Source organism: Pipistrellus kuhlii, unplaced genomic scaffold (assembly GCF_014108245.1).
Source record: "Pipistrellus kuhlii isolate mPipKuh1 unplaced genomic scaffold, mPipKuh1.p scaffold_m20_p_138, whole genome shotgun sequence".
Classification (NCBI taxonomy): domain Eukaryota; kingdom Metazoa; phylum Chordata; class Mammalia; order Chiroptera; family Vespertilionidae; genus Pipistrellus; species Pipistrellus kuhlii.
Window position 1 is genome coordinate 66190 of NW_023425447.1, and position 144179 is coordinate 210368.

General features: G+C 39.5%; 2 protein-coding genes and 1 long non-coding RNA gene across 3 annotated transcripts; 1 reads left to right on the forward strand and 2 right to left on the reverse strand.

Annotated features, from left to right (window-relative positions):
- Positions 1-10485: 10485 nt before the first annotated feature.
- Positions 10486-37541, reverse strand: LOC118718085. The gene is made up of 4 exons (XR_004987676.1): positions 37380-37541; positions 36899-36905; positions 35720-35723; positions 10486-10511 (listed from the first exon to the last, which is right to left on the reverse strand). It is a non-coding gene; the product is annotated as an uncharacterized LOC118718085 (long non-coding RNA).
- Positions 37542-56008: 18467 nt separating this feature from the next.
- On the reverse strand, positions 56009-92287 carry LANCL3 (LanC like 3). Its single transcript, XM_036436493.2, is given in 7 exon segments — positions 56009-56238; positions 67706-67878; positions 67881-67895; positions 77731-77896; positions 80458-80471; positions 80967-81090; positions 92201-92287. Coding segments are annotated over 7 exon segments (729 nt in total). The 3' UTR covers positions 56009-56088.
- Positions 92288-109509: 17222 nt separating this feature from the next.
- On the forward strand, positions 109510-119569 carry LOC118718088 (PAX3- and PAX7-binding protein 1-like). The gene is given in 7 exon segments (XM_045581223.1): positions 109510-109654; positions 116791-116886; positions 116889-117315; positions 117317-117383; positions 117385-118267; positions 118270-119177; positions 119333-119569. Coding segments are annotated over 7 exon segments (2538 nt in total). The 3' UTR covers positions 119345-119569.
- The last annotated feature ends 24610 nt before the right edge of the window (positions 119570-144179 follow it).

Sequence of the window (144179 nt, forward strand, 5' to 3'; positions counted from 1 at the left end):
AGAAGAAGAGGACAAGAAGTTGCTGAATTGGAAATAAGGGGGTGATTAGAGGTCCCAGAAAGCAATAAAACTATGAGTAAGATTAGTAGTTCTTAGCAGCATTAAATGTGCATCCACTACTCACACTGAGATGCTGAGCTGCAGCAAGCTTTCTCCCACCCACCCTTTTGCCTGTCTTCTGATTTGCCTTCCTTGCCAAATTTATACCAAGGTCACATGGCCTTAGTGAATCTGAGGCTACTCATTTAGCTAATAATTTGGGACAGAGTTGAATAAATAACTCAGGTCCTGAAAGAAAGGCTTTATATGCAATATGGAGTATATTTCCATCACTATGTCATAAAGTTCTGATGCCTGAATAAAGCACAAACCAAATTCAAGAAAAAATACTTTATTTTCCAGTTCATTTTTGCCCTGTGAACTGGACTGCCAAATCCTTTTCTTGCATCAATGGCACCTTAATCATGTTTCAGCCAGCAAAATAAATATTTACATTAAAATTAGCTCAAGAGCTAAACCAGTCTATTTCTATGTACTAAGCTCCAGTAAATCAAAACCTTCTGAGGTTCAAATGTGATAGTCAGGATTGGTTCTGGAATATAAAAATATACACTTTGGGAGCGAGAAAAAATGGTTCCAGAATAGGCAGGTGTGTCCTGAACCTTGCCCCGGAGCAGATGGAATGATCAACTAAATCAAACAACATCCACCCCAAATTGGCAAAGTAGACACAGCTGGTGAGACAATTCACAGCCAGGAAAGGCAGAAAATGCCTGGATATCGGTAAAATCAGGGATCTGAGCTGAAGAGAACTGTGAAACCTCCAAGCCCAGTGTGTCAGAGGGAAACCACACAGCAATGAGGCCAGGTCACGCACAGCATCTGACTGTGGAAAGGAGGTCTGCAGGACTGCTAGAAGCAGGGGATTCTATATCTGGGTCCACAGCCAAGAGAGACTGAGCCCATAGGGAGCAGCCTGTATTGCTGCCAAGGCCACACTTTGTGGGAGGGTGAGGGGGACAGGGGCTTGCAGTGGCACAGCACTTTCCCCTCTTTTTGGTCTTTGCTTTTGTTCACTGAATCTAATTCATGGGACCTTTCAAATACACAGACACTCACCCGTGACTGAACTGAAGTGTGGACTTGTGAAGTCTGGGGAGAGACCAGGGAGAGGAAAGAGTTGGGAAGAGGTGGCAGCAAGTCTGTCTCTGAGCTACACCAGAGGAGCTGGACCTAGGCAGCCATTTTCTCCTGAAGAGGAAGCCCCTCCCTGCAGTCTCCAGGCAGCCAATACAGCCACACACAAACTACACTCTGAGAAGCACAAAGAATTAAAAAAAAAATCTGAATAGTCCCTGAGAGCCCACAGGGACTGGCCTAAAGAGAGGCCTTCAGTCCCAGCAACAGGAAACTGAGAAGCAGCAGACAGTACAGAAGAGTGGGATCTAAAACCAGCCCCCATGGGGAGCTAAAACTTGGTGGAAAGAAACAACAGTTCACTTTTTCACTTTTATTTTGTTTTATTATTATTTTGTTATCTCTTTTTTCTTTATTTTCCTGTTTTTGTTTATTTATTTCTATTTCTTTTTGCATTATTTTTCATCATTATAATTTTTTTTATTTTATCCTATTTTTAAAATTATTTTTTTCTTATTTCTTTCTCTTCTTATACACTCATCCTCTTTTTACTTCCTTTATACTGAACTTAGGTTTTACCCATATTCACCCACCTCCTTAATCTTACTTTCTGTTTATAAGCTCAGCCTCTACAGATACTGCCCCACTCTCAGTATTTGGTGTTTCTATATTTTGATTTATCTGTTTGTTCTCTGGTGTTTTTTCCATATATATATATATATATATATATATATATATATATATATATATATATATAAAATTTCTTTTTTCTTACTTTTTCTTTTTCTTTACTCTCATTCCATTTTTCTCTCCTCAATATCATTTGTGCTCTCTTTTCTCTCCCCTAATTCTTATCTTTGGTGGTCACTTATATTTGGGTAATCAGTGTTGTTAGTACATTTATGTTTTGTTATCTTTGTGTTGTGTCTTATCAAGTTGCATTTTGTCCTGTTTGACCAATGTGGTAGAGAACGAGCCCCATAACCAGAGACCTGGAGAGGAGACTCCATCCGTGAATGGGTCAATAATACTCCAGACCCAACTACAGAGGCAGGAGGAAGGAGGCACTGAGGGAAAGAGCGAGAGTGAATGATGGAGTGAAAGAAGAGTGTGTGGACATATGGTGTGTGTGTGTGTGGGGTGGGGGGGGACAGTTAGATCCCACAGGACCTTAGGGGGCAGGTTGACTAAGATCGCCTAACTTGGAAGCCTCTGCTACCACTGCAAACTCTCCTGGAGTGGCTAGCACTTCCACAGAGGCCATGCCTTTTTGAAGGGGAGAGCTGCTATGACTAGGAGCCCAGCCTCACCTCCACCCAGGGTTCCCTCAGACAGCACCTGGGACTCTACAGCTAACCTTGCCAGGGACTTGCAATTGGATAAAAAATTAAAAGACAGGAGGAGAGCCTAAGGGAGCTTTGGGAAAACATGAAACAAAGCAATGTGCAAATAATAAAGGTGTGAGATGACAGGAAGAGAAGCAAGTGTTAGAAAACCAATTTGAAGAAATAATGTCAGAAAACTGCCCTGATGTGGGGAAGAAAAAAGTCACACAAGCACAGAATCTCAAACAAGATGAACCCAAAAAGACCCACAGTAATACAGATTGTAATTAGGATAGCAAACTTGCAGGAGAAAGAGAAAATCTTAAAAGGAGAGAGAGAGAGAGAGAGAGAGAGAGAGAGAGAGAGAGAGAGAGAGAGAGAGAGAGAGAGAAAGTTACCTATAAGGGATCTCCTATTAGATTGTCAAATGATTTCTCAGCAGAAACACATCAGGCCAAGAGAAATGGAAGGAAATTTATAAAGTGATAGAAACCAAGGGACTGAATTTAAGAATACTCTATCCAACAAGGCTATCATTCAAAATTAAAGGGGAAGCTAGGAGCTTTACAGACAAAGAAAAAAAAAAAAGGCTAAGGAAGTTTATCTCTACCCAGCCAGCAATGCAAGAAATGCAAAAAGGACTAGTGTAAAAAGAAGAAATAAAAAGGGAATAAGGAACATGGGCACAAAAATAAAAATAGCCACAAAGAAGTACCTATTAGTAATAACTTTAAATGTAAAGAGACTAAATGCTCCAGTCAAAACACATCAAGTAACTGAATGTATAAAAAAACATGATTGCCCTCACCAGTTTGGCTCAGTGGACAGAGTGTTGGCCTTCAGATTGAAGGGTTCCAGGTTTGAGTCTGGTCAAGGGCATGTACCTTGGTTGTATAATAGCACAACCCCAGTAGGGAGCATTTAGGGGGAAGCTGATTGATATTTCTTTCTCATCAATATTTCTAATTATCCCACTCCCTTCCTCTTTGTAAAAAATAAATAAAATATTTTTAAAAAACATGAGCCATATATATGCAGTCTACTAGAGATGCACCACAGAAAAAGGGACTCAAACAGACTAAAAGCAAAGGGATAGAGAAATAACTTTCAGGCAAATGTAAATGGAAAAAAAAAAAAAGCAGGGGTATTAATACTTTTACCTGACAAAAGAGACCTCAAAGTGAAGGCCATAACAACAGATAAGGAAGTCCACTTCATAATATTAAAGGAATTGATACAACAAGATATAACGCTGATAAACATATGTGTACCCAGTGCATGAGCACCCAAATACATAAAACAACTTCTGGAAGATATCATGGGAGAGATCAACACCAGTACAGTATTGTAGGGAACTTTAATACCCAACTGACATCACTCAATAAATCCTCTAGACAAAAAAATCAGCAAAGAAACAACAATCCTAAATGACTCACTAGATCATATGGACTTAATTAACATCGTCAGAACATTTCACCAAAAAGCCACAGAATATATGTTCTTCTCAAAAGCACATAGGACATTTTAAAAGATAGACCACATACTGGGTCACAGGCAAAGTATCTCTAAAGTCAAGAAGATTGAAATCATATCAAGCATGTTCTCAGACCACAATGGCATAAGATTAGAAATAAACTACAATAAAAAAGTTCAAAAACTTAGAGGCTGAATAGTATACTATTGGTTTACAAAGAGATCAAAGAAAATAAAAAATAAAAAACATACTGGAAACAAATAACAAAGAAAATATAACAATCCAAAATTTATGGGACATTGTGAAAGCAGTCCTAAGAAAGAAGTTTATAGATCTACCTTAAAAAAATGGTAATAAATTATCTAACTCTACAATTTAAAGAATTAGAAAGAGGGCAACATGAAAAGCTCAGAGTGAGTAGATAGAAGAAGATAATAAAGATCAGAGCAGGACATGATTTCATTCATCTAGGGGAAATGATGAACAATATAGACTAATGAATAAGAACAAACCCAGAGACAAGGAGGCATGGATCAGACTGTTGGACCTCAGAGGGAGGGTAGAGAAGGGTGGGGATAAAGAGGAAAGATCAACCAAAGGACTTGTGTGCATCCATATGAGCCTAAGGACAACAGAAGGATGGGGGCATGCATGGGGAGGGGATTGAAATGGAAATGGGGGTATGAGGACAAATATGTGATACCTTAATCAATAAAGAAATTTAAACAAAAAAATCAGAGCAGAGATAAATGGCATAGAGACCAAAAACAAAACAAAACAAAACAAAACAACAATAATACAAAAGACCAATGAAACCAAGAGCTGGTTCTTTCAAAGGATAAATAAGATTGATGAACCTCTAGCCAGGCTCACCAAGAAGCAAAGAGAGAGGACCCAAATAAACAAAATCAGAAATGAAACAGGCAAAATGACAAAAGACCACACAGAAATACAAAGGATTGTTAAAACATACTATGAACAACTCTATTCTAACAAACCAGACAACCTGGAGCAAATGGACATAATCTTAGAAAAATACAACCTTCCAGCCGAAACTGGTTTGGCTCAGTGGTAGAGCGTCGGTCTGCGGACTGAAAGGTCCCAGGTTTGATTCCGGTCAAGGGCATGTACCTTGGTTGTGGGCACATCCCCGGTAGGGGGTGTGCAAGAGGCAGCTGGTCCATGTTTCTCTCTCATCGACGTTTCTACCTCTCTATCCCTCTCTCCTCTTCTCTGTAAAAAAATCAATAAAATAGAAAGTTCGGAGGTAAGATGGCAGAAAAATAGATGGGCGGATTCTGAGCCCTCTCCCGAAGCAGAAAGAGAGAGCAGCTGATGGTCTTGAGCTGTGAGTGTTTATTAGCAAGCTGGGAGACAGCGAACACCAGAAGAAACTGCTGGGGGGCTGCAGACAGAGGTACCCCTCACAGGGAGCACCCACGCAGGCTACGTCCCTGCCTGGAGCTACCTACCAGCTTTGACGGGGGAAACCTCGCCATCTTGAGAGGAAGATAGGATCGTGTCAGAGGCCTGAATATCCACAGCCTCAGCGGCCACCAAGCAGCTGAGACCCCCAGAACGCGGATTCAAGGCGGCACGAACACCTGGCCTCACAGGAGTGCCCCACTGCTCGGCGAAAAGGTCAGATTTCATGGGAGAGGGTGGAGAGTGCTTGCAGGGAAAACAAAAAGCCTGCTCGCACAGAGCGCGTGGAAGTTGGAGGACAAGGGCGGTGATTACAAGTAGAAGATCCAGCTGTTGGGTGGGTGTCACCCGTGAAAGTGGACGGGGCTCCTAACAGGGGATTTTATATATCCTAACAGATATATAAAGAGCAATACATTTGGATCTGGCTCTGAGGGATATCGGAGAGTTGCGGGAGATTGCAGTTGCTCGGACATGTCCCCTCCCACCTCCGTAGTTCCTGCTTCAGAGAGAACAAAAAAAACAAACAAACAAACAAAAAAAGCTGGAGAGGCTCAGGCGTCCTCAAACATTTTAAAGTGGGGGCCAGATCACGGTCCCTCAGAGAGCTGGAGGGCCGGAATATATGAACTACTAATTCCTACTGTAACACCTCGGCTGTGCTCACTGCCCAAAAAACCTGGCGGGCCGGATCAGACTCCTCTGCGGGTCGCATGTGGCCCACGGGCCCTAGTTTGAAGACGCCTGCTAGAGTCTGGGAAGTCAACCTAGAAACACTGCCCCTGGAGGCTAATTCACAAATTGACTCTAGTGTAATAAAAACAAAGCAAAACCTGCCTAAAAATCAGGACTGGATCATAACAATAGAGGAAGCGAATGACCTTCATTACTGCAAATTTTATTTAAATTTTTAAAATTTTATTATTTTTTTTAATTGTTAAAATTTTGTTTTTTATTTTTGTTTTCATTATTTGCAACGTTTTCCCAAAATACTATTTTTTTCTTTTTCCTCACTTGATTTTATCTTTATACCTATTACATTGTATACATAATCAACATTATTACTATTACTAATTTACCTTTTTCATCTTATTTTCTTTTGTTTATTTTTATCATTTTTATTTCATTTTATTATATACATTTTTTATTTCAGGATTAGTATTCTACAGTCTTTATCTATCTTTCCTTCTCCAACGCTTTATTCTATCTCAACCATATCTTTATGCCTTCACCCTCTTACCGATATTTTCCTTTGGTACCCCGTTTATCTTAACCCTTTCCTGCTCTAGATTTTCCCCATTCCTTCTGTCTACCCCCTCCTAAAATTTCACCCTACTTGTATATATCTAATTTCCAACTACCTGCTCCAAGCCCATTCACAACTCCCTCGCAGTTGTCCTAAAAACAAAACAAAACGAAACAAAAAACAGTCTTTCTCTCTAACTCTTTGAAGTTGTATGTTGAATGTTAACTATACTGAAGTTGTACACTCTTTTTTTTTATAAGACTGATTTGCCTATGCTTTTTTTTTGACTGTATGTTTTTGTTAGCTGGGTTCTAGTCACCTTTATTGGTGTTTATTAATATCGCAAGCACATTTCTATTCAGTGCCTTGTGTGTTGTACCTGGTTGTGTTGTATTTTGTGCCTTTAAATCAAAGCAGGAGAGAGAGAACTACACAACCAGACATCCTAGATCATGGGGAGACCAAAAAACAGCCAGCATATGAAAGAAAAGCAGGCTTCACCAGAAAAGTAAGTAAACAAGATAGAGACAAGCAACCTACCAGAGCAAGAATTCATAGTAATGATCATAAGATGGCTAAAAAGAATGGAAGACAAATTTGACAATATGAGTAAGAACCAAGAAGAAATGAAAAATGAAGAAGAACCAAGAAGAAATGAAAAATGACATCGCTACTGTAAAGAACTCAATAGAAAGGATCAAGAGTAGATTATAAGAAGCAGAGGACCGCATCAGCGAGCTAGAAGACAAGATGGAAAAAAATACCCAATTAGAACAGCTTCTGGAAAAAAAATTAAAAAACAGGAGGAAAGTCTAAGGGAACTTTGGGACAATACAAAACAAAACAATATTAGAATAATAGGGGTTCCAGAAGGAAAGGGAATTGAGGAAGACATGGAAAATGTATTTCAAGAAATAATGACAGAAAACTTTCCTGAGATAGAGAAGAAAAACCCCACACAAATCCAAGATGCTCGTAGAGTCCCAAGCAGAATGAACCCCAGAAAACCGACCCCTAGGCACATTATAATTAAGCTGGCAAACACCAACGACAAAAAAAGAATTTTAAAAGCAGCCAGAGAGAGACAGAAGGTTACATATAAAGGAACCCCCATCAGAGTAGCAACAGATTTCTCCACAGAAACTTATCAGGCCAGAAGGGAATGGGATGAAATATACAAAGTCATGCAAAGGAAGGGTCTGAATCCAAGAATACTGTACCCAGCAAAGTTATCAATCAAAAGTGAAGGTGAAATCAGGACCTTCACAGACAAAAACAGACTAAGGTAATTTATCTCCACCAAACCAGCAATGCAAGAAATGCTAAAGAGTCTACTGTAAAATTAAAGAAATAGAAAGCAAAGAAGGAACACAGGGGTATAGAATTAAAATGACATCAAATAAGTACCTATCAATAATAACTTTAAATGTAAATGGACTAAATGCTCCAATCAAAAGACATAGGGAAACGGATTGGATAAGGAAACAAGACCCATATATCTGTTGTCTACAAGAAACCCACCTCAGAAAAAAAGATGCACACAGACTGAGGGTGAAGGGATGGAAAAAGGTTTCCCAGGCGAATAGAAATGAAAAAAAAAGGTGGGGTAGCAATACTTATATCTGACAAATTATATCTCAGAGTGAAGGACATAACAAGAGATAATGAAGGCTACTTCATAATACTAAAGGGAGCAATCAAACAAGAAGAAATAACCCTGGTAAATATATATGCACCCAATACGGGAGCACCCCAATATATATAAAAACTGCTGGAGGACATTAAGGGAGAGATTAATAGCAATACAATCATAGTAGGAGATTTTAATACCCCACTGTCACCCTTTGACAAATCATCTAAACAAAAAATCAGCAAAGAAATATCAATCCTAAATGACTTGCTAGACCAGATGGAATTAATCGATATTTTCAGAACATTCAACACAAAAGGCACAGAATATACATTCTTCTCAAGCGCACATGGGACATCCTCAAAGATAGAACACATTTTGGGACATAGGCAAAGTCTCTTCAAATTCAAGAAGATAGAAATCATATCAAGCATCTTCTCAGATCATAGTGGCATAAAACTGGAAATTAACTACAATGAAAAAAATCCAAAAAAATCAAACACATGGAGACAAAACAGCATGCTATTAAACAAGGACTGGGTTACCACAGAAATCAAGGAAGAAATTAAAAACATCCTGGCAACAAATGACAATGAAAACACAACTATCCAAAATCTATGGGACACAGTAAAAGCAGTTTTGAGAGGGAAGTTCATATCCCTACAAGCCTATTGCAAAAAACTAGAAAAAAGTGTAACAAATGATCTAACTCTACAACTCAAAGAGTTAGAAAAAGAGCAACAAGAAAAGCCCAGTGTAAGCAGAAGGACAGAAGTAACAAAAATCAGAGCGGAGATAAACGACATAGAGACCAAAGAAACAATACATAAGATCAACAAAACCAGGAGCTGGTTCTTTGAAAGAATAAACAAGATAGATGAACCTCTAGCCATGCTAACCAAGAAACAAAGAGAGAGTACCCAAATAAACAAAATCAGAAATGAAAGAGGTGAAAAAACAACAGACCCAGCCGAAATACAAAGGATTGTTACAAAATACTACGAACAACTCTATTCCAACAAACTGAACAACCTGGAGGAAATGGACATATTCCTAGAAAAATACAACCTTCAAAAACTCAATCAGGAAGAATCTAAAAATCTCAATAGAGCAGTGACTTGGGAAGAAATTGAAAGAGTCATCAAAAAGCTTCCAGCAAACAAAAGCCCAGGGCCAGATGGCTTCACAGGAGAGTTTTACCAAACATTCAAGGAAGAACTAAAACCTATCCTCCTCAGACTATTCCAAAAAATTCAAGAGTTAGGAACACTTCCAAACTCCTTCTGTAAAGCCAGCATCACCCTAATACCAAAACCAGATAAAGACAACTCAATGAAAGAGAATTACAGGCCAATATCCCTCCATTAAAAATCTAATTGACTTAATAAATGAATTTGGCAATGTAGCAGGATACAAAATTAACGCTAAGAAATCTATGGCATTTCTATACACCAACAGCGAATTTATAGAAACAGAGACTAAAAAAGCAATTCCATTTACCATCGCACCAAAAAAATTAAGATACCTAGGAATAAACTTAACTAAGGAAGTAAAGGACCTATATGCGGAAAACTACACAACACTGAAAAAAGAGATAGAGGAAGATGTAAACAGATGGAAGAACATACCATGTTCATGGATTGGTAGAATCAACATCATCAAAATGTCCATACTTCCTAAAGCAATCTATAGGTTCAATGCACTCCCTATTAAAATACCAATGGCATATTCCACTGACCTAGAAAGAACTCTCCAAAAGTTCGTTTGGAACAATAAAAGACCCCGAATAGCCACAGCAATCCTGAGAAAGAAGAGTAAAGTAGGAGGGATCTCAATACCAGACTTCAAACTGTATTACAAAGCCACTGTTCTCAAAACAGCCTGGTACTGGCCCAAGAACAGACATATAGATCAATGGAATCGAATCAAGAACCTAGATATCAACCCAAATCACTATGCTCAATTAATATTTGACAAAGTAGGCACGAATATACAATGGAGTCAAGACAGTCTCTTCAATAAATGGTGTTGGGAAAATTGGACACATACATGCAAAAGAATGAAACTGGATCACCAACTTACACCCTACACAAAAATAAACTCAAAATGGATACAGGACTTAAACATCAGACGGGAAACCATAAAAATACTAGAAGCATCCACAGGCAGCAAAATCTCAGACATATGCCAAAAGAACTTCTTCACTGATACTGCCCCTAGGACAATGGAAGCTAAAGAGAAAATAAATAAATGGGACTACATCAAAATAAAAAGCTTTTTTACAGCAAAAGAAACCATCAACAAAACAACAAGAAAGCCCACAGTGTGGGAGAACATATTTGCAAATGATACCACTGATAAAGGTTTAATCTCCAACATCTACAAACAGCTTATACAACTAAATAAAGGGAAGATGAATGATCCAATTAAAAAATGGGCAATGGACCTAAATAGAATCTTTTCAAAAGAAGACAGAAGGAAGGCCAAAAGGCATATGAAAACATGCTCAAATTCACTAATTGTCCGAGAGTTGCAAATCAAAACAACAATGCGGTACCATCTCACACCTGTCAGGATGGCCAACATCAACAATCAACAAATGACAAGTGTTGGCGAGGTTGCGGAGAAAAAGGAAACCTCGTGCACTGCTTGTGGGAATGCAGACTGGTGCAACCACTGTGGAGAACAGTGTGGAGTTTCCTCAAAAAACTGAAAATGGAACTCCCATTTGACTTAGTAATCCCACTCCTAGGAATATATCCCAAGAAACTAGAAACACCAATCAGAAAGGATATATGCACCCCTATGTTCATAGCAGCACAATCTACAATAGCTAAAATCTGGAAACAGCCTAGGTGCCCGTCAGCAGATTATTGGATCAAAAAACCATGGTACATCTACACAATGGAATACTATGCTGCCATAAAAAATAAGGAATTCTCATCATTTGCAGCAACCTGGATAGAACTAGAGAACATCATGCTGAGTGAAATAAGCCAGTCAATGAAAGAGAAACACCACACGATTTCACTCATTTATGGATAATAAAGAACATTATAAACTGATGAACCAAAAGATAGATACAGAGACAGTAAAGCAACAAGCAGACTGTAAAATTACAGCAGGGAGATTAGGGAGATCTGGGGGAGATAAGAGATCAACGGAAGGACTTGTATACATGCATATAAGTACAACCAATGGACACAAAACTCTGGGCAGGGGGAGTATGTAGGGGCGGGCAATGTTAAAATATGTACACAGATAATAATTTAATTTAAAAAAAATCAATAAAATATATTTAAAAAAGAAAAAAAAGAAAAATATTATACAACCTTCCAAAACTCAATCAGGAAGAATCTAAAAATCTCAATAGACCAATAATTATGGAGGAAATTGAAGCAGTCATAAAAAAGCATTAAGCAAACAAAAACCCAGGGCCAGATGGTTCCACAGGAGATTTTTACCAATTATTCAAAGAAGTATTAAAACCTATCCTCCTCAGACTATTCAAAAAAAAAAAAAATTCAAGGGGAAAAAACACTTCTAAGTTCATTCTATGAAGCCAGCATCACCCTACTACCAAAACCAGATAAAGGCAACACAATGAAAGAGAATGACTGGTCAATATCCCTCATTAACATAGATGCCAATATCCTCAACAAAATTCTAGCAAATCAGATGCAGCATTGCATCAGAAAAATCATACATCATGACCAAATATAATTTATCCCAGGGATGCAAGTTTGGTACAATATCTGCAAATCAATATCATGATACATCAAATAAATTGAGAGATAAAAATCATATAGTCATATCAATTAATGCAGCAAAAACATTTGACAAAATCCAACATCCTTTCTTGATAAAAACCCTTAGCAAAATGGAAATAGAGGGATCACAGTTCAACATATTAAAAGCCTTATATTACAAATCTATGACCAACATCACACTGTATGGGCAAAAACGAAAACTATTTCTCCTAAGAACAGGAAGGAGACAGGGATGTCCACTCTCACAAGTCCTGATTGACATACTATTGGAAGCGCTAGCAATAGAAACGAGACAAGAAGAAATATTAGTAAAAGGTATCCAAATTAGATAAGAAGATGTAAACCTTTCATTATTCTCAGATGACATGATACTGTACATAGAAAACCCTAAGGACTCCATAAAAAACTATTGGAACCAATAAATGAATTTGGCAATGTAGCAGGATACAAAATTAACACCAAGAAATCTATGGCATTTATATACACCAGTAGTGAACTCTTAGAAAGACAGATTAAAAAATAATCCCATTTACCATTGGACCAAAAAAATTATGATACCTGGAATAAACTTAAGTAAGGAGGTAAAAGAAAACTACAGGACACACATAGAAAAAAAGAGCTATAGGAAGACAAACAAATGGAAGAACATACCGCGTTCATGGATTGGTATTATAGAATCAACATCATTAAAATGTCCATACTACCAAAAGCAATCTATATGTTCAATCCACTCCCCATTAAAATACCAATGGCATATTTCACATACCTATAAAGAACTCTCCAAAAGTTCTTCTGGAATAAAAAAAAAGACCCCAAATAGCCACAGCAATCTTGAGAAAGAAGAACAAAGTAAAAGGTATATCAATACCAGATATCAAGCTGTATTACAAAGCCACGGTTCCCAAAACAGCCTGGTACTGGCACAAGAACAGACATATAGACCAATGGAATAGAATGGAGAATCCAGAAATCAACCCAAGACAGTATTCTCAATCAATATTTGACAAAGGAAGCAAGAATAAACAGTGGAGTCATGAAAGTCTCTTCAATAAATGGTGTTGGGAAAATTGGACAGATACATGCAAAAAAAATGGAAGTATACCACCAACTTACACCATACACCAAAATAAACTCAAAATTGATAAAGTAGTTAAACATAAGATGGGAAACAATAAAAAGAATTAGAAGATTCCACAAGCAGCAATATCTCAGACATATGCCCAAGCAATATCTTTCCTGATACAGCTCATAAGGCATGAGAAATTAAAGAGAAAATAACCAAATAGGACTTCATCAAAATAAAAAGCTTTTTCACAGCAACGGAAACCATCAACAAAACAACAAGAAAGCCCACTGCATGGGAGAATATATTTGCCAATGTTATCACCTATAAGGGTTTAATCTTCAACATTTACAGGGTACTCATACAACTTAACAAAATGGAGATAAACAATACAAGAAAACAATGGGCAATGTACCTAAATAGATACTTTTTGAAAGAGGACATAAGGAAGGCCAAGAGACATATGAAAGCATGCTCAAAGTCACTAATCATCTAAGAGATGCAAATCAAGATGACAGTGAGGTATTAACTCACACCTGTCAGAATAGCTACCATCAACAAATCAACAAATGACAAGTGCTGGTGAAGAAAAAGGAAATCTCATGCACTACAGGTGGGAATTCATACTGGTATAGCCATTGTGAAAAACAGTATGTCACTTCCTCAAAAAATTAAAAATGGAATTCCCATTTGACCCAGTGATCCTCCTTTTAAGAATATATCCCAAGTAACTGGAAACACCAATAAGAAAGCATATGTGCACCCCTATGTTCATAGCAGCACAATTTACAATAGCTAAAATTGGGAAACAGCCTAGATGCCCATCAGCAGATGAGTGGATTAAAAACTGTGGTACATCTACAGAATGGAATACTATGCTGAGGGGAAAAAAGGAGTTCTTACCATTTGCTACAGCATGGATGGAAATGGAGAGCATTATGCTAAGTGATATAAGCCAGGCAGAGAAAGATAAATATCATATGATCTCACTCATTAGTGGAATATAATGAAAACCATAAATTGATGAACAAAAATAGATCCAGAGACAGAGAAGCATCAATCAGACCCTGAAACCTAAGAGGAAAAATATGGGAGGGTGGGGGTAAAGGGGAGAGATCAACCAAAGGATTTGTATGCTCACATATAAGCCTAATTAATGGACACAGACACCAGAAGTGTGATGGCCTGAGGGAGGGTGTGGGGAGGCAATGGAAGGATAAGATCACTTATGTAATACCTTAAATAATTAAGAAAAAATAAATTTAAAAATACATATACACTTTGTTTTCACCAATCAAGTGATCCAGAATGTATGGCATCCACACATGGATATTCCATTTGGCTAAAATACTTATCTGAAGTCATAATTGAGCATAATTTTATATTTAATAGATAGTTAAATTACAGCTTCCCCCTTTAAATATATAAATAATCTGCATATTATCATGCTCTCATCCATTTACAACCCTCATGATAAACCTGTATGGTGAAGAGGGTGATTATTATAGTGACAGAGAAAGGATTTAACATGTTCAATGCAGGGCTTTTTGCATTACTAACGTTTTTTCTTTTAATCATGTGTTTGCTTAATATGGTTATAAATCACGAACTTACATTTTCTTGTATTGAAATTATTGAGATTTCCTCTCTCCAGAAATTGAAACAATTTGAGTACTACATTGATGAAAGTCTTAATGTGTCAAAGCAATTTAAAGATATAAATTCCCATGGAAGAGTTGGCTTAGACCAAAAAATATGACTTTTTTTTTTTAATTATCTGAAAGTGAAAATGATTACCTTAATAGTGTAGTCAGGAGGATGAAACCAAGATGGTGGCATAGGGAAACACCTAAATTGCTGCCTCAAAAAACAATTTCAAAACTACAACTAAAAGACAAAACGGACATCATCCAGAACCACAGAAAGGCTGGCTAAGTGGAAATTCTACAACTAGAAGGAAAGAGAAAAACACACTGAAACTTACAGGAACTGCAAAAGGTAGAGGTATGGAGGCACGTGCGGAGAGAGTGGGCAACTGAGTACGTGGTGGCTTTTTAAATCTGGAGGGAGACAAAAGCTCCCAACTGTGCTGAACTCCAGTTCCAGGCCAGACTATGTGAACCTAGACTCATACACTGAAAAACTGGACTGTAAGAAAAAAAAACAAAAAGGCACACAGAGACTCATAGGAACTTCAGAAGGCAGATGTATGGAGGCTTGCACAGGGAAAGGACTGGCAACTGAGTAAATGTCTGGCTTTCTCAATTGGGAGGGAGACAAAAGCTCTGACTGCTCTGAACTCCAGTGCTGGGTAAGACTCTGAGGACCCAGACTCATTCGGGCAGAAAGTGCATTGTCTGGCAGCGGGCGAAATTTGAGGGCAGCTTTCTCTCAGAGGTGCTTGCAAAAATTACTGTGAGACACTGAGACCCAGGGTCCTCTTAAGTTAGGGCTGATGGGAAGCCATTGCTGTTGGCTCTGCCATGAGACTCCACCCCATCCAAGCTGAGCACAGAGGCCTTTTCAAGTCTTGTCTCATAAGGGTGTCTCCAGCATAGAAGTTCTCCCAGCATAGACATAGCTGTTCCTCACAGCCAATTGTCCTGGAAGTCATTTCCTCCCAGTGATACCAATAACAATCAAGGGTTAACTATAACAAGACTGTGCAACATAGCCCACAAAGGGGTGCACCAAGAATGTCTACCTCAGGTAACTGGGGAGGCTGAGCCACTGGGCCCTATAGGACACCTAGCACACAAAGCCACTCTATCAACTCAGGGAAGCAGTCAAAATGCGGATACAAAGAAACAGGTCACAAATGAAGGAAATTGAGGAAAGCGAACAACTGGATATAGAGTTCAAAATCACGGTTATAAGGTTATTCAAGAATTTTCTAGATGAGAAACCAAGATGGCTGTATAGGTAAACACCTAAACTGCTGCCTTGCACAACAATTTCAAAACTACAACTAAAAGAAAAAATGAACATCATCCAGAACTACAGGAAAGCTGGCTGAGTGGAAATTCTACAACTAGAAGGAAAGAGGAAAGCAGATGGAGAATCAGAGGACCTATAAAAGTAGGAGGTATGAAGACATGCATGCGGGCAGCTGAGTGCCTGGCTGGCTTTCTTTAGTGAAAAGCTCCCAACTGTGCTGAACCCCAGTTCTGACTGCCCTGAACCTCAGTTCCGGGTGAGACCCTGGGGATCCAGGCTTATATGAGCGGAATCTGGACTGTCAGATTGAAACTCAGGGGAGCAGAAAAAGGCAGAGGTCTGGAGGAGCAAGCAAATGTGTGACGAGAGGACTGACTGCTGAATGCCACTGGCTCTCTCTAGCAGATGGGAAAATGAAGCTCCCCCACTACACTGAACTCCAATTCTGGGCAAGAATCTGGGAATCCAGATTCATTGGCGGAGGAACTGGACTATCTTGCAATAGGTGAAACTGGAGGGCAGCTTACTCTTAAAGGTGCTTGCAGTGATTACCTAGGGACACTGAGACCCAGGGACATCATAGGGAAGGGCTGATGGGAAGCCAAGACTGTCTGCTCAGACCTGGCCCCATCCAAGCTGAGCAGAGGCTTTTGCAATTTTGGAAGTCTTGTCTCATAAGGCTGTCACCAGCATAGAAGTTCTCCTGGCATAGACACAGCTGATCTTCACAGCCAATTGGCCTGGAGGTCAATTCATCCCAGTGATACAAACAAAAATCAAGACTTAAATACAACAAGGCTGTACACACAGTCCACAAAGGGGTGCACTAAAAGTGTCTACCTCAGGTAACTGGGGAGGCCAAGCCACTGGGCCATATAGGACACTTACCACACAAAGCTACCATACCAACTCAGGGAAGCAGTGAAAATTTGGAGACAAAGAAACATTTCAAATTAAAGAAATGCAGGAAAACAAATGACTGGATATAGAGTTCAAAACCACAGTTATAAGGTTTTGCAAGAATTTCCTAGAAAAGGCCGATAAATTTCATGAGATCCTTGAGGATATGACAAAGGACCAACTAGAAATTAAACATACACTGACTGAAATTAAAAAATATATATATTATACAGAAACCCAACAGCAGACTAGAGGAACACAAGAATCAAGTCAAAGATTTGAAATACAAAGAAGCAAAAAACACTCAACCAGAAAAGCAAAAAGAAAAAAGAATCCAAAAATATGAAGACAGTGTAAGGAGCCTCTGGGACAATTGCAAGCATAATTATGGGGGTTCCAGAAGAAGAGAGAGAACAAAATACTGAAAACATATTTGAAGAAATTGTAACAGAAAACTTCCCCCACCTGGTGAAAGAAATAGACTTACAAGTCCAGGAAGCACACAGAACCCCAAACAAAAGAATCCAAAGAGGACCACTCCAAGACACATCATAGTTAAAATGCCAAGAACAAAAGACAAAAAGATATTAAAAGCAGAAAGAGAAAAACATTTAATTACCTACAAGGGAGCACCCATACCATAGTCAGCTGATTTCTCAACAGAAACTATGCAGGCCAGACAGGAGTAGCAAGAAATAATCATTCAAAGTGATGAAAAGGCAGAACCTACAAGCAAGATTACTCTACCCAGTAAAGCTATCATTCAGAATTGAAGATCAGATAAAGAACTTCACAGATAAGAAAAAGCTAAAGCAGTTCATCGCTGCCAGACCACTATTATATGAAATGCTTAAAGTTATTCTTTAAGGAGAGGAAGAAGAAGAAAAAAATAAAGACCAATATTATGAACAACAAATACATATCTATCAACAAGTTAATCTAAAACCAAGTGAATTAAAAATCTGAGGAGCAGAATAAACTGGTGAATATAATAGAATCATGGGCATAGAAAGGTAGTGGACTGAAAATTCTCCTGGGGGAAATGGGTGTGGGTGTGTGGGAAGAGATGGACAAAAATTATATACTTATGGATGAGGACAGTGTGTGTGTGTGGGGGGGGGGGGGGATAAGGGAAGAGTGTGGTGTGGGAACTGGGTGGAGGGGAGGTATGGGGGGGAAGAGGAACAATTGTAATAATCTGAACAATAAATATTTATTAAATAAAAATAGTGTAGTCAGCCGAAACTGGTTTGGCTCAGTGGTAGAGCGTCAGTCTGCAGACTGAAAGTTCCCAGGTTCGATTCCAGTCAGAGGCATGTACGTTGGTTGCAGGCATATCCCTGGTAGGGAGTGTGCAAGAGACAGCTGGTCAATGTTTCTCTCTCATTGACATTTCTAGCTTTCTATCTCTTTCCCTTCCTCTCTGTAAAAAAATCAATAAAATATATTTTTTTAAAAATAGTGTAGCCAGTTACCTGAGGAATTACAGGGGAATATATGCTGTAAAATCTGTTCCAACTTATTATGTTATAGAGTCCCTGTGCACAAAATATGTGCACTTGGAGGAGGGAGCCCTCAGCCCGGACTGCACCTTTTTGCAATCTGGGAACCCTCAGTGGATGTCCCACCATCGCTGCTGCACTAACCAGGCACCCCTCCCTGTCAGAACACACTGACCACCAGTCGACAACTCCTGCATTGAGCATCTGCCTCCTGGTGGTCAGTGTGTGTCATAACAACCAGTAGTTCTGCTGTTTGGTTGATTTGCATATTAGCTTTTTATTATGTAGGATAATGTTTTATTATGGGCAAGGCCCCTACTTCAATTGTTTTTAGTTAGTTAAAGGAAGGGGCAGAATTTTCACTTGAGCCTGAAGCTAAAATTGCCCTTAGCTCAAAAATCTGCATACCATTTTGGTGAGGCTCATTTTGAATCCCCACACTGTTCTAGTATGTGTATGAGTATTAGAAACATCTTATCTCTTTAGTGAAAGGAACCTTTCTTTATGTTATAATGACTAACATTATTTCATGAGTTGTGTTTTGGCTTCAAGCCTGTATCCAGTTTTCATGCAGCAACTTGATCTCTTCTGTTCAATATTTACCTGGCATATCTTTTATTTTCTCTTTTCTAAATATTTCTAGATTTTTATGTATTAGATAGGAATAGCCCACGGACACAGACAATAATCTGGCAAAGACCTGGAAGCGGCTGGTGCAGGGTGGAAGAGAGCAATGTAGAAAAAAAATCTAAAACAAAGAGACACCTGCAATATTTTCAACAATAAAGATTTATTTTAAATAAAGAAAAATAAGTTGAAAAGAGTTTTATGTGAAATAATATAAGTAACTGATCTACACTGTACTTTATATTCTCAACTCCTCTCAAAGAGATATTAATTGATCTTATGTTCACTTAACATTAATTGACCCTATGTTCATTGACTGCAGACTGACTTCCACCATGCCTACCCTGTACTATCTGCCATGGGGGCTGCGATCAGACCATGCTTTTCTCTCCTGGCCTGCTCCAGGCCAAGGGTTCAGTCTCAGTAAAACCCGGGTCAGTCTTTGCATCAGAAAAGTGTATTCACTGAGGCCTATTTGAGAGTCACCAAGGCTGGGAGCGTGATCTCAGAACAGTTAAAAACACGTTGGTGAAGGGATGTTATGGGTTCTCACGTGTGTGTGCTACACCAATAGGGTTGCTTTAACACGGAACCCTCCATCTACAAGCTCACCTCTCTCCAGGAGCTGGCCGGAGGTTGAAAGTAACCTTGGGTAGATGAGGCCGTTTCCAGGAGACCTGGCAGGTGTCAGAGGCTCGGCTGTCTGAGCCCCAAGCATGGGGAGACAGGCTCTGAGGTCATTACCACATGGAGGATTTGACAGCAGTGGCAGCAGCTTCAGAGCTTGCTGTTATTTTGTTTTATTTATATCTCATTTTCCTTTAAACCTTTTCAGGTTTCATTTGTTCAAGAAAGGAGCAGCCTTTGCAGCCTCCTCGGTGGAGAGCAGGGCTTCGATCTGGTACACACCCAGCCAGACAGAATCCTGTTTAGAAACACATGTAAATCTTGAATTATTTGCTCTATTACCAATAAAGAGGGTGTAGAGGGCCCCGTGGGAAGGCACATGGATGTTTAAAAATATATATTTTATTGATTTTTCACAGAGAGGAAGAGAGAGGAACAGAGAGTCAGAAACATCAATGAAAGAGAAACATCAATCAACTGCCTCCTGCACACCCCCCACTGGGGATATGCTAGCAACCAAGTTACATACCCTTGCCTGGAATTGAACCCGGGACCTTTCAGTCCGCAGGCTGACGCTCTATCCACTGAGCCAAGCTGGTTTTGGCTGGATATTTCTTAAAATTGTCAGCTGAGCCCTAGGCACTGACAGAGTCGTGACCCTGTTTACACAACCTCAAGAAGGCAGGGGGTGTTATCCAGTTCTGACTTCTTATCTTTGTCCAGGTGTCAGCAGGGGCGTCTGTCTAGATATGTAAATTCAGTAATGCTAGGGCCTACTAAAGAATGCAAATAAGCTCCTTTGATCCTAAGGTTTGGTGTTACTTCCTGGATTTTTGGGATATAAAATAAACCTGCTGTGTGTCTCAGGATGCTTGCTGCCTCTCCATCAGAAAGAAATGGCACCCACCTAGCTCCCAGTTTTATAAGTCTATTTCTGCCTCTGGTCTCTCTCTTTCTTTAATTTATTAATCCTCAGCTCCTCCACTCAGGAACCTGACCTTTTTCTTTTTCCATGGGGGATATGGAAAAGAGAGAAACATTTCCCCCCACAGAGTGTTTTAGATTCTGGTACGTAAATATATTCCCTGCTTATCCATGAGGGCAGGAGTCTAAGCGCAGCCACAGGCACAGCCACAGTTCTTCACTCACTCACATGCCTCCATCATGGGGAGCAGGATAGGGCAGCCCTGCTTTTCCCAGACCTTCTGTCTCAGTCCCGATCTTATCCCTTTGGGTCTGTAGCGTCTTCCTTTTGAGGCAGATTCAGGCATCTGGGGAACATAATGTTTATCACATGTTGTTTTCTGTGTGGTGGTCAGCATGGGGGTGTTCCTGAATAAGACTTCCTTCACCATTGCAGAGGGAGGAAGGCAAGAAACAACATGAAGGTTCAAACACAACCCATGGAGACTCCTCATTGAGCATCTTCTGTATACCCTCTGTATACCTGGTGGGCATCTCCCTTCAGAAGGGGTGTTCCCTGAGTCTGTGACCAGCAGGAGGGGCAACAGGGGCGGATCAGGCTGGTTGGCTGCCGCAGTGCCCTCATAGCCACAGTGTCCACGAGTGGGGCAGAGTACTTGGGACCCTATATTCCCTCTGGGGTTTGCAGAACCACCCCCTCCCTTTGTTCTTCTATTCTCCGCAGAGGCGGCTGTTGGCAGATGGCACAACTGATGACCTGAGATCAGACCTACAACCCAATCTCTAGGGAGGTTTCCTGACCCCTCTGCACCCCCCCCCTCACCTGAAACCCCTAAAATAGTGGGAGTGTAGAGTGCTCAGAGGTTCCTGAGAGCTTGTGGAGTTGGGCCCTTGGTAATCATTTTTTTTTTTTTTTTACTACATTTCTTCTGTGTGCAGTGATCACACTTCATCTGAAGTGGGATGGGCTCAAGTGACCTTGTGGCGCATCTAGGGAGGGGAAGCAGGCACAAGGCCAAGTTCTAGGAGGCTGTCAGTGTTGTCAGGATCATGCTGGAAGCTCTGGTCTGTTGGTTCCTGGCCTGTCCTTTTGATATTGAACCTAGAAGATTACTAAGGAAGCCAGTCCCCAGTTCCACCCAGCCTCCACCACCGATTGATTGGAGTCTGCGGGATGAGAGGAGGGACAAAGAGGTCTGCCTTTTATCCACTCTCCAGTCATGCTCACCAGTCACCGCTGCCACTGATTGATCAGCTCCCACTCCCTCAGTTCTATAGCTCAGCCTGGTCAAGCTTTCGGTCATTGGGTATGTTAAAACCCTGGCTCTTTATTATTATTATTATTATTTTAATTTCATTTTTTTAGCAAGAGCGTAAGTTGACATTTATTTTTTTATTTTTTAAGAGAATTTTTTTTATTATTAAATTATCATCTGTGTACATATTTTAACATTGCCCCCCACCATACATATCCTCCCTCCCCAGAGTTTTGTGTCCATTGGTTGTACTTATATGCATGTATACAAGTCCTTCCGTTGATCTCTTATCTCCCCCAGATCTCCCTACTCTCCCCGCTGTAATTTTACACTCTGCTTGTTGCTTTACTGTCTTTATATCTGACTTTTGGTTTGTCAGTTTATAATGTTCTTTAATATCCATAAATGAGTGAGACCATGTGGTATTTCTCTTTCATTGACTGGCTTATTTCACTCAGCATGATGTTCTCTAGTTCTTTTTTTATTTTTTATTTATTTATTTATTTATTTATTTATTTATTTATTTATTTTTACATATTTTATTTATTTTTCCCCCCTCACTCCCTCGATGTTCTCTAGTTCTATCCAGGTTGCTGCAAATGATGAGAATTCCTTCTTTTTTATGGCAGCATAGTATTCCATTGTGTAGTTGTACCATGGTTTTTTGATCCAATCATCTGCTGACAGGCACCTAGGCTGTTTCCAAATCCTAGCTATTGTAAATTGTGCTGATATGAACATAGGGGTGCATATATCCTTTCTGATTGGTGTTTCTAGTTTCTTGGGATATATTCCTAGGAGTGGGATTACTGGGTCAAATGGGAGCTCCATTTTCAGTTTTTTGAGGAAACTCCACACTGTTCTCCACAGTGGTTGCACCAGTCTGCATTCCCACCAACAGTGCACAAGGGTTCCTTTTTCTCCACAACCTCGCCAACACTTGTCGATTGTTGATTTGTTGATATTGGCCATTCTGACAGGTGTGAGATGGTACCGCATTGTTGTTTTGATTTGCATCTCTAGGATAATTAGTGACTTTGAGCATGTTTTCATGTGCCTTTTGGCCTTCCTTCTGTCTTCTTTTGAAAATATTCTATTTAGGTCTATTGCCTATTTTTTAATTGGATCATTCATCTTCCTTTTATTTAGTTGTATAAGCTGTTTGTAGATGTTGGAGATTAAACCTTTATCAGTGGTAACATTTGCAATTATGTTCTCCCACATCGTGGGCTTTCTTGTTGTTTTGTTGATGGTTTCTTTTGCTGTAAAAAAGCTTTTTATTTTGATGTAGTCCTATTTGTTTATTTTCTCTTTAGCTTCCATTGCCCTAGGGGCAGTATCAGTGAAGAAGTTCTTTTGGCATATGTCTGAGATTTTGCTGCCTGTGGATGCTTCCAGTATTTTTATGGTTTCCCTTCTGATGTTTAAGTCCTGTATCCATTTTGAGTTTATTTTTGTGTAGGGTGTAAGTTGGTGATCCAGTTTCATTCTTTTGCATGTATCTGTCCAATTTTACCAACACCATTTATTGAAGAGACTGTCTTGACTCCATTGTATATTTGTGCCTCCTTTGTCAAATATTAATTGAGCATAGTGATTTGGGTTGATATCTGGGTTCTCAATTCTATTCCATTGATCTATATGTCTGTTCTTGTGCCAGTACCAGGCTGTTTTGAGAACAGTGGCTTTGTAATACAGTTTGAAGTCTGGTATTGAGATCCCTCCTACTTTACCCTTCTTTCTCAGGATTGCTGTGGCTTTTCGGGGTCTTTTATTTTTCCAAATGAACTTTTGGAGAGTTCTTTCTAGGTCAGTGAAATATGCCGTTGGTATTTTAATGGAGAGTGCATTGAACCTATAGATTGCTTTAGGAAGTATGGACATTTTGATGATGTTGATTCTACCAATTCATGAACATGGTATATTCTTCTATCTGTTTACATCTTCCTCTATCTCTTTTTTCAGTGTTGTGTAGTTTTCCGCATATAGGTCCTTTACTTCCTTAGTAAAGTTTATTCCTAGGTATCTTAATTTTTTTGGTGCGATGGTAAATGGAATTGCTTTTTTAGTCTCTGTTTCTATAAATTCGCTGTTGGTGTATAGAAATGCCATAGATTTCTTAGCGTTAATTTTGTATCCTGCTACATTGCCAAATTCATTTATTAAGTCAATTAGATTTTAAGGGAGTCTTTTGGGTATTTTATATATAATACAATATCATGTCGTCTGCAAATAAGGATAATTTTACTTCTTCTTTTCCAATTTGGATGCCTTTTATTTCCTCTTCTTGTCTAATTGCAATGGCTAGTACTTCCAGTACTATGTCAAAGAGGAGTGGCAATAGTGGGCCTCCATGTCTTGTTCCTGTTCTTAGAGGGAATGGTTTTAGTTTTTGCCCATTGAGTATGATGTTGGCTGTGGGTTTATCATATATAGCTTTTATTATGTTGAGGTATGATCCTTGTACTCCCACCTTGTTGAGAGATTTTATCAGGAAAGGGTGTTGGATTTTATCAAATGCTTTTTGTGCATCAATTGATATGACTATATGATTTTTATCTTTCAATTTCTTTATGTGATGTATCATGTTTATTGATTTGCGGATATTGTACCAACCTTGCATTCCTGGAATAAATCCTACTTGGTCATGGTATATGACCTTTGTAATGCTCTGCTTGAGCCGATTTGCTATAATTCTGTTGAGGATTTTGGCATCTAATTTCATGAGGGATATTGGCCTGTAATTCTCTTTCATTGAGTTGTCTTTATCTGGTTTTGGTATTAGGGTGATGCTGGCTTCATAGAAGGAGTTTGGAAGTGTTCCTTCCTCTTGAATTTTTTTTTGGAATAGTCTGAGGAGGATAGGTTTTAGTTCTTCCTTGAATGTTTGGTAAAACTCTCCTGTGAAGCCATCTGGCCATGGGCTTTTGTTTGCTGGAAGCTTTTTGATGACTGTTTCAATTTCTTCCCAAGTCACTGTTCTATTGAGATTTTTAGATTCTGCCTGATTGAGTTTTGGAAGGTTGTATTTTTCTAGGAATATGTCCATTTCCTCCAAGTTGTTCAGTTTGTTGGAATAGAGTTGTTCGTAGTATTTTGTAACAATCCTTTGTATTTCGGCTGGGTCTGTTGTTATTTCACCTCTTTTGTTTCTGATTTTGTTTATTTGGGTCCTTTCTCTTTGTTTCTTGTTTGGCTGGCTAGAAGTTCATCTATTTTGTTTATTATTTCAAAGAAGCAGCTCTTGGTTTTGTTGATCTTATTTATTGTTTCTTTGGTCTCTATGTCGTTTATCTGAGCTCTGATTTTTGTTATTTCCTTCCTTCTGCTTACACTGGACTTTTCTTGTTGCTCTTTTTCTAACTCTTTCAGTTGTAGAGTTAGATCATTTGTTACCATTTTTTCTAGTTTTTTGCAATAGGCTTGTAGGGATATGAACTTCCCTCTCAAAATTGCTTTTGCTGTGTCCCATAGATTTTGGATAGTTGTGTTTTCATTGTCATTTGTTGCCAGGATGTTTTTAATTTCTTCCTTGATTTCTCTGGTAACCCAGTCCTTGTTTAATAGCATGCTGTTTAGTCTCCATATGTTTGATTTCTTTCGATTTTTTTCATTATAGTTAATTTCCAGTTTTATGCCACTATGATCTGAGAAGATGCTTGATATGATTTCTGTCTTCTTGAATTTGAAGAGACTTTGCCTATGTCCCAAAATGTGTTTTATCTTTGAGGATGTCCCATGTGCCCTTGAGAAGAATGTATATTCTTTGGCTTTGGGGTGGAAAGTTCTGAAGATGTCGATTAATTCCATCTGGTCTAGCGAGTCACTAAGGATTGATATTTCTTTGCTGATTTTTTGTTTAGATGATTTGTCAAAGGGTGACAGTGGGGTATTAAAATCTCCTACTATGATTGTATTGCTATTAATCTCTTCCTTAATGTCCTCCAGCAGTTTTTATATATATTGGGGTGCTCCCGTATTGGGTGCATATATATTTACCAGGGTTATTTCTTCTTGTTGGATTGCTCCCTTTAGTATTATGAAGTGGCCTTCATTATCTCTTGTTATGTCCTTCACTCTGAGATCTAATTTGTCAGATGTAAGTATTGCTACCCCAGCTTTTTTTTCATTTCCATTTACCTGGAAAACCTTTTTCCATCCCTTCACCCTCAGTCTGTGTGCATCTTTTTTTCTGAGGTGGGTTTCTTGTAGACAACAGATATATGGGTCTTGTTTCCTTATCCAATCCGTTACCCTATGTCTTTTGATTGGAGCATTTAGTCCATTTACATTTAAAGTTATTATTGATAGGTACTTATTTGATGCCATTTTAATTCTATTCCCCTGTGTTCCTTCTTTGCTTTCTATTTCTTTAATTTTTCAGTAGACTCTTTAGCATTTCTTGCATTGCTGGTTTGGTGGAGATAAATTACCTTAGTCTGATTTTGTCTGTGAAGCTCCTGATTTCACCTTCACTTTTGATTGATAGCCTTGCTGGGTACAGTATTCTTGGATTCAGACCCTTCCTTTGCATGACTTTGTATATTTCATCCCATTCCCTTCTAGCCTGATAAGTTTCTGTGGAGAAATCAGTTGCTAGTCTGATTGGGGTTTCTATATATGTAACTTTCTGTCTCTCTCTGGCTGCTTTTAAAATTCTTTTTTTGTCGTTGGTGTTTGCCAGCTTAATTATAATGTGCCTAGGGGTCGGTTTTCTGGGCTTCATTTTGCTTGGGACTCTGCGAGCATCTTGGATTTGTGTGGTTTTTTTTTCTCTAAGGAAAGTTTTCTGTCATTATTTCTTGAAATACATTTTCTATGTCTTCCTCAATTCCCTTTCCTTCTGGAACCCCTATTATTCTAATATTGTATTGTTTTGTATTGTCCCAAAGTTCCCTTAGACTTTCTTCCTGTTTTTTAATTTCTTTTTCCAGAAGCTGTTCTAATTGGGTATTTTTTTCCATCTTGTCTTCTTGCTCGCTGATCCGGGCCTCTGCTTCTTCTAATCTACTCTTGATGCTTTCTATTGAGTTCTATACAGTAGCAATGTCATTTTTCATTTCTTCTTGGATCTTCTTCATTTCCTCTTGGTTCTTACTCATATTGTCAAATTTGTCTTTCATTCTATTTAGCCATCTTATGATCATTACTCTGAATTTTTGCTCTGGTAGGTTGCTTGCCTCTATGTCATTTACTTCCTTTTCTGGTGAAGCCTGCTTTTCTTTCATATGCGGGCTGTTTTTTTGTCTCCCCATGATTTCTCTTTTTAGGATGTCTGGTTGTGTAGTTCTCTTGTGCTTTGATTTAAAGGCACAAAATACAACACAACCAGGTACAACACACAAAGCACTGAATAGAAATGTGTTTGCGATATTAATAAACACCAATAAAGGTGACTAGAACCCAGCTAACAAAAACATACAATCAAACAAAAAAAATAGGCAAATCAATCTTATAAAAAAGCATACAACTTCAGTATAGTTAACATTCAACATACAACATAAAGAGTTAGAGAGAAAGACTGCCTTTTTTTGTTTTGTTTTGTTTTGTTTTTAGGACAACTGCGAGGGAGGTGTGAATGGGCTTGGAGCAGGGAGTTGGAAATTATAGTAGATATATACAAGTAGGGTGAAATTTTAGGAGGGGGTAGACAGAAGGAATGGGGAAAATCTAGAGCAGTAAAGGGTTAAGATAAACGGGGTACCAAAGTAAAAGTTTGGAAAGAGAGTGAAGGCATAAAGGTATGGTTGAGATAGAATAAAGCTTTGGAGGAGGAAAGATAGATAAAAACTGTAGAACAGTAATCCTGAAATAAAATATATATATATATACACAATATATATATATATATAATAAAATGAAATAAAAATAATAAAAATAAACAAAAGAAAATAAGATGAAAAAGGTAAATTAGTAGTAGTAATAATGTTGATTATGTATACAATGTAATAATTATAAAGATACAATCAAGTGAGGAAAAAGGAAAAAAATAGTTTCTTGAGGAAACATTGCAAATAATGAAAACAAAAATAAAAAACAAAAATTTAAAAATTTAAAAAAATAATAAAATTGAAAAAATTTAAATAAATTTTGCAGTAATGAAGGTTATTCGCTTCCTCTATTGTTATGATCCAGTCCTGATTTTTAGGCTGGTTTTGCTTTGTTTTTATTACACTAGAGTCAATTTGTGAATTAGCCTCTGGGGGCAGTGTTTCTAGTTTGACTTCCCAGACTCTAAGTCTCCACACCTTTTTTTTTTTTTTTGGTCCTCTCTGCAGGAGGAACTATGGAGTGGTGGGAGGGGGCAAGACCAAGCAACTGCAACTCTGATATCTCTCCGAGCCAGATCCAAATGTGTTGCTCTTTAGATATCTCCCCTGTTAGGAGCCCCGTCCACTTTCTTGGGTGACACCCACCCAACAACTGGGGCTTCTACTTGTAATCACTGCCCTTGTCATCCAGTTTCCTCGTGCTCTGTGCAGGCTTTTGTCTTTGCCACAAGCACTCTCCACCCTCTCTCCCTGCGAAATCTGACCTTTTTGCCTAGCAGTGGGGCGCTCCTGTGAGGCCAGGTGTTCGCGCCGCCTGGGATCCGCGTTCTGGGGGTCACAGCTGGTTGGTGGTCACTGCGGCTGTGGATATTCAGGCCTCTGACACGATCCTATCTTCCTCTCAAGATGGCGAGGTTTCCCTGTCCAAGCTGGTAGGGAACTAGCCCGCCTGGGTGCTTCTCTGTGAGGGGTACCTCTGTCAGCGGCCCCCCAGCAGTTTCTTCTGGTGTTCACTGTCTCCCAGCTTGCTAATAAACACTCACAGCTCAAGACCATCAGCTGCTCTCTCTTTCTGCTTTGGGACAGGGCTCAGAATTCTCCCATCTATTCTTCCTCCATCTTACCTCCCTGCTGTTGTTTTTAAAATCTGGCTCTTTATTATTATAGACTAGAAGCCCGATGCACAAAGATTTGTGCTAGAATGGGCTTTCCTTTCCCTGGCTGCCAGCACGAACTTTGCACTCCAGCCCAGCCCCTTTCTGCTCATGACACTCCTTCCTACACTGCCAGAAGCCCTGAGACACTGGGGGTGGGGCAGAATGCCTGTGTCATTGCCATGGCGATCATGTAAAAGTCCTGCCCTATCACTCAGCTGCTGAGCATGCAAATTAATCACTATCTTTGTTGGGTTGATTTGCATATCACTCCTGATTGGCTGGCTGGTGGTTTTGCAGAGGTAAGGTCAATTAACATGCTTGTCTATTAATAGGTAAGATGGGAGAAAAATAAGAACTGATGACTAAAAATGGGTTGGAGAAAATAAAAATCTGTAATATTTTGGGATATGTGGAGAAGAGAAAATTCACAATTGAGTTAATAAAACAAAACGCACAGAATGATAATATTTCTCAAAACTTCATCTTCTCTATAAAAAACAAACAAACAAAACAAAAAACAAAAAGCAAGACCCACAGGACTAAAAATTGTGGTGGAGTAAGTGAATGCTACACAGGCACATTCCCAGGACCAAAATGAAATTACAACTACAATACAACACAACACAATACAATACAATACAATACAATACAATACAATACAATATATCGTTTTTTAACATTCGTTTAAAATCTTGCTTGGCGTTGACTTGTATTGACATAACCTTCAAACACTTGGTATCTACAGAACGTGTGAAGTGCAATTAACAAGTTTTGCTTGAAAAAGTTTGTGTTTGGTTTGGTTTTTGTTGCAAAACTAGGGCTAAGAAGATGGCGGATGAAGAGCATATTCGGCACTGCATGCTTTACGAGTTCCAATTAGGAAGAAAAGCAAGTGAGGCTGCAAAAAACATCTGTAGTGCTCTGGGTCAAGATGCAGTTAGCGCCAGAAAATGCCAGCGTTGGTTTGAGAAATTTCGCGAGGGAAATTTTTCGTTAGATGACAAGAGTGGTCGAGGCCGTGTGTCCAATTTTGATCAAGAAGCTCTTCAAGCTCTTTTGGTGCAAAATCCTCAAATTACCCAACAAGAGCTTGCGACAACTTTAAATTGTTCACAAAAAACAATTTCCAATCAATTGCGTGCACTTGGCAAAGTCCAAAAGTTTGGAAAATGGGTTCCTCATGAGTTGACCGACAACAACCGTAATCAAAGAGTCACAATTTGCAGTTCGCTCCTCTCTTGTCAAAACCGTTTGCCGTTTTTAGAGCAAATTGTTACCGGAGATGAAGAATGGGTGCTGTATGTTAATTTGAAAAGGCGGCCTCAATGGTTGGACAAAAATGAGGCTCAGCAGTCCACGCCAAAACCTGTCTTGCATGCGAAAAAAGTGATGTTATGTGTTTGGTGGAATTTTAAAGGAATTCTTCATTATGAACTTTTACCATCTAACCAAACCATTACAAGTGCAGTGTATAGTGCCCAATTGGAAAGGTTAGCCCAAGCTTTAAGAGAAAAAGAACCCGCGCTGATTAATCGGAAGGGCGTAATTCTTCACCACGATAACGCACGACCGCATACTGCAAGAATCACTGCTGAAAAACTGCGCCAGTTGGAATGGGAAGTTCTCCCTCAACCTGCATATTCTCCTGATATTGCCCCTTCTGATTACCATTTGTTTCGTTCTTTGCAAAACTTTCTTCTTGGAAAAAAATTTAATAATGAAGAATGCCTCAAAAATGCATTGACCGAATTTTTGCATCAAAATCACAAGAATTGTACAACAGAGGGATTAAAATGCTTCCTGAGCGTTGGGCACAAGTAGTAGAAAACAATGGCAACTATATTGTTGATTAAATTTTGTTGTATTGTTTAAATAAATTCGACTTAAAAAAAGTATTAGGAAACGACATTAATTATTACTAGACCTAGGGATCGATACAACAAGAGGATATAACCCTGATAAACATGTATGCACCCAATGCTGGAGCACCCAAATACATAAAAAAAAAAAAAAAACTCCTGGAAGATATTAAGGGAGATATCAACAATAATACAATCATAGCAGGGGACTTTAATACACCACTGACATCACTGGATAAATCCTCTAGAGACAAAAAAAAAAAGAAAAAAAAAAAGAAAGAAACAGAAATCCTAAATGACTCACTACATAAATTGGACTTAGTTGACATCTTCAAAACATTTCACCCCACAGCCCAGAATATACTTTCTTCTCAAGTGCACATGGGACATTTTCAAAAATAGACCACACTTTGGGTCACAAGCAAAGTCTCCCTAAATTCAAGAAGATTAAAATCATATCAAGCATTTTCTCAGACCACAATGGCATAATATTAGAAATAAGCTATAATAAAAACAGCCCCCAAAATTCAGACACTTGGAAGCTGAATAGCATGCTGTTAAACAGTGATTTTGGGTTACCAAAGAGATCAAAGAAGAAGTTAAAAACATCCTGGAAACTAATGACAATGAAAACACAACAATCCAAAATCTATGGGACACAATGAAAGCAGTCCTGAGAGGGAAGTTTATAGCACTACAGGGTTATATATATATTAAAAAAAACAAAAAACAAAATGAAAACAACAAGAAAAAATGGTAAGGAATCATCTAACTGTACAACTCAAAGAATTAGAAAGAGAGCAATAAGAAAAGCCCACAGTGAGTAGTAGGAAGGAGATAATACATATCAGAGCAGAGATAAATGACCTAGAGACCAAAAAAGCAATACAAAAGATCAATGAAACCAAGAGTTGATTCTTTCAAAGGATAAACAAGATTGATGAACCTCTATCCAGTCTCTCCAAGTAGCAAAGAGGGCCCAAATAAACAAAATCAGAAATTAAAGAGGCAAAATAACAACAGACCACACAGAAATTCAAATATTGTAAAAAAATACTATGAACAACTCTATTCTAACAAACTAGACAACATGGAGGAAATGGACATATTCCTAGAAAAATACAACCTTCCGAAACTCAATCAGGAAGAATCTAAAAACCTCAATAGACCAGTGACTTGGGAAGAAATTGAAACAGGCATCAAAAAGATTCCAGCAAACAAAAGCCTGGAGCCAGACAGTTTCACAGGGGAGTTTTACAAAACATTCAAGGAAGAATTAAAAACTATCTTCCTCAGACTATTCCAAAAAATTCAAGAGGAAAGACCACTTCTAAGCTCCTTCTCTGAAGCCATCATCACCTTAACACTAAAACCATATGAAGACAACACAAGGAAAGAGAATTACAAGCCAATATCCCTCATGAACATAGATGCCAAAATTCTCTACAAAATTCTAGAAAATCAGATCCAGAAGTACATCAGAAAGATCATACAATATGACCAAGTAGGATTTATCCCAGGGATGAAAGGATGGTACAATATCAGAAAATAAATAAACATGACACATCACATAAACAAACTGAGAGATAAAAATCACAGAATCATATCAATTGATGTAGAAAAAGCATTTGACAAAAATCAACACTCTTTCTTGATAAAAACTCTCCACAAGGTGGGCATAGAAGGATCATTCCTGAACATAGTAAAAGCCATATATGACAAACCCACAGCTAACATCATACTCAATGGGCAAAAACTAAAACCAGTTCCCCTAAGAACGAAAACAATATAGGGATTCCCACTCTCACCACTCCTGTTCAACATAGTACTGGAAGTACTAGCCATTGTGATCAGACAAGAAGAAGAAAGAAAAGGCATTCAAACTGGAAAAGAAGAAATAAAACTGTCCTTTTTTGCAGATGACATGATATTGTACATAGAAAACCCTAAAGACTCCATAAAAAATTATTAGACTTAATAAATGTATTTGGCAATGTAGCAGGATACAAAATTAACACCAAGAAAACTATGGCATTTCTAAACATCAATAATGAATTTACAGAGAGAGACTAAAAAAGCAATCACATTTACCATCATACACACTAAAATTAAGATACCTAGGAATAAACTTATCTAAGGAGGTAACATACCTATACATGGAAAACTACAGGACACTGAAAAAAGTGATAGAGGAAGACATAAACAGATGGAAGAACATACCGTGTTCATGGATTGGTAGACTCAGCATCATTAAAATTTTTATACTACCCAAAGCAATTCACTCCCCATTAAAATACCAATGGCATATTTCACAGATCTAGAATGAACTTTCCAAAAATTCATCTGGAATAAAAATAAAAGGCCCCGAATATCTGCAGCAATCTCAAGAAAGAAGAACAAAGTAAGTGGGATCCCAATATCAGATTTCAAGCTGTATTACAAAGCCACAGTTCTCAAAACAGCCTGGTACTGGCACAAGAACAGACAGACCAATGGAATAGAATAGAGAAGCCATAAATTGACCCAAACCACTATGCTCAGTTAATATTTGACAAAGGAGGCATGAACAGTCAAGACAGTCTCCTCAATGAATGGTGTTGGGAAAATTAGATAAATACATGTAAAAAATGAAAGTAGACCACCAAATTACACCATACACAAAAATAAACTCAAAATGGATAAAGGACTTAAACATAAGATTAAAAACAATAAAAATACTAGAGTAATCCATTGGCAGCAAAATCTCATACATATGCCAAAGCAATTTCTTCACTGATATTGCTCCTAGGGCAATGGAAACTAAAGAGAAAATAAACAAATGGGACTAAATCAAAACTAAAAGCTTCTGAACAGCAACAGAAACCATCAACAAAACAAGAAAGCTCACTGCATGGGAGAATATATTTGCCAATGTTATCACTGATAAGGGTTTAATCTCCAACATTTACAGGGAACTCATACAACTTATCCAAAGGGAGATAAACAACCCAATTTAAAAAATGGGCAATGGACCTACACAGATTTTTTTTAAAATATATAATATATTTTTATTGATTTTGTACAGATAGGAAGGGAGAGAGAGAGTTAGAAACATCGATGAGAGAGAGTCATCGATCAGCTGCCTCTTGCACACCCCCTACTGGGGATGTGCCCTCAACCAAGGTACACGCCCTTGACCGGAATCGAACCCGGGACCCGTCAGTCCCCAAGCCAACGCTCTATCCATTGAGCCAAACCGGTTTTGGCTACATAGATTATTTTTGAAAAAAGACAGAAAGAAAGCCAACAGACACATGAAAACATGCTCAAAGTCACTAATTATCCAAGAGATGCAGAGCAAAACGACAATGCAATACTATCTCACACCTGCCAGAATGGCTATCATCACCAAATCACCAAATGACAAATGCTGGCCAGAGTGCAGAGAAAAAGGAACCCTTGCACACTGCTGGTGGGAATGCAGACTGGTGCAGCTACTGTGGAGAACAGTATGGAGTTTCCTCAAAAAACTAAAAATGGAACTCCTGTTTGATCTAGTGATCCCACTTATAAGAATATATCCCAAGAAGCTAGAAACAGTTCTAATTGGTTTGGTTCAGTGGATAGAGTGTCAGCCTGTGAACTGAAAGGTCCCAGGTTCAATTCTGGTCAAGGGCATGTACCTTGGTTGCAGGCACATCCCCAATAGGAGATGTACAGGAGGCACTTGATTGATGTTTCTAACTCTCTATCCCTCTCTCTTACTCTATGTAAAAATCCAATAAAATATATTTAAAAAAGAAATTAGAAACACCAATCAGAAAGAACATATGCACTCCTATGTTCATAGTAGCACAATTTACAATAGCTAAAATTTGGAAACAGCCTAAGTGTCCATCAGCAGATTACTGGATTAAAAAACTGTGGTACATCTACACCATGGAATACTATGCTGCAGTTAAAAAAAAAAAAAAAAAAAAAAGATGTTCTTACTATTTGCAACAGCATGGAGGGAACTAGAGAGCATTATTCTAAGTGAAATAAGCCAGGCAGAGAAAGATAAATATCACATGATCTCACTCATTTATGGAATATAATGAACAACATAAACTGATGAATAAAAATGGATCCAGAGACATAGAAACATAGATCAGACCATTAAACATCAGAGAACAGGTAAGGAGAGTGGGGGTAAGGGGGAGGGATCAACCAAAGGGCTTATATGCATGCATATAAGCCTAACAAATGAACATAGACAACAGAGGCATGATGGCATGAGGGGAGAAATAGGGGGGTAGTGGGGGAATAAGGACACATATGTAACACCATAATCAATAAAGAAAAAAACACACAATTAGCCTCCAGGCAGAACTAATTGCCCCACCCTTTTGGAAAACCTCTCACCCGATCTGTGGATGATTGATGGGGGCTACTCAAGGCTGATTCCAATCAGTGTGTAGTCAGAGGCTTGTGTCTGAAGAATTTGACCCTTTTTCTGATCTAATTATTCAGAAACAACATTTGATTCCCTGCTGCAGACACTGCCCCAGACAGCAGTGGAAGGCAATCACAAGAGGGACTTAGCATGTGTTCACCCCTCCACCCCCTGATCCCACACACAATACCAGACCACTCAGTGAACAAATATGGTAAGAACCCAAGTGATTGCATATGAAACCTGTGGGACCAGCTCCATGGATGAAGGGAGTACGGCTCAGAATAGGGATAACCAAGGCATGAGACTAAAAGCATACCCAGCTTCTGAGCTAAGGGATCCCCAAACATTGAAATATTAGGGGTTTCAACCTCTCAGACCTCAATCAGGTTTCCCAAGGCCAGAATGGGACAATGACTCATATTTACCCACACTAGAGAAGCTCCCAGGAGGCCCCATACAGACACACCAGGGAACAACATTCAACAACATCAGAGCAAAATCCATGGAGCTGCACAAATAGCAGACCCAAGGCACCTGTATAACAGCTGGCACAGCAACATTGGGTTTTGAACCTCACTGTCAGCAAGTTGGAGGGGAGACCCCCTACAAATGGGGCATCAACAATCAACTCTCAGTTTTTACAGGAGAGTCTAAATAATGCAAACAAGGAACATTCCTAGAGCATCCACCCCAGGTGACCAAAGAGACTGCATCACTGGACCTCTCAAGACACTTTCTACATAAAGCCATCCCACAATGACTGGGAGAGATAACAGTTCTATCTAGCACATATAAACAAATAAAAAGAGACAGCTAAAATACAAAGAAACAAACCCCAAAGGAGAGAAAAGTGTGATCTCCAGAAAAAGAACTAAATGAGATAGAAGTAACCTATCAGATGTAGAGTTTAAAACAATACTTATAAAATGCTTAAGGAACTCAGTGGAAATTACAACAGCATGAAAAGGGTAATAGAAGCCATGAATAAGAACCAGACAGAAACGAAGAATTAAATATCTGACATCAAGAACACACTGGGAGGTATTAAAAGTAGATTGCATGAAACAGAGAATTGAGTTAGCGATTTAGAACACAAGGTAGAATTAAATACTCAATTAGAGCAGCAAATAGAAAAAAGAAGGAAAACACAGGAAGATAGCTTAAGGGAGCTCTGAAACAACATGAAACGTAATAACATCAGCATTATAGGAATACCAGAAGGGGTAAAGGGTGAGCAAGGAACAGAGAACCTGTTTAAAGAAATAATGACAGATAACTTCCCCAACCTGGTAAAGGAAAATGTTACACAAGTTCAGGAGGGACAGAGAGTCCCAATTAAGATAAATCTAATTGGAAAGGAGAAAATAAAACATTCATTATTCTCAAAGGACATGATATTATACATAGAAAACCCTTAAGACTCCACCAGGAAACTTACAGGCTTAATAAATGAATTCAGCAAGGAGGCAGGATATAATATTGATATCCAGAAATCGATGGGATCTTTTATACAACAATAATGAACTCTCAGAAAGTGATTTTTTTTAAAAGCACTCCCATTTACCATTTCAACAACATAAAAAAATAAGATACCTAGGAATAAACTTAATTAAGGAGGTAAAAGACTTACACTTGGAAAACTATAGGACATTGAAAAAAGAAATAGAGGACACTACAAAGAAGTGGAAACCTATGTCATGTTCATCGATTGGAATAATTAACATCTTCAAAATGTCTATACTGCCTAAAGCAATCTATAGATTCATCACAATCCCTATTAAAATACTAATGGCATACTTCACAGAACTAGAACATATACCCCCAAAATTTATATGAAACCATAAAAATAACTGAACAGCTGCATCTATCTTGAGAAAGAAGAACAAAGTGAGAGGGATCACAATACCAGATCTCAAACTATATTACAAAGCCATTATAGCCAAAACAGCCTGATACTGGCACAAAAATAGGCATATAGTCCAATGGATCAGAACAGAATCACCAGAAATTGACCCACATTGTATCTGTCTATTAATATTTGACAAATGAGGTAAGAACATACAATGGAGTAAAGACAATTTCTTCAACAAATGGCTTTGGAAAAACTGGACAGACACATGCAAAAAGATGAAACTAGACCACTAATTTACACCATACACAAGAATAAATAAAAAATGGATAGAAGACTTAAATGTAAGTCATTGAACCAATAAATCTTAGAGGAGAACATAGACAGTAAAATCTCAGACATCTCACATAACAATATGTTTATAGATACATCTTCTAGGGCAAAGGAAACTAGGGAGAAAATAAACAAACGGTACTACATAACAAAAAGAAACCACTATCAAAATGAAATGGGAGGCCAATGTACGGGAGAACATATTTGCTAATGATACATCTGATAAGGGGTTAATATCCAAAATATATAAAACAATCATACAATTCAATAAAAGGAAGACAATTCAATTTTAAAATGGCCAGAATACTTGAATAGACATTTCTCCAAAGAGGACGTACAAAATTCCAGGAGACATATGAAAAAATGCTCAGTGCACTAATCATCAGAGAAATGCAAATTAAAACCACAATGACATATCGCCTCACACCTCTCTGAATGGCTATCATAAAAAAAAAATCAACAAGTTCTGTCCAGGATGTGGAGAAAAAGGAACTCTAGTTCACTGCTGGTGGGAATGCAGATTGGTGCACCCTCTATAGAAAATAGTATGGAGTTTCCTAAAAAATTAAAAATTGGACTTCTGTTTGACCCAATGATCCCATTTCTGGTATTCTATCATCAAAAATCCCAATCAGAAATAATATATACACCCTTATGTTCATAGCAGCTTTATTTACAATAGCTATGATTTGGAATTAGCCCAAGTGCCCATTAGTAGATGAATAGGTAAAAATTCTGTGGGATATTTACTCTATGGAATACAATGCAGTTGTAAAAAAGATGGATCTCTTATCCTTTGGGAGAGCATGGATGAACCTGGAAAATATTCTAAGTGAAATAAGCCAAACTTAGAAAGACAAATATCACACGATTTCACTTATTTGTGGAATCTAATGAACAAAAGAAATTGACCAACAAAACATAAACTGATGTACAAAAACAGACCCAGAGACAGAAAAGCATTGATCAGACTGTCAAACCTCAGAGGGAAAGTAGGGGAGGGTGGAGGTGGGGAAAGATAAACTAAAGGACTTGTATGCATGCATATAAGCCTAATCAATGGACTCAGACATCAGGGTATGAGAAGAGATGGGGGGCCAATCGGGGGATAAGACACATATGTAATACCTTAATCAATAAAGAAAAATAAAAATAAAAAACAAGATAAGAAGCTTGGAGGTGTGGAACAGACTGACATATCTTGATGTGGGATTAGGAAGACAATAAGAGATAAGCCAAAGAACATATATACTTACTAGAGGCCTGGTGCATGAAAATTCATACACTGGAGGGGGGTCCCTCAGCCCAGCCTGCCCTCTCTCACAGTCTGGGAGCCCTCAGGGGCAGAAGACAACCTGGCAATCAGGGGAAGCTGACACCCCATCACACCTCTGCTGCTGCCATTGCCAGCAATGAAAGCATCAGTTGGCCCTGGTTACCCGAGCCTCTGGCAGCCTTGGGTGGCTGGGAAGCTGCCATCCGAAGCTTGCCTGTGCCTTGGGCTGGCCCTGGGCAGCTGGGGAGCTGATGGTACTGGGGAATTCCCAAGGCAGGCATGTGGAGCAGCCAGACCTGCTTGGGCTGAGGGAACTGGGCGCTGCCATCTTCTGGCTGTGGGTGCCATCATCTTTAAGGGTGTTTCAGTCAATTAGCATATTCCCTCCTATTGGATGTGGGTGCTGCCATCTTTGTGGTGATGTGAAGGTCAGTTAGCATATTCTCTCTTTATTAGATAGGATATTCATAGCCCATGGACTCTGGAAATAGGCTATTCAGGTCTTGGGGAGGGGAGGGTTGAGAGGAGGGGGGAAATGAGGGGAAAATGGGAGACATATAATACTATCAACAGTAAAAATATATGAAAAATAATTTTAAAAATTCTGTTCTTAAAGAATAATGCAGTCTCCCCATTGTTGAGACATTATTTCAATCTATCCTCTCATGTTTTCAGTGGTACCTTCAGGGTTTATAATTGTTCATGTCACATCCTATATAATAAAGATGTAATATGCAAATGATCTTTATTCTGTGAAACATAACAACCGACAGAGAAACGACTGGATCATGGATTAAGAGGAGGGTGGGGCAGCAAGCTATAAGGAGGTAGTGGAGAACTACAGGAGGGGGCAGGGCAGCAAGCTATGAGGGGGGCGCGTGGGGGCAGAGGGAACTATAGGAGGGCAGGGCAGCTGGCAGAGAGCTACAGGAGGGCGGTAATAAGCTACTGGTTACAAGTGGCCCCTGGAGAGCTACAGAAGGGGCAGGCAGCAAGCTATGGGGGGGGGCAGGGAGAGGGAGATGGGGGGAGCTACAGGAGGTGACAGTGATCTACTGGCTATAAGGGGTGGCAGAAAGCTACAGGAGGGAGCAGGGCAGCAAGCTATGAGGTGGCAGGGGAAGCAGAGGGAGCTACAGGAGGGCAGGGCAGTGGGCAGAGAGCTACAGGAGGGTGGCAGTGAGCTATTGGCGAGCTACTGGCACATAGATTCATGTACACATGTACATATAAGGTGCAGGGCTACAAGTATACTAAATAATATTATAGTTATTCTGATGGTAAACTTCCCCATAGTCTTCAAGAGGCAAAATGCTTAATTAATCACTATTCAAGTAATAATGTTACTACATAGAAGGGAACAAATTGGTTAATTACATAAGAAGTGACATGCCACATTTTTCTATAGCAACACTTAGGGGTATTTTTCCACTTCTTGGGAAAATGAAAAGATAGAAGAAGACCTTCCCAAACCTATGATTCTTTCAGGTAAATGAAAACTTACATGTTTCATGCTAAACAAGCTTACCCTTATTTCTAATTTACTGACTCATCAATTTATAAAGACACTAAAACATGGCCTTTGCCAGATTTGACATGCAAAATGGTTACCTTTTCACAATGATCAGCATAACAACATCAGTTACCCTACTGGTCCTTGGAAGCACAGATGGTCAAGAAAGAGTCTAGTTTTTTTGAATGTTCCTAGAAATGGAAATATGTTGAGATACATTATCACTTCCTAGTGCTTTAGGTTTTAGGTCTCAAGGATGAATGGTAGAAGGATCAACAAACAGAAACAGAAGGTGACTTGTAGAGATGTTTTGTTCATTGGTGTATCTCTAGCATCTAGTCTAGATTACTGAATAAATACACTTGGGAAGTGAAACTTTGGGTTTGAAAAGCAGGTATCACTATTGTTTCAAAAAGAGACTATTTTGTAGAAGGCATTTTTGCATTAAAGATTTGAGAGAGGTCCTTGACTATTTTTAAAATTACTTTATTGATTAAGGTACCATATATTTGTCATCATCCCCCCAATTGCCATCCCAAACCCCTCCCCATGCATGTCCCACCCCCCTGTTGACCATGACCACTGGTTTGGCTCATATGCATGCACACAAGTCCTTTGGTTGATCTCTCTTCCTTATTCCTACCCTCCCCTACCCTCCTTCTAAGGTCCAACAGTCTGATCGATGCTGTATTTGTTTATCAGTCTATGTTAGGGGTGTCGAACTCAATCAGAGAAGGGGCCAAAATCTAAAATCCAGCCTAAATCGCGGGCCGAATGGTTTACTGAACAGTCATAAACTGTCATTGTGATGGAAACGCAGCGGAGTGCAGTGATGACAGCGCGGTGCGGGCCACATTGCAAGGCCTGGCGGGACGGATTTGGCCCACGGGCCTTGTGTTTGACACATGTGGTCTATGTTGTTCATCATTTCCCCTACATGAGTGAGCTCATGTGATACTAGAAATACACTTATAAGAACCGAAAATGAGACAAGCAATAATGGTTATGCTGAGAGGCAAATGAATCAGTTTATAGTAAGTTTCTTTCTGGGCCAACAGTTCTTTTAAGTCCCAATTTCTGTGTTAAACAGTTCCTTATGTGTACATGTCAGCAATGATATTTCAATTCTGGATGGTGGACAAATGGTGTTAATGCCCTCTCTGGTTTGGTCCTGGTCAACCTGCAGTGATGCACAGCTGCTGACTGCTAGTATGGAAAGGTGTCGTCAGCATCTTCCATCTCTGGACTGTTTCTCTTATGTCTTTATGGCTGGAGCACTCTTATCAAGTTCTCTCTGTTGCAGGAATCCACATGGTCTCTACGTTGTTTTCTGAAAATATACAAACATATTCTCAACCAAAAGTTAATAAAGGAATCTTTTCTATAAATTTGACTTGTGCTCCTTTTTCATTTTTTGCCCAAACCATTTTCCTTTGGCTTGTTTGGACACCATGTGTGTTTTTCATGGGTGTCTTGCTGTTAACATTACAATTAATTTTCTAAAGTATAAATTTTCTAGATGTAATTTACTTACAGGATATTTTTCCTTACATGATATTCTTCTACTTTCCCACCTTTTTTGATTTAAATATTAGGAGGCTTTTTTTGGAAATTTTATAATGTAATCTTTATAGGTTTCAAATTTTAACTTTTTGCACAAAAATATGACTGCTTTAGGTTCATTACATGTTACAATGAGATGAACTAGCAATAAAAATTTTAGTTAACACCTTAGGAACAACTTTTTTGTCCAGTACACTTGATTTTTCTAGAATATCCGCTTATTTCAATTAGCCAATTTAAATTAGCCTGAAAACCTGACTACTATTTTACTGTCAAATTTAATTCTCTAACAGCCATCTTATTTTACTCTGTAAGTATTAGTGGAAAGGCTTATTTGTTTTCTTGAGTAAGCCCTGAGCATTCCTGTTGCTAGGCTGGGTTTAGATATCAAAAACCCCAGTTCCCCACATCATGGGTACAAGACAACTCAAACAAGTCTTGTTGCATGAGAGGGCAGCTGCTGTTGGCCAAGTATCTGTCTGTTACCCAGGTCCCGATTTAAGCTGGGCATGGGAAGCTAAGCATCAATGGGGGCAGGAGAACTCCCTCAACAGGGGTGAAGGTTCAGGCACCTGAAAAGTTGGGGGGATGAAGGTCTATGCCCCACTTCTGTTGACCCCCAAGTTCTCTCCTGATGGCCCCTCTGCGACTGTGCCTGTCTTAGGTTGTTCCTTCCCTGAGGAATCTTACCCATCTCTGGCTAACCAACCATCCTTTGGGGCCAAGCAGGGTGATGTGAGGTTCAGTTCTGTCTCCTTGGTAGCCTATTCCCCCCCCGTGACCTCCACAACCAGCACCTGCCTTGAGATCCCCTTGCCTGCTGGCGGGGAACCAGCACTGATCGCATAACTTGTGAAACCCAGATTTCTTCTCCAGGGAAACCCCAGCTCACCCCACTGGGCAAGAGACAGATCCATGATACCAGCCATCACGAGGCTTCAACCTCAGCATGAACAGAAAGCTCAGGCAACAGTTGTGGACAATTGGATTGTGAGAAGAGGTCGCTCTTGGCCAAAAGGGCAAGAGGGGCCAATATAGAATGCTCGGGTGCCTTCTCAGGGGCCCTCTACACAATGGAAAGGATTAAATCCTTTCATATCCTTTTTAAATTGCTGCCAGATATTCAAAGAATAAGTTTGTTTGGGATAATTGCACATTATGCTGTTGTAATTCTAAAATATCTAGAGATGTGTTACTTTTGTCTCCAAGCACCAAAAAGATGACTTTTTTTTTTATTGATACCCAAGGGTGTGAGGTACTATTATAAGTAATGGGGGTAACACAAATCTGGGAAAAATTATAATGACATTGTAGAATAATATCATGTAAGGGCATTCTTTGCTCTAGGCCAGGGGTCCTCAAACTTTTTAAAGTGGGGGCCAGATCACGGTCCCTCAGAGAGCTGGAGGGCCGGACTATATGAACTACTAATTCCTACCCACACTGCACATATCTTATTTTGCAAAAAGGTAACAAATACAATATAAATAAAATGAAGAACATTTATAAATAAACAGATCACTTACCAGTATTTCAATGGGAACTGTGGGCCTGCTTTTGGCTAATGAGATGGTCAATGTCCGGTTCCATATTTGTCACTGCTAGTCGTAACAAGTGATGCAAGTGGGCATCAGTTAATCTTGATCTGGTTGGAGATTTAAGATGTTTCATTATTGAAAAGTCTGTTCACAGACATAAGTGCTACCAAAGATGGTTACCATTTTGAGTGCATGGTTCCTGATATTTGGATATGTCTCAGAGGGGAGAGATGCATAGAAATTCAGAAGGCTACTTGACTTGAATGCGTCTTTCAGAGAGTCACAGTTCTGCAGTTCAGCCAGTTCCATTTGGTAAATTGTAAGGACATTTTCAATCTCAACAGAAAATGGGTTACGAAAAAGCTGTATGTCCTGTTCATGGAGATGAAGCTCTTTGAATCTAAATTGAAACTCCTTTTGCAACAATTCCAGTGAATCCACACATGTTTTCTTTGGGAATGCAACCAATGGTTTGTCCGCTGACAGGTTTTGAATTGTTGGGAGATGGCTGAAGTTTTCCTCCTTTACTTGTTTGATGAGAAGGCCTAATTTTACTTCAAATGCTTTCACATGCGATGCCATATCACAGATGAGATTCCCCTTTCCTTGAAGTTGCAGATTGAAACTGTTGAGTAGCTCTGTTATATCTGTCAGAAAGGCAAGGTGCCATTTCCATTCTGCATCATTGAGCTTTGGTACTTCTTTGTTTTTTGAAAGTAGAAAAGCTGTAATCTGCGGAAGTAAGTCATAGAAACATTTCAAAACTCTCCCTCTACTCAGCCAACGCACTTCTGTGTGGTACAGAACATCCTCATGGGCAACATTTAGCTCAGACAGAAATTCCTGAAATTGTTTGGTGCATGAACTCTAATGAAATTAACACAAGATACCACAATTTTCATAACAGAGTCCCACTTCAGTGATTTAAAACACAGCGCTTGTTGGTGGATGAGGCAGTGTATGGCAATTGGATGAGGATGGTTATGTTTGTCCATCTCTTGTTTAATGTGAGCAATTACTCCTCTCTTAGACCCCACCATGCTAGGAGCACCATTAGTTGTCACACTGGCTAGTTTAGCCCAGTCCAGCTCCAAACCATTCACAGTTTGGCAAACCTTTTCATATATATCCACTCCTGTGGTTGTACCTTTGATACTTTGCAGTGCAGCAAGCTCTTCTGTGACTTCAAAATACTCATTTGTCCCACGCATAAAAATGAGAAGTTGGGCAGAATCACGAACATTATTGCTTTCGTCGAGTGCCAAGGAAAAATAGCAAAGTTTTTTTTTGCAGAGTTTTGCAAATGGTGCTGCAAATTGTCTCCCATTTCTTCAATCCTTCGTGTCATTGTAGCTCCTGAAAGACTCCCTGTACTAAATATAAGTCGGCCTTCTCTGGACACATCTCTTTGGCAACAGAAAGAAGGCATTCTTTAACAAATTCTCCCTCCACAAATGGTCTGCCATTGCGCGCTATTAGCTTGGCAACTTGAAAACTTGCCCGCAGTGATGAAATATTTAGCTGCTTCTGCTTCACAAAAGTATTTTGCTGAGTTGTCAGTGTATGTTTCAGTTTTAATATTTTATCTTTTCTCACTTCTCCGACCAAACAATCATATTTATCTTTATGTTGAGTTTGATAGTGGCGTCGCAAATTGTATTCTTTGAACACAGCAACTATATTCTGGCATATCAGACACACAGCTTTTTCTTTGTACCGCGTGAAAAAGTAATCATAAGTCCACTGTTCTTTGAATATCCTACACTCGGAGTCAATTTTTCTTTTTCTTGACATCATTGTTTCCTAGGGATTCCAAATTGCTATTAGTAAAATACTAATGTGTGTGTGTGTGTGTGTGTGTATATATATATATATATATATATATATATATATATATATATACACACACACACACACACACACACACACACACACACAGTGTATGAACTCCCATTAGTAGGTCTCTGCCCCCGATGTGGACACTTACCTCTTGCAGGCTTTTCTAAGCAGACCAGCTCAGTCCCTGATGGGGTTCGGTTATATCTCCCTATATAACGGCCAAATTGATATGTTCGGAATCAGCATGTGAACACTGAAAAGGAAATGCAAAATGCATATAAAATTTTTAATGTAAACCCCTTTAAAAGGCTTTAATCATCTTTTTACACTGGAGTTGACTTTCTGGTTTGGAATGGGCCTGGCTATATTAGTAGGAAGATGTGATCAGGGTTGCCTCATGGAAAAAAAAAGGCTGTTGGCTGGGGCGGCATGCTGTCAGTCTCAATTCTTCCACAAAGAGACTTGGTCCAAGTCCCCCTGCCCACCACCAGGCAGAATTTTGATTTCTCATATCAGCACCGAACACCTTCCCCCAAAACTGGCAGAATTTTCCATATGGGCAATTCAGCACCGAAGCCCTGACCTCCCAACCACCCCCCACCGCCCACCCCCCAACTGGCAGAATTTTTATTTCAGCACCGAACGCCCCCCCACCCCCCCAAAGGGGAATTTTCATATGAGTCACCAACCCCCCAACCCCCAATCGGGCAGAAACCCCCCATCTGGCAAAAATTTCTTTCTATGGCACTTTCGACCGACCTTTGGTGAAGGCAGTGGAGGGAGAGGAGGAGAACCTCACTGACAGGCAGGCACAGCACACACACACCACGTTGCCTGGGGGTGAAGCGGGCGCCTTTTTACATCATTGCCACGCAGCACAGCACAGACGTGCCTGTGCGGTGGCACGTCGCACACTCTGAGCCCCTGCAGGCACTGTGCTCTTAAAGAGGCAGAGGGGTCAGTGCGGCCATGCAGTGACAGTGTATATGCAGGTCCTGGAGGCCGAACTGTAACACCTCGGCTGCGCTCACTGCCCAAAAAACCTGGCGGGCCAGATCAGACTCCTCTGCGGGCCGCATGTGACCCGCGGGCCGTAGTTTGAAGACCCCTGACTCTAGGCCATGGAAATTCCATTTCAAAGTGGAAGCCAATTTCTTTTTGTATAGACAAGGTCTTAGTTACATTTTCTAAACCTCTCTGAGGAGCAAGTAGTGATAGTCCCTTCCTTTGGTGTCCACACAAGCCAAAAACCTCTCTTTAATTTTACATACAATGGAGCAATGGTTTGATTTTGTGTCATACAAAAGGGAAGCTTGGTGGAGACCCCTGTCTAATTCCTTGTCACACCCATGGTCCTCCTGGAGGTGACTACATTAATTAAAGAAGGTGGATCAGCCCACATAAGGGCTCTTACCCATGAAGGGTCAGGAACATAAGTTTAAAATACTTACCCATTTGTCCCAGATAATATTACCATTCAGATAACTGCTTGCATGGCAAGGAAGATGTTCGCAGGCATCCTTGGGGTTCTGGTTACCTCAGAATTTCTTTTTTATTTTTTTTTAATTTTAAATTTTTATTATTTTTATTATTATTTTATATGTGTCCTTATTCCCCTATTACTCCCCATCCTCAATCAGAACCCCACCCCCCTGTTGTCTGTGTCCATTGATTAGGCTCATAGCATGTACACAAGTCCCTTGGTTGATCTCTCACCCTTACCCCCACCATCCCCTACCTTCCCTGAGATTTGATGTTCTGATTGATGGTTCTCTGTCTCTGAATCTGATTTTGTTCATCATTTTATGTTGTTCATTATATTCCACAAATGTGTGAGATCATGTGATATTTATCTTTCTAAGCCTGATTTATTTCACTTAGCATAATGCTCTCCATCTCCATCTATGTTGTTGCAAATGGTAAGAATTCCTTCTTTTTTACCACAGCATAGTATTCCATTGTGTAGATGTACCACAGATTTTTAATCCACTCATTTGCTGATGGACACTTAGGCTGTTTTCAAATCTTAGCTATGGTGAATTGTGCTGTTATAAATATAGGGGTGCATATATTCTTTCTGATTGGTGTTTCTAGTTTCTTGGGATAGAATCCTAGAAGTGGGATTACTGGGTTAAATAGGAGCTCCATTTTTAGGAGTTTTTGTTTGTTTGTTTTGTTTTGTTTTTTTTTTGAGGAAACTCCATACTGTTCTCCACAGTGGCTGCACCAATCTGCATTCCCACCAGCAGAGCAAAAGTTCCTTTTTCTCCGCATCCTTGCCAACACTTGCTGTTTGTTGATTTATTAGCCATTCTGACAGGTGTGAGATGGTACTGCATTGTTGTTTTGATTTGCATCTCTGTGATGATTAGTGATTTTGAGAAGGTTTTCATATGTCTTTTGGCCTTCCTTCTGTCTTCTTTTGAAAAGTGTCTATTTAGGTCAATTGCCCATTTTTTGATTGGGTAGTTTATCTTCTTTTGTTAAGTTGTATGAGTTCTCTGTAAATGTTGGAGATTAAACCCTTACTGTTGATATCATTGGCAAATATGTTCTAACATAGAATGGGCTTTCTTGTTTTATTAATGATTTGTGTTGCTGTGAAAAAGCTTTTTATTTTGATGTATTCCCATTTGTTTATTTTCTCTTTAGCTTCCATTGCCCTAGGAACATCATCAATGAACAAGTTCTTTCGGCATATATCTGAGATTTTGCTGCCTTGAGTATTTTTATGGTTTGCAATCTTCTGTTTAAGTCCTTTATCCATTTTGAGTTTAATTTTGTGTATGGTGAAAGTTGGTGATTTAGTTTCTTTTTTTTTTTGCATGTATCTGTCCAATTTTCCCAGCACCATTTATTGAAGAGACTGTCTTAACTCCATTGTATGTTCATGCCTCCTCTGTCAAATATTAATTGGGCATAGTGGTTTGAGTCGATTTCTGGGTTCTCTATTCTATTCCATTGGTCTACGTGTCTGTTCTTGTGCCAGTACCAGGCTGTTTTAAGAACAGTGGCTTTGTAATACAACTTGAAATCTGGTATTGAGATCCCCCCCTACTTTGTTTTTCTTTCTTAGGATTGCTGCAGCAATTCGGGGCCTTTTTAAAACATATATATTTTATTGATTTTTTACAGAGAGGAAGGGAGAAAGATAGAGAGCTAGAAACGTCGATGAGAGAGAAACATCAACCAGCTGCCTCTTGCACACCCCCTACTGGGGATGTGCCCACAACCAATGTACATGCCCTTCACCGGAATCGAACCTGGGACCTTTCAGTCTGCAGACCGATGCTCTACCACTGAGCCAAACCGGTTTCGGCATATTCGGGGCCTTTTTTTTTATTCCAGATGAATTTTTGGAGAGTTCGTTCTAGGTCTGTGAAATATAGCGATGGTGTTTTAATGGGAAGTGCATTAAATTTATAGGATGCTTTGGGTAGTATGGACATTTTGATTATGTTGATTCTACCAAACCATGAATATGGTATGTTCTTCCATCTGTTTATGTCTTCCTCTATGACTTTTTTCAGTGTCCTGTAGTTTTCCACATATATGTCTTTTACCTCATTAGTTAAGTTTATTCCTAGTTATCTCTATTTTTTGGTGCAATGGTAAATGGGATTGCTTTTTTAGTCTCTCTGTAAGTTCACTATTGGTGTACATAAGTGGCATATATTTCTTGGCATTTATGTACACAAATATATATATATTTTGTATCCTGCTACAATGTCAAATTCATTTATTAAGTCTAATAATTTTTTGATGGAGTCTTTAGGCTTTTCTATATACAGTATCATGCCATCTGCAAATAAGGACAGTTTTACTTCTTTTACAATTTGGATGCCTTTTATTTCTTCTTCTTGTCTGATCACAATGGCTAGTACTTCCAGTACTATATTGAACAGGAGTGGTGAGAGTGGGCCTCCCTGTCTTGTTCCTGTTCTTAGCGGAAAAGGTTTTAGTTTTTGCCCATTGAGTATGATGTTAGTTGTGGGTTTGTCATATATGGCTTTCATTATGCTGAGGGATGATCCTTCTATTCAAACCTTGGTGAGTTTTTTTTTTTTTTTTTTATCAAGAAAGGGTGTTGGATTTTATCAAATGCTTTTCCTGCATCAATTGATATGATTATGTCAGTTTTATCTCTCAATTTGTTTGTGATATATCATATTTATTGATTTTTGAATATTGTACCATTCTTGCATCCCTGGAATAAATCCTATTTGGTCATAGTGTATGATCTTTCTGATGTTCTTCTGGATCCAATTTGCTAAAATTTTGTTGAGGATTTTGTTATCTATGTTCATGAGGGATATTGGCTTGTAATTATCTTTCCTTGTGTTGTCTATATCTGGTTTTGGTATTAGGGTGATGCTGGCTTCATAGAAGAAGCTTCGAAGTGTTTCTTTCTCTTGAATTTTTTGGAATGGTCTGAGGAGGATAGGTTTTAGTTCTTCCTTGAATGTTTGGTAAAATTCCCATGTGAAGCTGTCTGGCCCCTGGCTTTTGTTTAGTGGGAGCTTTTTTATGACTGCTTCAATTTCATCCATAGTTATCAGCCTATTGAGATTTTTAGAATCTTCCTGATTGTGTTTTGGAAGGTTGTATTTTTCTAAGAATATGTCCATTACCTCCAGGTTGTCTAGTCTGTTAGAATAGAGTTGTTCATAGTATTTTTAACAATCTTTCATATTTTGGTGCTATCTGTTGTTATTCCACCTCTTTAATTTCTGATTTTGTTTATTTGGGTCCTCTTTCTATACTTCTTGGTGAGCCTGGCTAGAGGTTCATCAAACTTGTTTATCCCTTTGAAGGACCAGCTCTTGGTTTTGTTGATCTTTTGCATTGCTTTTCTGGTCTCTATGTCATTCATTTCTGCTCTGATCTTTATTATTTCGTTTCTTCTGCTCACTTTGGGCTTTTCTTATTGCTCTCTTTCTAATTCTTAGAGTTGTACAGTTAGATGATTCATTACCATTTTGTTGTTGTTGTTGTTGTTGTTTTGTTGTTTCTTGAGGTAGGCCTGTAGAGCTATATTCTTCCCTCTCAGGAATGCTTTCATTGTGTCCCATAGGATTTGCAAAGTTGTGCTATTATTGTCATTAGTCTCCAGGATGTTTTCAATTTCTTCTTTAATCTCATTGATAACCCAATCATTGCTATTCAGCATGCTATTCAGCTTCCAAGTGTGTTTTTTTTTAATGTTTTTATTGTAGTTTATATCTAATATTATGCCATTGTGGTCTGAGAAAATGCTTAATAGGATTTCAATCTTTTTGAATTTGGGGAGACTTTTCTTGTGACCCAATATGTGGTCTATTTTTGAAAATGTCCCATGTACACTTGAGAAGAACGTATATTCCGTAGCTTTGGGGTGAAATGCTTTGAAGATATAAATTAAGTCCATCTAATCTAGTGTGTCATTTAGAATTGTTTCTTTGCTGATTTTTTGTCTAGAGCAGGGGTCTGCAACCTTTAAGACATAAAGAGCCACTTGGACCCATTTCTGAAGGAAAAAAAAACCTGGGAGCCGCAAAACCATTGCAACATTTAAAACAAATATAACACTGCATATATTGTTTCTTACCTTAATGCTATATACCAGATAATGCAGTTAGCTGTCAATCTGAAGAAAAGAAGGACTTTTTTACTTAACAATGTAAAATATATTTTTGCAAATTAATAACTAATTAAAATATTTAATTTACCTAGTTAATGGGATTTTTGCTCCTGAACCTCAGTGCACAGTGTCAGCACATCAGGGCTGTAAGACGTTACCTTCATTTTCACACAGGCTTGCAAGTTGTTGGAGCCACGGTAAAGCTTCAAAAGAGCCGCATGCGGCTCTGGAGCCGTAGGTTGCCGACACTTGTGATGTCAATGGTGTATTAAAGTCCCCTACTATGATTGTATTGTTGTTGATCTCTCCCTTGATATCTTCCAGGAGATTTTTTATATATTTGGGTGCTCCTGCATTGGGTGCATATATTTTTACCAGCATTATATCTTCTTGTTGAATTGCTCCCTTTAGCATTATGTAGTGGCCTTCCTTATCTCTTACTATGGTCTTTACTTTGAGGTCTATTTTATTACCAATAAGTATCACAATCCCAGATTTTTTCTCATTTCTGTTTGCCTGAAAAATCTTTTTCCATCCCTTCACTCTTAGTCTATGTGAGTCCTTTGCTCTGAGGTTAGTCTCTTGTAGACAGCCAATATATGGGTCATGCTTCCTTATCCGTTCAGCTATCCTATGTCTTTTGATTGGTGCATTTAATCCTTTTACGTTCAGTGTTATTATTGACAAGTACATGTTTGTTGTCATATTTTTCCTTAGTGTTTGTGTTTCTTCTTGCCTATATCTTTCTTCTTACTACTGCAGTCCCTTTAGCATTTTTTTTTTTTTTTTTTGCATTGATGGCTTGGTAGTGATGAACTCTCTTAGCCCTTTTTTTTCTGTGAAGCTCCTGAGTCCACCTTCAATTTTGAATGATAGCCTTGCTGGGTATAGTATTCTTAGATTCAAACCCTTGCTTTGCATCACTGTGTATATTTCATTCCATTACATTCTGGCCTGGTATGTTTCTGTTGAGAAATCATTTGATATTCTAATAGGAGATCACTTGTAGGTAACTTTCTGTCTCTGGCAGCCTTTAAGATTCTTACTTTTTCGTTGGTGTTTGCCAATTTAATTATGATGTATCTTGGTGTCGGTCTTTTGGGGTTCAATTTGTTTGAGACTCTATGCCCTTCTTGGACTTGCATGGTTTTTTTCTTGCCAATATCAGGAAATTTTTCTTTCATTATTTCTTCAAACAGGTTTTTTATTCCTTGCTACTCTTCCTCTCCTTCTGGCATTCCTATAAGCAAATATTGTTTGGTTTTGTCCCAAAACTCCCTTAGGCTCTCCTCTTGCTTTTTAAGTTTTCTTTCCAATTGATGCTGTGTTTTTGAGTGGTTTTTTTTTCCTACTTTGTCTTCTAATTCGCTGATGCAGTCTTCAGCCTCTTCTAGTCTACTGTTTAAGCCTTCCATTGTGTTCTTTATTGCAGCTATGTCGTTCTTCATCTCCTCTTGGTTCTTTTTCATGCTGGCAACATTCTCATTCAGCTCCTTATAATTATCATTGAGTTGTGTGTACTTGTCATCCATCCGTTTAAACATCCTTATAACCATTACTCTGAATTCTTTCTCTGATAAGCTGCTAACTTCAATTTCATTTAATCCCCTTTCTGATGATTCCACTTTTTCTTTCCTTTGGGGATTGCTTTCCCCCCCCATAATGTTTTAGTTGTAGATCTGCTTGCTTTTCTATCCAGGTTCCTTTGGGGATGGTGCTACTGGTGTAATATCTCAGTTTTCTTGGGGTTGGTAATCTAGTGTAGCTCCCTACTTGAGCTATTTGGGTTCTCTTAATGTGGGTCTGTAAGATTGAGAGGAACTACTGCAGTGTCTAAAAGTCAGCAGATATGGAGGGAAGTGTCCCAATTTTTGCTGTGTTGCACCCTTATTTGAAGTCAAGTGTGTCCAGGGGGGGCTCATATTGGCACCCAGGAACCACCTGTTGGGAGAACTCACAATGGCTCCCACTAGCGCCCTGTGTGTAGATGGGCTCAGGGTGCCTGCCTGCTGGAAATTTGCTCTGTGAAAGTGTGTTTTCAGGTGCAGAGCTCTGAGGGGTCCTGGCACTGAGGTTGAGCAGCGAGGGTGAATGGGGGCAGTTATTCAGGAAGAGGGGTTTCTGAATTTCTGCTGCAGGGCAGCATGTCCTTGTCTGTACATAATCACACCCAGCAGGAGCTCAAAGCAGCTCCACAGAGGACACTGTGGATATACTGGCTCAGCCTGCCTGCCATTTGAAAATGTGCACATCTGTGGTGGTGAGTTTGCTGGCACTGAGCTCTGATACACTTTGAGGGGCCCTGGTACTGATGTTACCCTGCTGTGGTGTCTGTGCAGGTGTTCAGGATGTGTGAGTTCAGAATTTCTACTGCCAGGGGCAGTGTGTCTCTGTTTGTCCAAGATCACATCCAGCCAATAGTCACAGTCTCTCCCACAAGCGCCCTGTGGATATATGGGCTTTGGAAGTGCACTTGCAAACTTTGGAAGTGCCTTCCCTTTGGGAGTGTGCATGCAAACTGGTGGTGCGTTTGCCTGCGTAGAGTTCTGACACGCTTTGAGCGGTCCTGACACTGAAGTTAAACAGCTAGGGTGTATGTGGGAAGTTATTCAGGAGAGAGGAGTTCAGAGTTTCTGCTCTGGGGCAGAACGTCCTTGTCTGTACAGAATCACACCCAGCAGAGGCTCAAAGCAGCTCCCCAGAGGGCCCTGTGGATATATGGGCTCAGGGAGCCTTCCCTTTTCTGTGACCATGAGTTTGCTGACTTTAGAAGTGTGCTCACAAACTTTGGACACGCCTGCCCTTTGGAAGTGCTCATGGAACTGGTGGTGCGTTTGCCTGCACAGAGCTCTGATGCACTCTGAGGGGCCCTGGCACTGACTTTGCACATTCGGGGTTTCCCTGGGCAGTTATTTAGGAAGAGGGAGTTCAGAATTTCTACTCCGGGGCTGCGCGCCCATGTCTGTGCAGAATCATACCCTCTGGGGCTCTCAGTGGCCCCCAAAGCTGTCTAGGTAGTGGAGTGCTTGGCTGCCTAAGAGGCTAGGAATGCGACAAATCCTGAGTTCTGGTGCTGGGGAGGGGGAGGTTGTACTTACTGTTATTAGGCTGCGCACCTTTGGAGATGGAGGTACCAGTGTCCAAGGGTCTGCAGCTGTGGTGCAAAGTCTTCTACCAGAGCAGCTACAGTGTCCTGCTTTGCTTCTGAGACCAGACTGGGTGGTGGCAAGGCTAGGATTCTAGTCTCAAGCAGTTCTGTTCTTCAAGATGGTGTGGTCTCAGTGCCGCTCATGTCCTCCCCGGAGTGTTTGCAGCAGCCAGGGGGTTTTGCCATCTAAGACTGCATTGGAAGCCCTCTGGAAGAACTGAAGGGTCTAAATGTCCCTATTTCACTCACACACACCCCCAGACACATCCACACACATCTCTATCTGAAAATGAAACAACAAATTAAAAATGTGCATGCTTTCAAAACCATTTTGTCTTACTTTGTTCTGACAGATGAAAACATAAACATAAAATATAGTAAGGTGGTTCTTCCATTTTTTTCAGCTACAGATTTCTTTGAGAATCTTAAGAATACTAGAGATCTTTTTCCCCCAAAAAATGAGCATACACACATACATACACACAGAGATATTTTTAGGCAACAGAGCATTCTTTACTCCTCCCAAAGTTCATGTATGAATCAAGAATTTAAAAACTACTGAATTAAGTAAATGTTTGAGTATACATGAGGATATATTGTATGTACATATTTTACATATGTAAATATTTAATGACCATTTAATAATTGTTAAATCTTATATGGTATAAAACTTCCTCCTCTACTTTGATATGAAATTGTCAGTGACAAAGTTCTAGAAAAGCAGTAAGCTAGTATTTTGAGTATTGAAGTGACAAATGCTCTTATAGTGTTCTGAAAACCACTACCATGTTTCCTCGAAAATAAGACATCCTCCAAAAATAAGACCTACTTACAGGTTTCCTTCTGAGTGAAATAAAAGGCATCCCCCCGAAAATAAGCACCCCCCCCCAGGCTAAACATGAGAGATTTGGTTCTGAAAGAAATGGAGTCACAAGAAATTCACCAGGAAATTCAGGAATTGGATTGTTATGATGATGTTCCAGAAGATGATGACATGATTGTCATTGAATAAATGAGTAAATTCTTGATACTGTAGGATTCACAGTTTGTTTGGTTTGTGTTGACAACGTACTATCGTACCTTATACAGGTAATAAATTTCCTTAATTTTCATTTAACAATAAATGTGTACTGTATTCTTCTTCATGGAAAAATAAGACATCCCCTGAAAATAAGACCTAGTGCATCTTTGGGAGCAAAATTAATATAAGACACTGTCTTATTTTCGGAGAAACAGGGTATTTATTTGAAGTTGTTTTATAACTTCTATGTCTTTACAGCAAAGTTGAATTCAATATGACAAATTGGCTTCGGAGGTAGTGTACACAATTTTCTGTGGAGCTTATATCTTGGGAGATAAGGTAATCAACCAGGGTGTTCACTCATTTATTATTCTAACAGTATGAAGTTGAGCAACATTCTTTTCACATCACTAGTCCCTTTCTCTGCCTGTTAGGGGACACAGTATTCCATCAAAGGCAGAAATGACACACTTTTGTAGTGGTTACCCTGAATGAGTGATTTTTATCATGAGTATATTTTACAGTTCAGATAATAGCTTCATTGAAATTACATTTAAAAATTACAGTAGACAATAACAGCTCACACTTCAAACAGAAAAATATCTGACAGTAACAGTTGCTACAGTATTTGCTAGCCTATGAATTTTACTATTCTAATTGGGGGGAGGGGTAACCAGGAAAAGATGACTAAAGAAACTTCAAATTTCAGGGTTTAAGCAAAGTTTTGATATGTGCCCAGGATATTGATAGAAAGAAGAGATTCATATGACAATCTCTCTGTTCAGTAAAAAGCATAGATTTCAATAAGTAAAGACATAGGAAAACTGTTTCCTTTTTTGTCCTTCAGCAACCTAACTCTGCGTCATTCCTAGAAGCTTACAGCTGGGCAATTATTTTAGTTTTAGATTATCCCCCAACTCATCCCAATTTTATTTATGAATTTAGGGGTGGAGATCACCCAAAAATAGTCAACTTCTCTCTCCAATTACAAAGATATTGACATTTTATTGCCCTTTGTCCACATTTCAGTTTTTTATGTCCTAACTAAAAAACACATAATTTATTTTTCCCTTTCTCCTCTGATCACTAGTTTTAATCCTAATCTCTGAAATATTGAATTTCTATAATTTAGAAGAGCTGTGGTGTCTTCATTTTCCAGGTTCTCAGACTGTTCTTCCTGAAATCTGGTATGTTGGCTTCACCTGCCTGCTTCCCTTTCTTTCTTTCATTCTTCCTGTGTCAATGTTAAGGCTCATGAATGTGGCTTATGTGGAAACTACCTTGGGTAGCTCTGGAAATCTCAGGGACCTTAAACAGGACCACAGTGGGAGATGGAGCCTTCTAAACAAAGACTTGGAAGAGAGGGAATTCAGCCTGACTGGGCTGCAGCAGATCAATCAAAAAGCACACCATCCCAAAGAAGCTTTCATACATGCTGTATATACTTTCAAGGACACGAGAACTGGCCTTGAATTCCTCACTAAATAAAAACTAGCAAACTTTAAAAAAGTAGAAAATATGAATAGTTTTAACATAGTGTTTCCACATAATTAGCTTTGGGTTGCTTCTTTATCCTCTCTGCTAATTTAAAATTTTAGCATCATTTTATTTCCAGAATTGTATAATATTTTAAGAATGTTCCTTTTCAACCGAAACCGGTTTGGCTCAGTGGATAGAGCATCGGCCTGCAGACTGAAAGGTCCCAGGTTCAATTCCGGTCAGGGGCATGTACATCGGTTGCGGGCACATCCCCAGTAGGGGGTGTGCAAGAGGCAGCTGGTCGATGTTTCTCTCTCATCGACATTTCTAGCTCTCTATCTCTCTCCCTTCCTCTCTGAAAGAAATCAATAAAATATATTTAAAAAAAAGAATGTTCCTTTTCAAAATGAATATGATGTTTTTCTTCAGGCATATTATTTCTGAGCTAGGTTTCACTTATATGTGAGAGACAGCAGAGACTGTAAAACTACATGGGCAAGATTTCATACAATATGTGCTTTGGGTAAACAAAGGGATAAGATAAATGGAATAAGCAAACCACATTTTATAGTCATGTCATCAAATAACAAACTCAACTATAAAACATTGGTTTTAGGACATCTGATTTTCACTGGCATCTAGATTCTCTATGAAAAAGTTTTATCTTTTTACTGATAATTATAACAAATCCTATCAAAATTATTTAGAATGAGTAACATTTTTAAATTTTTATTTCATTGTTTAAAGTATTACAAATAGTAATACATATATCTCCTTTTATTTCGCCATTGACCTTCCCCTAGATTCCCCTAACCCCCTGGCATATGCCCTCATCCCCCCGTCCCCACCCGCAGTGTATTGTGTCCATTGGTTTTGCTTATATGCATGTATACAAGTCCTTCGGTTGATCTCTTTCCCGCCCCTCACTAACACTCCCCAGACTTCCCCTTGTAATTTGACAGTCTGTTCAATGCTTCACTGCCTCTGTATCTATCTTTTTGTTCATCAGGTTATAATGTTCTTTATTTCCCATAAAGAAGTGAGATCATGTGGTATTTTTTTTTTCATTGCCTGGCTTATTTTACTTATCAGAATGAGTAACATTTTTAGTAGTAAACAGCATTTAAAATGCTGTTACTTATGCCATCTTTTTAATGACTTGTTATTATTCCCATCAACAACAAAAATAACCATCAACTCAGAGGCTGGAGCTCATGGGGTGGTAATGCTGGACAGATGATATTGCCATAAATTTATATAATTGCTACTACATAGAGGATGTTATGAAGAGTAATTACTTATTGTATCTTTTAAATGTTCTTAGAATTATTGATGACAGGTTAAAATAAATCAGCAAAACACCTATTGCAATTCTGTTTAGTGTAAGATTTCTATAAACTGTTTTCCTATATATACAACAATTTATAAATAAAACTAAAATACTTAACTAGTAAAATAATGATACCTCCTTGTGAGTTAATTAAAATTTTGTAATTGTACAATAAAGCTTCATGGTATTGTTTCAAGGAATCTTGGCTTTTTTTATGATATGTAACCAGGATATTGATAAAAAGTAAAAATTCATACGGTATAGCTTCAGGGAATCTTAGCAGAGGATCATTGGGCAGTTTGAACTCCATCTCAGAAAAATAGTCTTCCAATACATAAAATAAGATGCATAGGATTCCAAGAGGAATTCATTATATTAAAAAGAACAGCACATTTTTTAAAACCAAGTTTGTGATATAATAATACAGGTTTTCCTTATTAACACATTAAACAGTAGTAGAGCTAATTACTGTAGGCATTTGTAAGTAGTGAAGTGAATGAAATAAATCTCATAATATCAGTAACAAGGGTAATATGATGACTTGTGAATATCTGTCTTCTTTTGGTGACAGAGTCACAGCTACTGCTATTTTCCTGTGGCTTATTACCTACATTCAGAATTGAAAGAAATGCTACATTTCAGTTTGAGATGTAATACTTTTCTCAAGTAAATTCACAAACCATAGTTTAAGAAGCTCTGGTGTAGTAGAAAGAGGAAGGACTTGGGAGTTACAATACCCAACTCTGGTAATTTCATGTTATATGACCTTTAGAAAATTTTAAAATATGACTTTAAAATTATGAAGTTACAGAATTGCAGATAATTACATGTAAATATTAAAGATACTATATGTCATGAGTATATAGCAATAAGTCAATACATGGTATATTTCATTTTTTCACATAAACACATTATAGCAGAGCATTTGTAAAACAAAGATAAACATTCCACCATACTTTAGAAGAAACCCATAATTAATTTTGCTTTCTCTTCTTCCAACCTTTCCCCCCCCTAAGTTTAATTGATTTATTACATTGTTGAAATTAGTGTGTAAAATATTTGGTATCATATATTGTTTTACTTAATGATAATATGATAAAGTTTTTTGAGCTTTTCACAATAATTTCTAAAATACAAAGCAATTTATAAACTGTATCAGTAATGTATGAAAGTGGCATTTTAATTGTACATAGTGTGTTATCATATTAAAATGAAAATGAAAGAAACCAAGATGGCAGCATAGGTAAATACCTAAACTGCTGCCTCACACAACAATTTCAAAACTACAAGTAAAAGACAAAACATCTACCACCAAACCACAGGAAATCTGGCTGAGTGGAAGTTCTACAACTATAATAAAAGAGAAAAGAGCATTGAGACATGCACAAGCACTGAAAAGCTGAGGTATCAGACTGGTGATGGGTGACTGGGTGCACTGCTTTTTTCAAGTGGAAGGGAGACCAGCTCCCAATTACACTGAACTCCAGTTTATGGGGAGACACTGGGGACTCAAAATCCTACAGGGAGAACCTGGAGTGTCTGCCATTGGGTCAGAAAGTAAGGACAACTTTCTTGCAATGGTGTGCCAGCAATCATTTTACTGTTTACTGTGCTGGGGTGTGGGAAGTGGGAACATGGAAACTCAGAAATGCAGAGACGGTGGACTGGCATCAATCACTGTTTGCCATGCCCTAGCCTAGTGACACCCTGAGACCCTGACCCCCACAATCTATAAACCCACCCAAGCTCCACCTAGCAGCTTTTGCATATAAATGGCCTACACCAAGAGTGACCGCCTCAGGTAACTGGGAGGCCAACCCTCGGGGACATATAGGACACCTAGCACACAAAGTTACCCTACCAACTCAGGGAAGCAGTGAAAATGCGGTGACAAAGAAACAGATCACAAATGAAAAAAATGGAGGAAAACAAACAACTGGATATAGAGTTCAAAACCACGGTTATAAGGTTTTGCAAGAATTTCCTAGAAAAGGCTGATAAATTTAGCCAGACCCTCAAGGATATGAAAAAGGACCAACTAGAATTTAAACATACACTGACTGAAGTTAAAAAAAAATATTATACAGAAACCCAACAGCACACTAGAGGAACATAAGACTCAAGTCAAAGAATTGAAATACAAAGAAGCAAAAAAAAAAAAAAAAAAAAAAAAAAAGTCAACTGGAAAAAAGAAAGGAAAAAAGAATCCAAAAAGTTGAAGATAGTGTAAGAAGTCTCTGGGACAACTTCAAGCATACCAATATCAGAATTATGGGGGTGGCAGAAGAAGAGAGAGAGCAAGATACTGAAAACCTATTTGAAGAAATAATGACCAAAAACTTCCCCCACCTGGTGAAAGAAATAGACTTACAAGTCCAGGAAGCACAGAGAACCCTAAACAAAAGAAAACGAAAGAGGACCACACCAAGACAAATCATAATTAAAATGGCAAAAGCAAAAGACAAAGAGATAATATTAAAAGCAGAAAGAGAAAAACATTTAATTACCTACAAGGGAGCACCCATACGATTGTTAGCTGATTTCTCAACAGATACTATGCAGGCCAGACAGGAGTGGCAAGAAATATTCAAATTGATGAATAGCAAGAACCTACAACCAAGATTATTCTACCCAGCAAAGTTATCAATTAGAATTGAAGGTCAGATAAAGAGCTTCACAGATAAGAAAAAGCTAACGGAGTTCATCACCACCAAACCAGTTTATGTGAAATGCTGAAAGGTATTCTTTAAGAAGAGGAAGAAGAATAAAAATGTAAAGATAATAATTATGAACAACAAATACATGTCTATTAACAAGTGAATCTAAAAATCAAGTGAATTAAAAATATGAGGTATAGAATAAACTGGTGGATATAATAGAATCAGGGACATAGAAAGGGAGTGGACTGACAATTCTCAGGGGGTAAGGGGTTTGGGGATGTGGGAAGAGACTGGACAATAATAGTACACCTATGAATGAGGACAGTGAGGTAGAGTTAAGGACAGAGGGTGTTTGTGAGAACTGGGTGGAAGGGAGCTATGGGGTCGGGGGCAAAGGAGAAACAATTGTAATAATCTGAACAATAAAGATTTATTAAATTAAAAAAAATGAAAATGATTGTTTTCACACAATCTACAGAATAGTGCAGAATTCTAACTAGCAAATTCCTTTTACTAAAAATTTTGTCAAAACAAAAGTCAGAATGATAATATTGAGCTAAAAAATGTAGATACTGAGGTCATGACCTATCACAACCTGATGACTATGACCAAAACGAAATCGAGAGGAAAATTCATTGATCTGAGTTTTTAATTGGAAAGATGGAATTATTCTTGTTAAGATTTTTTAAAACTCTTGAAAACAACAAATTAAAGGAAAAGAACACTAGAAATTCAAAGCATAGGTAGAAAATAATGAATTGGAAAGCAAAAGAGAAAAACAAAAATAATTAATAAACAAAACCAAAATCCAGTTTTTTTAATGCATGAACAACATAGACAAAATGCTGGTGTGTATGACCAAAATGGAAAAGAATTAGGAATTTAAAGGGGCATATAAACAATTATATGGAAATTTTAAAATATCATAGAACTATATTGTTAGAGATTTACCTCAAACATTTGAAAAATCTATATAAACTAAATGTTTCTGGGGGCATATATTTACCTCCAAAAATTAATTCAAGAGGAGATGGTAAACCTGAAAAAAAAATATTCATAGAAGAGATGGAAAAGGTTGTTAAATATTTTTCTGTGGTCATCAATTCAACTGTCGGTTAAGAGTAATAGGTGATGACCAAGTAATATTTATTCAGACATACATATTGTTTGACATTACTGTCTTAGGAACTGCTAAATTAAAGAAGTCTCCCCATTTTGGGCCAAACCATATTTAACTTTGAATTACAATAAAGTGGAAATTTTAATATTCTGTGCAATTATCTGTAATGTTCATATAATATTCAGGTATTACCTGACAATTTTCATTCTATGACTGTGAGAAATTTGTCAAAAGGGGCCTAGACTCCAGAACCTTATAACTAAGACTCAGTAAGCTAGAAATGGTCTGCCAAAAAACTAAAGGGCTGTTCTGACTTTTTAAATAGGCTTTCTAGAGCTTGACAACCTCTGATGAAATTTAACCCTAAGGTGATATAGTATTAACCTAGATAAAATCCAAAGTGACTTTCTTTTTCTACATTTGGGAAATTAAGGGTCAGGCTGAAACCTGAACAGATTAGGGAGTCATGAATAAAACTATGTTAACAGAATTCCTAACAATGGAGCTTTAAACAGAAGACTTACATAAGTTAGTATTTTTTCTTCAGTGCATACACACAAATATCAGAAAAGATATTTTATGTTTAGCACTGAATATTAGATAAATTGGCTTAGGAAGGCCTCTCAGAGAAAATTACTTTTAAGTGAAGTTCTGAATGAAGTGAGGGCACTGGAAGATATATATAGTGAGTATTACAGATAGAATTAACCAAATTTTAAAGGCCTTAAGTATTAATAAATTGTACCCTGCATCCTAACAAAATCATAAGGAAGCCACTATGGTGGAAATAACCAAGAAGAGTAAATAAGGTATGGTATCAGAGAGGCAAAGGAAGGCAAATCCTGTAGGGCATTTTTCTCAAAGGATACACTTTAGCTTTTACTCTGAGTCAAATAGAAAGCAACTGAGTTATCATGAAAAGAGGCATACATAATCTGACATGAATATCCTATATAACAAAAGGATAATATTCAAATTGACACTAACAGCAGAATGATCAGAACAACTCCTAGACCAGTCACTATGAGGCACACTGACCACCTCTTGGTCCCTTCCCCTGACCATGAAGCACTGATCACCTGATGGCGAATAGGGAACCAGGGTAGGTGGTGGCAGGGGGGGGGGGGCGGCGGGCCAGCTTTAGGCAGCTGGGGAAGATAGCTCGGATCACAGGTCAGGCCTAGAGACTGTACTCACACATGAATTTCATGCGCCAGGCCTGTAGTACATCATAAGAAGCAAATTTAAAAGATCTCAGCAGTATAGGAAAGCTTTCATAATTAAATCAGCATAAAGGCAAGGCCATTTACTATCCTTTTATTACTGAACACACTGTTTTAGAGATTCTGACCCATGCAATACATTTTTTAATATTAATATTTTTTTACTTTTTAAAAATTAAATATTTATTGTTAAGATTATTCCTCCCCCCCCATAGCTCCTTTTTTATCTGATTCCCAACCCACCATCTCCCCTTATGCACCCTCAGCCTACTCTCCTCATCCATAGGTGTATTATTTTTGTTCAGTCCCTTCCTGCACCCCCACACCCTTTCCCCCTTCTATGTCCCTGATTCTATTATATTCACCAGTTTATTCTGTACCTCATATTTTTAATTCACCTGATTTTTAGATGCACTTGTTGATAGATATGTATTTATTTTTCGTAATTTTTATCTTTACATTTTTATTCTTCTTCCTCTTCTTAAAGAATACCTTTCAGCATTTCATATAATACTGGTCTTGTATTGATGAACTCCTTTAGCTTTTTCTTATCTGTGAAGCTCTTTATCTGACCTTCAATTCTGAATGATAACTTTTCTGGGTAGAGTAATCTTGGTCGTAGGTTCTTGCTATTTATCAATTTGAATATTTCTTGCCACTTCTGTCTGGCCTGCATAGTTTCTGTTGAGATATCAGCTGACAGTCGTATCGGTGCTACCTTGTAGATAATTAACTGTTTTTCTCTTGCTGCTTTTAATATTCTATTTTTCTTTTGCTCTTGGCATTTTAATTATTATGTGTCTTGGTGTGGTTCTCTTTGGATTCTTTTTGTTTGAGGTTCTCTGTGCTTCCTGAACTTGTAAGTCTATTTCTTTCACCAGGTAAGGGACGTTTTCTGTCATTATTTCTTCAAATAGGTTTTCAGTATCCTGCTCTCTCTCTTCTTCTGGCACCCCCATTATTCTGATGTTGGTACACTTGAAGTTGTCCCAGAGGCTTCTTACACTATCTTCAACTTTTTTTTCTTTTTTCTTTCCAGTTGAGTGTTTTTTTCTTCTTTGAATTTCAAAATATTTGACTTGATTTTTGCATTCCTCTAATCTGCTTTTGGGTCTCTGTATAATTAATATATATTAATATAAATTGAAATATATATATATATATATATATATATATATATATATATATATAATATATATATATATATATTTTTAATTTCAGTCAGTGTATGTTTAAATTATAGTTGGTCATTTTTCATATCCTTGAGGGTCTGGCTAAATTTATTGGCCTTTTCTAGGAAATTCTTAAAAAACCTTATAACTATGGTTTTGAACTCTATATCCAGATGTTCGTTTTCCTCCATTTCTTTCATTTGTGGTCTGTTACTTTGTCTCCATATTTTATCTGCTTCCCTGAGTTGGTAGGGTAGCTTTGTGTGCTAATTTTCCTATATGGCCTAGTGGGTCAGCCTCCCCAGTTACCTCAGGTGGACACTCTTGGTATACCCCTTTGAGGTTTGTGTGTACAGCCTTATTGTGTTGATTGTTGTTGATATCACTGGTAGGAATTGACCTCCAGGCCAATTGGCTATGTGTATCAACTGTGTCTATGCCTGGAGACCTGTGCTGGAGACAGCCTTATAGTACTAGACTTGCAAAATTGCAAAAGTCTCTGTGCTCAGCTTGGATGGGGCAGAGTCTCAGGGATTAGCAGACAGTCGTCTTGTTTTCCTGTCAGCCCTGCCCTTGTATGCATGCCTCTAGATCTCTGCCTTCCACAGCTCCCCTGAGTTTTCATCTGACAGTCCAGATTCCCCCAGCCTCACCTGGAACTGGTATTCACTGCAATTGGAACTGGGATTCAGTGCAGTAAGAATCTTCCAACTCCTTTTCTCCCGGGAGAGCTAGCAGCAACCTCAGCAGTCAGTCTTCTACCTGTGAGTGTGAGCCTCTTGACCTCTGCTCACAGCAGCTTCCCCAAGTCTCAATTTGCCTTTCTCTCTACCTGAAAGTCCAGACTTACTCTGTATGAGCCTGGGTCCACGGGGTTTCACCTGGAACTGGGGATCAATGTTGTTGGAACTGGGGTTCAGTGCAGTCTCCTGCTACAGGCATTCAACTGCCCATACATCTCTGTGGGTGTGTTTCTGTACCTCAGTCCTTTGCAGATTCTCTGATTCTCCATGTGCTTTCCTCTTTCCTTCTAGTTGTAGAATTTCCACTCAGCCAACTTTCCTGTGGTTCTGGATGATGTCTGTTCCATCTTTTAGTTGTAGTTTTCAAATTGTAGTGCAAGGCAGCAGTTTAGATGTTTATCTATGCTGCCATCTTGGTTTCTCCTCCTGGATTTTTCTTTTTTTCTTTTTTTTTTTTTTTTACTTTTCCAATTGGGTGGTTTTTGCTTCTTTGTATTTCAAATATTTGACTTGATTCTTGTGATCCTCTAGTCTGCTGTTGGATCTCTGTATATTATTCTTTGTTTCAGTCAGTGTACACTTTATTTCTAATTGGTCCTTTTTCATATCCTTGAGGGTCTAACTAAATTTATCAGCCTTTTCTAGAAAATCATTGAAAAACCTTATAATCAGATACATGTGCCCAGATATTTTGGTTTTGAACTCTACATCTTTATAGTTTGCTTTCCTCAGTTTCTTTCATTTGTGATCTGTTTTTTTGTTTTTTTTTGTTTTTTTTTTTTTTTTTTCTCTTCATTTGGGTTGCTTCCTTGAGTTGATAGAGTGGCTTTGTGTGCTAGATGTCCTATAGGGCCCAAAGGCTCAGTCTCCCCAGTTACATGAGGTAGACACTCATGGTACACCCCTCTGTGGTCTGTGTGCACAGTCTTGTTTTAGTTAACCCTTGATTGTTGTTGATATTGTTGGAAGGAATTGATCTCCAGGCCAATTGGCTGTGAGGATCAGCTGTGTCTATGCTGGGACAAATTCTGTGCTGGAGACACCCTTATGAGGCAAGACTTGCTTTATTGGGGCTTTTGTGCTCACTGAGTCTGCCCTCTGAGTGTGTCCTTTATAGATCTGAGGAGTTGTAATCTGGATGGTCCTACTGTAACCCACTGGCTCTTGGGTGTCCAAGGAGATGCTAATTTGCAGATTCCTCTTCTTTGTTTGTATTTTGCAGGAGCCCAGATGAGGCCCAACTGTGAAGTCATGCAAGCTACTATGGGGCCTTGGGCCTTCTTTTGGATGTTCTGGTCTTTCTGACTCAGCTGCAGTTTATTAGGTAAATTTAAATTTCAAAGGACTAGTCCATTCATATGCAAAAGCCTCTTCACACATTTTTGGATGGCATGGAGTCTCAGGGTGGAGCAAACAGCAATGGTTTTCTGTCAGCCATGCCCTATGAGGCCTCTGGGTCTCAGTGTCCCTTGGTAATCACTTCACCTCTGAGAGAAAGCCGCTCTTGCATTCTGCCCACTGCCAGACAGTCCAGTTTATCCCCATATGAGTCTGAGTCCCAAGAGTTTTTCCTGAAACTGGAGTTCAGAGCAGTTGGGAGCTTGCCTGCAGATTAAAAGCCAGTCGTATACTCAGTTGCTAGCCCTCTCTGTGTGCATGCCTCCATACCTGTGCACCATACTTTTGCAGTCCTCTGAGTCTCAGTGTGCTTTTCTCTTCCCTTCTAGTTGTAGAATTTCCACTTAGGCAGTCTTCATGTGGCTCTGGATGATGTCTGTTTTGCCTTTTAGTTGTAGTTTTGAAGTGGTTGTAGGAGCCTGCAAATTCAGGTGTTTACCTATGCTGCCATCTTGGTTTCTCTGCAATAAAAAAAAAATTATAAAAAGAATATATATGTGAGAAAGGAAGTAACAAAATTTTAATTATTTGCAGATAATATGAGTGTCTATTTAGAAAACCCAGTGACATATAATGTCAATCTCATAGAAACAGTAATGTAGCTCAGTAAGGTGGGCAGATATATCATTATGTATTTATCAAAGCTAAGGTGGTTATAAGATAAAATGCAGATTTATGTGAAAGAAATGCCTCTTAGATTGCTCAACTGCAATAATATGTATGTTTTAAAATTCTTTCATTAATACTAGTAACAAATGACATGAAAATATGGTAGAGGACATAATTCCCATAACAAAATTGGAAATAAAACACTAGGAATAAAGTTAACAAGAAATAGACATGATCTTCATTAGATCAAAACTTTACCAAATGGCATTTTAAAAAATTGAAATAAAAATACAACATACCAGATTTCTGGATAGAAAAAGTCAGTATTCTAAAAATGTTTAATTCTCACTAAGGTAACCTTTTCATTCATTTAAATTCCAATCAAATTGTCATATGATTTATTTTTACTTGAAAAAATTGATTCTAAAGTACAATTGAAAGAATGAGAGACTAGCTAAGAAAAACTAGAAATAAATGAATGATAAAATATAGAAAGTCTAGAAACAAACCCATATATCAATTCAAATTAATATTTCCTCCTTTTTATAATCTTACAGTGGGAAAGGTCTTTTTAAGAAAAACACAAAATCCAGAAATCTTGTAACCTTGACAATTCTGACAAGAAAAATACTTAAAATTTTGGTCTAGTGGAAGACCATGTACTAAATTGAAAGATAAATAACAAAGTAAGAAAGTATTGACAGAGTATATTGACAAAGAGTTACAATCATCAATGTAAATATCATAATAGAAAAAAATGGGCAAAAAATGGGAATGAACTAAAGTGGGTCAAATGACTTCAATTCTAAAATTTCTCTTACAAGTAATGCTTGCAAAAAATAAAAACATGCTTGTGTAAGTGCATAGAAATGTACTAGTATGTACTGAATATTTGGTACAATTTAGTTTGTATTAGTGAAGACTGAATATGTACACATGTCCACTACTTAAAGATTGGTTAAATTAATCATGATACATCTTTAGTTAGTAAGTATGTAGTCATTAAAATTATGAGATAGATTTATACAAACTGAAAAGGGATCCCTTAAACTTAGGTTGCAAACAGTATACATTATATTGGTAAGCATTTGTTTAGAGTCATAGTTGATGTTTTATTTTTACATTTTTTAAATATATAACTCTATTACCTATTCAGAATGTTGGTTAGATTAACATCTGCAAAAAATACATGTGAAGAATGGCTGACCTTTGGGGTCAGTAGATATATTTAGAGTTTCCTATGAGCTAATAAAACAACAGTAAGACATAAGCACTGCCAGCTACACTGTGGCAAATTCATGGCCCCTTTTTTAGTAGGCCCTTCTGCCATGTGAGTTCCCCAGACTGGATACATGTGTCCAGGTACTGTGGTTTCTTAGAAATCAGATAAGCTTTGCAAACAGATAGGCAATGCCTGTGAAAATATCCAAGACATTAGAGGTTACTTTCAGTTTTTATTACTATAGAGCATAACTTCTCAAACTGTGAAAGGCTCACAAATCCCCAGTGTGTTGGTAAAATATCCATTCTATTCTTCTAGATCTGAGATGGGTCCTGAGATATTGCATTTCTAACAAGTGTACTGTTAGAGACCACATTTTGAATAGCAAGGTTATAGAATTTCCTATAAGGGAGTCTTATTTTACCTATGAAATTTATTTTTAAGTTGTTTGAATTATATTGTGGTGTTAATCCATGGAGAAAAAACAAAAATTACATGGATTGATAAAAATTCATAATCCTATAGAATAAAGAAGTAATATGCAAATTGACCATCATGCTGTTACAAGATGGCTGCTTACAACCAGGCCAGCAGGGGGGGTTAGTGAGGGATGACTAAACGACTGAACAAGCAGGCTGTGTGGGGCTACCAGGCCAGCAGGGAGGGTTAGTGAGGGAAGACCAAAGGACTGAACAAGGAGGCTGTGTGGGGTGATGAGGCCTGCAGGGTGTTAGGATGACCAAACGACTGAACATCAGGCTGTGTGGGGCGACCAGTGGGACTATGAGGGGAGATGAGGCTGGCAGGGGGAGCAGTAGGGGGCCATTAGGCTGGCAGGGGGAAGTTGGGGGTGAACAGGCCAGCAGGAGGGGTGCAGTAGGGTTGAGCAGGTGGCAGGGGGTGGAGCTGGGGGCAATTAGGCTGGCGGGGGGGGGGGGGGAAGTGAGGGGAAACTAGGCCAGCAAGAGAGGATATTGGGGGTGACCATTCTGGCGGGGGGGGGGGGGGCATTAAGGGGTGACCAGGCCAGTAGGGGGGGTAGTTAAGAGCAACCAGGCAGGCAGGCAGGTGAGCATTTAGGAGCCAGTGGTCCAGGATTTTGTGAGAGATCAGGCCTAAACCAGCAGTTGTTCCCAGATTGTAGAGGGTGCAGGCTGCCCTGAGGGTACCCCCCCTGCATGAATTTTATGCACTGAGCCTCTAGTTTATAAATATTTAATAATGCATACTATGGTAAGTATTATGCATATTTGGCTATTTGGAATGGCTAAAATTTATGGTTTGCCCATTCTTCTCCTCCTCTAAAGTTCAGAATTTTTAATGTTAAAGGACTTATAACTATACATCTTTGAAGAGTGAAACGAGTAGTCCTGACAAAATAATAATGATTCCAAATGACTTATCCAAGACTTCTACTTCAGCTATGAAATTAGTTCTCGAATTGATTGTTCCAAGGAAAGACATTTTCCTTCAAAACTTCTCAACAGAGGCAACCTCAATTATACAGGCAGGAACAGAAATAAGAGAAGTGACAACTACTAATTGTGACAGTAGGCCCCGTCTGCCCAAGAGATAAGGACTCTGGAGACAGACCAGGCCAGGGGGGAAAAGTTTAAAAAAATAAAGTCAGCCGTAACTCAGTGCCGGGAGTTCCTTTGGGGTGGGACATGCAGACCTCCCTCTGGATCGGGCTGGGAAATTGGGGTCATAAAAAACTGCAGCATCCTGCACTCCAGTTGGGAGTCAGAACAGACATTCTGTTTGAAGCAAAACAGGCCAGGTTGTGTAAATCACCTAAGGAACAGCTAAAGATGGCCAGTTCTTTGTCCTGAGGGGCCAATCAGAGAGTGACAGACCAACAGTGGGATGGGATGGGAAAAAGAGGTATAAGAGGAGGGACTGCCCCTCCATCTGGGCTCTTACCTGGGTGTTTGCCGGCTGCTGCATCAGCCAAGGTTTGAGCCCGGATTCGAATCTGTAATAAATTCTAGCATGCTTAATCAAATTGGCTCCGGTGGTTCATCTCTTGGGGACTCGCTTTGTAACACTAATAGAAACATGTCCCTTGAGTTTTTGTTGCTCATATTCATAGAGGAGATTAGTTACCCAAGATCACTCTCTGTCTCCTGCATGGCCTTCCTTATTCCTATATAAAGTAGAAAAGACTGGAAGTATTTTACTAACCATCAAGATTCCTTTTGCCTTTCATTTCCTTTGACTGAGCTCTTTACAATTCTGCAGAAATAGGATTATTGTGTGGAAAACTGGTAGCAACATATAAAGAAATCCTGTCCCTAGAAACTCAAATTCTGTCTGATAGAGGTTGGATTGACTTTCCTCAGCCTTTGTGGAAGCAGCAACTTTTGCATCTACTCTACTAAGCAAATTCATGTCAGCATTCCTAATGGCATGCATATATATATATATATATATATATATATATATACACACACACACATACTTTTTGGATTTTCCTTTGAACCAGTTGTAACACTTTTCTGGTTGCCTTATACATTAATGAGCAAATAAAATCATTCATGTTTATTTTATATTTGTCTGAGACTTATGACTTTATTCTCTTTTTTTATTGTTCATCAGGTTTTTTAATTTCCTTTTTTTAATTAATAAACTTTTATATTTTTAAGAATAAATTTTAAAATCTAATAATTTTAAACCTTGTTTTTTCTGCCCTGGGAACTGAGAAGCAAGCTTGTTTACATGTAAACTTGCCCTTGGGCTATCAAAAGGCATAGCCATTCAAATGTAAATGAACACATTGTTTAAAGAGTTGCTGGTTGGAATTGGATTACCTGTTCTGGGTGGGAAGGGCTTGTCCTCCCCTTTCTCCATTAAAATTAAGGTGTTAGCTTTAAAACCTCTTTTTGGCAAGAGATCTTAAACTTTCAGAACTTTAAATTTTTCAGGTATCAAATCAATTACTTAGCAGTTTCTCAAATCAATAATACCTTCACATTCCCAAGGATACGCTTCAAACAAAAGACATCCAAATAGATCAACCAACCTCATCCAGACCCCACACAAGGCACTCACAGATCAACACCCCAGCACTACAACTCAACACATCCAGATCTAAGCCTTCATCACTTGATTCAGCAGACCCTCAAGTTCCCCCCAAAGTTTCCAGCCATGTCTGAGAAGCAGCCATGGGGCATGGGCAGGCGAGGAGTGAGCTGCTCCTGACCTGGCAGCTCTGGGTCTGGCTGCTTCGGGCCCGGCTTCTGCTGCTTCAGGCCTGTCTGCTCCTGACCCAGTTGCTCTGGACCTGGCTGCTCCAGGCCTGGCTGCTCAAGGCCTAGCTGCTGCTGCTCTGGGCCCGTGGTCAGCCTGGCTGCTGTTGCTCCGGGCCTGGCTGCTGATGCTCCAGGCCCTGCTGCTCCGGGCCTGGCTATTCCAGACCCGACTGCCACTGCCCTGGGCCTGGCAGCCGCCACTCCAACATTCTGTTTTGTTTTGTTTTGTTTTGTTTTGTTTTGTTTTGTTTTAACGCATTTATGTTGCAATGTTGACTGATGAGTTGAATTCTGTCTTAATCTTCTATTTTTTAAGATCTTCTTTGTATTCTTTCTTAAGTAATTTTACTATCTTTTTGCTATAACTTGACTTCTTCACATTGAAAACTTCTTCGGTTTCTTCCTCATCATCCTGGAAGCTCAGCAGGCTGGTCCGCAGTGCTCCTTTGTTCTCCGTGACCTCCTGCGCAGCTTCAGCCTGTTGCCAGGGTTGGCGCCGCCAGGGAAGTAGCCCCTGGCCTCTGCTCCATGGCCCGCAGTCAGCAGTTGTGGGTCCAGCGGCACCTCCTCCCGGGGGGCCCTGCCACTCGGCTCCTTGCCGGCACCGGGTGGCAGCAGCCACAGCAGCGGCTCCCGTTCCTCATCTCGCTCTTCACAGTTCATGAGGTTCAGCATGCCTTCTCTCTCCTTCCTAAATGTCAGAGCCTCTTCTTAGCCAGCCGTCCGAAGCTTCAGGGGCGATGTTTCCCCTGTTTTCCAGTTCTAAATTCAAATTTGTTGTGAGCTTCAGGGGCGATGTTTCCCCTGTTTTCCAGTTCTAAATTCAAATTTGTTGTGGTAGGCTGCATTCGGGTGTCTACCCTATGCCACCATCTTGGTTTCTCCACTTTATTCTCTTTTAAAATCTATCCTTGAACATTCCCTATGATTAACACTTACATAACAGGCTCTCTTCATCTAATGCTTTCCAATCAACCACTGAAAATGGTCATCTATAGGATTGTTCTTCAGTTTTAGGAACAAAGTGTCTCCCACTGACTAAAGGATAATTTTAAAAGAAATGAACTTATTTAGTTATACATACAGGGTGTCCCAAAATATGTATACCCACTTCAACAGCTGATAGCTCAATTTTGAAAACGAAATGCATTTTAATAAAAACTGCCCTTATAATTATTCAAAGAGTGTATATATTGTATATTTTGGGGAACACCCTATATATTCATTCACTGTATCTATTCATTTGAAAGTATTCATTGATTATCTACTGTATGCATAGCATGACTGGTTTCATGGGCATGTGATCTGTACAGTCTCACAAGGATCTGATGCTGTGTTGAATGATCTGTTATTGCCATCTTGAAATTCTTAATAATTTTTAAAGTCATTTTCAAATTATGTAGCAAATCCTGGCCCTGGGTAATACAAAATAAGTGCTAAACATGACTATTGCCCTTCAGGAAGGCAATGTCTAGAAAGGGAGAGAAAATTATATAAATGTGACTAACACATAATAGGACATGTAATTCATTATACTTTTGGAGAATAAAATGAATGGTACTGTCAATTATACTAGAGGGACCAGAAAAGTGCAAATTCCCTGAGGGAGACAGTCAGGTGAAGTAGGGCTTTTTTCAGGACTTTGTAGGATGCATAGGAAATTCCAGGCCCAAGGTTAGGGAGAGAGCATTTTAAGCATCAAGATCAGCAAGGGAAAATATTCAGAGCCTGGACAAACAAGCTACATGAAGACCAGTGGAGCAGTATTCTAACCAACAGGACAGAGGGTTGGAAGGGTAGACTGGGTTCATATTAGGAATGGTCTTACAAATCAAATTAGGCATTTGGACTGTATTCTGTAGGCAACAGGAAACCAAACAGTGGAAATGTTTTGGTTGGGGATTGGCTGCTTTTTATTTTTAACTAGAGGCCTGGTGCACAAAATTCGTGCATGGGGTGTGTGTCCCTCAGCCCAACCTTCACCCTCTCCAATCTGGGACCCCTTGGGGGATGTTCCACTTCCAGGCCTAAACAGGCAGTCGGACATCCCTCTCACAATCCTGGACTGCTAACTCCCAACTGCTCGCCTGCCTGCCTGATTGCCCCTAACTGCTTTTGCCTGCCAGCATGATTATCCCCTAATCACTTCCCTGCCAGCCTGATTGACACCTAACTGCTCTCCTGCAGGCCTGATCATCCCCAACTGCCCTCCCCTGACAGCCTGGTCACCTCCAAATGTCCTCCCCTATATATTCCCTCTTTATTATATAGGGTTTTTTCTTTAACATATTAGACAGTCCTAACTGGTTTGGCTCAGTGGATGGAGCAATGGCATGCAGACTCAAGGGTCCCAGGTTCAATTCCAGTCAAGGCCATGTACCTTGGTTGGGGGTACCTACCCAATGGGGACTGTGTAGAAGGCAGCTAATCGATATTTCTCTCTCATAGATGTTTCTGGCTCTGTCTTTCCCTTCCTCTCTATAAAACATCAATAAAATATATATTAAAAAAGAAACATTTAAGATTCCTCCATATCTGCCTGGATGGTGTGACTCAGTGGCTGAGAACTCAGGCTGGGCTGGGAGGGGATCTTCACGTGAGTGCAGGTGCCTCTGAGCCCCTAAGACCCCAGGATTGGGGCGTTGACCCAAACTGCTGCTTGGTACTGGAGCATTTCCAAGTGGCTGCAGGCAGGACGGGAATGTCTTCCCTCCACCCAGCCGCTTGGGGCCTGCACTCATAGGCTCTGAGTGGCCAAGGGGAGTTTTGGGACCCCTGCTGCTCAGGGCCTACGGCCCCCAGGCCAATCATCAAATTAACCACCATCTTTGTTGGGTTAGTTTGCATACTCACTCTGATTGGCTGTGGGAATAGAGAAGGTACAGTCAATTAGCGTTTTTCTCTTTCATGAGTGTAGAAAATGTGATTAGTATTATAGGCAAAATGACCCACACTGGTGTCAGGAGATACCTAAAGAAGGGCAATGGGGTAGCTATGAACTAATTATGTTGGCAGAAAGATGGAAAAGAGACTAATGAAACAGCTCAAAGGTGGCTGTTTAGATATTCATTGAATACATACTATATGCCAGGCACAGTAGTAGATGATAAGGTTTTAAAAAGTGTCTGCCTTCATAGTATATATCACCTAACTAGAAGCATTAATTAGGCTTAGGCTATGTGAAGGGGGAATTAGATTATGATGAAGCACACAAGAAGGCTCCTAACCCACACTTGCAGGTATGAAAGGCCTTTGGGGGAATGGCACCATCTAGCCTGAGTACCAAAGGTTGAGAAGAAATTAGCCAGGTGAATTGAAGGCCCTTGGTGCTCTGCTTGATACCCTTGACCTTGCCAGCAGGTGCACCCATCTCCCAGTTGCTATGAGCTGGCTGCTAACAAAGTTCACAGCTTTCATCTTCTTGGAAGATTTGCCCTCAGCCAAATGGGAGGCTAGGCTATGTGCCCATCCCCCAGCAGATTTTAGCCAATGACTGACACAGGGTTACAAAAGATTAGCCTCAAGATAAACCAGTTCTGTGGTGTAATCTGTGCCTCTTAGCTTCCCCTCAAAATCCAGGTGAGGCTAGTCTCCAGATGAGACACAGAAAGCCCTTTGTGACCCAGCTCCCTACTCTGTTCTCATTCCCCCCCTCTATTCTCTACTTAATGCTTTCCACTTTGGTTAAACTAAGCTATTCATAGTTCCTGTTTCTTCACTATGTGGTCTCATGCCCCTGACTGACTTTTATTAAAACAAATTTTCCACCTTTCTTGGCCTGGTCAACTTATCTCAAGTATCACATCCTTCAGGAAGCATTCTCTGAACCTGGAGGAACACTAGGAATCCCTGCTCTGAGCTCCTATCACTCTCTATTCATTGCACAAAGATTCATGCACTAGGCCTTCCTTCCCTTGGTTGCCAGCACCAGTTTTTATCCAGCACCCAGGACCCAGGCCTTTGCTTTGGCAGGAGCCTTCAATCTTCACTTTAGCCACAGGCCGCTCCTATAGCTCCCTCCGCTCCCCTCCCTCCCCCTTATAGCAGGTGTTAGGCCCCGCCTGGCCTCTCTGCGCTTGCATACATGCTGCCCAGAGACCCTAAGTGGCTGGGGGAGCGGGGACACTGCCATCTTTGTCAGGTTAATTTGCATATTTACTCCTGATTGGCTTGTGGGCATTGCAAAATGACAGTGAATTTGCATATTTCTCTTTTATTAGTGTAGATCATATTAAAACTGTCTGTGTGCATATCTGCCTCACATAGTGCAAATTTCCCAAGGCCTGGACCTCTTTCTTGTTCAATTTTGCTATTCTAGTTTGTAACACATGGCAAGGGGTTCACAAATGTCTACTGACCATATAATGTCTCATTTTTTATCCCAACACAGTCCAACACTGAGTGAAGATGAAAGATGTGGAAGGAAGAAGGGATGAGATGGTCCAATTACTATACCAGGCCATTAATCCCAGACAGCTAATAGGTATTGATCCTATGGTTCTGGCAAGAGAGAAATGCCCTCTTCCTGCAGTTTGGGTCATGGCAGGGTACATGGAAGGAACCTTGGAATTCTTCTAAATCTATTGTCTCCTAACAAGATCTAATGAAATCCACAATAAGACTGATTAGTCTAAGAGAAAGGAATGTTGGATTTCTTTGATTTTTATGGGAACTGTGACATTTCATCGTGGGAATGCTAAGGCACAGTGATAATAATAATAATAATAATAATCCTAAGTCAGCAACACTATATGCCTTGGTCAAAGACAATTAGAGAAAGGAAATATTAGGTAAGAACTATGATTTTAGAGACTAGATATTTGTAAACATGCAATTTAGCACAGCCTTGTGACAACCAGACTTGGCACATACAGTTTCAACATACTGGGGATCCATCCTGTGATCAGTAATTTCATGGAGTCAGGTATTGCATTGCACTAAAAAGCTTGGTAACAGTGACATCTGTACTACACAAGCCCTTCTTATTCTCAATTCAAAGTTACCTACCAAGTGTCTTTGTGGAATTAATTTTAAAAACAGCCACACCTGTATTTCACACAGAGGAAAGAAAATGCCTGTCAGTGTTACCACAGTGATGATGTAGCATAATGCAATATAGAGCTTATTTTAGCCACAAAATTTGTTTTAATAATGTGGACAAAAGGGGCCACATGCTGACATGACAAGCTCAGGGGAGGCCTGCATATCAGTCTTGCAAACTCAGAGATCTAAAATAACCACAAAGGATGGTCTGAAATTAAACTTTAAAGAAATGTACTTATGGTGGGCAGTTACATCCTAGGCCAGTATCTTACTGACAAGGTCAAGCCTATCTGTATTTTTTGCACCTATGATAACATACCCTTGAAATGCCTGGGTAACTTGTAACTTCCTTTTTTCTGAAGCCCCTGGGGCACAACCAAATGTTGTAGGCACTTGGACAGATACCACAAATTCTTTCATTATTATGTTAATTGTTCCTGCACCCACCTAAGTATATGTCCATCATTTTACTTCTTATCCAATCTCCTGTTTCTCCCCCACCCCTGTTTTGCTTTATCTCACCCCCTTAATCTATCACCAATGAATTTCATGTAAACCTCCTATGTCCCTCCTTTGTTTGCAATGTATAAATACAAATGTAACCCGACATTCTCCGAAGCATTAACTCAATTCGTTGAGGTTCTGCTTCCTGGCATACATTGACAGTTTGGCTCAAATAAACTCACAAAAATTCTTTACAGGTTTCAATGTTTTTTTGTTTTGTTTTGTTTTGTTTTGTTTTGTTTTCGTTAACAATGGTTTTAAAATGACTTTTGTCCTGTATTTCAGAAACATCAAGGCTATGACAAGGTCATATGAATATGCCTACTATACTTTATTACATTTAATGAGAAAAAGTATATGCAACACTGTCTTGTGATAGAGGATTGGATAAAGGAGATGTACGTGTTACACCCAGACTTCGTGATCTCCAAAGACCACCAGGGAGCCGAGTCCGATGCAATAAACAAAAGAGCCTCTTCCATGCTAGCATGGGCTCTGTCCCACTCACACCTACAGCATGGCAGAAGAGAGGCCGAACTTCGACAGGTCAAGGGGTTTTATAGGGGTGGTGATATCACTGCTTTGGCTGACTTTGATTGGTTGGGTGAGGGCTAGGGTCCAGTTACACAAAATGGAGGATAGCTCTGCCCTGCTCCACCTTGCCCCACAGTACAAAATGGAGTCAGGAGTTAACCTCTCCCCACCCTACCCTCTCAGTACATACACACAATGGAATACTACTCGGCCATAAGAAAGGATGAAATAGCACCATTTGCAACAACATGAATGGACCTTGAGAACATTATGTAAAGAGAAGTAAGTCAGACAGAGAAAGCTAAGAGCCATATAATTTCACTTATATGTGTGACATAAAACTGAAGCTTATGAACAAAAATAGCAGAGTAGTGGTTGCCAGAGAGAAGGGGATGGGGGATAAGGGAGTCATGATATGAAGTGACAGGAGAAGATTTGACTTTGGGTGGTGGCAACATGGTGCAATATAAAGATCTTGTAACATAAAAATCAACACATGAAACCTATATGTTCATGTTTACCAATGTCAGCCCAATCAATTTAATAAATAACATTTAAAGTTTTTTCATATTGACCTTTTTATCTCATGTAGTAGTGATACAAGATAAGAAATAGCCTCACTTTTCAGAAAATACACCTTTTTGTATCTAAGCTTGATGAAAGGCAATGTTTTCAGATAATAATGAGTGTGAGACCTGGAGCTCCATGGCATCAGTGCACCAGCTCATTCTCTCTCTTAATGACCTTGCCAAGCTCAGGTAGCCAGTTGCAGTTCTGTTCCTGCTCCATGAGGAAGTCCACACTCTGCCATACCAGCTCCTGATCTGAGGGCTTGATGTGCTCATAATAAGAAAGAAGCATCTAGAGTAGGGGTGTCGAACTCAATCAGAGAAGGGGCCAAAATCTAAAATCCAGCCTAAATCGCGGGCCGAATGGTTTACTGAACAGTCATAAACTGTCATTGTGATGGAAACGCAGCGGAGTGCAGTGATGACAGCGCGGTGCGGGCCACATTGCAAGGCCTGGCTGGACGGATTTGGCCCGCGGGCCTTGTGTTTGACACATGTGATCTAGAGAATAGATAATAGGCTATGAGCTATCCCTATACTGACAAGCAAAGCATAATAAATACACAGTTTAATTTGTGTAAAGACAATCATCTATATATATATAAAAGCCTAACCAACTTCCTGACCAGCTGATGGCCAGTAGCTATATGTGCACTGACCACCAGAGGGCAGATACTCAACACAGGAGCAGAAACCACAGGCATGGAAACATGGAACAGACTGATGAATCTTAGAGGGAAGGGGGAAGTAGAGAGGGCAGAAAGATATTAACCAAAGATCTTATATGCATACTAGAGGCCCGGTGCCATGCACAGGTGGGGTCCCTCAGCCTGGCCTGGGGGGATTGGGCCTAAATCTGCTCTTTGACATCTAGAAAGGGGTTCCGTATTGTGAGAGGGTGCAGGCCAGGCTGAGGGACCCCACCAGTGCACAAATCTTTGTACCAGGCCTCTAGTAGTATAAATAAAAAGAATAGCAAATTACTTCCAAGCACACATCCTATCTAATAAAAGAGTAATATGCAAATTAACCATCACTCCACTATACCCACCAGCCCACCAGAGTGAATATGCAAATTAACCCCAACCAAGATGGCTGTGGCCACAGAGAGCAGGAGGGAGGCTTGGGTTTCCCTGGCAATAAAGGAAGCCAAGCTTTCTATGCACCCTGATGGGCCCAGGCCTCCACTCAAGGGTACAAAGTTTCAATTATAGAAGGTACATAAATTCCAACAGAAATGGCTACCACCACAGAGTGAGCAGGAGGCTTGGCTCCACTCCAGGCTATAAAGTTTCAATTGTAGAAGATAAATAAATTCCAGATACCAGGGCCTCCACTTGGGTTGCCGGGGGCATGGCTGACCTGCAAACCACCACAGGCCCCTCACCCAGGCCGCTCCACACCTCAAGAGAACCCCCACCCTGAGCAAAACTGACTAGAGCTGTAAATAGTTTTATTAAAACACACCATGGTCATTCATTGATCTATTGTCTATGGCTGCTTTTGTGCAACAATGGTGGAGTTGAATTTGTGAAAGAGACTATAGAGCCCAAAAAGCCTAAAATACATATTATTTATTCTTTTAAAAAATAGTTCAGCTCTAGCTGGTTTGGCTCAGTAGATAGAGTGCTGCCTGAGGACTGAGGGGTCCTGGGTCTGATTCTGGTCCAGAACACATTCCTTGGTTTTAGGCTTGATCCCCGGTCCTGCAACCAATCAACGTGTCTCTCTCACATCCATATTTCTCTCTCTGTCTCTCCCCTTTCCTTTCACTGTCTCTAAAAAATCAATGGAAAAAATATCCTTAGATGAGTATTAACAAAATAATAAATAAATAAACAAGTAAATAAATAAATAAATAAATAAAAAGTTCAGTAATATTTTAGAGAAAATATTTTTAAATTGTAATTAACTTATTGATAGTTTTTATGAAAATGCTCTTAAAGTGCTTGAAAATAATTTGTTCTTGGTATCCTAAATATTCCTTCCTTCCTTCATTTATTATTCATTCAACACATAAGAATTAAGCATCTACTATGTGCCAGATACTGTTTAGGGGCTGAATGAATATAGATCAGTGAACAAAACAGACGAAATCCTTTCTTTATTGATCAAAGTAGCGAGTTGGTAGATGAATGCCCCAGCTTTGGCTGGGACAATTCTGATGCATGTTCTATAAAATCTAAGAATCCCCAGTGGTACTTAGTCTCAGTTATCCACAATTGCTCATTACTACATACTCTCTTAACTTATTTGTCTACCCTGTCTCACTACCTCATTATTCTACCAACACTTTCTCTGATCATCTCCCAATTAAACCATTTACATCTTGTCTCAAGGACTGATTCCAAGGAAAGTTGGACAGGAACTTAAAATTTCTTTTAGAAAAACCTCAGAGAACTGCTGATCTATAGCTCATAGTTTATCAGCCATTTATTCATTAATTTGGGTACCCTCATTTTGTACAGGCTCCTGGTAAAGGTCACAAAGATAAAAGAAAGGCCTTATCTTGAAGGTACACAGAGCCCATTAAGGCAGTTGGACAGGTAAGTGACTAATTATACAGTCCATGTAATAAGGGTTCCAATAGAAATGTGGCAGGGTAACATGATAAGAGCTAATTTTGCTTCACTGCAAAACCTGAACTGGTGAACATTTCTCTAGAGAAGGTTCAATGAACCCATTTTCCCAAAGCACAAAATTTCTCAACAGATCAAATGATGTTTGAACAGAGTCTTGAAGTCTGGGTATAAGTATTACAGATAGATAAAGGGGTTAGAGGAAGTCAGACATTCTAAGTAAAAGAAGCAGGCACAAAGATTAAGATTTGAGAATATTTTGCTTATAGTATACTATGCTGGACAGAACTAGCAAGGGGGAGAAATAAAGTCTGAGTTTGGATAAGGAGACAGGTGATCTACAGAAGGCCTTCCAAGTTATGCCCAGAGGTAAGAGAGTAACTAATTTTCAGTTACATGCTCCATATTCAGCAGTCTTTTATTAATCCACTAATATTAAAACTTGACAATGTTAATGGCTGAATCCTATTTCCCTGTGCGGAGGCACTATTTGCAATAGGTGTATAAACTGTTCACAAACTCAGCAAAATTAGGCCAATGAACTCACAATTTAGAATAAGGAAAGCAATTGTTAAAATAGCTACATTTACAGGTAGACTGGAAACAAAATTTAAACAAAATATTAAATTTTAATTTGTAAAATTGATCACTAATTGTTTTTAATGGTATTTTAATATATTTCTACTTAAATGAATAATGATGAGTTATTTCAAAAACAGATTTTCCAGTCTTTAGTCAATGCTGATATTAGAGACTCCATCTTTTGCCAGCACCTTCACTCACCCAAATATTCATATCTGTAGTAAGAATACATCAGAGGAAATGGTTTCCTCTTTTTCATGGCATATTGCTTTCCAGAGTTGAGAATTGCTTGGCAAATTGATTTGATCTGTGCTGGGGTCAGCACCTATGTAAGGAAATCAAGAAGCAGAAGTCAAATCACTATCTTTTTTTCCTTAGACACCGGATTTTCTTGCTTAAAAATCAAGGAGAATACCCCCCAAATATCTTTTCCTGGGTATATATAAGCTTTGCCAACCATAACTTTTTTTTTTTTAACCATTGATTCTCTCCTTGTCATTTATCTACCCTCTTGAGAAAATTTGCTCAGAAAAGAACAAAGACAGGTCCTAACCAATCGTGCTTTAACTCCTGGTACATAGTGCAGGTCTGACTCAGACAATGGACATTCACTTTGTGTCATTTAGACAGTGCTCATAAAGCCACAATTCTATGATAAGCTGCTGCCTGACAGACTCACTTGTGGCCTTTGGCATTCCTAAATGAAACCAAAGTCCAATAAGTACCAAAGCAAAATAGTTTTTTTTTTAAATATATATATTTTTATTGATTTCAGAGAGGAAGGGAGGAGAGAGAGATAGAAACATCAATGATAAGACAGAATCATTGATCGCTGCTTCCTTCACACCCCGTACTGGGGATCGAACCTGCAACCCAGGCATGTGCCATTGGCCGGAATCGAACCTGGGACCTTTCAGTCCGAAGGCTGACACTCTATCCCCTGAGTCAAGCTGGCTACGGTGCAAAATAACCTTTAATATCAAAATGATTCTGAATCAATTATAGCTAAAATGCAATGATTTGCAGTTGTTATTATTTATTTCAATCTAACCACATTAATTTTTAGGACTATAGAGATTAAAATGTTCTTAAGTCTACAAAGCACCAGTGAGTTTACTAGGATTACTAGAGGTCCAATGCACGAAATTTGTGCAAGGGTAGGCCTTTCTTCCTGACTGCTGGCTTCATGACTTCTTGGCCCTGCCCCCTGCCCACATACACCTTGGCCTGGTGCTGCCCCATCTGCCACCACACACCCCTGGTTCCACAGTTCCATGGAGCCTCCCCAATCAATTGCCCGAGAGAGGGTGTTCTGGGCCTCCCTCTTTGAGGAGATTGAGGAACTCCCCAATTGATCGCCCTTCTAGCTGGTGGCCTGGGCCTTCCTCTGTGGGGCAATCGTGGGGCAATGGCAGGGCCCCCATAACCAATCTCATTGTACCTGCCTTGGCTGGCCTGGCCCCACAGAGTGTCATAGCATAGTTGTCCAGACCATCGTTCTGTAGTTTGGCCATTTGGTTGATTTGCATATTATGCTTTTATTATTGTAGACACTCAGGTTTGCAATGTTTTCTGCCTCCCACTCTTCCTCTGGGCAGATCAGATGCTCTCTTTGGCACAATCCTGTGTCACCACAACTGTTTGGTGTAGCACTTACCACCTGGTGTATTATGTCTCTCTCTACTAAACAATCAGTTATTTGAGGGCAAAGACTATGGCATCTCATAGTTTTGGTTTCCTAACACAGAAACTAGAAGGGTCTTTGGTAACTGAAGAGTAAGTGCCATGTTTACTAGCATGAAAGACAGAGCCCTCCCTCCTCTCTTTCCTCTAATCTCACCAGTCCATCCTTCTTTCCCTTCCTTCCACAATTATTTCTTAAACCCTTACTATAAGACAGAAAAGGCTACTCTAGATGCTGGAGAAGTTTGGCCTTGGCCTGATTGATTGAATCTGGGATCAAGGAAAAAAGAGGGTATTGGATTTTTTCCCCACCTTTAATTTTTTAAAAAATAAGACTTTATTGTTCAGATTATTACAATTGTTCCTCTTTTTTTTCTCCCTATAGTTCCCCTCCACCTGGTTCCCACTCCACCCTATGCCCTTACCCCCCGACATTGTCCTCTTTGATAGGTGTTTAATTTTAGTCCAGTCTCTCCCCTTACCCCCACCCCCACATCCCCCAAGAATTGTCAGTCCACTTCCTTTATATGCCCCTGATTCTATTATATTCACTAGTTTATTCTGATCATCATATTTTTTATTCACTTGATTTTTAGATTTTCTTATTGATAGATATGTATTTGCTGTCACTTCGTTGTTCATAATTTTTATCTTTTATCATTTTTTTGTCCTCTTCTTAAAGAATACCCTTTAGTATTTAATATAATTCTGATTTGGTGGTGATGAACTCCTTTAGCTTGTTCTTGTCTGTGAGCTCTTTATCTGATCTTCAATTCTAAATGATAACTTTGCTGGATAGAATAATCTTGGTTGTAGGTTCTTGGTATTCATCACTTTGAATATTTTCTGCCACTCCCTGCTGGCCTGCATAGTTTCTGTTGAGAAATCAGCTGACAGTTGTATGGGTGCTCCCTTGTAGGCAATTAAATGTTTTTCTCTTGCGGCTTTTAATAGTCTCTCTGTCTTTTGCCCTTGGCATTTTAATTATGATGTGTCTTGGTGTGGTCCTCTTTGGATTCCTCCTGTTTTGGGTTCTGTGTGCTTCCTGGACTTGTAAGCCTATTTCTTCCATCAGGTAAGGGACATTTTCTGTCATTATTTCTTCAAATAGGTTTTCAGTATCTTGCTTTCTCTCTTTTTCTGGCACCCCCATAATTCTGATGTTGGTACACTTGAAGTTGTCCCAGAGGCTCCTTACAGTGTCTTCATATTTTTGGATTCTTTCTGCTTTTTGCTTTTCCAGTTGGGTGTTTTTTGCATTTCAAATTTTTGACTTGATTCTTTGTATTCTCTAGTCTGCTGTTAGATCTATGTATAATATTTTTTTATTTTAGCCAGTGTATGCTTAATTTCTAATTGGTCCATTTTCATATCTTTGAGGGTCTCACTAATTTTCTTGGAGGTTTTCTAGAAGATTCTTGAGTGACCTTATAACTGTGGTTTTGAACTCTATATTCTGTAGTTTGCTTCCCTCCATTTTGTTCATTTGTGACATGTTTCTTTGTCTCCACATTTTAGTTGCTTCTCTGAGTTGATGAAGTGGCTTTGTGTGCTAGGTGTCCTATAGGGCACAGTGGCTCAGCCTTCACAGTTACCTGAGGTGGACACTCTTGGTGCACCCCTTCATGGGCTGTGTGCAGTCTTGTTGTAGGTAAGCCTTGATTCCTCTTGGTATCACTGGGCAGAATTGATTCCCATTCCAATTGGCTGTGAGGATCAGTTGTGTCTACAATGGGAGAACTGCTGTGCTGGAAAAACCCTTATGGGGCAGGACTTGCTTCAGTGGGGCTTTAGTGCTCACTGAGTCTTCCCTCTGAGCATGTCTCTATGGATCTGAAGAGTTGTAATCTGGTATGGTCTCACTATTACCACTGGGTGCACTGGTTCTTGGATCTCCAAGGAGGTGCAAGGTCAGGCATTGCTCGAGGCCACCCAGCAGGAACTACAGAGATATCTGTAGATTCCTCATCTTAGTTTGGGGTTTGGAGGTGCCCAGATGAGGCGCAGATGTGAAACAATGCAGGCTGATGATGAGCCTTAGGCCTTCTTTTGGAAGATCTGGGGTTCTTTGACCCAGCTGCGGTTTGTTATGTTAGGTTGCAAAAGGCCAGGCCATTCATATGCAAATGCCTCTGCACACAGCCTGGATTGGGTTGTAAATTGGGTGGGCTGTGGTTTCAGAAAATCATGGGCAGTGCAAACAGCAATGGTTGCCAGTTGGCCCTGCCCCAGATAGGTCCCTGGATCTCTGTGTCTGCAGCCCTATGCAGAAACAATGAACACTGCAACCACCTCTGAGAGAAAGCCACCCTTGTGTTCCGACCTGATGCCAGACAGTCCAGTTTCTCCCTGTATGAGTCTGAGTCCCCAGAGTCTCAGCTGGTACTGGAATTCAAAGCAGTCAGGAGTTTGTATCTCCCTCCCAATTGAAAAAGACAGCATAGCCAGTTGCCAGCCCGTTTCCATGTGCACCTCCATACCTTTGCTCTTCCTCACCTCTGCACCTCCTACCAATATAGATGCACTTTTCTCTTTCCTTCTTGTTGTAGAACTTCCATTCATCCAGCTTTCCCATGGTTCTAGATAATATGTTTTTTTCTTTTAGCTGTAGTTTTGATGTGGTTGTGCTAGACAGCAAGTTCAGGTGTTTACTTATGCTGTCATCTTGGTTCCTCTGTATTGGACTTTTTACCTCTCTCCTAAGACATCAAATTTTATTTTCCTGCCTGCTTTCTGCTATTAGACTCACTAATTCCATTTGAAATGAAATACTAATGACTTCTTAATTCATAACTTTCTCCTCTGATTTACCCAACATTAGAAGGGTAAGATATAATCTAGGTTTGGGCTTCCTGAAATCTAGTATTTAATTTGGAAAAGTAATTACATAAAGTGAAAGCTGTTCATTAATTAATTCTGGCAATGAACATTTACTGAGCTACTATTTCAGTAAGACCCCGTGCTAGGTATTCTAGGGGAAAATCTAGAAAACCTAGGACAAATTTTTTTTTTTTTTTTTTTTTTTTTTACAGGGAACATACTAATCAGCACTGGAGAGGAAAAATAGAAAGAACAATTAAAGTTCATGAGCTTAGTGATGGAGAGAAACAGTATTTTAGAGTATAGCATGCAGACAATGAAGCACTGCTCAGCTTGGCTAGTATTTTAATGTCTGCTTGTTTTCCAACTTGTTGCTCAGAAACAATTTTAAAAAAATATATATATTTCATTGATTTTTGTACAGAGAGGAAGGAAGAGAGATAGAGAGTTAGAAACATCAATGAGAGAGAGTCATTGATCAGCTGCCTCTTGCACACCCCCTACTGGGGATATGAGCGCAACCAAGGTACATGCCCTTGACTGGAATCGAACCCGGGGCCCTTCAGTCCCCAAGCCGACGCTCTATCCATTGAGCCAAACCGGTCCCGGCCAGAAACAATTTTGTTGTGGTTTTCTTTACCTAAATTTTCCTTTTATTAGCTACCAATTTTGTCTCTTAGGTTTACTCCTCCTTTCTGCCAAAAATTCCCAAACACCCTACCTTCTCATGCATTCCCAGTATCATTTCAGGGTTCAATCTCAGGTCTTTTCTTAGCTGAAAAACAAATTTCTCCTAAATTATTTCCTACTCTGCATCATTTCAAATTACTACTAAAATTTTCATTTACTATTAAAAATGTCTTACTCTTTAGGACTCTATCAGTATCAACTGATCTTAGGTTTAGTCTTACTCAACTTGCTATCTGGCATCACCAGTCTCATATTGACTTATTCATCCTGGCTCACTCACAGAAACCTGCTAAACCCTGAAGGACATAGGAGTCTAACCTGGTCCTATCCCATATTTTCCTGGGACTATACCTGGCTCTTCAACTGAACTTTGGTTCTATCTGCCAATATTGGTCTTGAATCTATGACAGGCAGTTTTTGTGATAGGAAAAGGTCACTGGATTTTTTGGGTATGTTCTCATTTGAATTACTAAAATTCTCCCTATTTGACTCCTGTGCCAATAATTGAAAACTGGATTATTCATTCCTCAGTTGAACATTATTCATCTCTCTCTCTCTCTCTCTCTCTCTCTCTCTCTCTCTCTCTCGCTCTCTCTTTCTCTCTCTCTTCACCTGATTGTTTTCAACTCAGAAAGCAAAATTGACTTACATTATATATGGTACAGTCTCTTGTTCTTTCTATTCCTAATCCACAGCTCAGAATAGAGAATGAGTTTATATTTCAAAACCTCCCCAGTCATGCATTATGCCTGGGTGGTTTCCTCTTATCTCTCTGAAACACTGTGAAAAACAAAGAGAAACGGAGCTTGTTCAGCTTGATAAAACTTTATCTCTGGGAACAGACAAGACCTACCCTTGGGTTTACTGGTCAGTAAATAAAAAGAGTGAAAATAATGCTTATTAAATGTGTGTGGAGGGGAACATTGAGGAAGAGCATGCTCTACTCTCCCAAACAAGAAAACAATAAATAAGAAAGGAGATGAAATTAGAGCGGAGGGGCCTGCTCTTGTTCTCTCATTTGTCTGCTTTGTCAAACACTCCTCCATTTCCTGCTCCCAGAACATAGAATCACATGTGAGTACACACACTTTCTCCAAGAAGATGGCCTCTGTGCATTTGAAAGAATTTGAGGCCCTGGGAATGAGGAAATGTCAATGCCAGTGGGGGAAAAGTGACTGGGGACGGCAGAGAAGGGTTCCCTGCTCATAAGCCTTTCTCAAAACAAACTCAAATCCCCTTCCCTGAATGTGGAGCACTTAAGGTCTATGCATGTGTCGATATCTTAGATGGATTTGGTTCTTTAAATTAAAAATATTATATATATATATATATATATATATATATATATATTTTATCACTTATAGTATTAGAGATGTCTCCCATTTACCTCCCTTTACCTCATCCTCTCAGTCCCTGTCCCCCTGGAGCTCCTCACCACACTATTGCTTGTGTCCATGAGCTATACATATGAGTATACTAGAGGCTCAGTGCATGAAATTTGTGCATGGGGGTGGCGGGGTTCCCCTAAGCCCAGACTGCACCCTCTCCAATCTGGGACCCCTTGGGGATGTCCAACTGCCAAGTTAGGCCCAATACTAAACTGGCAGTTGGATATCCCTCACAATCCTGGACTGCTGGCTCCTAATTGCTCACCTGCTTGTCTGCTTGGTTGTCCCTAACTGTCCATCCTTCCCCACTGCTGGCCATGTCGCCCCAACTGCTCCATCTGCTGGCCTGGTAGCCCTCAACTGCACCCTCCCACCTCCCTGGCTGCTGCTAACTGCACCCCCCCTGCAGCTGGCCTGGTTGCCTCTTACTGCCCCACTTGCAGGCCTGGTTGCCCCCAACTGCCTCCCTCTGCCAGCCTGTTTGCCCCTAATTGCCCCCACCCCTGCTGGCTTGGTTGCCCCCAACTGCTCCCCTAACTCGCCTAGTCACCACTTACTGTCCCCTTGCCAACCTAATTGCCCCCAACTGCCCCCCCCCCTGCTTGCCTGGTCACCTCCAACTACACCCCCCACCAGACTGGTTGCTGCTAACTGCCTCCCCCACTGGCCTTGTTGCCTCTTACTGCCCCACCTGCTGGCCTGGTTGCCCCCAACTGCCTCTCTCCCACTGGCCTAGTTGCCCCTCACTGCACCCCTTGCCAGAATAATCACTCCCAACTGCCCCCCTATGCCAGCCTGGTTGCCCCCAACTTTTCCCCCTGCTGGCCTGGTCATCCCCAAATGCAACCACCCTCCCCATCGGCCTGGTCACTTCATGCAGCCAGCTTGTTTGGTAATCCCTCACTAACCTCCCTACTGGCCTGGTTGCCCCACACAGCCTGCTTATTCAGTTGCTTTGTTTTCCCTCAATAATCCCCTTACCAACCTGGTTGTAGGCAGCCATCTTGTGAGGGTGTGAGGGTCAATTTGCATATTACCTTTTTATTATATAGGATAAGTTCTTTGGTTTATCTCTTCTTGTTCCCCTACCCCCACATCAAGGTATGTCAGTCTTTTCCACGCCTTCATACTTTCGGTCGTATTTTATTGATCAATTCATTTTGATCATTAATTTGATCCACAAACAAGTGAAGTCATGGGATATTTGTCTTTCTCAGATTGGCTTATTTCACTTAGAATAATATTATCTAAGTACACTCATGCCATCACACAGGATAAGACTCTCTTTTTTATACCTTCATAGTATTCCATTGTGTAAATGTCCCACAGCATTTTGTATCCATTCATCTATTGATGGGAACTTGGACTATTGTAAATAATACTGCTATAAAGATAGAGGTGCATATATTCTTTCTTATTGGTGGTTTCCTTTTCTTTCTTTCTTTCTTTCTTTTTTTTTTTTTTTTTTTTTTTTTTTTTTTTTTTTTTTTTTTTTTTTTTTTTGTGTGTGTGTGTGTGTGTGTGTGTGTGTGTGTGTTTAAGGATATATTCCCAGAAGCAGGTCAAATGGAACTGTCATTTTTAATTTTTTGAGGAAATTCCATACTGTTTTCCTCAGGGGCTGCACCAATCTTCATTTCCACCAGCAATGAACTAGTGTTCCCCCTGCCCCCATCCTCACCAGCATGTTTGTTGATTTTTTCATGATAGCTAGTCTGACAGGTATGAGGTGATATCCCATTGTGGTTTTAATTTCCATTTTTTTCCTGATGATTATGGACTTGGAAAATTTTCACATATGTCTCTTGGCCATTTGTATGACCCCCTTGGAGAAATGTCTATGCAGGTATTCTGACCATTTTGTAATTGGGTTGTCTTTCTTTGGTTGAGCTGTATGAGTGCTTTATATATTTTGGATATTAAACCCTTATGAGATGTATTGTATAATAGGCAACTATGTTCTCCCATACAGTGGGCTCCCTTTTGCATTGTGATGGTGGTTTCTTTTGCTGTGCAAAAGCTTTTTATTTTGATATAGTCCAATTTATTTATTGTTTTCTTTATTTCATTTTCCATAGGAGATGTATCTGTAAAAATTCTGCTACCTTAGATGCCTGAGATTTTACTGTGTATGTTTTATTCTAAAATTTTTATGGTTTCATGTCTTACATTTAAGTCTTTTATCCATTTTTAGTTTATTATTGTGTATGTTATAAGCTGGTGGTCTATTTTCATCTTTTTGCATGTGTATTCCTAGTTTTCCCAACTCCTTTTGTTGAAAAAGCTGTATTTACACTATTATATGTTCTTGCCCACTTTGTCAAACATTAATTAACCATAATAATGTGGGTCAATTTCTGAGCTTTCTGCTTTGATCCATTGGTCTATATTACTGTTCTTGGATTTTTGGATTATAATGGCTTTGTAATATAGTTTGATATCTGGTATTGTGATCCCTCCAACTTCATACTTCTTTCTCAAGATTGCTGCAACTATTCAGGGTCTTTTATTGTTCCAATATAAATTTTTGGTTTATTTGTTCTGATTTTTGTGAATTATGTGTTAATATTTTAATGGAAATTACATTGAATCTATAGATTACTTTGAGTAGTATATACATTTTAATTGTGTTAATTTTCCCAATCCATGAACATGGAGTATATTTCCTTTTTTTTTTTTTTTTTTTTTTTGTATCTTCCTCTAGTTCTTTTTTTTTTTTTTTTACTGTTCTATAGTTTTTCAAGTATAGGTCTTTTACCTCCTTGTTTAAGTTTATTCCTACGTATCTTATTTTTTTACTGTAGCAGTGGTAAATGGGATTGCTTTTTAGTTTATCTTTCAGAGAGTTCATTATTAGTGCATAAAAAGCCATCAATTTTTAGGTGTTGATTTTTTTATCCTGCTACCTTGCTGAATTATTTTATTAAGTTCAGTAGTTTCCTGGTGAAATCTTTAGGACTTTCTATGTACAATATCATGTCATCTTCCAATTTTGATGCCTTTATTTCTTTTTCTTGTCTAATTACTGTGGCAAAGACTTCCAGTACAATGTTGAATAAGACTGCTAAAAGCAAACATCCTTGTCTTGTTCCTGTTTTTAAGGATAACACTTTCAATTTTTGCCCAGTGAGTATGATACTGGGCTTAGGTTTTTCATATAAGGCTTTTATTATATTGAGCCATGATCCCTCTTTACATCTTACTGAAAGTTTTTATCAGAAAAGAGTGCTGGATTTTGTCGTATGCTTTTTCTGAATCTATTAGTATGACCACATGGCCTTTATCTTTCAATTAATGGCCCAGTGCACAGATTTGTGCACATCGAAAGGAAAATAATTGGAAGAAATCTTTTAATATTTAATATTGGATTTTGTATTCCATAATATTTTATTTTATAATTTGAAAAAGTAGAGGGCACTGGTATTCATTAGAAATTTCTACATTAACTTATATGGTCAATGTCATGTTCCATTCATAATTTGGATTCATTATCTAATGGCAATAATATGTGAGCAAGAGGGAGTCCGTGTTCCTGAAATTCAATGACATGAATTTTAACTGTAACTTTACCAAATAAATTGAATTTACATATATAATTTATAAGAACATTCAGCTTAATATTAAAAATCCTGGCTACCAAATCAGGTCTGTTTTCAACTTTTTGTCAGCGCTATAGTAAATTATTTGTAATATCTGCCCATTTTGGGTTGCATTTCATGGTTATGAATAAATCGGGCTTGCCATACTTCATTACAATTGCCATAACATCCTGATATCACTGCTGCATATCTCTGGGACTACCTTCAAAAGACGATGGAAGTATTATATCGATAATTTTACCAACTGGCACACTGTGATTTGCAGATCTAAATGTGAGATAATCCATCAAACCTCTATACTTTTCAACTCTCTACTTAGATTGGTTTGCTTTAATGAAAATGATCTGATTGGCTTCCATTTTTGAATACGAATAAACAATATACTGCTGAGTTAATTTTCTTGCATTTAAAATAAAATTGAGTGTGTCCTAGACAGAGAGATGAAATCCATAATATTGCATTTGTGTGACTCCTGTCCTTACATTTTGTCTGGTACTATTGTTGATTACACTGTTGTCTCTGAGTCTTGATGCAATATCTGTTCCCCAGCCTTATTCACCATGTGGAAAAAGAATAGGATACATTAGTGCATCTAATGTAGGAAACAGAGTACTGATTTATTTAATTTTAGTGGCATTTGGATTATTGGGATCTTGTTTACAATGAATGAACAGGTCCCTTTCCAAAGAAGGTTCTCCCTCTTCATTTCTGAATATCATGGCAATTTTGGTTACACGGGGATAATTATATCTACCCAGATCACTATTATGATTATATTTAATTGCCATTGTTACTTCTATTGGAGCAATACCTTTCACTTCTGCTTCAGATTGGGCTTCCTTTTCTATCTTGTGGAGCATCCTGTATGATTTTATTAATTTGTTTATTTCATGCATGAGATTATTGATGTTGATCCTGAATCTTTCTGAGCAACCTTGGTTTTCTGACATTGCTAATCTTTTACTTGTCACTTCAGCAGTGTTTAAAATGTAAAGTTGAGCAAACTTCTGAGAAATATCATCTGAAGGATGTAAATTTCCAGTACAGTGATAAACTCGACCATGTATTCTCAAACAGTATGATCCATAGCCTCATGGTGATGTGATATTTGTACCCATTGAAGCAAAAGCAAAAGACCTATTTATGGAACAAATATTTTCCATAAAATTTTTACTGTCAAAATCTTCATTTATCATTAATTTTTAATAATATGCCAGGTATTCTGGAAAATTTATATTATTTGGATAAACTTTACCTTTGCTGCAACATCCAGTAATTTTTCATCAGATGGTTTTTCATTGGAGAAATTTAGTGATAGGCAAAATTGACATGTAACAGTCATTACATCACAGTATGTTCAATAATTGCATCCTCATTTACTTCATTTACAGGCAGTTCCCACCAGTATTGGTAGTACTTGTTGATGACAGTTTTTCAGACATATTCTGTTGATGATGCCACTTTCTTTTGGTCGCAGAGGCATGTTGTGCCAATAGTTGGTCTTCAGACATTTTCTGTTGATAATGCCAATTTCTTTTAGCTGCAGAAGTACAATTGGGGCTGACTGGCTGGGGAGGGACCATTGGAAATTGGCCTGCTTAGAAGGGACTGCAGGAGAACTTCAGGGTGTGTCCAGCCTCCATCTTGTCCCTGAAGCCCCAGCTCATGCCCCCAGCCTTGCAGTCCTGCAGCCCCACCTGTCACCCTTCTTGGGCCTGGTGCCACCCACTCACCTGTTACACCATCCCACCACAGTCTCACTCTTGTCAGGACCCACTGAGGCTGGCAGTGCCTCCACTGATGCTGACTGCCAGCGCTGCATTGCCAACATCTGCCATGTTCTTCACTGCTCCCTGGTGGTTAGGGCATGTCATAGCAAGCAGCGATTGAACTCTCAGTCTTCTGGTCAAACTCCCAAGGGGGCAATTTGCATATTAAGCATATATATATATATATATATATATATATATATATATATATATATATATATATGTGTGTGTGTGTGTGTGTGTGTGTGTGTGTGTGTGTGTGTGTGTGTGTATATATATATATATATATATATATATATATATATGTTTATGGGATGAATCACATTTATTGATTTGCAAATATTGTATCAGCCTTGCATCCCTAGAATAAATCCCACTTGATCATGGTGTATAATTTTCTTAATATATTGCCGGATCCAATTTATTAATATTTTTAGAGGATTTTAGCATCTGTGTTCATCAGGGATATTGGCCTGTAACTTAGTTTCTTTGTAGTGTCTTTATATAGTGTTGTAATTAGGTTAATGCTGGCCTCATAAAAAGAGCTTGGAAGGGTTCCTTCATCTTGAATTTTTTTTGGAATAGTTTGAGGATATATATTAGTTCTTTGAATGTTTGGTAAAATATTCTAGTAAATCCATCCAGTCTAGAACTTTGGTTTGCTGAGAGTTTTAAAATTACTGCTTCAATTTCATCAGTTGTTATCTGTTTTTTTTTTCATTCTTTCTTGTTGAGTTTGAAAGACTGTATGTTTCTAGAAATTTGTTCATTTTGGCCAACTTGTCCAGTTTGTTGGCATAGTATTGTTGTCTTCAGTATTTGCTTACAATCCTTTGTATTTATGGAGTCCATTGTTTTATTTCCTCTTTAATTTCTTGCTTGATTTATTTGGGTCTTCTCTTTTGTTTCTTGATGAGTCTGGCTAGGGTTCATCAATATTATTTATGTTTTCAAAAAACCAGCTCTTGAGGCCTGGAGTGGCCAGGCCCAGAGCAGCTGGACCTAGAGCAGCTGGGTAGGGAGCAGCAGCAGCCAGCCCCGGAGCAGCCAGCCGGGAGCGGCCAGGCCCGGAGAGGCCGGGCCCAGAGCAGCTGGGTCGGGAGCATCCAGGCCCGGAGCAGCAGCAGCCAGGCCCAGAGCAGCCAGGCCCAGAGAGGCTGGGCCTGAAGCAGCCGGGCCCAGAGTAGCAGCAGCCAGGCCAGGAGCAGCCAGGCCTGGAACAGCCAGGCCAGGAGCGGCCAGCCCCGGAGAGGCTGGACCCTGAGCAGCCGGGCTCGGAGCAGCAGTGGCCAGGCCCAGAGAAGCCAGGCCGGGAGCAGACGGGCCTGGAGCAGCAGCATCCAGGCCCGGAGCGGTAGCAACCGGGCCCCAAGCAGCAGCGGCCAGACCCGGAGCAGCTGGTTGTGGAGTGGCCCGGAGCAACAGAGGCCAGGCCTGGAGCAGCCTGGCCAGAAACAGCTCGCTCCTCGTCTGCCCATGCCCCAGGGCTGCTTCTCAGACATGGCTGGAAACTTTTGAGGGAACTTGAGGATCTGCTGAATCAAGTGATGAAGGCTTAGATCTGGATGTGTTGAGTTGTAGTGCTGGGGTGTTGATCTGTAAGTGCCTTGTGTGGGGTCTGGATGAGGTTGGTTGATCTATTTGGAAGTGTCTTTTGTGTGAAGTGTATCCTTGGGCATGGGTATTATTGATTTGAGAAAATGCTAAGTCATTGATTTACTACCTGAAAAATTTAAAGCTCTGAAAGTTTAAGGTCTCTTGCCAAAAAGAGGTTGTAAAGCTAACACCTTAATTTTAATGGAGAAAGGGGAGGACAAGCCCTTCCCACCCAGAACAGGTAATCCAATTCCAGCCAGCAGCTATCTTTAAAAAATGTGTTCATTTACATTTGAATGGCTATGCCTTTTGATAGCCCAAGGGCAAGTTTACATGTAAACAAGCTTGCTTCTCAGTTCCCAGGGCAGAAAAAACAAGGTTTAAAATTATTAGATTTTAAAATTTATTCTTAAAAATATAAAAGTTTATTAATTAAAAAAAGGAAATTAAAAAACCTGATGAACAATATTAACTATTGATTATAATAGAATCAGAGATACGGGAGGGGAGTGGACTGACAATTCTCAGGGGAAAAGGGGAGTGGTGGATGTGGGAAGAGACTGAACATAAACTGTGCACCTATGGATGAGGACAATGGAGGGTGGGGAAAGGGCAGAGGGTGGGATGGGAACCTGGTGGAGAGGGGAAGAAATGAGGAAACTTTGTAATAATATGAACAGTAAAGATTGATAAAAAAACAAAAAAACAAAAAAACAACAACAACCAGCTCTTGGATTAATTAATCTTTTATACTGTTCTTAATTCTCTATGTCATTTATTTCTGCTCCAATCTTTATTATTTCCTTCCTTCTACCTTCTCTGAGCTTTTCTTGCTGTTCTCTTCTAATTCATTTAGTTGTAGGATTAAATAGTTTTATTAGTACTTTTTCTTATTTTTTGAGGTAGGCCTGTAGTGCTATGAACTTCCCTCTCCAGACTGCTTTCACCATGTCCCATAGGTATTGTGTAGTTTTGTGTTCATTTTCATTTGTTTCCAGGACATTTTCAATTCCTTGCTTGATCTCATTAATAACCAATTCATTATTTAATAACATGCTATTTAGCCTCCATGTATTTGAGTATTTCTGAGTTTTTTTCATGCCATTGTTGTTTAAGAAGGTGCTTGGTATTATATCCATTTTTTTTTCAATACATGTACTCATTTTGTGTCCTAACATTTGGTTTATATTTTAAAATATTCCATGTGTGCTTGAGGAGAATTTATATTTTGTTGCTTTGTGGTGAAATGTTCTTTAAATATATATTAGATACATATAATCTAGTGTGTCATTTAAAGCCTCTGTTTCCTAGTTCATTTTTTTGTCTGGAATATCTAACCAGTGGTGTCAGTGTGGTTTTGAAATCCCCTACTATGACTGTATTTCTCTCAATCTCTCCCTTAAACTCCATCAAGAGTTTTTTGTTTTTGTTTTTATGAACTTGGGTGCTCCTATACTGGGTGCATACATCTTTACAATAGTTATATTTTCTTACTGAATCATTCCCTTTAGTATTATGAAGTGACCTTCTTTTTCTCTTGTTATGGCCTTTGCTTTGAAATCTATTTTTGTTTTATGAGCATTGCTACCCCTTCTTTTTTTTTTTTTTCCTTTACATTTGCATGGAATATATTTTTCCCTTCTTTCACTCTCAGCTTGTGTGTATCTTTTGTTCTGAGGTGGGTCTCTTGTAGACAGCATATATATGGGTCTTGTTTTTTTATCCATTCAATCACCCTATGTGTTTTGACTAGAGCATTTAATGCATTTACACTTAACGTTATTATTGGTAGTATTTATTTACTGCCATTGCTATTTTCTTTATGTGTATGATCCTTTCTCCTTTTCTTCTTCTTCTTTTTAAACAATCCCTTTAACATTTCTTGCATTGCTGGTTTCGTGGTATTGTACTCCTTTAACTTTTTTTTGTCTGGAAAACTTTTTATTTCACCTTAAATTTTAAATGATAACCATGCTGCTTATAGTAGTTCTGGATTTACACCCTTGCTTTTCATTACTTTGAATACTTCTTGCCATTCCCTTCTTTCCTGAAGTGTTTTTATTGAGAAATCAGCTGGCATTCTAATGGGAACTCCTTTGTAGATAATTTCCTGTCTCTCTCTTGCTTCATTTAAGAGTCTTTCTTTATCTTTAACATTTGCCATTTTGATTATGATGTGTCTAGTTGTTGGATTTCTTTGCGTTCATCTTGAATGGGACTCTGTACCTCCTGAACATGCGTGACATTTTTCTTCACCAAGGTTGAGAAAGTTTCCTGTCATTATTTCTTTAAACATATGCTCTGTTCTTTTCTCACCCTCTTCCTCATCTGGTATTTCCATAATGCAGATGTCATTCTGTTATGTTTCATGTTATCCCAGTGCTCCCTTAAGCTATCTTCCTGCTTTTTCATTCTTCTCTCTATTTTCTGCTCTAATTGGGTATTTATTTCTACCTTGTCTTCCAAATAAGTGGTTCAATTCTCTACTCTATCCAAACTACTTTTAATGCCTTCCAGTGTATTTTTATGTTAGATATGTTATTCTTCATTTTTTTTGTCTGGTTCATGTTTTCTATTACCCTTTTTACGCTGCTGTAATTTCCACTAAGTTCCTTAAGCATCTTTATAACCATTGCTTTGAAGTCTGTGTCTGAGAGTTTGCTTGTCTACATCTCATTTAGTTATTATTTTTTTTTTTTGGAGATTCCTTCTTTTCTCTCATTTGTGGTTTGTTTCTTTGTTCCCCATTTTAGCCAGTCTCTGTATTTTCTTCTATGTATTAGGTATAATGGTTATGCCTCCCAGTATCAGTGGATTGGCCTAATGAAAAAAGTGTCTTGAGGGGTACAGTGGTGCAGTCTCTGTGTTAACCTGAGCTGGATGCATTATTTGGGGTTTCATGTTGTAATGTTGTAATTGGGATTTGATTTTTGATGTCCCATTTATGGGAGGGATCTCTTCTCCAACTTGTTGCCAGTGAGGTTTAACCCCAATGTCCTCATGTCAGCTGTTACACAGGTGCTGATATATCGGAACAAAACACAGTAGGGCCAAACAAAAGTACCCGAAAATCAATCTACTCAATTAAACAACAACAGGAAAGACTAAAAAGGAAAAAAGAAGAGAAATCAAAGCAAAGAAAAAAAATGAAAGAATATTAAAACACACATGACTAAAAACTAAGAAGGGATTTTTAAAAAATATATACTTTATTGATTTTTTTACAGAGAGGAAGGGAGAGAGATAGAGAGCCAGAAATGTCGACGAGAGAGAAACATCGACCAGCTGCCTTCTGCACACCTCCCACTGGGGATGTACCCGCAACCATAGTACATGCCCCTGACCGGAATCGAACCTGGGACCTTTCAGTCCGCAGACCGACGTTTTACCACTGAGCCAAACCGGCTTTGGCAAGAAGGGATTTAAAAAAAAAAAAAAAAAAATATATATATATATATATATATATATATATATATATATATATATATATTTTATTGATTTTGTACAGAGAGGAAGGGAGAGGGATAGAGAGTTAGAAACATCGATGACAGAGAGACATCTATCAGCTGCCTCTTGCACACCCCCTACTGGGGATATGCCCACAACCAAGGTACATGCCCTTGACCAGAATCGAACCTGGGACCTTTCAGTCCCCAAGCCGACGCTCTATCCATTGAGCCAAACCGGTTTCGGCGGATTTTTTTTTTTTTAAATGGAGAAGATGAAAAAGTGGCTATCTGGGAGCAAGAAAGAAAGAAGGGAACAGAAAATAAGCAAAATAATAATAATTAATTTAATATGTCGATAATGGCTATAAGATATAGATAGAAAAAGTAAAACAAAATAAAATGAGGTAAATTAATAATAAGAAGAAGAATAGGCAAAAGTAAAATAAAATCAAAAGGAAGAGAGAAATTAGAGATATACAAGAAAAAAAGAGAAGAAAGAAAAAAGGGGGGAGGGAACAAACACTAAAAATTAAAAACCAAAAATTCCACTCACACATACACAGACCAAACAACAAAACTAACTGTATACACTAACTGACTGAAAAAAAACACCTTTGGGTCTGCTCTTTGTGAAGCTTGCTGAATTTTGCTCTAATGTTGTTGAATCTAGTCCCTTGGTGCGTCTATCCTGGGACCCCTGGAAGCTTCTCTAGTGCAGGTCAATGTGAATTACTGTCCCTTTCTGGCCTTGGGCAACATTACTGAGGTCTTAGGGGTTGAAGCCCCTAGTAGTCCAGTGAACAGGGACTCCTTAGCCCAGAGGCTTGGTCTACCTCGAATCTTATGCTTTGATTGTCCCTGTTCTAACTGTACTCCCTTTCCCAGAGAAATGGGCTCTATGGAGTATCCTGGTGTTGGCCAAGATGATTTGATCAAACTCGTGTTGTCTGGTGGTGCTAGTAGCTTGTAGGAGGGTGGGGCAAGCCCTTCCTCTCCTTCTACAATAATTCCCCAGCTCTGTCTGATTTGCTGGAACCTCCTCTCTGTCACCTGCAGAGGCACATATTTCTCACCCAGAGTGTCCCCCCTTTCCCCAGGTAGCTGCAGGTCAGGTCAGAAGCAGCTGTTTTGTTGTCATAAAGAGGGGACCTACGCTGCATTCTATGTGGGAAGGGCTGATCTCCTTCCTGGACCTACTATTCAGCCCCCTTCTTGCTCACCTGCACAAGTTCCTGCAATTAATAAAAGGCCCCACAGATTCAATGTTAAGTGTGTCCGTCAGACACCTCCAGTGTAGGCTGGCCCGGATCTCCACTGCATGGCCTTTTCCCCTGGTCAGAGAAATTTTCTAGGCTGCACGATGGTGGGGTGCTAGTGCTAATCTATCACCAGGCTCCACAGCCAGTGACCCTGAGGCCTTGTCTCTCAGTGTCAGGCCCTCCCCTCTTGCCTACAGATATGTAGCGTTTTCAGTCTCCTCAGGTCCTCAGTTCAATAGGTCAAGGACAGGGTAGACTATATCCACCTCTCCCAGCCTTAAGCTCAGTTCCTGTCCCTGAGGTTTGGTAATAGAATGGAGAAGCTGGGCTCTAGGGTGGCAGTGGCAACACAGTAGTGGTGGCAATAGTTGAGTACACAGCAGGGGCAACAGCTGGGTCTGTTAACTGTGGTTGCAAGGCAGTAACACAATGTCTACACTGGATCCCCAGGGGTACACAAGCTCAGGTTGGATGTGTGCCAGGTACATAGAGGCCCTGCCGGTGTCTTTTTCAAGTGTGCAGCCTCTGGATGGTAGTGAAGCCTGGCACCTAGCCCCTGCTGCTTCCTGCAGCCTTCTCCCAATGACAACCTTGCAAACCTTTCAAGGTGGCACACTCTCCAAGTTGGAGCTGTGTTTAGGGAGTAGCTGTGGCGGTAGCAGAGGCTGCTCATGCCCACAGCTATCATCTTCAGATGCATGGAGCCCCAATGCTGTTTTCTTAGGTGCATAGCCTGGAGTTGTCCGTGGCAGGCATACTCAGGCTTTCTCTGCTGCTGCCTCTGTTGGTTGATTTGTTGATGTTGGCCATTCTGATAGGTGTGAGATGGTACCGCATTGTGGTTTTCATTTGCATCTTTCAGATAATTAGTGACTTTGAGCATGTTTTCATGTGCCTCTTGGCCTTCCTTCTGTCTTCTTTTGAGAATATTCTATTTAGATTCATTGCACATTTTTAATTGGGTCATTTATCTTCCTTTTATTAAGTTGTATAAGCTGTTTGTAGATGTTGGAGATTAAACCTTTATCAGTGATAACATTTGCAAATATGTTCTCCCATACAGTGGGCTTTCTTGTTGTTTTGTTGATGGTTTCTTTTGCTGTAAAAAAAGCTTTTTATTTTGATGTAGTCCCACTTGTTTATTTTCTCTTTAGCTTCCATTGCCCTAGGGGTAGTATCAGTGAAGAAGTTCTTTTGGCATATGTCTGAGATTTGGATGCCTCAAGTATTTTTATGGTTTCCCGTCTTATGTTTAAGTCCTGTATCCATTTTGAGTTTATTTTTGTGTATGGTGTAAGTTGGTGATCTAGTTTCATTCTTTTGCACATGTCTGTCCAATTTTCCCAACACCATTTATTGAAGAGACTGTCTTGACTCCATTGTATGTTCGTGCCTCCTTTGTCAAATATTAATTGAGGATAGTGATTTGGGTTGATATCTGGATTCTCTATTCTATTCCACTGATCTATATGTTTGTTCTTGTGCCAGTAGCAGGCTGTTTTGAGAACCATAGCTTTGTAATACAGCTTGAAATCTGGTATTGAGATCCCTCTTACTTTACTCTTTTTTTCTCAGGATTGCTGTGGCTATTCGGGGTCTTTTATTGTTCCAAATGAACTTTTGGAGAGTTCTTTCTAGGTCAGTGAAATATACCATTGGTATTTTAGAAGGCAGCTATGCTCACCACTATACCACCAACGCTGTGGCTGCCATTGGTATTTTAATGGGGAGTGCATTGAACCTATATATTGCTTTGGGAAGTATGGACATTTTGATGATGTTGATCCTACCAATCCATGAACATGGTATGTTATTCCATCTGTTTACATCTTCCTCTATCTCTTTTTTCAGTGTCGTGTAGTTTTCTGTGTATAGGTCTTTTACCTCCTTAGTTAAGTTTATTTCTAGGTATCTTAATGTTTTTGGTGTGATGGTAAATGGGATTGCCTTTATAGTCTCTGTTTCTGCAAGTTCACTATTGGTGTATAAAAATGCCATAAATTTCTTGGCGTTAATTTTTTATCCTGCTACATTGCCAAATTCATTTATTAAGTCTATTAGTTTTTTGATGGAGTCTTTTGGGTTTCTTATGTACAATATCATGTCATCTGCAAATAAGGATAACTTTACTTCTTCTTTCCCAATTTGGATGCCTTTTATTTCCTCTTCTTGTCTAATTGTAATGGTTAGTACTTCCAGTATTATGTCAAACAGGAGTGGCGAGAGTGGGCATCCTTGGTTTGTTCCTGTTCTTAGAGGAACAAAGTTTTTCCCATTGAGTATGATGTTGGCTGTGGGTTTGTCATATATAGCTTTTATTATGTTGAGGAATCATCCTTGTACTCCCACCTTGTTGAGAGTTTTTATCAGGAAAGGGTGTTGGATTCTATCAAATGCTTTTTCTGCATCAATGATATGACTATATGGTTTTTATCTCTCAATTTGTTTATGTAATATATCACGTTTATTGATTTGCAGATATTGTACCATCCTTGCTTTCCAGGAATAAATCCTACTTGTTCATGGTGTATGATCTTTCTTGATTTTCTGCTGGAGCCGATTTGCTATAATTTTGTTGAGGATTTTGGCATCTATGTTCATGAGGGATATTGGCCTGTAATTCTCTTTCATTGAGTTGTCTTTATCTGGTTTTGGTATTTGGGTGATACTGGCTTCATAGAAGGAGTTTGGAAGTGTTCCTTCATCTTGAATTTTTTGGAATAGTCTGAGGAGGATAGGTTTTATTTCTTCCGTGAATGTTTGGTAAAACTCTCCTGTTAAGCCATCTGGCCCTGGGCTTTTGTTTGCTGGAAGCTTTTTGATGACTTTTTAATTTCTTTCCAAGTCACTGGTCTATCTAGGTTTTTAGATTCTTCATGATTGAGTTTTGGGAGGTTGTATTTTTCTAGGAATCTGTTCATTCTCTCCAGGTTGTCCAGTTTGTTGGAATAGAGTTGTTCGTAGTATTTTGTTACAATCCTTTGTATTTCGGCGCGGTCTGTTGTTATTTCAACTCTTTCATTTCTGATTTTGGGATTTTTGGCTAGGAGAGCCCCGAACTCCACCTGCCACCCAGGGTCCCCATGAAAGTTCTCTCTCTCTCTCTCCCTCTCTCTCTCTCTTTCTCTCTCTCTCCTTCCTTCCCTCTCTCCCTCTCACTGCTTCACTTACAGTTTTCCCTCTCTCCAGTCCTGCTGGCCAACATGTTTTGAAACTAAATAAATGTTTGCACTCAATTAAAATAAATCATGCTATCTCAAAACTGCAACATAAGTCTGTGGTCGTTTGGTTTAAACAATTTCATTAGTTTAACCAATTCAGTTCACTGATCCTTGGAGATGTTTGTTGTGAAATATTCCTGTTGGGCTGGGTTCTGAGTATGAAGAGTCTAGAGAACAATGAAACCCATGCTCAGTTTCTTGGCCCTACCTGAAGGGACATGCTATTACTGAACCACCTTCACACCATTTGATTATCACTGAACATCAAAATGACTTTTGATACTTAAGGAAAACAGCTTTGATGAGAAAGTCTTTTGAATTGTTACAACCTGGGTATTTTAGTACTTAATATTTATACCATATCAACAAGACAAGTAATAGGAAGTGTTGGGTGTGTGAACAAGGAACTTTCTCATTCACTGCTGGTGGGAATGTAAATTGGTACAGCCACTATAGAAAACAGTATGGAAGCTCCTCAAAAAAATTAAGAATAGAGTTACCATATCTACACAAAAATTTTGAAAACATTTATTTGCAAATATATATGCTCTCTTATGTTCATTGCAGCATCATTAAAATTGGACAAAACATGGAAACAACCAAAGTGTCCTTCAATAGATGACTGGGTAAAGGAGACGTGAGATATGTACACACACACACACACACACACACACACAATGGAATACTACTCAGTCATAAGAAAAGGTGAAAAACTGGCATCTGCAACAACATGGATGGATCTCGAAAATATTGTGCTAAGTGAAATAAATCAGACAAAAAATTTCAATAACCAGATGATCTCACTCATATGTGGGATATAAAACTGAAACTAATGAACAAACACAGCAAACAAAAACTCATAGACACAGACAATAATATGAGAAAGGGGAGGAAGGTATTGTAGTATAGGATTGAGGGGATTAAATATATGATGACAGAAGGAAATTTGACACGGGGTGGTAAACACATAATGCAATATACATTTGATGTATCATAAACTGTACACTTGAAATCTATATAATTTTATTAACATATGTCACCCCAATAGATTTAATTTAAAATCTAATAGACTTGAAAGATGTATAGTCAGAATGGATCTAAATGCTGTTTACAGTGGGAAGAATTGGCATGGAAAATAAACCAGGAAGCTGAAAGTCGGTGTGGAGTTCCTACTATATAAATTCCAAGTCTCTATAATTTAAAATTAAAAACTATTTTGTACAATGTCAATTTTCACAATTGGTTAGATTTTTACTTTTGAAGCCTCTTTGGGGTTCTGTGTGGGTTAGAACACACTGGGTCACAGGGAAGGGTGAGGCTTCAGGAAATCAGACCTAGAGTTACTTCAAGAGTTGAAAAGACAAAAACTCAGGAGAGCTGCTATAAATAAGAAGAAACTTAAAGAGACAAGGTAGAGCCAAGGGAAAGCTTTCAAGCAGGAAATATATTTTGATGAGTTGAACAATTTACATTTTATGAAAAATCCTGTGCTAGGCACTTTTAAGGAAAAATGTAACCATATAAATAATGAAACATTCAGCATTTGTTTAAATTCTAAAAGTTGTGACATACAGGTATAAGGTAGAGAGAATAAATATTGGGGACTTCACCCAAGGGAGAAGGATATGAGCTATGCTTTCTAAGACAAGTGGGAAGTAGATAAATGAAAGTAAAGAGAGGGGTGAGCATTTTAAGTTGTGGGTAAATGGAGCAAACCCTGTGTATTAGGGCAATGCTTCTCAATCCACAATGTGCACACAAGTAACATATTCTGATTCATTAGGTCTTGAGTGGGGCCAGGATTCTACATTTCTGACAAGCTTCCAGGTGATGCTGCTGTTGCTGGTCCATGGAAACACACTTGAAGTAGCAAGGGATTTTGGGAACAGAGATGCTGGTTGTGGCAGAGAATTTATCTTGGAAAGGGTGAGAAATTAGACTGAAAGAATTATTGGAAGTTCCTAAAGACATTCAAGGAATCAAAAGGGAATACCAGGTAAGAACAGCACATACCATCATTTAAATGATTAGATTACTCAGAAAAGAGAGGCAATGGGAAATTCTCTTGAAATTTACTATGCATAAGAAAAACATGCCCAGATTTGTAACTTCCAATGGGGAGCTCTCTTAGCTAATATGGCTAGTTTTATTATTTTCTTAACTAGAGGCCCAGTGCGTGATGCACTGAAGGGTGAGATCCCTCAGCCCTGCCTGTCCCCTCTCACAATCTGGGAGCCCTCAAGGGAAGGAGGTGACCCGGTGATCAGGGGAAGGCGATGTCCCATCACACCTCTGCTACTGCCTTTGCCAGCAGCGCAAGCCTTGGCTGGCCCTGGTTACCTGAGCCTTGGGCAGCTGGGCAGTCACCATCCAAGGCTTGCCTGAACCTTGGGCTACCCCGTGCAGGCAAGCCTTGGATGGTGACTGCCCAGCTACCCTTGGGCGGCTAGGGGGCTGAGGGAATTGGGAGACTCTGGAAACAGGCACCCTGGCAGGGCTGAGGGAACTGGGCCCCACCATCTTATACCTGTGGGCACTGCCATCTTTGAGGGCATGGCAGTAAATTAGCATATTCCCTCCTTATTGGCTGTGGGCACCACCATCTTTGAGGGTGGGACAGTCAATTAGCATATCCCCTCCTTACTGGCTGTGTGTTGTCATTTTTGCAATGGTGTGAAGGTCAATTAGCATATTCCCTCTCTATTAGATAGGATTAGTCTCCAAATGGGGTATGTGTGCAAGTGCAGACTGAACAAGTCCCTTCCATCGGTTTTCCTGATGTTCCCTGACCATGCTTATGCTGGGTGATGAAGAATGAGAGGTGAGTTTCTATACAATAGGTAATTATTATAATCCAGTCATTAAAGGGATTCAGCAGGGAATTTAAATTATAAACATTTAGTCCGAGAACCATATAAAAGTTTTCTCTTTTTCCTTCTCACATCAAGAAATACAAGCCAAGTATAAACACTGGAAACCAGGAAAGTAAAACAGGTTTTACCCCATTCTTGCATGCTGACTGCTGGCTTCAAAGATTTTTTACAAGTACCTGGTAACCCTGTATGCACTAAGTGTAAGTAGATGATTCATTCTGTTTCCTGTAAGACACTAAATATCTCAGAGCCTGAGCTTTTTTATCTACAAAAAAGGAATTACAATGACGTGCTCCACAGACCTCCAAGGATGATGGTGAGACTTTTAGAAAAAGCAGTTCCCAACATTCACAGCACACTACGATCATCTACGGATCTTTTAAAAATCTTGATTTCCTGACCACATTCCAAATCTATTATATCAGACCCTCTCGGTGTGAGACTAGGCATCAGTATTTTTTAAAGCTCTCCAGGAGATTGCAAAGTGTGGTCAAGTTTCAGTATCATTGCCATGAAATGTTGAATGAATGCAAAAATGATTTATAAAAGCAAAGTAGTAATACTAGAATGATGATGATGACTATGGTGATGAAGAGAGCTATAGGAAAGACAAGCAAAAGATAGTACCAGGTATAAACAACTTTGGTCTGAGTCACGGGAGATTGAAACAGAAAAACCCCTTGTGCACATGAATGGACATGCTGTGTTAGGCAAGAGGTCCACTGAACCTCATCCAGTGTTTCCAACACAGGCACCAATGCACATTTTGTGGCAGAGTAATGGAAAAACCACAGAACACAGCAGACAGTACACTAGACTAGGATTTAGGATATTTTGGCTTGCCATCCAATTTTGCCACAGTACCCATGGATAAGTCATCAGAGCTGTTTCCTCATCTGTAATATGAAAGGACTAGACTAGATTCTGCCTACAAAATCAGTGCTTCTTAAATTTTAGTGTGCCTACAAATCACCTAGTGAGCTAGCTAAAACAGTTTCTGGGGCCTCACCCTCAGAGATTCTGATTCAATAGCTGTGGAATGGGGCCTATTATATCAGACCCTCTCAGTGTGAGACTAGGCATCAGTCTGAGGTGACGTATATGGTATTGGGCTGGGAACATCACTGTATTAGGGGACCTATAACATTTTCTAAGGCACTGGAAGAGTCTGGCTCTTAAACTGAAGAAAAAATATAGCATGGTGTTAAAAACAACTACAACAACAACAAAACACAGGGATTCTAAATTTGGCTTCACCACTTCCTGGCAGTGTGGATTTAGGCAAGTTCCTTAATACTTTCTAACCTTGGTTTACTCATTTACAAAAAACAGCAATAATAAGACTTACCTAACTCACTGGATTGCTATAAGGATTCCATATAACACACTTAGCACAATTCTTGGCATAAAGCACAAAAGCAATACATATGAGCTATAGTTAAAACTGACATCGAAGTTCAATAGTAACTCAACTCAACACCATTCAGCACCATATGCCTTGGAGGTCTTGTGCTCAGGAAGTCTCACACAATATAATCCTGTTGTTGCTCACCTCCCATCCCCCACTTCCAACCAAGGATCACCTTGTGTCAGCTTGCATTCTTAAGTTGTTGTAACTTGTAATTCATAAACTAGTAATGCATGGCCCTTAATATCATTGTATTTATTATACTCATCACCACACTTTGAGCCTTTCATGTCCTCTATTGAACAAACCACTTTTTTTTTTCCTATTTCAAAATACTTTTCAAGTTTTCTGGTTTCTAGACAAGTCTTTGTCACTAAATATGTAACCTGAGCCCAATCACATAACCTCTGTGGACCAGTTTCCTCATCTGAAAAAAAGGAGTTAAACCCTGGCAAGTGGTTCTCAGTGGTTAGAGTGTCAGCCAGCACATTGAACAGTCATGAGTTTGATTCCCATTCAAGGGCATGTACCTCAGTGGAGAGTTCACTCCCCTCAACCAGTTAATGTGTCTCTCTTACATTCATATCTCTCTCTCTCTCTCTCTCTCTCTCTCTCTCTCTCTCTCTCTCTCTCCCTCTCTTCTTGCACTCCCTTCCACCCTTCTATTCTGTAAAAAAAAATGGAAAAAAATATCCTCAGGTGAGGATTAACAAGAACAAAAACAAAGAGTTAAGCTGAGGTGGTTTTTAATGTGCTTTCAGCAATATTATTTTGTTACTTACTTTGTGATTCAACACTTTATATCAACTATTACAAATCTACATATACTTATTTGGGCTCTACTTCTGAGATGTGGGTGTGATGGTATGTTGCAGTGGTTTAATTTCTTCCAGGCTAAGCAAAAAGTTCTTTGCAATGAGATTATAGCACATATTTAATTTTTCCTCTATTCTAGTCATTGTATTTTATTAAGATATATTTTCTCTTACATACTTCATTCCTAGTAAAAGCTTAAAAAAAATAGAAAATGGGCCCTAACCGGTTTGGCTCAGTGGATAGAAAGGTCCCAGGTTCAATTCCTGTAGACTGAAAGGTCCCAGGTTCGATTCCAGTCAAGGGCATGTACCTTGGTTATGGTCACATCCTTAATAGGAAGTGTAGAGGAGGCAGCTGATCAATGTTTCTAACTATTACTCTCTTCCTCTCTGTAAAAAAAACAATAAATTTTTTAAATAGAAAATTGTTTTAGCCTCCTGGTATTAGTTATTTGAATATCTGGAGTGTTTTGGGGTCCTGATGCCTCAAACTGAAAGACTATGTTATTAAGACTGAATGCAAAATTGACGGTTTCACATCAGACCCATCTCTAAACCAATGTTGAATGAATATATCATTGCAATATTCTTAAACCACAGTTCAATAGACATCTTTCAAAAGCTTGCTGGGCGCATGACAGTGCCAGAAAGTACAGAAATTATCAAGAGATAAGTAGTTATGTATAATTAAGTAGATAGTAAATGACTTTTTTTTAATTTATCAAGGCCTATTCTAAGGACATATTTGTGGCTTACACTATTAGTTAGCTACTCAACGTCCATTCTTTCCTTATTCCTTGCTAATTGGATCTTAATTTTATTTGGGTGACAATTAGCTCTAGGTGGTAAATAGTGAGTAGTCTCAGCTAATCATGTCAACCCTATTGTCCCTTGCCAGATAAAGAGTTCTCACCCTTCTTTGAAGCTAGGGTTGACCATGTGGCCCCATTTTGATCAAAGAGGAAATCCACTGTTGTAGGAGCTTCTTGGGAAGCTGTTATTTCATGGTAAATGGAAATCAAATGGATGAACTTAGCTGTGACCTGCCTTTCCACTTTTTGGTGCCTTGAATGTTTAAGTGAGGCCTGGAGCTGTAGCAAACATTTTGCATTTTGAGGCAATGAGCATGTGGATGAAAGATTCAAAGAATGATGGAGGAGAAAGAAAGATCCTGGGTTTTGCAGACATAATTGAATATTTGTACCACAAGCAGGATTACCTATCACCAGATTCTTGTTATGAGAGAAAAATTATTTCCTTTCTTAAAGTCACTGCTGATTATGTTCCTTATAGCCAAACTCACATCACCTTAGGAGCCATAAAATATAATCCCAACAGCATTGCTAGCCTTCATTTCCATGTAAAGCACTTTTTGCCCACATGCACCTCTGTTTCCATGGAAACTTCTAGCTCCAGAGATCTTCAGAGTGAAACTGATTGATTGAATAGACAATTTCAAAAGCAGTTTCCACTTCTGGCTATGTTCACAAAGTTGTGATTTATTTTTCTTGTTAAGTGCTATCTTATAGCCCAGAAAAAAAGCCTGAAAAATATAGTCACTTTGCTGCCATTGGATTTGGTAACTCCTCTACTTCTTCTACTTATCCTGCTCAAGGTCAGGGACAATGGACACTCTGAAATCTGCCACCATGACAGTGGATCATCAAATTCTCAAATTCAATATGAGAAGGCAGAGAGGAGACCCATGGGAATTTTGGCAATAGGTGCTGTAAAGCAATTAACTTCTTTTCAAGAAACCACTGTAACCTCAACTGAAGTGATAACATTATGTACTACCTACACTGTCACTTTAGAGAGCTATTCTAGATGAACAATATTTGAAAAATTTGTGATAATTTAAGGTGCAATAACTCTTTAATCTAGGTACTTAAAACATAACAAGCTAAAAGATGTTGTGTGTGTGTGTGTGTGTGTGTGTGTGTGTGTGTGTTTCTTATTCTTTGTTTTTTTTTTACAATGCTCCTTGAAATGGGCCTGTGTAATTTATGGGTGCCCTGAAAGTTACAAACTGAAGAGGGAAAGCAGAGATTCTTTAAAACTGATTAATATTGGAAAGACAAAGAAATGACCTGCAGATGAAAGAAAATGAGGAATCACCAATAAATGAAGGGGGGAGGAGGGACAAGCAATTTATCACAGAAAAACTCAGAGCAATGGTTATTAGGATGCTGAAAAAGCTGAACCAGAAATTCAACAACATGTGTAAGACTCAAGAAAAACTGAAGAATGACATAGCTACAATAAAGAACGCAATGGAAGGTTTCAACAGTAGACTAGAAGAATCTAGGGATTACATCAGTGAGTTTGAAGACAGGGTAGGAAAAAAACACCCAAACAGAGCAGCAACTAGAAAAAAAACCCCTTAAAAAGCAAGAAAATCTAAGCGAGCTTTGGGACAACATAAAATGAAACAACATCCACATAATAAGGGGAACAGAAGGAGAGGAATCTGAGCAAGAATATAAAACCTCTTTGAAGAAATAATGACAGAAAACTTCCCTGATTTAGGAAAGAAACAAAAAAAAAACAAGATCTATATCTTTGAAAGGATAAACAAGATGGATGAACCTCTAGCCAGGCACACAAAGAAGCAAAGAGAGAGGACCCAAATAAATAAAATCCAAAATAAAAAAGGTGAATTAACAACAGACCCCAAAGAAATAGAACGGATTATTTAAAAAATAATATGAACCACTCTATTCCAGAAAAAAGGGACAAACTACATGAAATATACATATTTCTAGAAAAACTTAATCTTTGCAAACTCAGTCTGGAAGAATAAAAAAATCTTAATAGGTTAATAACTATGGAGGAAATTGAAGCAGTAATCCAAAAATCTTCAACAAACAAAAGCCATGGTCTGGACAGCTTCACAGGGAGTTTTATTAAACATTCAAAGAAGAACTAAAACCTACCTTCCTCAGACTATTCCAAAAATTCAAGAGGAAGGCACACTTCTGAGCTCTTTCTATGAAGCCATTGTTACCCTAATCCAAACTCAGATAAAGATACTATAATTTCATAGATGAACACAGATGCTGAAATCCTCAACAAAATTACAGCAAATTGGATCCAGCATTACAGTAGAAAGACCTTGACTAAGTGGTATTTATTCCAGTAATGTAAACAAGGTACAATATCTGCAAACCAATAAACATGATACACCATATAAACAAATTCAGAGACAAAAATTACATTATTATATCAATTGATGAAAAAGCATTTGATAAAATCCAACACCCTTTATTGATAAAAACTCTTAGCAAAGTAGAAATATTGGGATCATACCTCAAAATAATAAAAACCTTATATGACAAACCCATAGCCAACATCATACTCAATGGGCAAATACTAAAACCATTTCCATAAGATCAGGAACAAGACAGGGATGTGCACTTTCACCATTCTTGTTTTATAGCAATCAGATAATAACAATAAATAAAAGATATCCAAATTGTAAAAGAAGAAGAAAAACTGTCATTATTTGTAGATTATATGATATTATAAGTAAAAAAAACATACAGTTTTCATTAAAAAAAATCCCACTATATTTAATAAATAAATTTGGCAAAGTAGAAGGATCCAAAATTAACACACAGAAATCTATGGCTTTTTTTATACACCAATAATGAATTCACAGAAAGAGAAATTTAAAAAATCCACCATTTTTCATTGTAACAAAAAAAGTAATATACCAGGAATAAACTTAACTAAGAGGGTATAAAATCTATACTCAGAAAACGACAGGACATTGAAGACAGATATAGAGGGAGACATAAACAAATTGAAGAATTTGTTTGGTAGTATTGATTGGTAGAATCAACATCATTACAATCTCCATATTACCTAAAGCAATCTATGGATTCAGTGCAATCCCCATTAAAATATGAAAGGCTTATTTCACAACCTAGAACTAACTCTCCAAAAATTTCATATGGAATAAAAAAAAAAACACAAAAAACAAATAGCCACAGGAATTCTGAGAAAGAACAGTTGAAGGGATCACAATACCAAATATCAAACTATATTACAAATCCACTGTTCTCAAAACAGACTTTTACTGGCACAAGAACAGACATATAGACCAATGGAACAGAACAGAGAACCTAGAAATCAACACAAGCCATTATGCTCAATAAATACTTGACAAAGGAAGCAAGAACATACAATGGATTCAAGACAGTCTCTTCAATAAATGGTGCTGGGAAAATTGGACAGATAAATGAAAAAAAAAAAAGAAAAAAGAAAGAAAGAAAAAAAAGAAACTAGACCACCAACTTATACCATACACTAAATAAACTCAAAAGCATTAAAGGACTGAAATATAAGAGGGGAAAACATAAAAATCTTAGACGAATTCATAGGCAGCAAAATCTGAGATATATGTCATAACAATATCTTATTGATACAGCTCATAGGACAATGAAAATTAAGGAGAAAATAAAAAAAAATGGGACATCAAAATAAAAAGCTTCTGCACAGCAAAAGAAACATTTAAAAAACAAGTGAGCTCACTACATGGAAGAACATATTTGCCAATGTTACATCTGATAAGGGTTTAATCTCCAAGATTTATAGGGAACTCATACAACTTAAAAAAAGGAAAATAAACAATCCAATAAAAAATAGGCAAATAACCTAAATGGACACTTTCTGAAAGCAGACAAAAATAAGGTCAAGAGACATATGAAAACATGCTCAAAGTCACTAATCATCTGAGAGATGCAAATCAAAACGACAAGGAGGTACCATCTCACACCTGTCAAAATGGCCATCATCAACAAATCAACAAATGACAAGAGCTGGAGAGGATGTGGAAAAAAAGGAACCCCGGTGCACTGCTTGTGGGAATGCAGACTGGTGCAGCCACTGTGAAGTACAATATGGAATTTCCTCAAAAAACTAAAAATGGAACTCCCATTGATCCAGTAATCCCACTTCTAGAAATATATCCCAAGAAATCAGAAAGACCCGCTAGAAAGAATATATGCACCCATATGTTCAATGCAGCACAATTTATAATAGCTAATATTTGGAAACAGCCTAAGTGTCCATCATCAGATGATTTGATTTAAAACATAGGTACATCTTCACAAAGGAATACTATGCTGATGTAAAAAAAGAATGAATTCTTACCATTTGAAACAGCATGGATGGACCTGGAGAGCATTATGCTAAGCAAAATAAACCAGTAGAGAAAGGTAAATATCACATGATCTCACTCATTTGTGGAATATAATGAACAACATAAACTTATGAGCAAAAATGGGTCCAGAGTCATAGAAGCATCAAACAGATCATCAAACCTAGAAAGAAAGCAGGGGAGGGTGGGAGGTGTTGGAAGCTGCCCATTGTCTTCACTAGCAGAGAGGTGTAGACAAGGAGCCTGAAACACTGGTGAACCTTGAGCTCTGGCAAGGGTCAGAGCTATGCACTGTTGTTTAGTTGAGATAATTGTAGCTGGAGCAATTTACCAAACAGATAGTCTCATGTAAATCCTTACTGATAAGACAGTCTGTCTGTTACTGGAATTGCCTGCCTAAGGGCTGTAAGTGTATCCCAAACTGAATAAAAGGATGGCAAGGCCTGAGCACAAGTGGAGTCCTTCCTCTTGCATTGGGCTCCTGCCTGGCCCCCCAATTTCCAAATTATTATTTCTTGTCTCATCTCTATCATTTGTGCATGCCCTTTCTGCAGAGCCCAAACCCTGAACCATGCAGGATGTGGGTCATCACATCTGGCACCTCAATGAGGTACCTCTGGAGGAGAAGATTTCACCTAGAGCAGTGGTTGGCAAACTCATTAGTCAACAGAGACAAATATCAACGGTACAACGATTGAAATTTCTTTTGAGAGCCGAAAACCGACTTCTGTGCACGGGCCACAAAGTTTCAATAGCACTGTATGTGCACACCCGCATGTGGTATTTTGTGGAAGAGCCACACTCAAGGGGCCAAAGAGCTGCCTGTGGTTCGTGAGCCGTTGTTTGACGACCTAGGCAGGGGTCCTCAAACTTTTTAAAGTGGGGGCCAGATCATGGTCCCTCAGAGAGCTGGAGGGCCGGACTATATGAACTACTAATTCCTACTGTAACACCTCAGCTGCGTACACTGCCCAAAAAACCTGGCGGGCCGGATCAGACTCCTCTGCAGGCCGCATGTGGCCCACAGGCCGTAGTTTGAAGACGCCTGCTAGAGCGAAGAACGAAGTTTCACTGGCAAGGTGGGGAAGATTTCACCAGATAGGTGGGGAAGAATTCACTGTATACGTAGGGAAATATACTGCGTTAAGCCCACAGTCAGTTGCAGAAGTTGTGATCTGTAAATAGGGTGGGAACGTCTTTTTTTAGACAGGCTAATGGGGCAGAATTCAGTTAAAAGGTAAGAAACTTTATTGTAGACTTTTGGTTTGCATGCTTGAGGAATTAAAGTTTCATAAGGTATTCTCTTACAGTTTTTTATATATTATTATAGAACATAACCCTTGGTTTCCTGAAGAAGGTACATTAGATCTTGAATGTTGGCAAAGAGTGGGTCAAAACTTGAAAAAGCTCAGCATCAGGGGAAACATTTGCCTCCAAACTGTTTCTTCTTGTGGAACACAGTATTGCATTTGCTAGAGCCTTTTAAAGAGGCTAAGGAAGATAAACTTCCTCCCCTTGCACCCTCCACTCCTAAAGAGGAGCAAAAAGAAAAATTGGAGGAATGGCCTTCATGGCCCCCTCCACCTTCATGTCCTAATTCTGAAACATTTAATTTGCTGTTAATGGAATCACCTATGCAAAGAGCCATCAGAGAAGAATTGAAGGACATGATCTTAGAAGACTTTCTTTTCCTATTATACAGCTAGCTGACCCATAACTCCCAAATCATATAATAAGACAGCATGAAATATTTGACTTTAAAATGATAAATGCCTACAAGAAAGCATACTTCAGAATGGTCCAATGGTTCCTTTTACAGGAGAAATTATGAATAACATTTCTGAAGCATTCTTAGCTCCTTATTATTTGTATTCTCTGGCTTGTGCAACTCTGGGCGGAAGAGATTATTTACTATGGAAGGGAGAATTTTTGGAGAAATGTCAGGAGCAAGCCCATGCAAACCATGGGCTGAATACTCAAATAACTTATGAAATGATGGCAGGACTGGGACAATATTTTGATATGAAAAATCAGCTAAATTATATGCAACAGGTGAATAAGTTTAACTGCTAATTAAATTTTGTGGAAAAACAGGATTTTTTTTTTTTTTTTTTAAAGAATGTAGACAACCAAGAAGGACACAAGGTGGAACTTTAGGGAAAGGCAGGAGTATTCTGCCTATCGATTCAATCAATGTAGATTCAACCTTTTATGTCTTAGATATTAAAAAAGAAATTATTGGATACTTTCTATTAATTACTGTTTTATCTGTCTTTGATGTTTACTGCTAATTTATTAAGCATAACTTCAATTTAATTTAAATGAAAAGAAATGTAGATGACCAAGCCATTGCTGAGTTTCCCCAGAACAAACAGAATGTGGGAATGGGGAGAGAAAGAATATTAGCAGTACACATGGCCAATAACACAGGTTGTAAGAAAATTCTCTAGACAGAAGGAAGTAACTAAAAAAGGTCCCAGCCCATTGATTAGTCTTTTGGTGATCCTATAAAATGGACACCCACTCCAGAAAATGCTATTTTTAAAAGTCTCATCTTTGCCATGTTATTTCCCAGTTTGTAATTTAACAGTTTTACAAAATTTAGGAATATGTCTGGGATTTCTGTGCTTGTGAAGAGAGAAAGCTAGCTTAAATCAAATGTGCACACCATCTGATTTTAGATTTTAGATAGTTTTGAGCTAAACTTAATCTCTTTATGATGCTAACGAATAAAACCCAAAGACTGTTTTTTCTAAAAAAAAAAAAAAAAAAAGAAAAAAGAAAAAAAAAACCAGATGGGGAAGATGCTCCGCAGCCCCTTTCCCGGAGGCCGCTCTCTCCTCCGCTATGATCCTCTTTTTTTTTTTTTTTTTTTTTTTTTTTTTTTTTTTTTTTTTTTTTTTTTTAAATCAATCTTTATTGTTCATATTATTACACAGGTTCCTCGTTTCTTCCCCCCTCCACCAGGTTCCCACCCCACCCTCTGCCCCCTCATCCTCATCCATTGGTGCACAGTTTATGTTCAGTCTCTTCCTCCCTCCCTTTCCCCGATAGTAAATCCCTTTTCAGATAGCAAATCTGTTACTTAGCATTCTCTCATATCAATAATACCTCCACATGCCCAATGATACACTTCACACAAAAGACATTTCCTAATAGGACAACCAGCCTCATCCAGGCCCCACCCAAGGCACTCACAGATCAACACCCCAGGACTATACTAACTCAACACATCCAGATATAAGTCTTCATCACTTGATTCAGCAGACCCTCAAGTTCCCGCAAAAGTTTCCAGCCATGTCTGAGAGACAGCCGTGGGGCAGGGGCAGGTGAGGAGCGAGCTGTTTTGGGCCAGGCTGCTCCGGGCCTGGCCTCTGTTGCTCTGGTTCGTTCCACAACCAGCTGCTCCATGTCTGGTCACTGCCGCTCCTGACCCAGTTGCTCTGGACTTGGCTGTTACTGCTACAGGCCTGGCCACACCCGACTTGGCTGCTCTGGGCCCAATTGCTCCGGGCCCGGCCGCTCCGGGCCTGGCTGCTCCCAGCCTGACAGCCGCTGCTCCGGGCCTGGCCGCACCAGACCCGGCTGCTCCGGGCCTGGCCGCTCCCAGCCTGGCAGCCGCTGCTCCTGGCCTGGCCGCACCAGACCCGGCTGCTCCGGGCCTGGCCGCTCCCAGCCTGGCAGTCGCTGCTCCGGGTCTGGTCACTGCCGCTCCTGACCTAGTTGCTCTGGACTTGACTGTTGTTGCTAAAGGCCTGGCCACACCCGACCCGGCTGCTCTGGGCCCGGTTGCTCCGGGCCCGGCCGCTCCGGGCCTGGGTGCTCCCAGCCTGTCAGCCGCTGCTCCGGGCCTGGCCGCACCAGACCCGGCTGCTCCGGGCCTGGTTGCTCCGGGCCTGGCTGCTCCCAGCCTGTCAGCAGCTGCTCCTGGCCTGGCCGCAGCCCGGAGCGGCCGGGCCCGGAGCAACCGGGCCCAGAGCAGCCGGGTCGGGTGTGGCCAGGCCTTTAGCAACAACAGTCAAGTCCAGAGCAACTAGGTCAGGAGCGGCAGTGACCAGACCCGGAGCAGCGACTGCCAGGCTGGGAGCGGCCAGGCCCGGAACAGCTGGGTCTGGTGTGGCCAGGCCCGGAGCAGAGGCTGCCAGGCTGGGAGCGGCCAGGCTCGGAGCAGCGGCTGCCAGGCTGGGAGCGGCCAGGCCCGGAGCAGCCGCTATGATCCTCTTTGTGACCCCTGGAATTACACCCGGGCCCGACAAGGGGGAGCGGATGTGAGGGCCCAGCGGGTGAACAGTGCGCAAGCGGAACGACTCGGAGGAGGAGGAGGAGGAGGAGGAGGAGGAGGAGGAGGAGGAGCGGGAGCCGCAGCCACTGCTGCTGCTGCCGGGCTCCAGGAAGAGCCAGCGGGCCACCGGGCCAAGGCCGGGGGCTGCTTCCCGGGCAGCGCCGAACCCGGCAACGGGCTGAAGCCGAGCAAGAGGCCGCGGGAGAACAAAGAGGCACCGTGGGCCAGCCTGCTGAGCTTCCAGGACGAGGAGGAAGAAACTGAAGAAGTTTTCAAAGTGAAGAAATCAAGTTATAGCAAAAAAAAAATAGTAAAATTACTTAAGAAAGAATATAAAGAAGATCTTGAAAAATCAAAGATTAAGACAGAAATCAACTCGTCAGCTGACAATGAACTGCCTTTGGACAAAAAGGGACACGTGAAGGACCCCAGCCAGGAGGACAGAGCTGCTGGCGGGGAGCACGGGGAGGACGAGATGGACATGGAGAGCGAGGAGGAGGAGGAGAAGCCCAAGGCCAGCAGCGGCATTTCAAACCCTGTTGTCTCTGAATGTTTTCCGTCCATGAGAAATCCCAGACGCAGCGTTCATACACGCCGCGCGGGAAGAAGAGGCAGATGGCCCAGGAGCTGGGCGACTTCACGCCGCACGACAGCGAGCCCGGGAAAGGCCTCCTCATCCGGGAGGACGAGAACGATGCCAGCGACGATGAGGATGACGACGAGAAACACCAGATAGTGTTTTCTGTGAAAGAGAAGTCACAAAGACAGAAAATTGCCGAGGAAATAGGCATCGAGGGCAGTGACGACGACGCGCTGGTCGCTGGGGAGCAGGACGAGGAGCTCAGCCGGTGGGAGCAGGAGCAGATACGGAAAGGCATCAACATCCCTCAGGTCCAAGCCAGCCAGCCCGCAGAAGTGAACATGTACTACCCGAGCACTTACCCGACAATGCCTTACGGCTCATCCTACGGCATTCCATACAGTTACACAGCCTATGGGTCTTCTGACGGCAAATCTCAAAAAACGGATAATTCAGCCCCTTTCAAAACTCCCAGTAATGAGATGATACCCGTTACTATTGATCTGGTAAAGAAACAGCTTAAAGACAGGTTGGACTCCATGAAAGACAAGCACAAAGCCAACCGCCAGCAGCACGAGAAGCACCTGCAAAGCCGCGTGGACTCCACCAGGGCCATTGAGAGACTGGAAGGGTCTTCCTGGGGGATTGGTGAACGGTATAAGTTTTTGCAAGAAATGCGAGGGTATGTCCAAGACTTGCTTGAGTGTTTCAGTGAAAAGGTGCCTCTGATTAATGAACTTGAATCAGCAATACATCAGCTGTACAAACAGCGAGACTCCCGCCTTGTCCTAAGACGACAAGATGATATTAACGATGAATCTTCGGAGTTTTCAAGCCATTCAAATAAGGCTCTGATGGCACCAAATCTCTGTTCCTTTGGGAGGGATCGGGCCCTGTATCAGGAGAATGTAAACGGTGGATTGCTGAGCTTGAGGCCAGGAGGACTCGGCAGCGACAAGCCAGAGAGCAAATGGTGAAGATGGCAGACCACCTGGAAGGCCTTTCCAGTGACGACGAGGAGACGTCTACCGACATCACCAACTTCAACCTGGAGAAAGATTGCATCTCAAAGGAGTCGGGCAAGGTGTTTAAAGATGTTCTGGAGAGCTTCCACTCTATCGACTGCATTAAATCCCATTTTGAAGCCTGGCGTTCGAGATACTACACATCCTACAAGGATGCGTACATCGACCTCTGTCTGCCCAAGCTGTTCAGCCCCCTCATCCGGCTGCAGCTCCTCACCTGGATGCCTCTGGAGGCCAAGTGCCAGGACTTTGAGAACATGCTGTGGTTTGAGTCACTGCTGTTGTATGGCTGTGAAGAGCGCGAGCAGGAGAGAGAGGACGTGGACATCGTGCTGCTGCCCACCATCGTGGAGAAGGTGATCCTCCCCAAGCTCACAATGATCACCGAAAGCCTGTGGGACCCCTTCTCCACAACACAGACGTCCAGGATGGTGGGGATCACGTTAAAGTTAGTGAATGGATATCCTTCTGTAGCGAACACAGAAAACAAAAACACACAGGTGTATCTGAAGGCACTCTTGCTGAGAATGAGGAGAACTTTGGACGATGATGTGTTCATGCCCTTATACCCCAAAAATGTCTTAGAAAATAAAAACTCCAGGCCTTACTTGTTTTTCCAACAACAGTTTTGGTCTTCGGTTAAGCTCTTAGGGAATTTTCTTCAATGGTATGGCATTTTCTCCAATAAAACTCTCCAGGAGTTATCAATAGATGGCTTATTAAATAGGTATATTCTCATGGCTTTTCAGAACTCAGAATATGGAGATGACAGCATAAAAAAAGCCCAAAATGTAATCAATTGTTTCCCCAAGCAATGGTTCGTGAACCTGAAAGGAGAAAGAACTATTTCTCAGTTAGAAAACTTTTGTCGATACCTCCTACACTTGGCAGATACAATTTATAGAAACAGCATCGGATGCTCTGATGTGGAAAAAAGAAATGCAAGGGAAAACATTAAACAGATAATCAAGCTCCTTGCGAGTGTCCACGCGCTGGACCACGCGGTGGCTGTCGCTGGCGAACACAATGTGAAGGAGTTCAAGTCCTTGGTGGAGGGGAAGCTGGCCTGACCCCGAATGCTCCCCGTGCTGTTTTCCATTCCTCATGTACAGATTGTATATATGTGAAGTTTCTTACTGTAAAATAGCGACTCTGGTTTTAATACAAAGAACATTATTAATATAAAAAAAAAACAGATGGTGGAGACTACCCAAAAATATCCATATTAAAGGATAATTTTTGTATAATGATGTACCGCATTACAAGGTTGCCTCCCAAATTTTAAGGGCACTCCTGTTTTTATAAATAAAATAATAAAATAAAATAAAATAATACTTTAGCTTTGAAGCCACTTAAAGTCAGTAAATTGTCTCTCATACAAAATTTACTAAAAAAATACCTTGGATAATTATAGTTGGATTTAAAATCTCAAAATTTTTAAAACATAAATAAGTAATATATTAATTATGAAGGTCTAATAGTACAGGGAGAAACTAACTTCGCTCTTTGACATTTAAATGGACCAGGTTAGACCAAACTTGTTCGCCAGCCAAAAACATTTTTTCCCATGCTTCGATCTCTTAAAGGAAAAATGTGGCCGAAACCGGTTTGGCTCAGTGGTAGAGTGTCGCTCTGGGGACTGAAGAGTCCCAGGTTCGATTCCGGTCAAGGGCATGTACATTGGTTGCAGGCACATTCCTGATGGGGGGTGTGCAGGAGACAGCTGGTCGATGTTTCTCTCTCATCGACATTTCTAGCTCTCTATATCTCTCCCTTCCTCTCTGTAAAAAAATCAATAAAATATATATTTTTTTAAAAAGTGGTCATTTTGAAATTTCTCCCAGCAAGCATCAAGGCAGGAAACAATGTAGCTAATTTGAATTTTAATGGCTACAGGCCTGCTTCCAGTCACTGGTCACTTAAAACTTTGGAAGTTTGCTGAATTAAAAAATAAAATTAAATGTCAAGGTATTTTGAGGGATATTGGCCTGTAATTCTCTTTCACTGAGTTGATTATCTGGTTTTGGTATTAGGGTGATGCTGGCTTCATAGAAGGAGTTTGGAAGTGTTCCTAACTCTTGAATTTTTTGGAATAGTCTGAGGAGGTTAGGTTTTAGTTCTTCCTTGAATGTTTGGTAAAATTCTCCTGTGAAGCCATCTGGCCCTGGGCTTTTGTTTGCTGGAAGCTTTTTGATGACTGTTTCAATTTCTTCCCAAGTCACTGCTCTATTGAGATTTTTAGATTCTTCCTGATTGAGTTTTGGAAGGTTATATTTTTCTAGGAATATGTTCATTTCCTCCAGGTTGTCCAGTTTATTGGAATAGAGTTGTTCGTAGGATTTTGTTACAATCCTTTGTATTTTGGTGGGGTCTGTTGTTATTTCACCTCTTTCATTTCTGATTTTGTTTATTTGGGTCCTCTCTCTTTGTTTCTTGGTTAGCCTGGCTAGAGGTTCATCAATTTTGTTTATCCTTTCAAAGAACTAGATCTTGGTTTTGTTGATCTTATGTATTTTTTCTTTGGTCACTATGTCGTTTATCTCTGTCTGATTTTTATTATTTCCTTCCTTCTGCTTACACTGGGCTTTTCTTGTTGCTCTTTTTCTAACTCTTTGAGTTGTAGAGTTAATTTGTTACCTTTTTTTTTTTTTTTTTTTTTTTTTGCAATGGGCTTGTAGGGATATGAACTTCCCTATCAAAACTGCTTTTACTGTGTCCCATAGATTTTGGATTGTTGTGTTTTCATTGTCATTTGTTTCCAGAATGTTTTTAATTTCTTCCTTGATTTCTCTGGTAACCCAGTCCTTGTTTAATAGCATGCTGTTTAGTCTCCATGTGTTTGATTTCTTTGGATTATTTTTATTGTAGTCAATTTCCAGTTTTATGCCACTATGATCTGAGAAGATGCTTGATATGATTTCTATCTTCTTGAATTTGGAGAGACTTTTCCTATATCCCAACACGTGGTCTATCTTTGAAAATGACCCATGTGCACTTGAGAAGACTATATATTCTGTGGCTTTAGGGTGGAATGTTCTGAAGATGTCAATTAATTCCATCTGGTCTAGTGAGTCATTTAGCATTGATATTTCTTTGCTGATTTTTTGTTTAGATGATTTATCCAAAGGTGATAGTGGGGTATTAAAATCTCCTACTACGATTGTGTTGCTATTAATCTCTCCTTTAATGTCCTCAAGCAGTTTTTTTTTAATGTATTTGGGTGCTCCCATCTTGTGTTCATAGATGTATACCAGGGTTATTTCTTCTTGTTAGATTGTTCCCTTTAGTATAATGAGGTGACCTTCATTATCTCTTGTTATGTCCTTCACTTTGAGATCAAATTTGTCAGATATAAGTATTGCTACGCCAGCTTTTTTTTTTTCATTTCCATTTGCCTGGAAAACCTTTTTCAATCCCTTCACCCTCAGTCTGTGTGTGTCTTTTTTTCTGAAGTGGGTTTCTTGTAGACAACAGATATATGGGTCTTGTTTTCTTATCCAATCTGTTACGCTATATTTTTTTTATTGGAACATTGAATCCATTAGATTTGAAGTTATTATTGACAGGTACTTATTTGACGCCATTTTTATTCTATACTCCTGTGTTACTTCTTCAACTCCTATTTCTTTATTTTTACAGTAGACCCTTTAGCATTTCTTGCATTTTGGTTTGGTGGTGATAAATCCCTTTAATCTTTTTTTGTCTGTGAAGCTTCTGATTTCACCTTCAATTTTTATTGATAGCCTTGCTGGGAATAGTATTCTTGGATTCAGACCCTTCCTTTGCATGACTTTGTATATTTCATCCCATTCCCTTCTGGTCTGATGAGTTTCTGTTGAGAAATCAGTTGCTAGTCTAATGGGGGTTCCTTTGTATGTAACTTTCTGTCTCTCTCTGGCTGCTTTTAAGTTACTTATTTTGTCGTTGGTGTTTGCCAACTTAATTATAATTTGCCTTGGCATTGGTATTTTGGGATTCAATTTGTTTGAGAGTCTGCAAGCATCTTGGATTTGTGTGGGTTTTTTCTTCTCTATCTTAGGAAATTTTTCTGTCATTATTTCTTGAAACAGTTTTTCTATGCCTTCCTCAGTTTCCTTTCCTTCTGGAACTCCAATTATTCTAATATTGTTTTGTTTTGTATTGTCCCAAAGTTCCCTTAGGCTCTCCTCCTGCTTTTTAATTTTTTTTTTCTAAAAGCTGCTCTAATTGGGTATTTTTTTCCGTCTTGTCTTCTAGCTCACTGATGCGGTCCTCTGCTTCTTCTAGTCTACTTTTGATGCTTTCTATTAAGTTCTTTACAGAAGCGATGCTATTTTTCATTTCTTCTTGGTTCATCTTCATTTCCTCTTGGCTCTTCTTCATTTCCTCTTGGTTCTTACTCAGATTGTCAAATTTGTCTTCCATTCTGTTTAGACATCTTATGATCATTACTCTGAATTCTTTCTCTGGTAGGTTGCTTGCCTCTAACTCGTTTACTTACTTTTCTGGTGATGCCTACTCTTCTTTCATTTGTGGGCTGTTTCTTTGTCTCCCCATGGTCTCTCTTTTCAGGATGTCTGGTTATGTAGATCTCTCTCTCCTGTGTTGATTTAAAGGCACAAAATACAACACAACCAGGTACAACACACAAGGCACTAAGCAGAAATGTATTAGCGATATTAATAACCTCCAATAAAAGTGACCACAAGGGAAAGGCAAATTAGGGAATAGGAGAGAAAGAAGAGTAAAAAGAGAATAGGGAGGGAGAAAAAGATAGGGGAAAAAATGGAGTGCTAAAATGAAATTGGGAAACAGGGAGAAAAAAAGAGAGACAAGAAAGAGACTAAGAGAGAAAAGGGGAATAAACTATATATATGGGGTGAGAATTTCAGTAGATCAACCACTAACCCCAGTAAATGCTGGCAACAGTACCTGGAGAATAATACAAACTACAACACTCACTAATAAAAACAGCAAAGGAAGAGAAAACAGAAGTAAAAAAAAATAGCAAATTAAAAAAATACCAAGAAACAGCAACAACAAAAAATAAGCAAAATAATCTCACTAAAAAGCTTAAAAATACAATATAATCAACATTCACACAAACAACATCAGAAGGACAGAGAGGAAAACAATTTTTTTTGCTAGTTAATACAGCTCAGAGAGTGGTGTGTATGCACTTGGCACAGGGGATTGGAAATTAGATATATAAGTATGGTAGAAATTTTAGCATGGGGGAGACAGAAAGAGTAGGGAAAATCTAAAGCAGGAAAGGGATAAGATAAACAGGATAGCAAAAGGGGAAAGGTTAGGAAGAGAGTGATGTTGCAAAGGTCGTGTTGAGATCAGGTTAAACAATGCTAAAGGATATATGAAAATAAAATGAAGAACACTAATTCAAATGTAAAATAAAGAGAAAATAAAATGGCACTTAAAAAAGAAAGAAAAAGGAAACAAAAAAGTTAAAATAGCGGCAGTAATAATGCTAATTGAATCTAAAAATGTAATAATTAAAAAGGTAAAATCAACTGAGGACAAAAGGAAAAAAATTCGTTTCTTTTTTTTTAATGTTTTATTTATTTATTTATTTATTTTTATTTTCTAGTCAATTTTATTTTTTTTATTATTTTTTTTTACTTTTTTTATTGATTTTTTTTGACCCCCTCCCTCCCTCCCTTCCACACATCCTCCCCAGAGTTTTGTGTCCATTGTTGTACTTATATGCATGTATAAAAGTCCTTCGGTTGATCTATTATCTCCCCCAGATCTTCCTCCCCTCCCCGCTGTAATTTGACAGTCTACTTATTGATATACTGTCTCTATATCTATCTTTTGGTTAATCAGTTTATAATGCTCTTTATTATCCACAAATGAGTGAGGTCATGTGGTGTTTCTCTTTCATTGATTGGCTTATTTCACTCAGCATGATGTTCTCCAATTCCATCCAGGTTGCTGCAAATGATGAGAATTCCTTCTTTTTTATGGCAGCATAGTATTACAGTGTGTAGATGTACCATAGTTTTTGGATCCAATCATCTGCTGACAGGCACCTAGGCTGTTTCCAAATTCTGGCTATTGTAGATTGTGCTGCTATGAACATAGGGGTGCATATATCCTTTCTGATTGGTGTTTCTAGTTTCTTGGGATATATTCCTAGAAGTGGGATTACTGGGTCAAATGGGAGTTCCATTTTCAGTTTTTTGAGGAAACTCCACACTGTTCTCCACAGTGGTTGCACCAGTCTGCATTCCCACCAGCAGTGCACAAGGGTTCCTTTTTCTCCGCAACCTCGCCAACACTTGTCGTTTGTTGATTTGTTGATGTTGGCCATTCTGACAGGTGTGAGATGGTACCGCATTGTTGTTTTGATTTGCATCTCTCGGACAATTAGTGACTTTGAGCATCTTTTCATGTGCCTTTTGGCCTTCCTTCTGTCTTCTTTTGAAAATGTTCTATTTAGGTCCATTGCCCATTTTTTAATTGGATTATTTATCTTCCTTTTATTTAGTTGTATAAGCTGTTTGTAGATGTTGGAGATTAAACCTTTATCAGTGGTATCATTTGCAAATATGTTCTCCCAAACTGTGGGCTTTCTTGTTGTTTTGTTGATGGTTTCTTTTGCTGTAAAAAAGCTTTTTATTTTGATGTAGTACCATTTGTTTATTTTCTCTTTAGCTTCCATTGCCCTAGGGGTGGTATCAGTGAAGAAGTTCTTTTGGCATACGTCTGAGATTTTACTGCCTGTGGATGCTTCTAGTATTTTTATGGTTTCCCGTCTGATGTTTAAGTCCTGTATCCATTTTGAGTTTATTTTTGTGAATGGTGTAAGTTGGTGATCTAGTTTCATTCTTTTTCATGTGTCTGTCCAATTTTCCCAACACCATTTATTGAAGAAACTGTCTTGACTCCATTGTATATTCGTGCCTCCTTTGTCAAATATTAATTGAGCATAGTGATTTGGGTTGATATCTGGGTTCTCGATTCGATTCCATTGATCTATATGTCTGTTCTTGTGCCAGTACCAGGCTGTTTTGAGAACAGTGGCTTTGTAATATAGTTTGAAGTCTGGTATTGAGATCCCTCCTACTTTAATCTTCTTTCTCAGGATTGCTGTGGCTATTCGGGGTCTTTTATTGTTCCAAATGAACTTTTGGAGAGTTCTTTCTAGGTAGGTGAAATATGTTGTTGATATTTTAATGGGGAGCGCATTGAATCTGTAGATTGCTTTAGGAAGTATGGACATTTTGATGATGTTTATCCTACCAATCCATGAACATGGTATGTTTTTTCATCTCTTTAAATCTTCCTCTATCTCTTTTTTCAGTGTTGTGTAGTTTTCCGCATATAGGTCCTTTACTTCCTTAGTTAAATTTACTCCTAGGTATCTTAATTTATTTGGTGCGATGGTAAATGGAATTGCTTTTTTAGTTTCTGTTTCTGCAGTTTCTCTGTTAGTGTATAGAAAAGCCATGGATTTCTTGGCATTAATTTTGTATCCTGCTACATTGCCAAATTCATTTATTAAGTCAATTAGTTTTTTAATGGAGTCTTTTGGTTTTTTTATGTACAATATCATGTCATCTGCAAATAAGGATAACTTTACTTCTTCTTTTCCAATTTGGATGCCTTTTATTTACTCCTCTTGTCTAATTGCAATGGCTAGTACTTCCAGTACTATGACAAACAGGAGTGGCGAGAGTGGGCATCCCTGTCTTGTTCCTGTTCTTAGAGGGAATGGCTTTAGTTTTTGCCCATTGAGTATAATGTTGGCTGTGGGTTCATCATATATAGCTTTTATTATGTTGAGGTATGATCCTTGTACTCCCACCTTGTTAAGAGTTTTTATCAGAAAAGGGTGTTGGATTTTATCGAATGCTTTTTCTGCATCAATTGATATGACTATATGATTTTTGTCTTTCAATTTGTTTATGTGATGTATCACGTTTATTGATTTGCAGATATTGTACCATCCTTGCATTCCTGGAATAAATCCTACTTGGTCGTGGTGTATGATCTTTGTGATGTTCTTCTGGACTCGATTTGCTAGAATTTTGTTGAGGATTTTGGCATCTATGTTCATGAGGGATATTGGCCTGTAATTCTCTTTCATTGAGTTATCTTTATCTGGTTTTGGTATTAGGGTGATGCTGGCTTCATAGAAGGAATTTGGAAGTGTTCCTTCCTCTTTTATTTTTTGGAATAGTCTGAGGAGGATAGTTCTTAGTTCTTCCTTGAATGTTTGGTAAAACTCTCCTGTGAAGCCATCTGGCCCTGGGCTTTTGTTTGCTGGAAGCTTTTTGATGACTGTTTCAATTTCTTCCCAAGTCACTGCTCTATTGAGATTTTTAGATTCTTCCTGATTGAGTTTTGGAAGATTATATTTTTCTAGGAATATGTCCATTTCCTCCAGGTTGTTCAGTTTGTTGGAGTAGAGTTGTTCATAGTATTTTGTAACAATCCGTTGTATTTTGGTGGGGTCTGTTGTTATTTCACTTCTTTCATTTCTGATTTTGTTTATTTGGGTCCTCTCTCTTTGTTTCTTGGTTAGTCTGGCTAGAGGTCCATCTATCTTGTTTATCCTTTCAAAGAACCAGCTCTTGGTTTTGTTGATCTTATGTATTGTTTCTTTGGTCTCTATGTCATTTATCTGTGCTCTGATTTTTGTTATTTCCTTCCTTCTACTTACACTGGGCTTTTATTGTTGCTCTTTTTCTAACTCTTTGAGTTGTAGAGTTAGATCATTTGTTACACTTTTTTCTAGTTTTTTGCAATAGGCTTGTAAGGATATGAACTTCCCTCTCAAAACTGCTTTTGCTGTGTCCCATAGATTTTGGATTGTTGTGTTTTCATTGTCATTTGTTTCCAGGATGTTTTTAATTTCTTCCTCGATTTCTCTGGTAACACAGTCCCTGTTTAATAGCATGCTGTTTAGTCTCCATGTGTTTGATTTCTTTGGATTATTTTCATTGTAGTTAATTTCCAGTTTTATGCCACTATGATCTGAGAAGATGCTTGATATGATTTCTATCTTCTTGATTTTGAAGAATCTTTGCCTATGTCCCAAAATGTGGTCTATCTTTGAGAATGTCCCATGTGCATTTGAGAAGAATGTATATTCTGTGGCTTTGGGTGGAATGTTCTGAAGATGTCAATTAATTCCATCTTGTCTAGTGAGTCATTTAGGATTGATATTTCTTTGCTGATTTTTTGTTTAGATGATTTATCAAAGGGTGACAGTGGGGTATTAAAATCTCCTACTATGATTGTATTGCTGTTAATCTCTCCCTTAATGTCCTCCAGCAGTTTTTTTTTTTTTAATGTATTTGGGTGCTCCCGTATTGGGTGCATATATATTTACCAGGGTTATTTCTTCTTGTTTGATTGCTCCCTTTAGTATTATGAAGTGGCCTTCATTGTCTCTTGTTATGTCCTTCACTCTGAGATCTAATTTGTCAGATATGAGTATTGCTACCCCAGCTTTCTTTTCATTTCTATTTGCCTGGAAAACCTTTTTCCATCCCTTCACCCTCAGTCTGTGTGCATCTCTTTTTCTGAGGTGGGTTTCTTGTAGACAACAGATGTATGGGTCTTGTTTTCTTATCCAATCTATTACACTATGTCTTTTGATTGGAGCAGTTAAACCATTTACATTTAATGTTATTAATGATAGGTACTCATTTGATGCCATTTTTATTCTATACTCCTGTGTTACTTCTTCAACTCCTATTTCTTTATTTTTACAGTAGACCCTTCAGCATTTCTTGCATTGCTGGTTTGGTGGAGATAAATTCCTTTAGTCTTTTTTTGTCTGTGAAGCTCCTGATTTCCCCTTCAATTTTGATTAATAGTCTTGCTGGGTACAGTATTCTTGGATTCAGACCCTTTCTTTGCATGACTTTGTATATTTCATCCCATTCCCTTCTGGCCTGATAAGTTTCTGTTGAGAAATCAGTTGTTAGTCTGATGGGGGTTCCTTTGTATGTAACTTTCTGTCTCTCTCTGGCTGCTTTTAAGATTCTAACTTTGTCATTGGTGTTTGCCAATTTAATTATAATATATCTTGGCGTTGGTCTTCTAGGATCCATTTTGCTTGGGACTCTGTGAGCATCTTGGATTTGTGTGGGTTTTTTCTTCTCTATCTCAGGAAAATTTTCTGTCATTATTTCTTGAAATACGTTTTCCATATCTACCTCGGTTTTCTTTCCTTCCTGAACCCCTATTATTCAAATATTGTTTTGTTTTGCATTGTCCCAAAGCTCCCGTAGGCTCTCCTCCTGCTTTTTAATATTTTTTTTCTAGAAGTTGCTCTTATTGGGTATTTTTTTCCATCTTGTCTTCTAGCTCACTGATGCGATCCTCTGCTTCTTATAGTCTGCTCTTGATGCTTTCTATTGAGTTCTTCATAATAGCGATGTCATTTTTCATTTCTTCTTGAGTCATCTTCATTTCCTCTTGGTTTTTTTTCATTTCCTCTTGGGTCTTACTCATATTGTCAAATTTGTCTTCCATTCTTTTTAGCCATCTTAAGATCGTTACTCTGAATTCTTGCTCTGGTAGGTTGCTTACCTCTATATCGTTTACTTCCTTTGCTGGTGAAGCCTGCTTTTCTTTCATATGTGGGCTGTTTTTTGGTCTCCCCATGATCTAGGATGTCTGGTTGTGTAGTTCTCTCTCTCCTGCTTTGATTTAAAGGCACAAAATACAACACAACCAGGTACAACACACAAGGCACTGAATAGAAATGTGTTTGCGATATTAATAACCACCAATAAGGGTGACTAGAACCCAGCTAACAAAAACATACAATCAAACAAAAAGCATAGGCAAATAAATCTTATAAAAGAAAAGCATACAACTTCAGTAAAGTTAACATTCAACATACAACTTCAAAGAGTTAGAGAGAAAGACTGTTTTGTTTTGTTTTTTGTTTTGTTTTGTTTTTAGGACAACTGTGAGGGAGGTGTGAATGGGTTTGGAGCAGGTAATTGGAAATTAGATATATACAAGTAGGGTGAAATTTTAGGAGGGGGTAGACAGAAGGAATGGGGAAATCTAGAGCAGGAAAGGGTTAAGATAAACAGGGTATCAAAGGAAAAGATTGGAAAGAGAGTGAAGGCATAAAGGTAGGGTTGAGATAGAATAAAGCGTTGGAGAAAGAAGGATAGATAAAGACTGTAGAACAGTAATCGTGAAATTAAAAAAAATTATATATATATATATAATCAAATGAAATAAAAATAATAAAAATAAACAAAAGAAAATAAGATGAAAAAGGTAAATTAGTAGTAGTAATAATGTTGATTACATATACAATGTAATAATTATCAAGATAAAATCAAGTGAGGAAAAAGAAAAAAAAATAGTTTCTTAGTAAACATTGCAAATAATGAAAACAAAAATTTAAAAATTTAAAAAAATAATAATAAAATTTAAAAATTTAATTAAAATTTGCAGTAATGAAGGTCATTCGCTTCCTCTATTGTTATGATCCAGTCCTGATTTTTAGGCAGGTTTGCTTTGTTTTTATTACACTAGAGTCAATTTGTGAATTAGCTTCTGGGGGCAGTGTTTCTAGGTTGACTTCCAGACTCTAGAGTAGGGGTGTTGAACTCAATCAGAGAAGGGGCCAAAATCTAAAATCCAGCCTAAATCGCGGGCCAAATGGTTTACTGAACAGTCATAAACTGTCATTGTGATGGAAACGCAGCGGAGTGCAGTGATGACAGCGTGGTGCGGGCCACATTGCAAGGCCTGTCTGGACGGATTTGGCCCAGGGGCCTTGTGTTTGACACGTGCTCTAGAGCCTCTCCAGCTTTTTTTTTTTTTCCGTCCTCTCTGAAGCTGGAACTACGGAGGGGGAGAGGGGGCAGGTCCGAGCAACTGGAATCTCCCGAAACTCTCCAATATCCCTCCGAGCCGGATCCAAATGTGTTGCTCTTTAGATATCTTCCCTGTTAGGAGCCCTGTCCTCTTTCAAGGGTGACGACAGCCCAACAGCGGGGGCTCCTACTTGTAATCACCGCCCTTGTCCTCCAGCTTCCGTGAGCGCGCTCTGTGCGAGCAGGCTTTTTGTTTTCGCGGAGAGCGCTCTCCACCCTCTCCCCGCGAAATCTGACCTTTTCGCTGAGTAGTGGAGCAATCCTGTGAGGGCAGGTGTTCGCGCCGCCTGGGATCCGCATTCTGGGGGTCACAGATGCTTGGTGGTCGCTGCGGCTGTGGATATTCAGGCCTCTGACACCATCCTATCTTCCTCTCAAAATGGCGAGGTTTCCCCGTCCAAGCCTGTAGGTAGCTCCAGGCAGGGACACAGCCCTCGTGGGTGCTTCCCTGTGAGGGGCACCTCTGTCAGCAGCCCCCCAGCAGTTTCTTCTGGTGTTCACTGTCTCCCAGCTTGCCGATAAACACTCACAGCACAAGACCCTCAGTTGCTCTCTCTTTCTGCTTCGGGAGAGGGCTCAGAATCCGCCCATCTATTCTTCCGCCATCTTACCTCCAAAAATTTGTTTCTTAAGTAAAAGATGCAAAAAATGAAAATAAAATAAAAAATAAAAAAATTAGCAAGAAAAGTGTGCAGTTGTGAAGGCCATTCACTTCCTCCGTTATTCCGTTTTGCACGCCTGTTTCTCAGTCCAGACAGTATTGCATTTCCCTGCATTCCACTGCATCTCATTGTTGTAAGTTAGTCCTTAATTTTAAGATGGTGATTTTTTAGTTTCTTGGTTTTTGATTAAATAAAACTAGTAATAGACACAGTCAGTTTGTACTCCAGCCCCTAGGAGGCAGTGTTTCTGGATTGGTGTCCCCATCTTTTTGGCTGCTCTGGCCTTTTTTTTCTATTGCAGTCAATACCGATTTTGCCTAGGGGCTGAATCCCAGATGGTCTCTCCCCGCTCTGCTTCCCAGCTTCCAGAAAAGCACTTACCCCTGCCGTCTCTCAGGGCCAGCCAATCTGGGTGGTCTCTTCTTTGTAATTAGAAGCAAAGGATTGCAGGGGAACCAGGCTAGGTGCGAGATGGGTCGGTCTGTACACACTTACAGACTGCATACCTTTCTAACTCCTATGTTCTTCCTCTGTGTCAGATCACCTTGAGGACCCCCATCCACTCTCTCGGATCATGCCAGACCTAACAGCTGGGGGCTTTTGTGGACACAGATTTCCGTGGTCCCAGCGCACGCACTTTTGTCTCTGCCTCTGAGGCGGCTGCAGTTTCTGCTGCCACAGCTTCTGCAGCTGCCTCTGCCATTGCAGGGACCCAGACACCCCACGTTAGCCCCAGCAAAATCCAACCTTTCTGTGGAATCCACGTGTCTGCACCGATTGGGGCCCCACAGCCACTCATTGGTCTCCACAGTTGTTATTTTTTTTGGTCTTAGACAAGATCCCCAGCTGCAGCTCCGATGTGGCTGTGAGAGGCCACATGTACAAGTGTCTACCTATGCTGCCATCTTCCCAGAATCCCCCTTCCTCAGTCTTGTGTGAAATTAATTTAAAAAGATGTGCTCCTTTCTGGACAGATGAATTACATAAAGAAGCACATTACCTTTAGGCTGATGCATCCCCAGGCCAAGACTTATTGGCCAAAACGCAGAGGCTGGATTTCACTTTCCTCATCCTTTTGTCCAGGTGCCTTTGTTCAAGGTACAGCAGCCAGTCACACAGGGATTCATGGTTTTTGGGAAGGAAACTGGAGCACTCCAGGAAACTGAGGGCAGCCAGGCTAGAGAAGAAACTAATACTTGGACCCAGAAAGCTGTCAGGCCTCAGGCAGTGTTCTCCTTGATAACATTGGTTTCTGCCTCTCTCTTTTACTTTTGACAGACCTATTATTTCTACTTCTCTATGGCTGAAGGGTGACCTTATATTACACCATCATATATATATATTAGTGATTTTACACAGAGAGGAATTGAGAGGGATAGTTAGAAACATCAATGAGAGAGAAACATTGATCAGCTGCCTCCTGTACGCCCCCCACTGGGGATGTGCCCACAATCAAGGTACATGCCCTAGACCAGAATCAAACCTGGAACCCTTCAGTTGGAAGGCTCTATCCACTGAGCCAAACAGGTTTTGGCAACAACCCTCTTTTTTTTCACAATGGCACCAGCGTTTGAGAATGAAAGTAAAACTCCTCGTGCAAAAACCACACCTCATCACGTTGTTGCCTTAGTTTACACCCACAACAGGCCTGGGTTCCTGAATCTTCCCAGCTCAGTCTCACCATCGCCTCTTTACAAGGTGGCACTGCTGCCTTTTACCCTCTGTTGTGCCCAGATTTCGTGATCCCCAAGGACCACCAGGGAGCCAAATCCGATGAAATTGCAGAAAGCCTGAATTCCAAGCTAGCATGGGATCTGTCCCACTCACGCCAACAGCATGGCGGTCGAGAAACCGAACTTCGACAAGTCAAGGGGTTTTATACGGGTGGTGATGTCACTGCTTTGGCTGACCCTGATTGGTTGGGTGAGGGCTAGGGTCCAGTTACACAAAATGAAGGATAGCTCCGCCCTGCTCCACCTTGCCCCACAGTACAAAATGGAGTCAGGAGTTAGCCTCGCCCTGCCCTGCCCTCTCATTCCACCCTTGTCTTATGTGCATGAGTCAAATACAGTTACCAAGACCCTTAGTACCACAGTTTCCATCAGTATAGTATTGTCCTCACTGAAATCCAGTTCCCCTCCTGCAGGCATCAAGTCTCCTCCTGGCCTGCTTGGAGCCCAGGCTGGGGATCTCACAGATGAGGCCACTAGTTGCTAGGATCCAGGCCATGCAGGATCTGGGAGTCATGTAGTCAGGTCTGCGTGCCGTTTACTTCAATAGCCATGGGCATGCTCAGGATAACAGTGTAGTGTCCCTTTGAGTCCGTGGGCAGTGAATTTCTTTACCCACATTGAGTTCCCTGGCTACAGGGTCTGCGGTGGGCACTGGCAGTGCATCTGGAACAAGCAAACTGCAGAGCCTATAAGAACTTGAGCAAGGGAATGGTTACCATACATGATCCCCAAAAAGGGGAACTTGTCCCAGTAGAGTGTACACCTGGCCCATAAGAGGGCGAAGGACAGGGGTTTGGTCCAATTTTCACTGATTCTTGTACACATTTAATTAAATTCCTTTTCAGAGTCCTGCTCATGCTTGTCCTAAGGCTTGAGCTATCTAGGTATAATCTCCTAGAGTAAACTCTTGACTACTATAGAGGCAGTTTCTGTCTAATCTGAAGTGTCTACAAATCTAGACCTTAATGCTGGTGCCTTAATCTCTGTAAAATACATCTACCAATTGTCTCCTGGGGAAGTTTCCTGGGCCCCAATTCCCAAGGGGACCCCTTACTTCGCTTAGCATTTACCTGTGCTTAGACAGTACTTCTAGCATCTCTGCCTCACAGAAGCTCGGAAGTCTTGGTAACACTTAAGTAAGTGGGTAACCTGGTGTCACTGGGCAACTAACGTCTGACCTAGAGCCTCTGGGACCAATAGTCTGTCATCTGGAGAGTCCACCAATCATCTGGTCCCTTGGTGGCTTGCTTCTGTTCAGCCAATTCCTTCCGGCTGCAGTTGGTAACCCTCTTTCTCTGTGGATGGCACAGTGTCTCCATCAAAGGGCCTGGATTAAGGCCAAAAGTTCAGGAATTGTGCCCAAATGGTGTGGTCTAGAGTTCACCATCACTCTTTCAAAGTTTTATTATGTTCCCCTGTTTCAGACACACTGCAGGGATCAACTAGAATCACTAAAACCCAATTTCAAATTCTTAAGAGAGAGAAACTGATGAGCTAATCCTCAGTCAGGTGTGTTTAGCCCAAATTCATCAAAATAGGCACAAAGATACACCCAGAGAATAAGTGGGACAATATTTCACAGATAACGGGTGATTTTGAGCAAGGCAGATTTCCATATTAGGGTATACTATACTTATATCATTATGTTTTTATTTTTAATTCATTTTTATTTTTTTCTTTATTGATTAAGGTATTACATATGTGTCCTTATCACCACATTGAGCCCCCCCCCATTCATGTCCTCACCCCCTTTTGTCTGTGTCCATTGGTTAAGCTTATATGCATGCATACAAGTCCTTTGGTTGATCTTTCCCTGTCACCCCCACCCTCCCTTACCTTTCCTCTGAGGTTTGACAGTCTGACAAATGCTTCTCTATCTCTGGATCTGTTTTTGTTCATCAGCTTATGTTGTTCATTATATTCCACAAATGAGTGAGATCATGTGATATTTATATTCCTCTGACTGGCTTATTTGGGTTAGCATAATGCTTTCTAGTTCTATCCACGCTATTGCAAATAGAAAGAATTCCTTCTTTTTTACTGCAGTGTAGTATTCCATTGTGTACATGTACCACATGTTTTTAATCCACTCATCTGCTGATTGACACTTAGGATGTTCCCAAATCTTGTCTATGGCAAAGTATGCTACAATGAAAATAGGGATGCATATTTCCTTTCTAATTGGTGTTTCTAGTTTCTTGGGATATATTCCAAAAAGTGGAATTACTGGGTCAAATGGGAGTTTCATTTTTAGTTTTTTGAGAAAATTCCATACTTTTCTCCACAGTGCCTGCACCAGTCTGCATTCCCACCAGCAGTGCACAAGAGTTCCTTTTTCTCCCCATCCTTGCCAGTAGCCAGTATTTGTCTTTTGCTGATTTGTTGATAACCATTTTGACAGGTGTGAGATGGCCCTGCATGTAGTTTTCATTTGCATTGTTGTGATGTACCCCACAAATTGCACAAAGAATGCCCTAATCAAGAAGTCAAATTAAGGAGTTTTTATTCAAAAGCCAGTGGCTACAAGGGGGCATTAGCTCTCCAAATCTTGAAGTCCTTAGTGACTACAGTAACGAGCTTATAAAGGCAAAAACCACATTCTGCTAGACATTAGAATGTGGAGCTATCTTGCTAAAACAGATTGTATAGAAACAAAATTGAGCAAAGTTAATAATCTCTAAAGGTCATCTATAGTCTCAATTCCTTGAGCCACTGAGTCAACGGGAAGCAATCTTTTGTGGTTCTGGTCCTCAGTCACAGGAGAATAACCTTTGTGATATGGGCTGTACACATACTGGGCTGATTTATGTGAGTTTCCAGGTCTCAATCTGGAAGCTGAGATAACCACCCTATTGTTTAAGCAAGAAGGTGTGTACAGGAGCCAGAATAGCAGGATTAAATTCAACCAGCAGTTTTTACCCGACATGAATGTTACCATGCTTCATTGCTTCAGCATCTCTCAGATGATTAGTGACTCTGAGCATGTTTTCATATGCCCCTTAGGCTTCCTTATGTCTTCTTTTGAAAAGTATCTATTTAGGTCCATTGCTCATTTTTTGATTGGGTTGTTTATATTCATTTTGTTAAATTGTATGAGTTCCCTGTAAATGTCAGAGATTAAACCCTTATTGGTGATAACATTGGCAAATATGTTCTCCCATGTAGGGGTTTTCTTGTTGTTTTGGTGATGGTTTCTTTTGCTGTGCAAAAGCTTCTTATTTTGATTTAGTCCCATTTGTTTATTTGCTCTTTAGTTTCCATTGCCCTAGGAGCAATATCAGTGAAGAAATTGCTTACGCATATGTCTGAGATTTTGCTGCCTTTGGATTCCTCTAGTATTTTTATGGTGTCCCATCTTAAGTCCAATTTCCCTCCCTCCCCCTCCCCCGAATGAGCCTGGTACCAGAATTCTCACCTGGAGCTGGATTTCAGTACTGTGTGGAGGTTTTGCTTTCCTCTCGAAGGAGAAAACTAGCCACTGAGAGGGCTTCTGTGCTCAGTTTAGGTGGGACAGAGTCTCAGAGTGGAACATACAGCCTTGGTTTCCCGTCAGCCCCACCCTAAGAAGGCCCTGTTCTCAGTGTCCTGAGGCAATGGCTGCAAGCACCTCTGAGAGAAGGCTACTCTCAAGTTTCTCCCACTGCCAGATAGTCCAGTTTCTCCCTGAATGACTCTGGTTCCAAAAGTCTCACCTGGAGCTGGATTACAGTGCAGTTAGGAGGTTTTTTTTTCCTCCCGCATGAGAAAGCTAGCCACAAACTTTCTGCCTGCCTTCTCTGCACTGCAAGTAAGCCAGCTGCATATTCAGCCACCCACCCTTTCTGCATGCAGGTTTCAGCACCTCCACAGTTTCTGAGTCTCAGTGTCCTTTTCTCTTTCTTTCTATTATAGTTGTAGAATTCCCACTCAGTCAGCTTTCCAGTGGTTCTGGACGATGTCTGCTCTGCTTCCAGTTGCAGTTTTAAAATTGTTGTGCCAGGTTGCAGTGTAGGTGTTTACCTTATACCGCCATCTTGGTTTCTCTATGCCATTGGTATTTTAATAGGGACTGCATTGAACCTATAGATTGCTTTGGGTAGTATGAATATTTTAATGATGTTGATACTACCAATCCATGAACATGGTATGTTCTTTCTTCTATTTATGTCTTCCTCTATCGCCTTTTTCAGTGTCTGTAGTTTTCTGAGTACAGGTCTTTTACCTCTTTAGTTAATTTTATTCTAGTTATATTAATTGTTTTGGTGCAATGGTAAATGGGATTGATATTTTAGTGTTTCTTTCTGTAAGTTCACAACTGATGTATAGAAATGCCATAGATTTCTTGGCGTTAATTTTGTATCCTACAACATTGCCGAATTAATTTATTAAGAATAGTAGTTTTTTGATGTGGTATTTAGGGTTGTTTTTTTTTATGTATAGTATCATGTCATCTGTGAATAAGGACAATTTTACTTCTTCTTTTCCAATTTTGATGCCTTTTATTTTTTCTTCTTATCTGATCACAATGGCTAGTAATTCTAGTTCTATGTAGAACCAGAGTGGTGAGAGTGGGCATCCCTGTCTTGTTCCTGTCCTTGGGGAAAATGGTTCTAGTTTTTGCCCACTGGTTGTGATGTTGGCTGTGGGTTTGTCATATATTGCTTTTATTATGTTGAGGTATGATCCTTCTATTCCCTCATTGCTGAGAGTTTTTAATCAAGAAATGGTGTTGAATTTTGTCAAATGTTTTTTTCTGTATGAATTGATATGACTATGTGGATTTTATCTCTCAGTTTGTTTATGTGATGTAAAATGTTTATTGGTTTGTGGATATTATATCATCCTTGCATGCCCGGGATAAATCCTACTTGGTCATGTTATATGATCTTTCTGATGTAATTCTGGATATGATTTGCTAGAATTTTGTTGAGGATTTTGGCATCTATGTTCATGAGGGTTATTGGCCTATAAAATTCTCTTTCATTGTGTTGTCTTTATCGGGTTTTTGGTATTAGGGTAATGCTGGCTTCATAGAATGAGCTTGGAAGTGTTCCTTCCTCTTAAAGTGTTTGGAATAGTGTGAGGAAAATAGGTTTTAGTTTTTCCTTGAATGTATGATAAAACTCCTCTGTGAAGCCATCTGGCCCCCGGCTTTTGTATATAGGAAGCTTTTTGATGACTGCTTCAATTTATTCCATAGTCATTGGCCTATTGAGATTTTTACATTATTCTTGATTGAGTTTTAGAGGGTTGTATTTTCCTAGGAATATGTCCATTTCCTCCAGGTTGTCTAGTTTGTTTGAATACAGTTGATAATAGTATGTTTTAACAATCCTTTGTATTACTGTGGGTCTGTTTTTATTTCATCTCTTTCATTTCTGATTTTGTTTATTTGGATTCTTCTCTTTGCTTCTTGGTGAACCCAGCTAGAGGTTCATCAACCCTGTTTATTCTTTGAAAGAACCAGCTCTTGGTTTCATTGGTCTTTTGGATTTTTTGTTGTTGTTGTTTCTAAGTCATCTATCTATCTATCTATCTATATATATATAATGAATCTTTATTGTTCAGATTATTACAGGTGTTCCCCTCTCCCCCCAGAGCTCCCCTCCTCCTGATTCCCTACCCCTTCTCATGCCCTTACCCCCACCAATGTCTTCATCCATAGGTGTAAGATTTTTGTCCAATCTCTTCCCTCACCCCTCAGATCCCCTTTCTCCCTGAGAATTGTCAGTCCACTACCTTTCTATGTCGCTGATTCTATTATATTCACCAGTCCATTCTGTTCTTCAGATTTTTTTATTCACTTGATTTTTAATTTCACACATTGGTAGGTATGCATTTGATGTCTTTTTAATGTTCATAATTTTTACCTTTACCTTTTTCTTCTTCTTCCTCTTCTTAAAGAATACCCTTCAGCATTTCATATAATACTGGTTTGGTGGTGATGAACTTCTTTAGCTTTTTCTCAACTGTGAAGCTCTTCATCTGATCTTCAATTCTGAATGATAGCTTTGCTGGGTAATCTTGGTTGTAGGTTCTTACTGTTCATCACTTTGAATATTTCTTGCCACTCTTGTGGGGCCTGCATAGTTTCTGTTGAGAAATCAGCTGACAGTTGTATGGATATTCCCTTGTATGTAACTAACTGTTTTTTTCTTGCTGCTTTCAAGATTCTCTCTTAGTCTTTTGCCCTTGGCATTTTGATTATGATGTGTCTTGGTGTGGTCCTCTTTGGATTCCTCCTGTTTGAGGTTCTGTGCACTTCCTGAGCTTGTAAGTCTATTTCTTTCACCAGGTAGGGAAAGTTTTCTGTCATTATTTCTTCTAATAGGCCTTCAATATCCTGCTCTCTCTCTTCTTCTAGCACCCCAAAAATCTGCAGTCAAATGCTCTACCACTGAGCTATACCCCCGCAAGCACCCCAAAAATCTGGATGTTGGTATGCTTAAAGCCATCCAATGGGCTCCTTACCTTGTCCTCACACCTTTGGATTCTTCTTTCTTTCTGTCTCTCTGGTTGGGTGTTTTTTGCTTTCTCATATTCCAGATCTTTGGTTTGACTCTCAGGATACATTGATCTACAGTTGAGTTTCTGTATATTCTTTATTTCAGACAGTGCATGCTTAATTTCTGACTGGTCCTTTTCCTTTTCCTTTTTTTTTTTTTTTTTTTTTTGCATTCTTATTAAGGTTCTTGAAGGTCTATTCAAGATTCTCAGTGGTTTTTAGAAGATTTTTGAGTAACCCTATAAATGTGGTTCTGAACCCTGTGTCATCCAGTAGTTTACTTTCCTCCATCTCTCCTGTTCACAACATGCTTCTGTGTCTCCGCATTTTGGTTTTCCCCCTGTGTTGATGGATTGGCTTTGTTTGGTAGGTGACCTATAGGGGCCAGTAGCTCAGCTTCCCCATTCACTCAATGTGGTCGCTCTTGGTACACCCCTTTGTGGGCTGAGTGCAAAGTCTTTATATATATATATATATATATATATATATATATATATATATATATATATATATATATATATATATATATAATTTATTTTTTACAGAGAGAGAGAGGAATAGAGAGTTAGAAACATCAATGAGAGAGAATTTTGAATCATCTGCCTCTTGCGCACACCCTACAGGGGATGTGCCCACAACCAAGGTACGTGCCCTTGACCAGAATCGAACCCGGGACTTTTCAGTCCACAGGCCGATGCTCTATCCACTGAGCCAAACCGGTTTGGGCTGAGTGCAAAGTCTTGGTGTAGTTAAGCCTTGATTGCTGTTGGTTCACCGGGAGGAATTGACCTCCAGGACAATTGGCTGTGAGGACCTGCTGTGTCTGTAATGGAAGAACTACTGTGCTGGAGACACGCTTATGGTGCAGGCCTTGTATCAGTGGGGCTTTGTTGCTAACTGAGTCTGCCTCCCAAATGTGTCACTTTTGGATGTGAGGAGTTGAAATCTGGTGTCTCACACTGACCACTAGATACACTGGCTTCTGGATCTCCAATGGGGTGCAGTTCAGCTAATGTCTGAGGCCACCCTGCAAGAGCTACAGCGAGAACCACAGTCCTTTTCTTCTTGTTTGGAGGTTGGAGGCTTTGGAGCCATCTGCACCAGGTTGCAAGTTTTCTAGGTTAAACTGTAATAGAGAAGGCCATTCATATGCAAAAGCCGCTGCTTGGAGCTTGGGTGTGTTTGTAGATTGTGCCAGGCCAAGTCTCAGGGTGTCACTATGCTAGGGCATGGCAAATAGTGATAGCTGGCATCTCTGCCTCTCTGACAGGGTCCCCAGGTCTCGCACCCCAGCACAGCAACCAATTATTCTTGCACGCAGCTCTGCAAGCAAGCCACCCTCACTTTCTGACCCGATGGCACACAGTTAAGCTTCTCTCCAGAAACTGGATTTCAGAGACATTGGGAGCTTGTTTCTCTTTGGATTGAAGAAAGCAACACCGTTGCTAGCTGGGATCCGCCGCCAACCCGTATTGCACACATGTCCCATATCTCAGTTTTTCAGCACTTGTACCCTGATTGTTCTTTTCTCTTCCTGTCTAGTTGTAGAACTTCCACTCATCCAGCTTTCCTGTGGTTCTAGGTGATAGACATTTTGTCTTTTAGTTGTAGTTTTGAAATTGTTGTACAAGGCAGCAGTTTAGATGTTTACCTACATCGCCATCTTGGATCTCTCCTCTATGTCATTTATTTCTGCTCTGATCTTTATTACCTCCTTCCCTCTGCTCACTCTGGGTTTTTCTTGTTGTTCTCTTTCTAACTCTTCAAGCTGTTGACTTCAATGATTTACTACCATTTCTTCTCCTCTCCTTCTTCTCCTTCTCCTTCTCCTTCTCCTTCTCCTTCTCCTTCTCCTTCTCCTTCTCGTCCTCCTTCTCCTTCACCTTCTCCTTCTTCTTCTTCTTAGGTGGGCCTATAGTCTAATGAACTTCTCTCTCGGGACTTCTTTCATTGTGTCCCCTAGTTTTTGGATTGTTGTGTGTTCATTGTAATTTGTTTCCAGGATGTTTTTAATTTCTTCTTTGATCTCTTTAGTAGCTCACCCATTGATTATTAGTATGCTCTCCAGCTTCTCAGTGTTTGAATTTTTGTGATTGTTTCTATTGTATTTGATTTATTGTTTTATGTCATTGTAATCTGAGAAGATGCTTGGTATGCTTTCTATCTTCTTGAGTTTGAAGAGACTTTGCCTGTGTCCCAACATATGGTCTATCTTTGAAAATGACCCATGTACACTTGAGAAGAATATATATTCTGTGGCTTTCTGGTGAAATGTTCTGAAGATGTCAATTAAGTCCATCTGATCTGGTGAGTCATTTAGGATTTCTGTTTCTTTATTGATTTTTTGTCTAGATTATTTATCCAGTGATGTCAGTGGTGCATTAAAGTACTCTACTATGATTGCATTGTTGTCAATATCTCCCAGAAGTTTTTTGTTTTTTTTTTTTTAATGTATTTGGGTGCTCTTGCATTGGGTGCATATATGTTTACCATTGTTATATCCTCTTGTATCATTCCCTGTAGTATTATGAAATGGCCTCCACTATCTTTTGTTATGGCCTTCACTGTGAGGTCTATTTTGTCAGCTATAAGTATTTCTATCCCAGCTTTTTTTTTTTTTTTCATTTCCATTTGCCTGAAAGATATTTTTCCATCCACTTTCAATCTGTGTGAGTCCCTTGTTCTGAGGTTGGTCTCTTGGAGACATTATATATATATTATCCATTCATTTACTTGATGTCTTTTCATTGGAGTATTTAGTCCATTTACCTTTAAAGTTATTATTGATATGTACTTGTTTGTAGCCATTTTTATGTTTTATTCCAGTGTTCCTTCTTCCCTTTTTATTTCTTCTTTTTACACCAGCCCCTTTGGCATTTCTTGCATTGCTGGCTTGGTAGTGATAAACTCCCCTCGTGCACTGCTGGTGGGAATGCAGACTGGTGCAACCACTGTGGAGAACAGTGTGGAGTTTCCTCAAAAAACTGAAAATGGAACTCCCATTTGACACAGTAATCCCACTTCTAGGAATATATCCCAAGAAACTGGAAACACCAATCAGAAAGGATATATGCACCCCTATGTTCATAGCAGCACAATCTACAATAGCCAGAATTTGGAAACAGCCTAGGTGCCCGTCAGCAGATGATTGGATCCCTTAGCCTTTTGTTTTTTTTTTGTGAAGCTCCTGATTTCCCCTTCAATTATGAATGATAGCCTCACTAGATAGAGTATTCTTGAATCCATTCCCCTGTTTTTCATCACTTTGTATACTTCATTCCTTTTACTTCTAGCTTGATGTGTTTCTGATGAGAAATCATTTGATAATCTAATGCACATGTGTCAAACACACGGCCCGCGGGACAAATCCGTCCCGCCAGGCCTTGCAATGTGGCCCGCACCGCGCTGTCATCACTGCACTCCGCTGCGTTTCCATCACAATGACAGTTTATGACTGTTCAGTAAACCATTCGGCCCTCGATTTAGGCTGGATTTTAGATTTTGGCCCCTTCTCTGATTGAGTTCAACACCCCTAATAATGGGAGATCCCTTGTACATAAATTTCTGTCTCTAAGATTCCCTCTATGTCTTGAACAGTTGCCATCATAATTATGACATGTCTTGGTGTGAGTCTTTTTTGTTTCATCTCTTTTGGGACTCTGTGTTTGTGTGACCTTTTTGTTCCCCACACCAGGGAATATTTTGATATTATTTCTTCAAATATGTTTTTTTAACTCTTGTTCCTCTTCCTGTCATTCTGGCACCGCTATGATTCACATGTTGCTTCATTTCATGTTGTTCCAATGCTCACTTAGGCTTGCCTCCTGTCTTTTAATTTTTCTCCCCAGTTGTATTTCAGTTTGGGTGTGTTTTGCTTTCCTGTCTTTTAATTTGCTAATTCAGTCCTCCACGTCTAGTCTACTGTTGAAACTTCCTATAGTGTTTTTTTATCGCAGCTATATCATTTATTTCTTCTTGATTCTTATATAAGTGGTTGATTTTTTCCATCTATTGGGTCGGCAACTACGTAATTGCGGATTTTTTAAAGAAAATCAAAGACAATTTTTTCATGGAACTAAATAACTTTATTCTGTAATGTATTGCCCATTTTGATCAATGACCTTTTGCCATCTTTCAGGCAGCATCATAATCCCACGTTCAAAAAACTTCTGGTTTTTATTAGCAAAAAACTGAATCAGGTACGATTTGACGATCATCATCATTATTGAAATTTTTACCATTCAAGGAGTTTTGTAAAGATCGAAACAAAAAGTAATCAGATGGTGCAAGGTCAGGACTATATGGTGGATGTGGCAAAACATCCCAACCAAGCTCCATTAATTTTTGCCGAGTGACCAAAGATGTGTGTGGCCTTGCATTGTCATGATGGAATACAACACCTTTTCGATTTGTCAATTCGGGCCGCTTTTCTTCAACTGCATTGTTTAATTTCGTTAGTTGTTCAATGTAGACATCAGAATTGATCGTTCGGTTGGGTGGTAAGAGTTCAAAGTAGACAATTCCTTTGTAATCCCACCAAACTGATAACAAAACCTTCTTTTGATGAATATCAGCTTTTGATGTTGTTTGAGTTGGTTCACCTGGCCTGCTCCACGATCTTTTCCGCTTGATATTGTTGTAAACAACCCATTTTTTATCGCCAGTTATCAGTCGTTTTAAAAATGGATCATTTTCATTACGTTTCCTTAGCAAATCGCAGCTGCTAATGCGTTGCGTTAACTGTGATTCTTTCAGTTCGTGAGGAACCCATGTATCGAGTTTTTTAACATAGCCAAGTTGTTTTAAGTGATTTTCAATGCATGTATGTGATACATGAAGCTTCTCTGCAATCTCACGTGTTGTACTGTGACAGTCCGAATTGATTATTGCTTTGATTAGGGCGTCATCAACTTCAACTGGACGACCAGAGCGTTTTTCATCTTTGAGTGAAAAATCACCAGAACGAAATTTGGCAAACCAATTTTGACACTGCCATTCTTTTAAGGCTTCGTCACCATAAACAGCACATAACTTTTTATGAGCTTGCGATGCGTTT